This window comes from Sceloporus occidentalis, unplaced genomic scaffold, assembly GCF_023333645.1.
Source record: "Sceloporus occidentalis isolate IW3139 unplaced genomic scaffold, rSceOcc1.0.p SCAF_269, whole genome shotgun sequence".
Taxonomy (NCBI): domain Eukaryota; kingdom Metazoa; phylum Chordata; class Lepidosauria; order Squamata; family Phrynosomatidae; genus Sceloporus; species Sceloporus occidentalis.
The window spans coordinates 473,335-617,513 of record NW_028317249.1 but is presented as its reverse complement, the minus strand read 5'-3'; the positions used below and the strand labels follow the sequence as shown (position 1 = coordinate 617,513).

Below are 144,179 nucleotides of genomic sequence, written 5' to 3'. Positions count from 1 at the left end.
ACATCATCAGGTCATCCTGGATGAGGATCATGAGAGTTGCTGGAGATCACACTGCTGGATACCCATGAAATAATTTTCCACAAGGCACATAAATAGTTAAAACATTATTCAAGATTGTAATGTGTGTTTGCGTGTAATAAATAGTTTTATTAATTCCCGGCCGTTGTGTGTTTATTATCGGGTCTGTGTTACAACGTATTAGCGGAGAGAGGACGATGCTCACCGTGCGGCCTTGTAGTACACCGAGGTGGGCGAGTGCTGTCTAACCAGCCTTAGATATAGCAATATAGTATGAGGAAATACCCAATATTTATTTCTTACCAGGAAGATACAGCATTAAAAATGGACATAGCATTACACATAGAGGTAGCATTAAAAATGGACATAACATTTCACATGGATATAGGATTCCTGTCACGTTACCATAACATCATATGGCATTTCCATGTTTTTAATATAATACATGTATTCTATATATTTAGGAGACCTCACTTTGTTTGTCGAAAGATATCCGTATAAGTTTTTTTTTTTACATTTTCATTATTATCCTCATACCATCAGTCCATCTACCCTTCCAAATTCTGCTCACACTGACTCAAGTAACTTTCAACCGCCTTAAACTGCTGTGACCTGTACCTTATCAGTCTCCATCGCTGTCCTTAACCCCTGTCATGGAGTATAATGTTAAGCAGTGTTTGTATGTTTTGGGCGGTGTGTAAGATGAATTCTAAAATGTGTTCTAATGTGTTTTGCCCGAAAGATCAGTAATACATGTGATAGAGAGAGCTACATGTATGTTGGATTCCCTGCACATACATGTGTGGAAGATTAAAGCTGAGACTGTTACAGAGAGTCAGCACTCTGTGATAGCATTACACATTGAGATAGCATTAAACACGGACATAGCATTAAACATGGATATAGCGTTACACATGGATATAGCATTACACATGGACATAGCATTACACATAGAGATTACATTAAACATGAACATAACATTAATCATGGGCATAGCATTAAACATGGTCATAGCACCACTCATGGAGATGGCATTAAATATGGATATATCATTAAACATGGACATAGCATTACACGTGGATACAGCATTAAACATGGATATAGAATTACACATAGAGATAACATTAAAAATGGACATAGCATTACACATGAATATAGCATTAAACAAGGATATAACATTACACATGGATATAGCAGTAAATATGGACATAGCATTAAACATAGAGATAACATTAAACATGGACAAAGCACTACACATGGAGATACCATTATGCATGGACAGAGCATTAAACATGGACAAAGCATTACACATAGATATGGCATTAAACATGGACATAGCTTTAAACATGGAAATAGCATTAAACATGGTCATAGCACTACTCTTGGACATAACATTAAACACGGAGAGAGCATTAAACATGGAGATAGCATTACAAGTGGAAATAACATTAAACATAGATATTGCATTTAACATGGACATAGCACTACACATGTATATAGCATTAAATATGGACATAGCATTAAACATAGAGATAACATTAAACATGGATATAGCATTACACATAGATATGGCATTAAACATGGATATAGCATTAAACGTGGACATAGCATTACACATGGAGATAGCATTAAATATGGATATAGCACTACTCATGGTGATTGCATTAAACATGAAGATTGCATTAAACATGTGCATAGCATTAAACATAGACATAGCACTACTCATGGACATACTATTAAACATGGAGATAGCATTAAACACAGAGATAACATTGAACATGGAGATAGCATTAAACATGGAGATAGCATTAAACATGGAGATTGCATTAAACATGGAGATATCATTACACATGGATATGGCTTTAAACATGAAGATAGCATTAAACATGTGCATAGCATTAACCCCTTAAGGACAATGGGCGGTCCTTAAACCCATTGAAAACAATGCATTTTGAGCCCGTACATGTACGGGCTTTGTCATTAAGGGGTTAAACATGGACATACCATTATACATGGAGATAGCATTAAACTTGTGCATAGCATTAAACATGGACATAGCATTACACATGGATATAGGATTCCTGTCACGTTACCAAAACTTCATACGACATTTCCATGTTTTTATTCTAATACATGTATTCTATAAATTTAAGAGACCTCACTTTGTCTAAAGATATACGTATGAGGTTTTTTTTTAAAACATTTTAATTATTATCCTCACACCGTCACTCCATCTACCCCTGCAAATTCTGCTCACACTGGCTAAAGTAACTTTCAACCGCCTTAAACTGCTGCGACCTGTATCTTATCAGTCTCCATCGCTGTCCTTAACTGTCATGGAGTATAATGTTAAGCAGTGTTTGTATGTTTTAAGGGGTGTGTAAGATGAATGTTAAAATGTGTTCTAATGTGTTTTACCTGAAAATCAGTAACACATGTGTTAGACAGATCTACATATAGTTGGACTCCCTGCACATAAGGTGTAGATTGTAACTGAGACTGTTACAAAGAGTCAGCGCTCTGTGTTTTCTCTGGAAGGTGAATAGTATATGTATGTTACAGAGAGCTGTGTATATGTTGGGCTCCCGGCGTGTCTGTGTGCAGGAAATTATTACAGAGACACTCTAACAGAAAGTCAGTACTATGACATAATAAGACATTGCTGTTTCATCTCTCAAGTGCAGGGGGAAGATAATGCTGCTGCTGCTGCCGCTTATAACTGGTTTCTTTTTTTAACTTTACATTGTATTTGTGTTAAAGATACGAGTCAGAACCCAAATTTTAAGGACAATTTGGAGATGAGGAATAGTTAATACTATAGACTGCCAGCTATTCCTGTACATATACTGGCGAGCCAGTCCCTGTGTATAATACAAAGCTGCAGATGCTAGTTGTGAACTACAATTCCTATGATTCTCAGCCAGGCAGGTGTCTACCATAATGCTGACTGAGTATCATTGGAGGAGTAGTCAACAACAGCAGAGATGTTTTTTTAATAAAAAAAAGGCTAATGTTAGTCTCCCTCCCAGGACCCTTACACACAGCCTTTAGACACACCTGTCCATACACACGCCTCTCCATACACTTGGTAACGCCATATTGTTAGAGGCATTAGTTGGCAGTTTGAAATGCTCCTAGGAGCAATCTAACGGGGCCCCTGACTTTTTATAAAGGCACATTATTAACCGCCTCCTAAGTACTTTTGTTTCACCCGCCAGACACCGCCATAATTGAAAGGGATATAGCCTTTCATTATGGTGACTACAACCGCTCCTAGGAGCGATCGTACGGGCCCCTACATTTAAAAAAAAAATTTGGGTGTTGCTAGATGCCTCACTGTCGACATTGCAGCAACACCAGGGTGCGTTTTCGTTGTTCAGCCCGAATGCCAAACGTACGAACATGGCGGCAGCAATACAAAGACGAAGACACACAACACGAAGAATCTTCGTGTTCGTCTTCGTTTACTTATCTCCCTGGTCCCTTCCCCATCTAGCCTACCTTATCCACGCAGGATTGCAGGGGTTAACGGGAGCAGAAATCCGTAGATTCGCCGCCAGGAGTTAAATTGGTTGATGCCAGAGAAGGCCCCTGCAGGCGACCAATAGAGTCGCCCGCACGGCTCTTTAACTCCTGACAGCGAACCTATGGATTTCCGCTCCCATTAAACCCTGCGAAGCTGCGTAGATAATGGGAGCGGAAAGACCTTTAACTCTTGGAGTGGGGAGACAGGCCAAGTTTCCAGTCAGGAGTTAAAGGGCCGTGCAAGCGACTCTATTGGTCGCCTGCAGGGGCCTCCTCTGGCATCAACCAGTTCCTGGCGGCGAACCTTGGGATTTCTGCTCCCGTTAACTCCTGGCGGGGGATCTTGGCCTGAGTCTCCCCACTCCAAGAGTTAAAGGTCCTTATGAGCAGTGTTCCCTCTAAGCTTTTTTAGAGAGCGCACACGTCCAAAAATTGTGCGCACAACAGTTTTTCCCAATAAAAAAAAAAGGGAAAAAAAATTATTATTTTTTTTGATACTTTATGCTGCGCGGATATTGTGCGCACCAAATTTTGGCTCTGGGAAAATTTTTGCACAAGAGAAATTTTCTGCGCACGCCACCTAAGAAAAATTAAATGGAACATTGCTTATGAGTGACTCTGTTGGTCGGTCGTACGGACGTTTAACTCTAGGAGCGGGGAGACCAGTGAAGAGGCACTCTGCAGTCATGGTTTGTGAGAATGCAAAGGTAGGAAGACGAAGTTTCTAAAAGCAGAAACAAGGTGCTGAGCTTAATAGCTATATAGGCAGATAGAAGGAGGTGGTTCTGTCATTTCATTGATCTCTTATCGGTTCATTTTCGTGGGAAATATTTTCTTAGGATTCAAAGAAATTTGACCGTATTCAACAAAATTCGGCCGACATTTTCGTTTGTCTGCTTACCATGGAAACAAGAAGTTCAATAGGGAATTTGAGACCAATTGATAGAAGAAAGAGGGTCAGAATTAGCTTAGAGTTATAGGATTAAGACTCAGGATAATAGTTGACTGGTTCAATGATCTTAATTAATGATCTTAATTAAATCAAAACTCTAGAGTCTTCGACACTGTGAGAAATGACAGACTGAGGCTCACCAATTCTCACACAGAAGAATCTCACTCTAAAATTCTCAGATGCAGCACAGCAGTCACGTTAAAGCACTCCTGTCCACTCCTCACTTATTTCAAGTCTGTTAGGAACCAAAGTCTGTCTCTATGAAAGGACAGCCCAAAAGTAAGGATTACCTGAACATGGGGTGTAGGGGGGCTAAATGTATGAATAGATCTAATTGATATTTTGCATGTGCAAACACACTGCTCAAATTGTTAAACTTTAATCTCCTATATGGAAGCTTTATATAAATTTTGGTAAATTAAAAGAGCTCTTAGGTAACTAAAACTAGGCCATATAGATCTAGAGGGACTGATAGCCAGAAAAATCGCAAGGAATAAAATTTGCTACTTTTGTATCCTTAAGATCAAATAAGTTTCAAGAAGAACTGTGATAGTCTTTGAAATCCAGCACCTTTCCATAGAATTAACATTAAACTTCACAATGCTTCTGAAGGATCTTGAGTAAAGTAGCCCAGTAGAGTTGGTGTAGACTTCACTGAACAATATTAGAGTTTCGTTCAACTTGTATGATCTTGGGGAAACTCAATGGTTTATCCACTAAAGAGAGAGAGAGAGGCAGGTTTAATCCACAGATTTACTATGCACTTTAAAGGTTCAATCCAAGTAAACTACACTTGTAGAGCTTGGGTGGATAAATAAATCAGTTTTCTGGAAAAGAAAAGAAAAAAAGCTCTTTCAACATTTTGTGCAAGAAAAGCTTGTCAGGGCTGACCCATCATCATAGTCAGTGAAGTTGGGGAGTTCAAGCAGCAACATGCCTGCAGTCCATAAAATCCTCCAGCATTAGTGAAGTAACCCTGTAAAGTGCAGTGAATATAGCTGATTTATGTGGCATTCTAGTCCCACAAAAGTCTAATTAATCTGGATCAGAGATTCAATCACAATTTAGAGAATTTACATTCAAGGATACTTGATTTATCTGGTCCTCGGAAAAAAACATGGAAGAGTGGTGACCTTCCCAGAAGTGGCCATTCAGGAGGTCACAAAAGAAGCCAAACTAACATGTAAAGAACTGCAGGCTTCACTTGCCTCAGTAAAAGTCAGTGTTCACAATTCCACAAAAAGAAGGAGACTGCAAAAATGGCGTCTATCGGAGAATACCAAGGCAAAAACCACTGCTGACCAAAACGAACACAAAGGCTCGTCTTATGTTTGCCAAAGACATCTTGATGACCCTCAAGACTTTTGGAATACTATACTGTGGACTGATGCGTCAAAAGTGACAATTGTTGGGAAGACATGGGTCCTGTTACATCTGGCATAAAACTAACACATCATGCCGCAATAAGAACATCGTCCCAAGAGTAAAGCACTGTGGTGATAGTCTGATGGTCTGGGGGTGTTTCAGGATCTGGGTGATTTGTCATAGCTGATGGAACAATACATTTTGCTCACTAGCAGAAAATCCTGAAGAAGAATGTCTGGCCAACAGGTGAATGGTCTGATCATATTACTAAAGTGTTCCCTATTATACCTTGTTTTAGGAAGTCTACTGAGTACAGTGGGTTGAGATTTGGGGACATCCAGTGGTCACAGTGCAAAATGCAGGTCATTTTTTTTATTTTTTTTTAATTCATGTTAAATTGGTACATATTTTTGTCTAAACAAGGAAAAACAGAGTGTTATGTGTAAAAATGTGTAAAAACCAAAATATAATTATATTCCGTATATATGGTTGATTTATTTAGTAGAATATTCATATACATAAAAAATATAACAATACATATACTGTAACTTGTTAAAAATATTGTGGCAATATAAGTGCTCACTACATTGTGTAGAGCTCACTTTCAAGTGAGCATACCGTCTGTTCACCAACACGAATGCCGAGAGATACTGCAAGGTACCAGGATTGCAAGTGAAGTCTTGTAAGCTGGAAAAGGCAGTTATCATACGCAAGAAGGAAGGTCTTAGCCCACGGAAATAATTTGTCAGGGTTCCCCCCTGTCAGCCCGGACTCTGTATTTATTTAATAGATGTCTTGTCCGTTGTAGCCTCAAGAAGTCACCTGTAAGATCGCAGTACTGTGTTTGCTAACGGCCTTGACCAGCTGCATCTGCTCACCTGCAGCCCTCCCCTTAAATACCTGCTTATTCCTCCATTCTGGGCCTTTGCATTACAGTTTATCTGGCTCTGTTCTACTGCTAGCAGTATTCTGATTTGGATTAGCCCATTGTGACCTGGTTTCCTTCCAACTTTGTTCCGTGGTTCCTGATTTGACTCTTCCAGTGACCGTGTTGACCCAGCTTGCTCTGACTCTCCTCCTGGATTGCGATTTGGCATTCATACTGTCCTTCTGGTTCTGACCCGGTCTGCCTGACTACGTCTGCTCTGCCTGAGGGCTCCATGCCGTGTTTCCAGTACTCTGCCTGAGGACTTCCAGCCATGTTTCAGAGAGCGAGTCCCTCCAGTCCAGCTACAGCGTACTATCTTGTGCCCGACTAGGGACTATCACGCTGTACATCTGTCTTTGTGCCTGTGACTTGATTGGTCATGTCTGTGCTTACCTGTCTTGCCTGCTTCTTCAATACAGACCATCTCATATTAAGATTCAGCCTGCTTTGTGTTTCATTTTGCCTGTCTGTACCTTCCTTCTGTTAATGATGCATCGTGGGGTACAAACTGAGCCACTGGTATACCCCACAACTGGGCTTCTACCTGACCTTCTTACCTGAGCCCTTCCTGAATTGTGTTCTTACATGTCCTGATCGTAATGTGTTGTGGGAATGTTTGTGAATTGTGAGTATTGTAAGTTATATCTGTGGGTGTTATGAGTTGTGTTGTTGTGTGAGTTCTTGCCCATGTTGTCATTTGTGTGTGCTCTGTGAGTTGTCTATGAATATGAAAACATGTACTTATTGATACTGCAAAAGGATCATATAGACATGTAAGTTGTGTGAGTGCCTGTGTTGACAACACAAGTCTATAAACACTTGAGTTCTTGTGTGAGTGCATGTCAGTGAGTGCCTATCTCTGATCATTAAGCTTTGTAATTGTGGTGTAAATTTTGGTGAACCCTGTGAGTTGTGTGACTGAATGCATGTCCGTGAGTTGTATGAACACTATTATTTCCCACTGAAATCAATGGTAGTGCTTTCTGCACATGCGTGTGTGTGGGGGGGTCTTCTTAGACCACCTTGAGCTCTCACATGAGACTGTAAATGAGGCAGCCCTACCTAATAATCATATATTTGTCTCCAGTATCATTTTGCTTTACTACTGATGGCCTGTGTAAGTAGATTCATTACATTTGGGTATGCATTTTACCAGACGTTAGCAAGAAACATAGAGGCATCGAAAGGGTCGGCAGATAAGAAGCATTTGGCCCATCTAGTCTGCTCAACCTCTGAATAATTTCCTTAGTCCCTGGCCTTATCTTATATCCATACCTAGGAACTCTCCAACACCTGAATCCTCCGGGTAACGGGACCAGTGTTCTAGTACGCCCCACTTGGGAACGCCCAGTGACATCAGCAGGAATGCCCATTGCTAGTGGGCAGTCCTGACCGCATCCTGCAAGGGTAGGCTCTAGCTTATGTCTAGTCAAGACGTGTGAAGGAGACATGCTTGCTAGTTGATTACACCAGTGTAATTATCGTAACCACTGGCCGAGAATAACAGAAACAAAGGGTGTTTATTTAACATGTTTCCCTTTATGCTGCACCAAGTACAATTACAAAACTGCAGCACCACACCCTCTAGTGTCTCACTACTAGAAACACTGTAATGCAATTCACCAATAAAGCTCACACTGCAATGGAATTCATTTCACCAGTAAGGCTCACACTGCTCACAATTCATTTGGCCAATTGAGCTTGCACTCTAGTGTAATACAGATCATCAATAAAGCTTGCACTGTAATGCAACTTAGTTCAACAATAAAGCACACACACCCTAACATCCAAAATATTGCATGACTACCTGCTCTCTTGTATGAAAGACAGGTTTCTTTACTGTCACATGATTTTTTGTAGCCAGGAAATTGCTACATATTTTCATATACACAAATATGCATCAGAGCAAGTACATCAAACAGTAGATGACAGATCTACAGTATCCTCACCATAAAATACACACAAACTCTTTATTTTATTTATAAATAAATAAAAGTAAATAATGTTTCCTTTAATAATGTTTACTTTGAATTATAGTAAATTACGTTCTATGAGGGTATATCTTCAATTGATTTACTCTGCAGGACATTGAGGATCACATGGCAGGAAAGGTCTCACTAATGCAGAATTTAAACATCTTTTATTGAATCTACCTTTAAAATATAACTTGTATTGAATATATTTAACAGAGTAATCAAGCAAGCTCTGTGTGAAGTTTAATTAATACTTTCAATTTGTATTACCCAGGGCCGGCCCGACAATGGAGCCGAGTGGGGCAACTGCTCCAGGCGGCACTTTGCCGCCCCAAGCCCTTTTTTTTTTTTTTTTTTTTAACGCGAAAGAGAGAGAAAGAGGCGCCGAGTGGTTTTCGCTTACCAAGCTGTCAGTACCCGCTCGGCGCCCCTCTCTCTCTCTCCTCTGCGGCGAGTCTCCCTGTTTGGTCTTGGTACCGGCTTGTAATGCTGAGTGCCGGAAGATTACCTCATTTCCGGCGCTCAGCATTACAATCCGGGACCGAGATTGAACAGGGAGACTCGCCGCAGGACTCCTGAAAGGTAAGTACAGGGGGGGGGCAGGGACGGAGGTAGAGGAAGGTTAGATAAGGGGGGGCACGGCATTTTAAAATTCGCCCCAGGCAGCATTTTGCCTTGGGCCGGCCCTGGTATTACCCATTATGAATATATTCAATAAAAGTTTGTTTTTTGTATTTTACGATAGTGTGTTTTACTAAAGACATTTACAGGATCCTCAATGTCCTAATGCTCTGCAGGGTAAACAATGAATAGTCCTTATTGCTTTCTCCTTCAAAATTAGTTTGATAAAAGCTGTACTGGAAATTAGTCATCTCTTCTCATCAGTGGCACTAATACAAAGGAACCAGGCCATTGCCTCCTTGCTGGGAGAGTTGGGGGCTTTCTTATATTCTTTGGCATCAGCACAGGCATACAAACTCTTACACCACCAACCACTGACTTTATGTCCTCCTCCTTGGGTCCCAGGTTACTCTCCCAAGAGATGAAAATGGAATGATTTGAGGAATGTGAAGGGTATTTCTAATCCTGTAAGAACAACTAAAATTCTTCAACACTTAGGGTCATTTGGGGCCAATTTGGGGCTCCAAGAGATTTAGTCAGATTCAGGCAACATAGTAAACTTCAAAGGGTGTGGGTGCAGAAGGTAGTGGGAATATCGAGCCCAAATAGGGGTAGGGGGTGTTTATCCTGTTCCACTGTCATCTTGACCTTTCCCTATTTAAAGTACCGTATTTTTCGCTCCATAAGACGCAGTTTTTTTCCTCCCAAAGTAGGATGAAAAATCAGCCGCGTCTTATGGAGCGAAGATGCAGGCAGGGAGGGGGGGGGGGCAACGATATACCGTATTGGCTCGAATATAGGCCGCACTTTTTTCCCCCACTTTAAGACTTTAAAGTGGGGGTGCGGCCTATATTCGGGGTCTAGCGCCCGACGCCCGGGACATGCAGTCCCGGGCGCCGGGCAGGCAGCGGGGTTAGGATACAGATCCCCCGCAGCGGTGCAGGGGACCTGCATCCTACTCCCCGATACGCTCAGACAGCCTCCCCTGCCAGCACTTCCCACGGGGGGGGGTGCCGGCACGGGAGGTTGTCTAAGCGCATCGTGCGGATGCGTTTTACCTCTGCACCCCCCGCGGACTTACCGGAGCAGACTCCCGGGTGTCTTGCGGGGTCGGCGGGGGACGTCTACGCAATACAACTTCCGGTGCCGGATGTGCCGCACCGGAAGTTGTATTGCGTAGATGTCCCCCGCCGGCCCCGCAAGACACCCGGGAGTCTGCTCCGGTAAGTTGGGGAGGGGGGGGCAGAGGGGGACAGTGGCAGCGTATCTCGGGGAGGGAGGACAGTGGTAGCATATCTCGGGGAGGGAGGACAGTGGCAGCGTATCTCGGGGAGGGAGGACAGTGGCAGCGTATCTCGGGGAGGGAGGACAGTGGCAGCGTATCTCGGGGAGGGAGGACAGTGGTAGCATATCTCGGGGGGCGGGGGGGGCAGAGTGGCAGTATGTTTTTTGGTGCTTTTTTAAAGAAAAAAACTTTTTCTTTAAAAAAGCACCAAACTTTTAGGGTGCGGCCTATATACGGGGGCGGCCTATATCCGAGCCAATACGGTACTCACCAAAAGTGTCCCGGACAGTCTCTGTCTCGCTTCGCCGTCCAGGGGAGGTCTTCATCTGGAGACCGCCGCCTCTGTCGCCGCCTCTCCTCTTCTCTGGTCCGTTGCGACGGCTAAGGGCGGACTGGATGGAGAGGACGGGGGGATTTGACGCAAGCGCCGTGTCACGTATGGCGCCGGCGCATGCGCAGTACGGCGCTTGTAGTTCAACTACACTTCCCATCATGTCTGACCAGCTTTTTTCTGTGCAGGCATGACGGGAGGATGATGTCCTTTTTTTATAGCCCATTTTTTAGCTCAAAATATTTTTTCCTTTTTTTTCTCCTCTAAAATCTAGGTGCGTCTTATCAGCAGGTGCGTCTTATAGAGCGAAAAATACGGTAAATACAGACCTAGAGGGGCAATATATAATAGTTTTATGCAGCATTCAGACCTTCTGGATGACGTCAGCAGTGATGTGACCCAGAAGGGAATACCTGATCGGGTATTTAAAACTGTAACAGTTTTCCGGCATTCACGCCAGAAGCTGTTACAGGAGATCAGACAGCAGAAAGCCAGCGTTGCTGGCTTCTGCGGACAAGGGGGAGTTAAGGCTGTGTCCCTGCTGCTGCAAGAAGGTCAGAATGTACCAGTACGTCCATATGTGTTTCTTGGGATGCGGTTAATAGAAGTACCGGTACATCTATAGGGGACTGAAGGGGTTAAGGTCCCCCCTTAAATCATAGTGCACCTTACTTATAGATATGCCATTTGCCCCCCCTGATATGCCGCTCTGCCTCCTATACTTACCAATGCAGCGGCAGCAGGGGATTGGGTGCATTGCACAGACGTCTACTGGCTGCCAGAGAGGAGGATCCCGTTCCCTAGCAGCACTGGGGGACCTGGATCCTAACCCTGCTGCCCGGGCTTTGGGCGATAGGAATTGTGAATCCCTGTGCCAAACCCTGAGTATAGGGGGGGGGGGGGAGTGCAGCTTATAATCGGACCAATATGGTATATTAAATATTATAGTGATTTAACAAAACAAAAAAAAAAATATACACGGAGATTGAAGAACTTGCAAGCATCTTGGTTTGAAGACATCCCTCCCCCCGGTGAAAACAAGTGTTCAGATGCATTGAGAATCATGGGTAGGACTAGAAAAGCTAGTGCTGCTTAGTTACTTGAAAGTAAAGTCTCATACTTACATAATACATAAGTATTAATACATAATAATAACAAAGTACTAAAGAACTTAAAACTGCTCACGTCTCCTAAAAAAAATCATGGAAATGGTAGAGGCATAATTTTATTGGTGAAAAAAGAAATGCAAGTGTTAAAAGTTTTGATCTTTATTAAAACAACTTCTGTACAGAAAATATGTTCATTCTGGTTTCTATAGCCACTCACTGATGTACATTCTCTTCGCTGTTGAAAGAGGCACAGATTTCAGCTGGGGACAGAGAAAGCATTAGCATCTCAAATTATGTTCAGCATTTAAGTTATGCTACGAAGGATTTAAGTATGCAATATTAGCATACAGACACAGAAAAAAAGCCTATTCTCTCATGCAGAGTGGTCCTTGTGAGGTAAGCTATTTAGGGTCACCAAAATAAAATGAACCCCATAGGCAACAGTGTATGTTGTCTTCATACGGATTGTAATTTTTTGCATTCAGTTATTAACATTGAATCCTGTGTGCTACTATTTTTATAGTCTGCCTTGAATTTATATTACAGATGGCTTCCCACACAAACCCTTTGGAAAGCTTTTCTTTCATATGTACATTATGATTTCACCTAAAATAAAAAAAACACCTTGTACCAAGTGGCTATACTAAATGGAAAAGATGTTTACGACTTTTAGCAGATAGGTAACTGTTCACAAAAATATATCACAAAGGTATATCAGGACAGTACTACTCTGCACTGAGTAAAGTATTTTCATGCAGACCACAGGTTGTCCGGGTTAAAAAAAAAAAAAAAAAAAAAAAGCATATCTTTGTGTTTGAGAGTTTATAATGCTTACAGGATCAGTCAGAGCCTTCATCTTCATCACTGGCAACATGTGATACACTTTCAACCTGGAAGAAAACAACCAGTAAATAAAACAGAACAAAAAAACCAAACCAAAAACGCTGTCTTTTCTAATAAAGCGTGACCAATACCAATTATACTCGCAAATATAAACTAGCAGATGGCAGAAACATAGCAATTAAAGCGACAATACAGAATCAAGTAAACTAGACACTAACAATGTAAGAGGCTTAATGTATCTCCTGCTCCGCAGTGTGCATGCATACTCAACACCAGCCTGATCCAGCACTCGCACAAGAGCAGGAGGTCTAACAAGTTTACTTACAGAGAGGGTCGTACACAAACGCACCAGCTTCCCATCAGAAGTGAGATCATTTAAATATGCATGGGATAAAGCTATCCTGAATCAAAGACCACAAGGTCTGAGTCTCTACATCAGGAAAAATGGGCAGACTAGATGGGCTGCGGTCAAATTTTTTGTTTCTATGTTAAAAACGCCCCACAAGCCCACGTGCAGAAAGGACTCCCACTTATTTCAACGGGGCTGCTTTCTTGACAAGAATTGGCGTCTTACAAGAGCATTAGTTTGGGACATTAGACTGTCCCTTATCCAACATTTGTGTATGCCAGGAATAGGACTAGAACAATAATAAAAAAATATGTATTTTGATCCAGAGCAAAAGTAATGGTCGATTGCTACATTACAACTTTAATATTCCTGGCATGACACCTGAATTTGAATATTCTCACAAAAAAAGTTCCTGTACCGCCATGCTCTAGTAATGAGGACTAGGCAGCTGTCTAGAGTGTTAAGAACCAAAAGCTATTTTCTATATAGTGTACCCTGCTTTATTAAACCGTTCCATACAGGGCAATTTGGTGGCTTAAAAACAGCCCAGCATATGTGTGTACCACAAAATAGAAAAAATGGTGACAACTGACAAGGATTTATTCCAGTTTAGGAACCCAAATGGTCTATGCTCAACATTATTATTATTATTATCTTTTATTTATATAGCGCCAACAGTTTACGCAGCGCTTAATACAATACATAAATTCAAGGGATATGACAAGACAAGAATTGACAGACTAAGACAAACCGATACATTTGGTGGAGAGAGCCCTGCTCGCAAGCTTACAATCTAGAGGGAAAATGGGGTGATAAACATAAGGCATAGAGAAAGGGTGAGAGGTATTGTGGGGGTATCAATGACAAGGATGTTCTAGCAGCTAAGATGGTATGCTTCTCTGAAGAAGTGGGTTTTTAGATGTTTCTTGAATGTCGGGAGGGAGGGTGAATTCTGAAGGTTCCTTGGGAGCAGATTCCAGAGATATGGGGCAGCTCGAGTGAAATCTTGTAGACGGGAAAAGGAAGAGGTGATGAGTGAGGAGGAGAGCCTTAGCCCATGGGAGGAACGTAGGGATCGAGTAGGAGAGTATTTGCTAATGAGGTCAGAAATGTACGGAGGAGCGGTATTGTGGATGGCCTTATATGTCAGTACCAGGATCTTAAATTTAATTCTAAAGGTAATCGGAAGCCAGTGGAGGGTTTCACAGAGGGGGGAAGCAGAAGAGGAGCGACGTGCAAGGAAGATGAGCCTAGCAGCGGCATTAAGGATAGACTGTAGTGGAGAGAGTCGAGACAGTGGAATGCCAACCAGAAGAGTGTTGCAGTAGTCAAGACGGGAAATGATAAGTGAATGAACCAGAGTTTTTGTGGATTCTTGGGTGAGGAATGGGCGGATACGAGAGATGTTTTTTAGGTGCAGGCGGCAGGATCTGGCGAGGGACTGAATGTGAGGGATGAAGGAGAGGTTTGAGTCAAGGATGACCCCAAGGCATCGGGCCTGGTTAGTAGGAGAGATTGTTGTGTTGTTAATGGTGATAGAGAATTCAGGTAGTGGAGTGGAGATGGAGGGAGGGAAGATAATGAGTTCCGTTTTAGAAAGATTTTAGAAAGATTAAGTGCCTTCTACAACCGAACCAACCAGTGAATATAGTTTGAAAATCATAAGGGATCAATGTAAGGAATAAAATCCATATCTGAACAATTCTCTCTCTTTCATATTAAGAGATATTTTTCAGAAGACTAAGGCCCACAACACAAATGTCTGTCATTTAAGGTTACCTTGTGGTTGTCTGTGTTTTGTTGCGTGCAAGAGGCTTCATAGTCATGGATAGGAAGGGTAGCCATCCAAGTGGACATGGATTTTTCCTGTATTTCTGTCTGTATAATGGTGGGGTAAATGTGCTCTTTCTTAAACGACTCTATTTTATCTTCTTCTTCCACCCAGTCCAAAGATTCATGGAGTCCATCGTTGCCAAAACGCCGGTTGTACTTCTCAAAATGAACCTTCTCAAGTACCAGACCAAGACCAGGAGCTTTAGGGATATCCACTTTTTCTTCGCCCCAGCTTCTCTCAATGATGGACACTGGCGCATAGCCCTTTACCACTGCAATAACTAATCCAATCATCTTACGGATCTGGTGCATCATAAAGCTCTGCCCTTTTACTTTGATCACAGCTAGCTCCAAGCCTCCTTGTTGAAAAGGAGGTTCACAGTGCATTTCCATAATGTAACGTTTTGCACTAGGGTCACGTGGACCTTTTTGAGATGTAAAGTTGTGGAAGTTGTGGGTGCCCTTATAAAGAGCAAGGAGCTCATTCACCTTATCCAGAGTTTCCTGGCTCAGCCGAAAACTCTCATCTTGTGTCTCATGGTCCTTGTGTGAGAAAGCAAAGGTGGGCAGAGTATAGGAATATGTACGAGCATCACATGTGTTCTTGGAGTTAAATCGTCCTGTTACCCTTTTCAAGCCTTTAAAATAATAAATACAATGTATATATTAGGATGATACAGAAAGCACAGATTCTGAGCACAGCGCACAATTTCTACACCAATGGGGGTCTAAAATGATTAAAGCACACTTCTGAGTATCGCGTGAAAGCAATGTATTTGGGAAAATTAGCTGAATTCCGTTAAATAACCCATAGAATGGTAGCTATGCTCTGCAACTTAGTCTTGTTTTAATCGTAACGTATTGATCAACAAAAAATAAATCTCCTTTGCTTAACAAGTAATTAGAGAAATATGTTGAAAATAGAACTATATAAATTAGTGAGTTGTGATGTAGCGTATGGGTATGTTCCTTATTAAGGATTAATTAGGACACAATAAATGCCTACTACTGGCTTTCATATTACAGATGTTACAGTAACATTTCTTCTCCCTTTACATAGGTTATGTGTAAAGTGGCAGGTGAGTTTGCACACATTGACCAAATACAATAGCCTTCTAGTGCAAATGGCGGTGGTTAATACAGCGAGGGCACTCACAAGGCAGATAAAGCAAGCCGTACTAGGTTTAAATAATATAATTAGGTGCAATGCTATTAGATAAAGGTGTTCCACAAAACCTAAGTTTATGTATGTGTATGTATAGACTATCTCAGGCTGTACACATGTATACAAACAGTGCAATTCCCTATCGCACATTTATTGCACTATATAGTTTAACTTGTGTATTACATACATGTAAGAAGAGACACATATTACTATATAGGTTAACATCCTAAGAGATCTGCCAATGTTTTTCAGGTGATGGATCAGAGATTGGGAGACTTTATAGGCTGACTGCTTTTGACTTCTCTTCTGGAGAAGGCTGTATAAAATAAAAAATAAAATACATTCTTTATGTTCTTTTAGGTTGTTGGTGGCATCTAACGGGACATTTTATATAAAAATTAAAATTGGTTGCGCCTTTTCCATGGCTCTTATATTTAAGTCCTGTAATAATGCCAACATTATCATTATCCTCTCTTCAGAGCTCTGGGTTCTCATATTTTCCACCAGAGTATCAGATTGCATAGGACCACACAAATACATAAAGTGGGACTGTAAACAAACACAAATTAACTAGTATGAAAGGGACAAATTCCAGTGACATATCAGACGTATGATCTACTCACCCAGTATTCGAATGTGGGGGGGTAGATTTTGATTAATCATTTCTACTGTGTTGTCTATCAACCAGATCTTCAATGATACGACTTGTCCTGCAGCCGAAACACCCTGGCAGACAAACTAAAATAATTAAGCTGCACTTCCAGAACGGCTATTCTTTATCTCTACGCTGGAATCCTCGGCCATGCAATGGATGCCTCACGTTTTCAATGCCTGAGAACCAATCAGCAGCCACAGTAAACTTTAAAAAAAATGTATATATAGATATACATACACACACACACACACACATATTTATGTATATATAATGTACAAAAGAGCAACAGGTTGCAAGCTAATCTATAGTACGATCAACTGGCTAGCGCACTGACAAAACCCACACTGATCACTGCTGTCATGCAAGGGATGATTATTGCACAGCCAGCCACAAGCAAAAAAAAAAAAAAGAAAAAGAAATGGGCCGCTGCTCGTGTTTCTAGTGCACACATTTTGGGGGATTACAACTCTTATCAAACTCAGTCAAGCTGACAAGGTGATGGTAGTTGTGGCCCACATAAGTGGGTGCAGGAAAAAAGCAAAAGGAAGGCATATTTGTGGAAATTTAGAATTTAATCTAAGATGTGTTTGTATAGTAGTGTATTGTAGTGTGTAGTGTATTATTGTTTAACACTATTTTCTGCGTGCCTACCTTGGCCTGTTCTGTGTGTTATTGCATAGTGACATGAGAGTTTCATGTAGTGTGACCTGTAGATTTAAAATTGTGTGTGTGATTTTTTTTTATTTATATATATATATATATATATATATATATATATATATATATATATATATACACACACACACACACACACACACACACACCTATATATACACACACACACACCTATGTAATCTAGAGAGGAAACTGAATACATTTTGGTGAGTTTTTCTGCAGCTGCATGTAATCTTTGCAAAAAATAAAAATAAAAAAAAATTGAATGTGTGGCGAAAAAAAGCTACGAAAATTAACGTTATGGTTCTTTTTATCAGGAATTGGTCACCAACTGGTTGAACGATAAGTGTGCAAACATGCATAGTGAAATACCCTGGGTTGTTGCCTTTTCTGCCACATAACTTCCAAAAAACCTATGCATCTTGGGTTTTTTTCCCCCAAACGCAAGACACTTACATTAATATATTTTGTGGTTTCTTTTTTGTGAGTTTACATCAACAGATGCTTCTTGAGAATTAAAACGTTTGAGTGCTTGTTTATGTTAAAGAAGCTCTAAAAACACACCTCTAATGCGGTTTCATTGATTGGACTTCAGGTTTGCCAACTCCTGACTCCAATTAGTTTTTGTTGAAGTGATTAGCCTAGGGGTTCACATACTTTTTCCAAATGCACACTGTGGATGTTTGAATTATGTATTCAATATGGACAAGAACAATACAATAATGCGTGTGTTCATTTACCTTGTCTGTACGGGCACACCGCTGAAATGACATCTTTTTCATTTCTTCAGCATGGTTTTCAGGGATGCAGCCAGTCAAAACAAGCGCCTGGACAAGTTCGTCCTCAATCGTTTTGAATTGGGAAGATCCGACATTCCTCTGTGGGGCACAGTTTAAAAGTGAGTACAGAGCTGATCTGACTAGTCATGCTTCCCATCAATATTGGTAGGCACGCCAGTCTATATGCCACCTAGCACCTGGTAGGTTTTAGCTTGAAGTTACAAATGAAAACTTAAGTTCCAGTTGTAAAATTCTTAATTACCGGTAATTTTGTATCTTTGCGCGCACACACTCAGGTTGATTGTAATTAGCAAGGAACAGCAGTAATAAATTAAGCACAGGATTAAGGGGGTTTAGAACAAAATTGATGCCCAGATACAATTGCCATCTCTTGTAAGAATTTTTTTGGGCAATTTATGTGACACTATAGAACGCCTGTGAGCACATACTGATGCATGACATTCACAGACATGGAAACTAAATCTCAAGTAAAGTTTTCCAAGGCATTTTAAAAGGAGCTTCTCACTGTTAACAGACTGCTATAGTTACAGCCAACCTTTGAATCTATAAAAAAAAAACTATAAATGTGTAACTTCTACATTCCCAAAAAGCTCTTTATTTGGACTCAAACTCTGCCCTTCAATCTTTGCACAATACTGCCAACGCAACAATGGGCAAAAAGGCATTTTTGGCGACAACTAGGGGAATTATGTGCATGCCTTGGATATCCCTGGGCAGCTTCCTATGGAGAGCATTTTATAATGTACCTATGCAGGACTATGGACTTATTCCCATTTAATCATAAAAACTTCCCTGCAAAAGAAATAAAACTTCTGGGGATCTATTTTATTAATGATAATAATGTTCATGCACCGAATTTGAACAGGAGAACCAAGGTATGAGTTGGTGGAGGTATATATAGGTTTTGGAGTGTGGGTGTATCTCTGGAGAAAGGACCTGGACCCCAGTCATAGAACTGCTCTTCAGACAATGTTGCACCAGCTGCACAAATAAACTTTTTTTATTTATTTTTTTATGATGTAATACTTCTGGGACATTGGAGGTTGTCAAATTAGTTAGGTCACTCAACGGGAAGATATGCCACAGGCATTAGATGTGTCTCTGGATTTGGTGTATTGGAGTAGAAGAGTAGGGCATGGGAGTGTGAAGAGGAGTTTCTAGAGTGGTTTCATCTTTTTCTATATTCAGCCATCAAACAGCAAGAGCAATTTATCCAGTTCACCATAAAGGTTTTGCAAGGGAAGTCAGTGATAGAACCACATCACCGCAAAGAGGCTTACTTCGTATTCCTACCTGTTGCACTTGATTCCTTTATCAGGCTCAATGCATAGGGCAGATAACAGTAACAACATACACCCCAGGGTCATCTTATTATAGGAAAGGAGATTATTAAATGTTATCGGCTACCTCCCTCCCTGCATTGAAGCCCATCTGCTCTCGGCATCCAGAATCTTGGAGAACATCTTTATGTCCTTATTGATGAGGGAGACGGGTTGGTAGCTGAAGCTTCAGGGAAGGACAGGCGATACAGTTTTGATAAACTTAGTTACGCTACAACACTGTGAAGATGACATAAGTCATTATGTATGCATTTATCAGCAACGTTTATTAGCTACATGTGAACCAACGCATTTCTATTTGCAGAGTCTAACCACTTAAAAAGGGGCAATTCCTTACCTGCATTCCATAGTAACCTTTTCCTGAATAGGCCAAAAGCAGGACTACCTTCCTTTTAGGAGGTTTTTTACTCTGTTCTTCAGTATCAGGTTTAAATCTCTTGGCACTATGCCCATTTTCCTCCACAGCCTCAGGCTCCTCCTGAAGAGCACTTGCTTTCCTGGTTTCTCCAACACTAGGGGCTTGTATAAGTGGCTCCTCTTTCTGAGAAGAAGCCATGGAAGCAGAAAGGAGTATCTGCGACAGATTAGACAAGGCAGATCAGACAAGGCAGATCAGACACGAATCACGCTGGAGATCAATTGATAGATGCAAAGTCAACCTGATACAGCTTTCACGCATAGAAGCCCTCTTTATGGAACATACATGAAGGATGATAAATAAGATCTTTCGTCAAAGTAAAGCAACGTTACGTTTAAGGAAAGCCCCGCGATATGAATGTCCCATTACTAATCTGACCTGTGCAGGCGCTGAATTGTCAGCGTGAGAATCACCAGCTAATGCTCAGCATCCGGCTTCAACACGTGTGGAAGACAAGAGTCCTGCACTGAACTCTACGGGTCCTGAGCAGGGACAACAGACCTCGCTCAACTTGGGCGGAGCTTGCGTTGTATAGGCGGGTCGGTTTTCACACTGGTCGCTACTGTTTCATTTCAGCAGCTGTTGGAAAATCCACAATGCTGAAGTTGTCTTCTTATTCAACCAGCTTCCTATTCGCTGAAGGTAGATTGTTTGTCGAAGAGCTTCTTATTCTAGCGTCATAAATTTGATGTATATGTATATTTATATATATGTAATGATAACATAGTTCAGTCTCCATGCAGCGCCTCTAGTGGTGACTTGTTTAATTGTCTAACCAATATACCGCCTTTCCGGATTGGCCCTCGTCGGCCACTGTAAGTGGGGATCTCCTACGGAACAGCTCGCTGCCTTTTGTGAGTCCATAGGGTGGGGGGGGACTTTGTCGGTAAAGAAACAGGGGTAAGTAGAAGGGTATCCTCTTCGGCTGTCTATGGAAAAGGCGGGGGATTTGGGGAGAGGGATACTGGCCTAGTGCTAATGGACTCAAGAAGGAACTTCCTTGATAGAAAGTAGCAACGTGCCTGCAGCGCTTCCCTTGTGTGCTCGCATGAAGCAGGGGCTCGCAACTTTACAAGGAGCGAGCTGCCAGGTTCTGGGGTCTTGGGAGACGCGTAATCTCTTCCCGTTCCTATTGCGCACCGAATCTGACCATTTAACCCTTCGCCTCCGCAAAAGAAACAACCCCAAATTTATGATGGGGCCTGTGGGAACTTGCTTCCTTTAAAGAGCGGCCTACCTAAGCTCGCTGGCAACGAATGTGTTAAACTGCGTTGGCTTGCTTAAGGCACCAGGGTTAACCAGTGCGGCGCCGGCGGGCTAGAACTTACTTTTTCAGGAAGTTAGTTGTGCAGCGGTAAATATCTATGTCCCGTCCGCCTAATACTAAACATGGTGTAAAAACATGCAAGACGCCTAGGTTAATATGCAGTGATCAATGGCTAATAGATTGCTTTACGTGTTAGTTTTTAAGCATTCGCCTTTCGTTGCCCTTTATAATCATTAGGATAGAATACAGTTCTGTATTATTTTTCTATTTGCCAACGCGCAGTCTAATTTGATGCTGAGTATATAGGGGCCGATGCATCGATTGATTCTGGAATCTCTTCTAAACTATACTGTTCAATGTCTTCCAGTCTACTGAAAGATCATTCCCTATTGATCTGACTTCCCAGAGGGGAAAAACAAAGCATCTACGTCTAGTTTGCTATTGCTATTTGCTATTGTTTGTCTAGAATGTAATTCAGCAAATCCATGTATTTATTATAATGAATACAAACCATTATTTGATCCGTGATATAAATGTGGCTTAAGTATGACTGTATCCATGCAGACTTTTCTTGTCTCGTAAGACATCTAGTTGTGTGATTTATTATATATATATATATATATATATATATATATATATATATATATATAATAGTGTATTTACAATATGCTTGGAAGGTTGAAGATGATGTACATGTTATGATTTGTACTCTTCAAATGTCAAATATTGTACAATGTATTGCTTTCATTTGTCAACAAAATCAAGAAAAGAAGGAAATCCAAGATATTAACCTGCAATTGTTATAAATTACTTAATATTTAAACATTTTAAATAATTGTTACATTAACCATTAAGTTGGTCCGTGCATTTACTTTCCTCAAACCTAAAGTCAAATATATCCCATGTCATTTTCAGTCTGATATACCAGAGATCAGATCAGACATTCTGATGAGCTGAGGATATTTAGAGAGAAGTACCGCAGTAACTTGTGCATCTTCAGTAAGGTTAATGTAACAATTATTTAAAATGTTTAAATATTAAGTAATTTATAACAATTGCAGGTTAATATCTTGGATTTCCTTCTTTTCTCCCTACCAATTGAATTATGCATCACACAACTCGGCTGCTCTTGCTGGAAAATCCTGCTGATGTTGGCTCTTCATAATGTGTAAAAGTTTTATGTTGTTTAGCACAAGTTACTGCGGTACTTCTTTCTAAATATCCTCAGCTCATCAGAATGTCTGATCTGATCTCTGGTATATCAGACTGAAAATTACATGGGATATATTTGACTTTAGGTTTGAGGAAGGTAAATGCACGGACCAACTTAGTATACTTTTATTCTATGGTGCGTCATGGGATTCTTACTATACTAATGAATACATATATGATTGATTTTTGTTGACGTATTAAAGTCATTGTACAATATTTGGCAACTCAGATTTTCAAAACTTGACTGCCTATCGTGTATTCTTTAAAGTTTAAACGTTATGTTCCCATGACTTGGTACTTTCTCTTCCCGTTCCCTCTTGTTTTGGACTCGGCTGACAAACTGGTTGTTTTCCTTCCTTTTTTATACTACGTACATTTAAAAAAAAAAAATAAGGGGGAGTTCCCCAACTTTGTTAATATTCTGCCCGTACCACGCTTTAGCTGATGAAACTGTAAAAATATGCCATAATTTTATGGCATATTTTTGCTTACAATATTGAGACTGGTAAAGTAACTGCTTCGGTTCTCCTCAAGTATGGTTTATATGTAGAAAGAGATAAGCGATATCCCTGATCCGTCCTTTTTTGTTAACATTGGCATCACGGCATATCCCATATGCTTCCATTTCCATTATTATGTTTTACCAACCGTGTTCATATTGTGAACCTCACAAATAAATGTTCTACTATTTATACATTGGTACATATTGTGAACCTGTGATATTGCAAGGATGCTAGGAGGTGACAGTTAAAGAAGTGCTTCATAGAAATAAAATGTTTTCTCTGGTTCCTTCGGCTTGAAGAATGAGGGTCTGTTCTATAATGCTGTATACTTTCTTGGACCAATGCAACTCTTCGCGTTTTCCTTCTTACTCCATTAAAACCGATCAAGTGGGGAGTTTATTAATTATGTGTAAAAAATAAATAAATATTAAAAATAAAATATAATTTAAAAAAGGTATTTTGTCAAAACTGTGACTGAAAATGTATCCATTAGTTAAAAAAAGAGGACATCTAATTGATACCGCCATATGGTAAACTGCCACTACATCAAAAGTATTTTATTATTATTCTAGGTCTGGTCTTATACACAGTCTGTGGAATTGGAGCGTTCACACTCTTTGGGAGCAAAATCGGCACTTTCGATATGGGTGGCCTGTAATGGCCACTTACCACGTTGTGCCTACAGGAGGATTAGAGGTAAAAGAGGTCTTTGGCGTTATTATAATAGTCCTGTATTTTATGAGTTTAGCAAGAATAATAAATTCCTGTTAGAACAACTAAAGGAAGTTCTCGTTATTAATTATCAGTCAGAAATTTGACAATACGGGTTTACAAAAACATTATGGGGTTCGTAAAGCAATGACGTTTTTCTTTGCTCTGTGGGAAATGTTCAGCTCTCATGGTTGCTTTGTATTAGCATGGGCTCTGAAGAAACATTTTCAATGCATTTCAAACCCTTTGGCTCACATTGAGTTAGACTTTGTTTGGTGTAGCAAGCATAATGCTAAAGGGTACTACGGTATTTATGCTATGGAAAATGCTTACTATGCCCGAATTCCAGTTTAATATACAAATCATGTGCAAAACTTTTGGATCTGCCTACATATGACTGAGTAATTTAATTATACGGGACAAACATTTACATTATTTATAGAATAATTTGATAATGGTTCAATCTCGTATAAACATTACGGTGTGGAGTGTTAATTTGTATTTGGTTTTTTACTTATTACTGACTGGTCAATTTCCTCTTTTTTTTCTTTTCTCTTTTTTTTTTTTGGCTTTTTCTTAATTTCCTAAATTTTAGGATTGCGTATTGTGTTAACCGTGTTTTGGTGGGGTTATAATGCCCCATGGTAACAGTTCCCAAGATACACAACCCCAGCCCCCCAAGCCCACCTCAGGAAATGATGGGGATCAACAAAGAAGTCAAAAGGCTACTCCTCAATCGCCTGCTCCAACATTTGCACCAGCAGTCAGTTCACCCGGACCTCAGTCACCTGGTTACCAAATACAACAACTAATAATGAGCCGGAATCCAGTGCCTGGTCAGAATGTAAATATCACATTACAGAATGTGGGGCCGGTGGTAGCAGGAAATCAGCAGATAACTCTTACTCCACTGCCTCTCCCTAATCCTGCATCCCCAGGGTTCCAATTCAGCTCCCAAACAAGAAGGTTTGAACATGGCTCTCCGTCCTATATCCAGGTTACCTCCCCTATATCTCAACAGGTCCAGACCCAAAGCCCTACTCAACCCACCGCTGTGCCAATTCAAGCTTTACAAGGTGTTAGGGCAACAACTGCAGGAACCAGTTTGGGAATGTGCAGCCAAAGCCCTACACGTGGGTTTGTAGATGCTGGTTTGATTGTTAGGCAGCTCAGTCTTGGTCCTTCCGCTTCCGGACACTTTGTATTTCAGGAGGGAACCGGAATTACCCAGATCGCACAGGGGGCACAAGTACATCTTCCTTCTGGAACTTCCACGCCTATCCAAGCACGTACTCTGTTACACTCCAATTCACAGACTGTTGGCTCTGTACAGTTTGGATCACAGAGCCCCGTGACAACTGGAGCAAGCCACATAACAACTACCAATCTACCCCCACAGATAAGCAGTATTATCCAAGGTCAGTTAATCCAGCAGCAGCAGGTGCTTCATAGCCAACAGCTAGGCAGGACTATCAGCTTTGATAGGACTTCTGGAGGCATGATAGCCGGAGTGGCTGGGACCTCAACATTTGGCATAGCCTCACAACCTGCTCCAACAAGTCCATCGCGAGCAGCTGGACCAGCGCCCTCTAGTCTTCCTCTTGCCTCAATTGTAAAAAAGCAAAGTAAAAAACTTGAGGAGATTCCTCCAGCAACCCAGGAAGATGCTCGAATGAGGAAGCAATGTTTGGATCATCACCATAAAACATTAAAGGCCCTGAAGGAGAACTTCAAAGACTATATGATTGAACTATTCTTTCTACAATACTTTCAAGGGAACATGATGGATTTTTTGGCTTTCAAAAAGAAACCTAGTATACAGCTACAGAACTATCTCAGGCAAAATGACTTGGATGCAGAAGTAGAAGAGGAAGAAGGGGACAAGAGCTCTCTTCATCTTACTCAGGTAAGACTGATATTTCTTTGTACTGGAATACATTTCTGTGATGGGCTGGATTTGCACATTATTTGACTCCAGGCATTTGGGAAATATTTTACATCAACTTGAAAAATAATCACTCCATCCCCTTCCCTAAACATTTAAATTTCACTAAATTGTGGCTTCAAAAAAAAAAGAAGCCATAAGTCGGTTTAAGGAAACTTTCAATTATGTATACCGGTAGGTATATTTGCCTATTTTATAGGCAGTGCTGAACACTGGGCAAATGAGTTGTTGGGTCCAAAAAGTAAGATGTGACATTTGGGCATGCAATTGTTCTTCTGTATGAGTTCCACTAACTGACTGCAGTTTTTTTCCTTTAGCATAGCATATCAAATGTTTTCCAGCTGTCTAATGGCTGTGCCTTTATTTCTAGCCTCAAGATCCTCCTGCAAGTCCAGTGTCAGAGAATACTATTTCCATGGAAACCCAAGCCTCCAGTATGCAAAGGGAAACTCCTATTGGTATTGCTTATTTTTCTTACTTTGTTTATGATACAACATTGATTAGTGATCCTGAAGAAAAAATATGAACATACAATACCTAATTTGGTATTGGAGTATTATACGTTCACTTAAAATAATGTCACATTTCAACAGTGAGTATGCTGAATTAAAGCAACAAATACCCCAATTATCTAACATTAAGTATAGCTTTGCAGAGCTGCTGATGCTTAAAAGTAAAAACATCCCATGCCTGTGTGGGATCTAAGGATTTGGTTGATGGCGTAGACTTTGCCAGTGAATTTGACTACCTGGAACTCCTTAAAAATGCATATGATGGCTGGAGTGTCCCTTTAAATGTATGATGTTGGACCTTATATATCTGTAAGCAGGTACCATGGTTATCTTGCTTTACATTGTATCTGCATTGGAAAAGGTAGATATATCTTAAATTGAAATATGTATTTTCAGTCAGTCTTCATCATGTCATTTGTGTGCTTTTCAGAGTTTCCCGATATTCTGATATTTTTAGCAATTGGCAGGTATTATGATTGATTGATATATTGATTTCTGGGAAGCAACACAGAATTGTGCTTCAAATATATTGACGAGAGATCTTAGAATGCTAACATTTAAAAAGAAAATGGCGCGTTATATATAAATTACCATGAATTTATTGTGATGGGGCATTTAATTTCTAGTTTGTGTATGACTATTTGTCATTTTATTTCTCACTTTCTCAGATGCAGCTCTAAAGCCATTGCAGGATTCAAGCGAATCTACTTCCCATCATCTAAAAGTGACACTTGGAATTCCTCAGACCCCACCCACACAGAGTAAAAATGGTAAGGTTGCTGCAGTTACACTCTATTTTATAGTACACAATTTGTCAGACCACAGCAGTTGTATTATAAAGTGAGTGATTCTTACAGAAGTCCCTTGGCATGGTTACGTCTGAGGGCTTCACAAAAGTGCAGTAATATTTACATATGACAAAATGTTCCTTGCTGGAGTTTAGGAATGGTTATTAGCATGGTTTAGGTGTGTTTGTGCTGTCCTGGATTAACAATAACATCATTAACATTGATGAAAGGGACTGATGATGCACCCAAATAGCAGAACTGTGTCAGAAGAGTTATACATTTATATAGCTTTATTTACCATGAGGGGGGTGTGGGGGTTCTTCTGATATTCAGTAATGAAATCTTTACGTGTCACAGATGCCACAGTGCCTTCTGGTAGTGGCCTGTGTCACATCTCTTTCGTTGCATTTCTTACTTTGGGCTCCTTCTTTGTTGCAGTTGGCATGCCTTCCTCTGAGACAGTGGCTCCTCCAAATCACAGGCAAAGCGACCCCACCAAGGTTTCTACAATGCCTAATTCAACCAGCCTGCAGTCTCCGAGCAGAACGCAGCCCCAGAAAATGCCCATTACTTTTGTCCCCAACACTTTGCATCCTTCGCAGCAGCAGCCACCAGTCACGGACGCTCAAATCAAGGGAAAAACACAAACTTCCAGCATTCCTGTTGCACAATCTGCTCAAAATCAAATGTCTCAGCAGTCTCAGGTCATGATGCTCGACCAGCCTTTAAAACCCCAACAGGTATGTTTTAAATGGTGCAAGACCTTTGTTGTTATGACCCTGTTGACATTCCCATCAGTTCTTAAGGGGGCGACCGTATTTTACGGTCATCACATTATGGAAGGAGACTAAGACTTAACATAACAAGTATATACATCCACACAATTGTTGCATTAATCCCTTTTATCATAAGTGTCCTTTTTTTGTTTATATATATATGTGTGTGTGTGTATGTATATGTGTATATATATATATATATATATATATATACACACACCCTTTCTTGATTTTGTCCAGCAATGGTGAAGTTATTGAGACCCCTCAAGGTTGTCATTCCTTTACATCTTATTTTAATAATGGTTAAGTGAACCACTGTCCCCCTGCTAGAAACCATGCAGTGGGAAGGGGCTCTACTAGTTAGTATGCATCTGCAGTAGGTAGGTGGTGGCGTTTAGTTTCATTTACAGTAACAAACGGGAGGGTTGGGGCTGCATCACAGGGTTCTTTTGTTAAGCAGTACTAGTATCTCAATAACATCGTAGATACGGTTTAAGTGGTAGGAAAAATGGAGGAATAAAACATATCTGATGTCTGACTGTAAACCAAGTCCACGAGATGCATTTTCACATCATAATGCTTCTGGGAACTCCATCCTTAAATCAATACATGCTAATTGTTCTAAATATAGCAGGTGATGTCACCAGCTAAGTGGTATAAATGACCGAAGAAGCAACAAGCCAGTGATAGGACAAATCTTGTTAAGCAACTGGGGAAATTTACATTTATTTTTATTTCCGAACATTCCTAGTGGTTAAAAATAAGCAATCGCAATTAAGAACGCTGTCAACAATGCCTTTAACCTTGTACGTATTATAAAATAAAAGTAAATATACAATTTTATTTGATAAACTTTAAATTGATAAACTGTATTGGCACCAATAGTGATTACACAGTACAAGTACTCAAAATCATAAATAAACATCGCTGAATGGTTAATAATTTTGTATCTATGCTATATCCTCTATGGGATTAATATTCAGTGTACAGCAAGATAGCTGGTTATAGCAATGTTAAAGAATTACTTCTCTCTTTCTCCAGTAATGTAATACATAGTTTATTCTTTACGCGGATCAAATATTTTTCTGTTACAAATATGATAAAATATGTTAGATAGTATTTTTGATTCCATTTCCATTCATTGTATTGCTTAAAAGTTCAACAAGGTCACATTGTATTGGCCTAGTAGGAAATAGATTGTTACTGTGATTTTGCCACAGGGTTCGGATCCTGCGTCTTTGTATGCTGCTCCTTCGTCACCTGCTACGCCAGCCAGCGCTTCAGACTCTATACCCCCTGCTGTCTCTCCTAAAAGGATATTATCCCCTGGTGCCAGCAGGTCACCTCGCTCTACAGAATCTCAACCTCAGGACAATATGGCACTGATTTCAGAGGATGTCCAACAAGAAGTCCCTGTGCCTAAACCACTAGAGCAGGTAAAAAAAAAATGCAAGTTTTTTTTTTTTTTCTTCATGTACATCCATGTTTTTTTGTATACATTTGTTTAATACGTTGAGACTGGAATCAGCTGAAACCTTCCCTTGTTATTGGATCATATGTATGTTTACCACATGCATGGAGTTTCTCATAATACTCACCTCCTACTATCTGATGTACTAAAAAAGGCTTAATCACAGAACAGCAATCATACACTGTTATCAATTGAAAGGACAATAGAAAATGCTCCTGTGGTGTACACCTAAATGTATGTCTGTAACACATATACATTGTTTTAAATAAAAAATCATTTTATATAGGTGTATTTGACATGTAGAACAGGAATAAATAAACAATGACAAATCTAGTGACCAGTGGCAGGAATTAGAAGTACTTGTTTTATGGAGAAACATTACATATTTAATATTCTTGTAAAATTATTATTGTGACCTTTTAATTATTAAGTGCCACCAAATCGCAAAGAGCTGAAATCACAGTAACCCTTTAGTATTTAGCCTCGGGCATAGTTAGTAAGAACAATAAAGCATTAATTGGACTGGGGTTTTTCCAGCAACTGAATGATTTCTTTTCTATAATAAGCTTTTTCAAGGACACGATATACTCCTCTCTGTCCCGCAGGAGAGTCACATCCATCAACGCATTGCAGAATTAAGGAAGGAAGGTTTATGGTCCCTGAGGAGGCTGCCCAAACTACAGGAAGCCTCCAGACCAAAATCTCACTGGGATTACCTGCTGGAAGAGATGCAATGGATGGCTGCAGACTTTGCCCAGGAGAGGATGTGGAAAGTTGCCAGTGCTAAGAAGGTATTGTGAGTTAAAATTAGGAGTGCAATTTATATCGGTTTAACCTTCCTGTGCTTAATAAGTTGATGTGGGTGTGCATGTGCATTAGAGTAAGGAAAACAAAATGAACTATATGTTATCAGTACTGGTAACTTTGTTCTTTTGCAGGATGCTAAAGCATCAACTAAATAGTATGTATCACATTTTTACTACAGTTATGTAATGGCAAAGATGCACATAAAAGATTTTCACTGCAAGTCAGCCGTTGATATCGGGATTCATTGAGAGGGTGATCCAGAATTAAGCCACTGCATGTTGTGATCCACTAAAAGAAATCCATAACATCCGCAAAACACTGACCCACTTCATTCAATGTATCTCACAAGCCTTCTGGCAGCATCTTTGGGGCAGATTTTTTTTTTAACCCTTTTCAGGCCTATCGACAGCTGGCTTCCTGCCAACTGAATGAGTGTAACGGTGCTCACATTGGAAAATAGTTTCTCTTTCTTCCATGAAATGAAAAATAAATAAGGATAGATAATGAAATATAAATAAAATTGATTGGGAGCCCTGTGATGACACCATGACGTCACTGGTATAAGAATGTATGAGAGATCCCCAAAAGGATGTCGAGCCGTACTGCACTTGGAACCGTGCTAGAACATAAACAAAAAACATATTGAAAATTAGTAATAAAAATATTTTTTTTCTAAACCCCTGACCTGAAAGGGTTAAAGGACTACATCAAAACAGCTTATTTTTTGTATGATTGTACTACTTGTGCAGTAATATTTTCCTTTTATTATTCTTGGAGAATTAGTAAACTTGGTGTTTAGGAAAATTTGTTGCGGGTAATATGGAAGAATATATATATATTGGATTATGTATTAAAAGCAATTCTGATGCAAAGTGAAGCATTCTGCGGAAACATTCCTTTGGCTGCTAAAAAGATTGCATCAGTTGTGTTCTTTTTAATGTCAGAGGGACCTGCCTACCTGTCAGAGAAGGAGTTTAGTAGAGGAGAAACCTATTAATTATGTGTTCGCATGTAAATGTGTGTTACATATGTGTCTCCCGTTGTGAGGGATACCATGAGATTTATACCTCTCTAAGCTTTCATTTATTTATTAAAGCTGGTCAGGACCGCTGCACGATATTGGCAGGAGAAACAACAGAATGATGTTAGAGCCAAGAAGGAGAATGAAGAGCGACTGAGACGTATTGCATGGTTTGCAGCTCGAGAAATACAGCATTTTTGGTACAACATTGAACAAGTAAGAGCAACATATGCAGTGCAATCTCTTTTTTTTCAATAATCTGTCCATTGGTGCAAGAAATGGGAGAAAGTACTGAACGGTGTCCTGAACTGCTGGTTTAAACTGCTTGATTCTAGTAACATGTGCAAAGTTGCTTAGCTTGGATTTCAAGTATTCCCTATCTCAATTTTAGGTGGTGGAGATAAAGCTACAGGTGGACTTGCAGACAAAGAGGAAGAAAGTCTTCTGCACCCAGAAAGGAACACTGAAAGGTACCTCTATTTTTATATTTTTTTGTACTAAGCTTTGTGGCTGTCTGTGCCAGTGACCCTCTATCAGTTGTTGGACGTATAACCTGACATTACACAACAGGGGTTATGTGCAAAAGTGATTCTAATCCAGTGCCCTATTTTAATTGTGTTTTGAGTCAGCGCAGCACCACAGCTGGCATCTCCCTCCACACTTCTGTCTTTTGCTGAGTGCCAGGATACAATGTTTTATCCCAGCTCTCATCCTCCTCATGGTACTGATGCAGCCTTATGGAATGCTATGCCGGCTACAAGTGAGATCTCTGGTCTCCCGACTGGCATTTTGAATAAGTCTTGCAATAGGGCTATCTCACCCCGGAGCCTCTGACCTAGCACAATAAGAGCACTTTTCATGTATATACATTTTTAAATAACTGCCAACCATACCTGGAAACTGTCTGGGTTGAAGGACTCCTTGCCCACTTCCCTTCCAAAAATGACGCGTTCCACATCATCATCAGGACCTCCTACCCGGATCCTGTGTGTGTGTGTGTGGTGGGGGGTGTTGTGCTCAGGGTAGCCGGAGCCAGAGAGTTCCTAGGTATACCCCAACATATCAACCAAAATAAGTTATTGGATAAAACCTTGGCGTTAACTGACCTACATTCCTAATAGTATCTTTTTTCTATTTTAGGTGAAGACAAGGCAGAAATATTGGTTAAAGGTGATGAAACTTCGGTGAGTTGTAATATACTACTCAAGGATCCAGTAGCATGTATTAACTCCTAGTGTCTTCAATTCAAGCACACTTTTAATGCACAATATTCTTATTGGTATATTACACAGTAGAGTAGAATACGCAATATATAATAGAGAGTGAGAAGTTGTATTTTGCTTCTGACTCATATAAATCAACCTGTCAGACGAAAGCTGTTGATTAAGCTTTTAATACTGATTGCCTCCACCTTTTATAGCCACTGTATATTGCATAATTTGTAATAAAATCTGTATTTTTTTCCCATCATAGGGCCCTTCTAGTTCACAAACCAACAAAAAAGCAGACACACCTAAAGCCGAAAATGATGGTATGAAAATGTGATTTGTTTAGTTAGATTGAATCTTTTTTTTTTTTTTTTTTATACTGCAATACCTGAAATTAGACTCCACACACATGTAAATTAGTATTTGTTAGCCCTTTGATAAATTCTGTATTCCTGGGAGTAATACATAATGTATCAAAGATAAAAATGCTTAATATGTAAATTACACACTAATTAGAACAAAAATGCATTTTGCTGAAATGGCTCCATAGAAGAGGGTTTCAAGATGTTTGTGGTACCATTTTTTATAGTGAAGTTTGGTGAGCTATTAGATAACATTGCGTTTAAATCTGAATTTAAAAAGTGAAAAATATCAAAAAGAAATAATCCCAATATACGTGCATGGAGCAAAATATACGTGAAGGCCATACAAATGGAGACAGTCATTGTGGAACAATGTAGATGCGCGTAACCCCACAAAGTAAACCCAAAACCCCTGAAGTATGACTGCCCCGTGGCTTTGCCTCGAAGTTTAATGTTTGACAAAGGTGTTTGATTTAGAACTATGAATGTTTGTCTGTTTGTTTCCGGTACATTTTTGTGATCCTTATTTTTATATGTTAGATGGTGTACAGAAGCAACTGGTTTTGATTGATTCCCTACTCAACATCGAAGGTGGTGGTAATATGGAACAACGGAAGAACAGCCGAGACATTGCGGAGGTGGCAGCTGCTGCAGAACTCTTACTGCCCAGGGGCAGCTCGCGTATCACATGCACAGTAAGTCGGTCTCCACAGAGCTCAAACTATTAACTATTGATATTTCTTGTGTCCTGAAATAATATGGATTTTAAAGATGTTTTGTTGTAACGTTAATTAAAATTTGCTTATATTCTTTAAAATGTGTCTGTGCCAATTACAGGTTTCTAAGAAGTAATTGAAAGTTATAAGTTAATCCCTAGCTAAAGAAAATATAGGCTATTTACAAAAAAATTCTCCACAGGTGAAATCAAGCCCTCCACCCCTCCTTCATGGAAGCCTTCGAGAGTATCAGCAGATTGGGCTAGACTGGTTAGCAAAGCAATTCAAGAAGAACCTTAATGGGATTCTAGCTGATGAAACTGGGCTTGGGAAGAATGTACAGGTTATTGCTCTCATGGCTCATCTTGCCAGCAAAGAAGGTGAAGTATTTATGTGTGTGTGTGTATGTGTATATATATATATATATATATATATATATATATATATATATTTGCCAACATATTGAGTTGTTTCAAGAGTTAAGATTTCTCATGCTATTTTCCAGGAGTTTGGGGTCCACACTTGATTGTTGTGCGCAGCTGCAAGTTACTTAAGTGGGAACTGGAGTTCAAACGTTGGTGCCCAGCTCTGAAGCTTCTCCTGTATTTTGGAAGCCAAAGAGAACTCAGGCGAAAGCGACAGGTAGAACAATGTGAAAGAAATGGATTGAGGGTGTGTGTGTGGCATTGTAGAGTGGCTAGCCTGTCATCACTACTGACACAAATATAAATATATATTGGTTAAGACAACATGTCATCACAGGAGCTAATGTTGCTGATAAATTATCTGTTTCCACCTACAATAGCCATTTACAACATTAACAACGTCTACACTGTATTTCTGATCTTTTTCATGTTATTTGAATGGTCAAAATTTGCTTTTCTTTCAAAAACAAGAATATTTCTAAGTGACCCCAAACTTTTAAACAGTAATGTGTATATATAATTCTGTAGATTGGGTACAGTCTAAGATCTAAGCCTTTAAAATACAATCCTGAAGCCCCCTATGACATTTACATTTTGTACATTGTGGCAGGCTAAGGGAGATCGATTTTATTTTTTACATCTTGGAACAAAAAGCTGCATTTGGTGAATGGAAAAGCCAAACGTAATCTTGTGTTGCAACTAAATAGTATTGGGAAAATAATAGTTTTTTAACCTGAATTTCACGTGGTGTTTTTCCATATGGTCATTGCAATTACAGAAATGGGATGAGCCAAATTACTTCAATGTCTGCATCACCTCCTACAAGCAGCTGTTCAAAGGCCACAAAGCATTCATGAAGATGAGGTGGAAGTACTTAGTCATGGATGAAGTCCACCAGATCAAAAACATGACTGAGAAACATTGGGAAGCCATCTTTAAACTCCCAAGGTCTGAAATCAATTTCAGTTTTGAATTTCCACGTATGCGATGTAAAAAAATATATATTTTTTGTAGTCACAGTAATTTGTCAGTTACCTGCAACTTTTGTAGGTTTTGTTCCTGTTTTTTTTTCTCCTTTTTATTTAATTACTTAAACCACAACTGGATATAAATACTGCATATAATAGGCAATGATTACAACTCATTTTTGTGTGTGTACATACATTAGATTTCTGTAGCAGTATCTTATTGCATAAGGCAACTGTGCCAAAAGGTTAATTTTCGCTAAAGAAACATCATCCACACTAAACATAAATGCATAATTAAGTGCTTTATGGGTACTTTAATGTGCTTTGTTTGAAGAAAAAAAGTACTTACTTAGGCAAAAAAAAAACAATCCCATTGAAATAAACAGGAGTTCTTTCGGTGAATGCCCATGGGCGTTCGCAGAGTCAGTACTGGAGATGACTAGTGGTAAGCATATAGTATTTAAAGGGGCAAATGCATATGGGGGATGCTTGCATTTGCAAGGGAGACCCCACAAATCTATCTTACCACATTGTGCATGCGATGGCTGGAGGGCCCCTTTTCAGAGCATGCAATAGATTATGAGTAACTAGAAAATTCACATATTGTATCGCCACAATGTAAAATAGTAGAATTTACTGTACATTTTTTAGCAATGTGCACAGGTTTTGTTTACTTATAGAATTACTCATTTACTGTTCACAGCCAGCGGAGACTTCTTCTCAGGGACACCCCTTTGCCACACACATGGAAAGAGTTGTGGACCATGGTACACTTCCTTATTCCAGGCTTGTCCCGGCCATACCTGGATTTCCCCGTGAAAGAAAACCGCGACAAGGACCAAGAATACAAACATACTATTTCTATAAGACTACACAGGGTAAAAATGCAAACCCCACACCCCAGGGGATACCTTTTCCTCACCGTTTTCCACCAAATTATACTATACATGGTTATACTGTACATGGCTCTCCCATCAAAATCAGCTATAAATCAAATTAGAAAGTGTGAGGCTGAGGATAAATATGAGAAAATTGTATTTTACAGAAAGGGTAGTAGCTACCTGGAATATACTTCCAGTGGAAGTAGTACAGATAAAACTGTAAAGGAATTCAAGGATGGCTGATATGTATAAAGCTGGTCTAAATAACCAATAAGTAACATGCTGAGTAGTTACATTTTATTCTTTTCTACTGACGCTATGTAGCTGTTTATTATGCAGAGCCAGTTTAGCTCTTCTTGGCTTCAAGCGCACATGGGTTGACTCTAGCTCATCACATTGTGTTGTCTTCATTTGCATCACACCCCCTCCTTTTCACAGACAGCACAGCCGTTTATATTGCGGCGATCCAAGAGAGATGTAGAAAGACAGCTGACTAAGAAATCTGAACATGTGTTGAAGTGTCAGCTTTCAAACCGTCAGAGGACCTTGTATGAGGATGTTATGATGCAACCCGGGTAAGGAGTAATGCCGTTTGATTAGAGAGCGCACTTGAAGCGTCCTACGTAGACATACATAAAAAATAAGTTCACTGGAGTTGTATGAATCCAGATCATTTAATTGTGGGTTTGTTTGTTTCCACAGGACTCAGGATGCTCTGAAAGGAGGTCATTTTGTTAGTGTATTACATGTTTTGATGCAATTGCAGAAAATTTGCAACCATCCTGAATTAGTGGATCCACGTCCTGAGCGTTCCTCATATGTGTGCGAAGCTCTAAAGTATCAGACTGCGTCTCTTATACTAAGAGCACTGGAGTATGATCCCTGGAAGGTGAATGGAAAAAATTGCAACCACTTTCCATTGTTTGCGGTTTTCAGTGTAATTATCACAGCTGAAATTAGTTGAGGTTATTTGTGGCACAACTGCCTTCCGTAATAAGCCCAACAATGTATTTCGTATACTGCTTGTTTATATTCTGATTTTGTCTTTTTATTTGTATCCTAAATGTCTTTCACTTTTCAGATCGTCATGTTTTCCTTTGTTTTTTATTCAGAATGCTGACCTATCTATGTTTGATTTTCTTGGGATGGAAAATAAAATGACACGTTATGAAGCCCAAGTCCTCCCTAAACAAAAAGTGTCCAGGAAACTGATTCAGGAGATCTACAGCTCACCTGATCCTGCTCCTAGGCCCAGCAAGGTCCAGTTAAAACCCAGCAGGTAAAGGCTTTTTGGTATTCACAGGACTCTTCCAAAAAACAACACACCCATCAATTCCCATTCTAGCCTGTCCTGTTACTTATCAGTATTTCCCTTGTGGACTTAGGTTGTTTGAGCCTGTTTTATATGGCCAGAAACCAGAAGGGCGAATGGTCGCTTTCCCAAGTTCTCCAGCAACGCGCACCGTGACCACAACAACATCCACCGGAACACAGCAGGGACAAGTGAAGCGGTCACAAGCCACCACACCTGCTGCACCACAAGGGACCAAAGGTTTAATTTATTTCTGTACTGGATTTGCATGTAGGATAATATCTTTTCAAGGGGAGTTCACCAAAGTGAATATTTTAACTCTCCAACTTCACTTTACACTCTGAAGGGCAAACCCTAGAAATCTGCTGATTTTAGGAATAACGAGCGATCCTGTATAAAGTTGGTGAGGTGACTTAGGAAATCTCCTAATGTTAACTATGCTTTTTTAAATTTTTTTTTTTTTTTTTTATGTGTTTTTTGGTTTTTTTTGTACTTATCACTCTTTCAAACTCAGTTTCCAAAATGGGTGTTCTCACCAGTGCAGCCAATGATATTTACGTAATGATTGCACCGTTTCTATGACTTTGATTCGTCATTTTCTTTAGTTTGTTTTTACACTTAAATCCCATTGTGTGAAGTATTTTGCCTAATTAACATTGCCTTTCACAGTGCCTTCCACCACACAAGTCCAAATAGGAGGTAGCAGACCTCCAGCCACCTTCACCACAGCTGCTCCAGTGAGACAAATGAATCAGCCACATTCCCAGACTCCTCTACATGCGGTCCAGCCGAATGTTCCATCTCAAAGGCTGGTGCTCAGCTCACAGGCTCGGCTTCCAAGTAAGTGCTTTCCCTCATCATTCTCTCTAAGTTCATACCAATAAAAAAGAAAGTTAGCATACCCCCTTGTATAGCTTATGTCATACTCAAGTAAATTGATTTTTCCTCTTACAGGTGGTGAGGTGGTAAAAATAGCCCAGCTGGCAGCTGGTGGTGGAACCCAGGGGCGTATAGCCCAGCCTGAGACGCCGGTTACCCTGCAGTTCCAAGGGAACAAATTCACCTTGTCCCAGAGCCAGCTGCGTCAGCTCACGGCAGGACAGCCACTGCAGCTGCAAGGTAATCTCATGTAAAGTGCACCCTTCTGCAACAGCTGTATCTTTACATATATACATGCGCATGGCTTATTATAAATATTTGATAAAACTGAATTTGGAGTAAAAACCCACTATGAAAGATATAGATATATAGATGGATATATTGATTGATATATATTATACATACAATGTTAGGAAACCTATATGATTCCTCTTTTATTAGAGCATTGGTGGAGATGTGATTGCACCTTTTGTTATTCAAGTTTGTGTTTGGTTTCTGCCGCAGGTAACGTTTTGCAGATTGTTTCTGCTCCAGGACAGTACCTTCGCCCACAAGGCTCCATTGTTCTTCCGACCATGCCGCAGAGTACAGCTGCCAATGCAGTGAGAAGCCAACAAGTCGCAGCCCCTAACTCTAGTGCAGCTCCACCAGCAGGTTTGCAAGTTTGTTTGTTTTTTTTTACAGCACCTTGGGTTTTGGTGGAAATTACTAATGTTTGGTGGTATGATTTCTGTGTCACGAGGCCAAAATTAACCTTCGTGCATTAGGGTCATGTCATACTGTCTGTCCCAATACTGGAAAACAAAGGTCAAACAGAACAATTGCTTAAAAATGCATGTGAATTCAATGTGTTTCCTTTGACCCTGTGTAATTTCATAAAAAAAGCACAATTTGTTTTCCTATTATATTGCCTGCTTTGCTAATTTCGTGACATTGTTGCTATGGCGACATAGCTCTTTAACTAGCAATATGTTTTATTTACACAGCTGCTATGGCAGGGAAGAACACGCAAACTCCCACTGCAGCAGCAGATCAAGGGACAAAACCTGCTTCCAATATGACTGGCACTGCTCAGGTATGACTAAAATACATGAGCTCTAAAGATATTATTTATTTTCAGGAAACAAATGAGGCAACTTATTTTTGGAGAGAACAATCAGGGAAATTGATGCTGTGAAGTCCTAATCAAGAAAGCATAATTATTGCAGAACATGAGTAGACACCATGGATAGAGATTCTAAATGTACTATAAAGACAGTACATTATTCACATGTGACTGATGTGTATGAGCTAGGCAAATAACTTTTTTTTTAAGCTTTCTTTTTGTGGCATTCCACATTCATAAAACTATCCTAAAATGTTTCTGATTATTAATCATGGATTTTTTGTAGCACACTGCTGCAGATGATCCTTATTATTAGCATAATGCAGCAGATGGTCCTTATCTTTCAGACAGGCTGTAGGTTTACAATTTTTATATCGTGCAGTCATATTCTGCAGAGCTGTACAATGGATAAACCGTACATAACAAGTAGTGCATAAATAAACAATTTGCCTTTCAGAGACAAGAGGTAAGGAGGGCCCTGCTCAAACAAGCTTACAATCTAGCACAGTTGTTCAAATCATAGGCCAAGTACCTTGCAGTTTAACTGCCTGTAAAATCTTATTTATTAGGTTCTCTTAAAACAAATATGATTTTTCTTACAGCATTATATTATTATTATTAGTAGTAGTAGTAGTATCTTTCATGTGATGTCATTGACCTTTCTTTGCATTTAAATCTTACTGTACTACTACTTTTTAATATGAAGGAGTCAACAGAATATAAGCTGCGAATTGTGAAGGAACGCCTGGACAGTATTTTTGCCTATAATGAACTGCGCTGTGCAAGGGCTCCGTTGTATGGAGCCGATTTGCTATCATTATGCACCCTGAATGCTACTGCCCCTCGAGTTCCAAATGGAAAGAGACATTGGAGCTGGTCTGGTTCCATGAACTGCCGAGCGTCGTCCTGCTCTCCAGAGGGCTCCAGTGATCCACTGAGACACCTCATCTTATCTCCCAGCCAGCAGAAAGCTGCCTTGGAGTCTCTCGCTAAGAGGTAATTTCATGGGGAATTAATTCTCTATGCAATATTCAGATGAATTATAAACATTGATTCTTGGGTTGGAATCGTTATTTGCCACAAGACACATTGTAAAAAATAAATAAATAAATAAATTAAAGTGCAAACTATCATAAAGGATTTATCACACTATATTCTCTTTGATGTGTAATTTTAATTGCATTTTTTCCAGGTCACTGTGTGTGGTTCCAGCTGCAGTCTCTGCTCCCCCAGCTATGATAGTCCCACATCCTCCTCCTTCCTACACCCACAATATCAAGCTTTTGAGTCAGAGTCTGAAGGAGCAGGTGGCCCCATATATCCGGGACCTGCGGGAGAGAACATCCCCTTACTGCGTGCAATTCCCTGATGTACGACTAGTGCAGCTAGATTCGGGTAGGTTCGAAATGGTTATACAGTTTATATGTAGATGATTACCAGAGATAATCCACTGTTTGTAGAAGCAAATAAGGATTCATAAAGGTATACTTAACTCCAGCATCAGAAGTGATTCAAGCTTTTTGAGGGCCCATCTGGAATTCAGATTCATATATACACTATATGAACAAAAGTATTGGGACACCTGACCATTACATTAGCAGACCTTTATGAAATAGCATTCTAAATACATAGACATTAATATGTAGTTGGTCCTCCCTTTGCAGCTATAACAGCTTTCACTCTTCTGGGAAGGCTTTCCACAAGATTTTCAAGTGTTTTTGTGGGAAATTTTGCCAATTCATCCAGTAGAGCATTTGTGAGGTCAGGTACTCATGTTGGAAGAGAAGGCCTGGCTCTCCATCTCCGTCCCAGTTCATCCCAAAAGGAAATACAGTTTTATGAGGATTCTGTGTTTTATGCTTCATATATCATGTGGAAGGGCCAGTGGGGTCCCAGAGCAGCATTTATCTTAGAATCACATCTGTCCAGCACTAAAGTAATTTATACTAAATGTCCAAAGGTTCATTTAACAATATACCTTATGTTGGTATGTGTATAAGACATCACATACTTCTAACTCATCTATATTAATGCTGTCCCTTTTTATGACACACAGGGAAGCTTGAACCTTTGGTAATCCTCCTCAAGAAACTGAAGTCCGAGGGCCGACGCATTCTCCTTTTCTCCCAGATGCTGAACATGCTGGATATATTGGAGGTCTTCCTTGACTTTCATTCCATTACTTTCCTTCGAATGGATGAGAATGCTAACTCTGACCAATGCCAGGTGTGTACCAGTTTTCTCCCTACTCTAGTATAACTCATTTGGTGATAAGTATACACCCTGATAGGCTTATATTGAGAGTGCTGCATTATTTAGGATTGTGTGCTTGCCTGTAGAAATTGGCACTTAAATATAATATTTATATTTCTGGACTGACTAATAGCAGCTAGCTGGATAAGTTAGAGTTGTAATTCAAAAATAACTAATGTACTGATCTTGCCATGTTAAATAAACCCAAGGTATAAAAATGCTTTTTACTCTCCAGCCGTTTCTGGTGAGCGATTCCTCACGCCTTACTCCAGGGTATTGTTTCTTGTACATTCCCTGGCATTACCTGAGGATAAAACAATTGCTCTTATTCTAACCTTGGGAAGCATGTTTTCCCATCAACAGTAATACAGAGCAGACATTTCACTTCTCTATTCACTAACAACATTTCATCACCTGTACTGACAAGGTTCATTAATAAGTTTCTTCCTGGTCTCTGTTGTTTCAGGACCTGATAAAGAGTTATAACAGAGACCCACGAATCTTCTGCATGGTACTCTCCACTCATGTCTATGCTATGTCTGTACCTCACATAGAAGCAGATACAGTGATTTTCTATGACAGTGATTTAAACCCTGTGGTGGATGGAAAAACACAATCTTGGTGTGACCTCATAGGAAGGTCAAAAGATATTCATGTATACAGGTGAGTGTTTTCCCTGTAGCATAAATTTCAAAAAAAATATGTATTGTCTAATAAGCACATCTAAAGTGTTCATTAATATAGATGTCTCACCCATACATCAAGGTCTGCTGCTGGTGTGGAATAAATTTAAATCATTTTTTCTAGCTAGCCAGAATGCTAGCCAATGTATAGTACGGTTTTGTCGTCTCAACCTGTTAATTACCTTGTTCATTTAATATGAAAAGTGCTAGATGAATAACGGCCAAGATATAGAAATGGCCTCCTAGTATTTAGTGATTATAGTTTGTAGCATAAATTTGTTGGCAGTACTTTTTCTGGATTGTACTTTTTTTTTTCTTTTCTTTTCTATGCAGACTGGTGACTGCAAACTCAGTAGAAGAGAAACTTTTAAGGAACGGCACTAAGGACCTTATCAGAGAAGTAGCCGCTCAGGGTAGTGACTATACCTTGGCTTTCTTAACACAGGTATGTCTCTGCTTGTTCTAGCTGGACATCCTATAATGTTTACTATGTCATTGTATTGTGTGTTCAATTTCCTTTCTTAATGCCATGGGAAATTGCCAAATTAAGATTAACTGTGAAAATAATTTAATTTGTAGTAACCGTGCCTGAGATACTGCAGGTACAGGGTAACATCATTTTAATTAATAAAACAATGCTTTACTTTCTTCCATCTTTGTAGCAAACTATCCAGGAATTATTTGAAGTATGTTCTCCTTTGGAAGATTCTGGGTTCCGAGTTAAAGCTGAAGAGTTTGTGCTGCTCTCCCAAGAACCATCCCCTTCTGATACAATAACGGCCAAGACTGCAAAACCATTTGTGGAAGTAAGAAAACAAAATATTTGTCTTTAAATGACCAGTAATTTGAGATTCATATCTCCCTCACACCAACCACCACTATGTGATTTAATGGTGATTATTAAGCATGTGCTGCTTTTATTTTCTACTCATGTACTGTATACATAAATGTTTATTCTGTTCACAGGCCTTAGGTAGAATAGAGCGTGGGACAGAGGAAGCTGCAGAACATATCCAGGAAGATGGTCCCCCACCTAATGCTGGTATCTGCCCAGCAGATGACTGTGAGCTGAATGATAACCTTGAGCCTTCCCATTTACAAGAGCTGGCTGACCTTATGAAGCAGGTAGGAAACATTCTGCTATGTAGCTAATTAAAGATGGTGACAATAATTAAAAAATACACTGAAATAGTTGCTGAATACTTTATATTCCCATCCAGAACATTTCCAAGATCTCTATTTCAGAGTTCTTGCAAAATTTTAGCTTTAAAATTGCACCACCCTAAGAAAATAAAGGGAAGTCTGCATACTAATGCGGTGCGTTGGTTATCTGTTGCTTTTGGGCTGTAGATACTTCTGTATGTATCATATCTCAGATAACATTGTCTTTGTCTCTACCCAGCTAACTCCAATAGAGAAGTATGCTCTGCGTTATCTGGAACTGTCCCATATCAGAAACAGTGATGTCCACCTGGGGTATATTGAGGTATTTATGACTCTGGATGTAAAATATTGGTGACAATATGTGTGTGTGTGTGTGTGTATATATATATATATAAAATATTGAGGGATTGTGTTTGTAGCCCTTATAATAGTATTTTATTCATTATCATGATACTTTCTATTGGAGGAATTTGTGTAGCGTCTTCTGAAATCCCTAACTGGAAAGTTAAAATTATGCAATTTAATTATGTCACACCAAACATGTTTCCTATGTATTGTGTTAGCAGAGTAAACAAATAGTGCCCAGTAAGATCAAATTGGTAAATTAGCTGAAATGAGAAGGTTGCACCCACATGCAACAATAGGAAAGCTGATGGGAAATACATTATATTTTTCATTTAATTTGGTCTTTATTTGTTTTAAACATTCAATTCCCTGTACTTTCAGATTGTGGAGACGGTTATACAGTGTATAGTTGCATTGGTGTGAATAACGTTGTGTCTTTTCCTTTTGAAGGAGCAACTGAAAGCAGCTACACAGCAATGGGACTCACAGCACCTTCGAGGACTTAAAGAACAAGAAAAAAAGATGGAATATGAGACAGAGGAAAATGAAGAGTTACTGACCTATACACGCGAGGATGCATACAACATGGTAATAGGACTTTAATGATATGTGACTGTGCTGATCAGGAAGCTATCCATTTGTCTTTCATGGCCATCATTCTACAAGCGGAGTTTTCTGCACATTATGAGCTGTAGTGTCAATATGTAGTTGGAATATGTCAACTATATGTATGGCAGAGCTGCTTGAGGACAGACCTTGGCAAAGTGTGAATAGCGTGAACCATACTCTGTTCTTGGCTGCGATTTGATAGAAAAATGAATAGTTTGTGCAAGAAGGTGTGAATGTGTAAGCACCTGAGCAAATATGTAGAGCTAAATCTGTATTAAGAAGTTGTAATAATGAGGTTATGTCTGTCCAACCAAAAAGCCTGGGATAGCCCTATATAGTGTTAAGTGATTCACAAAATCCCATAACACTTTGTATTGTACGGTGCTGGTGCAGGATTGTATAATCACATATTGTTTATTTCCTGAAAGCAACATGAGTTTCACATTGTCTCATTTACATTTTAGGACTTTATTTATGATGGGCCGGATGGGCAGACGGAAATAATGCCGGTGAGACCCATTAGCCTTTAAACATTTTTAAACCTGAATGTTTCACAGGTGATGAGTTGATTTGAGGGATTTTCTCTGTTCCTTTTCCCAGGTCTGGACGCCGCCAACCCCACCACAAGATGAAAATGACATTTACATTGATTCTGTTATGTGTTTGATGTATGATACTAGCCCCATACCCGAGTCCAAACTTCCCCCAGTGTATGTCAGAAAGGAGCGAAAACGACACAGGACAGATCCGACGGGTGAGTTTCGGTGGATTTAGATCATGAATTTGATGTCCGATAAGGATTGTTCAGACCATTATAAATTCATTGACTGTATTGCAACACACGCTGTTTTTTTTTTGTTGTTGTTGATCTTATTGTAGTACTAATTGTGCATTGCTGTTTATATTTTAGCTGCAGGACGGAAAAAGAAACTACGCCATGGAGAATCTGTGGCACCTCCCCGCTCCCTCTTTGACAGAGCTGCACCTAACCCACTTAAAGTGCGCAAAGAAGGCAAGGAGCAGAAAAAGAACATCCTTCTGAAGCAGCAAACTCAGTTTGCCAAACCTTTACCAACACTGATTAAGCCTGTTATGGAAACTGGTCCTGATAACCCGGAATGGCTGATAAGTGAGGACTGGGCTCTGTTGCAGGTAAACCTCTTTACCCACACAGTATGGCAGGTTAAGCATCTTTGAATAGCTGTAATTTTATGGTTCCCTACATAGCTTTGAGTTACTGGTCATCATTCTTGCCATCAGAATTTGCATAGTGGATGCCATATATTTTTAACAGGCTGTGAAGCAACTCCTGGAGCTACCGCTGAACCTTGCAGTCGTATCGCCGGCTCATACGCCTAACTGGGATCTGGTGAGCGACGTGGTGAACTCTTGTAGCCGGATCTACCGATCGTCCAAGCAGTGTAAAAGCCGTTATGAAAATGTCATTATTCCAAGAGAGGAAGGAAAGGTAAGGCTACCTTGAACATTGACAACCCATCGTACCAGTATCGGAAATGTCCAACAACACACCTCTCAGCTGTGGTGCTACCATCTCGTATCAAACTGTTCTATCTTATCTGAAGATACTTGGATTTAGACAGTAGATCAATGATTTCAGGTTGCTCTTAGAATGTGATTAGGGGCTACATCTATAAGCGCTTATGTGGCGGCAGAAGTAGACTGAATGTTTAAATCCAAATTATTTTTGATCAATGTGTTGCCGTCAGGGTGACCAGAAGCGCTTCAGTTGTGCATAGCTGTTTTGCTTCTATTAAAGTTAGAAATTAATGCAGGTTACCTATGTAAGCTATTGTTTTTTGTATCACTTTGCACCCGTTAGTCACAAACAAGCAGCAGAGTTCCTAAATGAGGCAAGTTAAGCCTTTAGGCAGTTGGGACGTACACAATCAGTCTTTTTAAGTGAAGTGCTGATTGTTTTTGCTGAAATAAAGGACACTGGATCAAGGGGGCAATCACAGAAATAGCTAAATCTATTTTTTTTATTTTTTTTTATTTTAAAAAGGCCATATCGCCTCAGCGGCGTAGCAGCTTTACTGGTTGTGAATGGCTTATTAAATATACAGGGCAGTGTATGACACGGTTATTGTTCTCATTTAGTTTGGCCTCATATCGCTGCTTTTTATGTAGTTCACTGTGACATAGAAACCACAAAATATTAAACATCTTCTTTCTGTTACAGTTGCTGTATGACGCCAGCCCAAAGAAGAAATCTGAAAACCCTTTTAAGGTATGTGAAACATATGGCCGTTAAAATGAATGCAGATCATGTTTTCGTATAAATAAAGCCAACGTGTAGTATTTACTGTAGCATATGCCTGTTAATTAAAGCTTTACCTATGTGTATTTGACGGAGACACCAATCAATCATAACGTACCAGAGACACTTTATTCCATAGTGTGCCGCTGACTTTTATTCCCCTTACAGAATAAGCCTCTCCGGACTAGTCAGATTTATGCACAAGATGAAGGAATGTCCCATAGCCAGTTATTCACCACCCGCTTCGAACTGATGAAAATGACGGCTGGAAAGCGAAGTCCACCCATCAAACCACTGTAAGTGTAGCTTCAGATCATGACACTCGTATACCAATGTTAACTGTATCCTTTTATCATAACTTAAACTTCTCTGCTTGGTTGTAATTACTCTTCTAGTTTTATTGTGTTCTTTATCCGTCCATATGCTGTAAATTTTAGCAGCAAATAATCCATTTTTCGTGACTGTCTGTTACAGTCTTGGCATGAATCCATTCCAGAAGAACCCCAAGCATGCATCGGTTCTAGCTGAAAGGTAAGGAGTGCCAGCAAATGCGCAGATTGGGTAATATGGGTTTTAAATGTTGTGGCTTAAAAACCACAGGTAAATTATATTACTGCACAATCAGTATGGATGTGAAAGCCTAATATTAAAATTGTTAATGTTCTGTATATATGATATGCTTTTCAGTGTGGACTACTATTAGTCATTGAACATTTTTGCATGGTTTTTTTTTTATTTTGTTTTTTTAATTACATAGTATTTGGGGTATTTTCAAATTCAATGTTTTGAATTATGATTCCTTTGAAGAAGAATTGTCTTTCAGAACCACTTTTTTTTTTTTTTAACATCCTAACACATTTTCTTAAATTGTAGTGGCATCAACTATGACAAACCCCTGCCCCCTATCCAGGTGGCTTCCCTTCGCGCAGACCGAATCGCCAAGGAAAAGAAGGTGAGCGTAAGGTCCCTGTCTGAGAAACAAAATATGCAAATTCAGTATGACTTTGTTTACTCATTACTAGAATTAGGGAAGAGAGATCGATTGAAGGGGTTTTGTTGGTCTGTTATTCCCAAAGGCTTTGGTTGACCAGGTTCGTGCCCAGCAGCAATCTGGCCCAGTAACCCAGCAACCCCAGCAAAACGGACAACAACCAGTGCAATCAACATCTGTGCAGCCCGCACAAGTTCAGGCCCAGGCCACAGCGGGAACGCAGCAGCAGCAGGTGGTGGTACAGCAGCAACCAGCCACCAAGGGGCCCAACATAGTCACAACCACCATGCCCAACCCACCACTCCTGGTAAGACCTTGTAACTTTGAGGGTGTCAAGGTGATCACAATCTTGTTATTTACAAATATCTGCGCGGGGCCATCTTTCTCTTCAATCTGCTACTTATTTTATATTTCAGGATGAGCCATTTACTTGTAGGCGTGGCAAATTATTATATTTAAATATTGGCATTTGCAATACATTTTGAACACAAGGGTTACATATAAAGTATTGATAGAGATTGGTGCAGCTATTGGAATGTTCATATATACGTTTGGGGAATCCACTGTCATCAGATATCTACTTTGGTGTCATAAATGTTGCAGTCTAGTAAGAACCGATAAAGGTGCAGCAGACTGAAAACGATTGCAAACATATCCATGGAACTAATAGGAATACCTGTTTTAGCAGACTAACGCTATCAAGACTGCAGTGCCTGGGACCAGCATATCTACAGGTAAGTCCATGCAAAAATGCACAGTTCATTACAAAGAAAGGCATTGACCTTTTAAATATTTTAAGGGCTTTTTTTGTGTAAACACTTCCACTGTGATTATGTTTGATATAACATTTATTTGCTACCTGTTACTCCCCCCAGCCCCCCCCCCATCTTTGGGTCAGTAAATTAATTGGCATGGTCAGGCAAGCAGACTGTTGCATGTGTGCATTGGAAGGCCCTCAATATTAGGACCAGGAACTGAAATGAGCTTACAATCTAGAAGATGATACTTCCATTCATTGTAATATTTATCTGTCACATGTAACAGATATGGCATCAAATATTTCAGTGACTGGATTTGTTTAATTAAAGGTACACTCCAGCCATGATATGCACTTTAATTCACATCATAGCTGCATGGTCCTTTTTAATATCTGTAGTGTCCCCCTTGGAAATGCATGTTCCTGTAACACCTGCTTGTTTGTCATATAAGCATTTCTTTTTTCTTATTAGGGAGTGTCAGCGGGAATATGATTGTAAACACGGTGTCCGGGGTGACTCCCGCAACCTTTCAGCCAATTAACAAGCGCCTGGTGTCTCCAGTTGTAACCGGTACAGTTTCAGTAAGTACAATTTAGTTCATCTGTATGGCACGTGGTCCTCTCACACCATGGAGAGGACACATCAAAGAAGGCCTAATTATTTTCAGACTAGCATTTCTTGTATAACTTAGATGATGTGCTTTTGAGAGCGAGTCAGCAATATAATTTTATGGCATATAGTTAAATAGTGACAATGGCTTGTGAGCCAGTGATAAAGAACATAAACTTTCCTTGTAATGCTTTTCTGCATGTTCATTTTAACCAAATTATTGCAATTGGCTTGTAAATGAAATCAATAGAATATCATCTTTAATATTAGTCTTTGCTTTAAAACTCCAGACCGCTGGAACAGCTACTACACAAATTGTGCAGCAGAGGACAGTGGGGCCACCAAGTGCGCCCACTGAGATCGTCACCGTAGCAACCAGTCAAGGGGTCCGTGCGGTTACACCGGTAACTGGAGGGACAGTCGTCTCAACCAATCTTGCTTCTGTCCCAAGCCAGGCCCGAGCAATAGTGACACAGGTGACGACAGGTAAGCTCACGTGTACTGGGAGGGTTGCATTCTGTATGTTGTATGTGATAAAACAAATTATTGCAAAGGAAGTATTTGTATGATAACGAAACCAATTGTTAAAGGACACGTAACGTGTTTATTTTAATTTGATTTATTTATACTGTCTTACACGCTTCAATTTTCTCCTTCTCTTCTAGCATCCACTGGTGGGGTTCAGCTGGCTGGTAAAACCATAACCCCAGCCCAGTTCCAGCTGCTCAGGCAACAGACAGCCCAAGTACAGGTTCCTCAGATCCAGGCACAAACACAGTCTCCAGGGCAGATAAAGGCCGTGACTAAGATCTCATCAGTAAGTGGGCAAGCAACAAATAGTTAAGCTCATTATTCTTGATCAAGGGTGCATTAAATATAATGCTTTAATCCATACTGTAGTAATAATTGTCAATAGACCTTTCTGTAAATTGTAATGCTTGTGTAGACAGCAATTCATATATTGTGTTCTAATTATATATACATGTATCCTTATGTGAGCACGTGATGGCATTAAGTTGATCTTCTCTCACAATGTCATTTACTCTGCAGGAGCACTTACTGAAGTTACAGAAATCAAAGGTTCAAACAGGAGCTCTGACGGGCACCACAGCACAAGTACAGGTCCAGCCACAGCAAGCTCAGCAACTTGCGACTGTTACAGCATCCCGCGCAGGAGCTGTCCTTGCTGGCACAACAATGACAAATCTTCAAGTGGCTCGGCTGGTAAGCACTTGGCAGAGGCATATGCTGGAGTGTATCCATGTGACACTGTACATATGGCATAAAAAAACGTATTGATATTGATATTTCTCTACAGCTGCAAGCTCAAGGACAGATCCAAGCTCAGCCAGGGCAAACTGCACAAGTAGCCCTGGCAAAGCCGCCGGTGGTGTCAGCTGTGGTCTCTTCTGGAGGAGTTACCACTCTGCCAGTTACTGTAGCTGGGATCAGTGTTTCTATCAACCAGCCACAGAAAGTAGCAGGTATAATCTGCAATAATATATATAAACCCTTCCACAAAAATGGAAGAGTTTGCATCCATGCATTACAGGCTGAAAGTGAATGCTCTTTATCGTTTCCTTGATGTTAAAGACTTTTGTCTTAAGCAGCCCTAAAAAACCTAAATATAAACTGCATTTGTTTTCTGCAAACTAATAGCTAATGTAATCATGCTTAGATTTAAGAGTTACTATGTGACATTTCAGGTGGACAGACAGTTATGGCACAGCCATTGCATGTACAGCCGCTGCTTAAACTGAAACAACATCATACTACCCAGTCTCAACAGCAGCAGAAAACTCTCCAAACCCAGGCTACTCTGGGGCAACAAAAGGTACGCAGCCTCTGACCCATGGCAATGCCTACTCAAATCTGGAGGTATAATTTACTACTTGCCAACAAAACAGTTTAATTACTACAACATTTTTATAAAAAAAAAAATCTGTAATGTAGATAAGGCTACTTACCACTTTACCTTCAGTAATAATGTGTAGCCTTGTTATTTAGTTTATTTGCTTGTTTATTTAGGTGTTGTGAGTTGCTTAAATGAAAATATATGTAATGTTAAACATGTCCCTTGTTTGACTTGCGGCTAAGTTGATCTCTTCCTGCTTTTTCTTCCCTGGGCTTTTAATGCTCAGCCTTACCTTTCCCTTCAGATAACCACACCGCAGGTTTCCTCTGCATCTCAGCAGCAAAAGGTCACCTATACCAACCAGCCAGCTATTAAAACACAGTTCTTAACAACATCCTTAAGCCAGGCACAGAAGGCAGCTGCGACTCAGCAAGTGCAAGCTCAGATACAGGTGGGTGTTTTGGAAATGAAGTCCGTAATGTCCTGTAGATTTGGCATCCCTGCCAAAATTATATTCTGAATAATTCTACACCTGGGAGAGAGTCGATGTTCTTAATTTCTCACCTTCAGCATTTGCGCCTTGTTATGCTGCAAACAGCAATAAATGGCAGATGTTTAAAAAAGTTTAGATTTCGGATGTATTGGCCATGTGAGAACACTGGGTGACTAGGCCACACAAGGTGTGAAGAAGCTTGGTGGACGCTGCAAATGCTAGTTTAGCCAGTCCTTGGGTGACGTCTGGGTCTGAAGCACAGGCTAACGTTGGCATAAGGTGGAAATCCTGTGTATAGTTTGTACAGAGCATCAAACCTTGTATCTGTAGGATAGGGAAGAGTGAAGGAGAAAAGGTAGCGTGAGGAATAACCCGTGTAAAGACACAATAGGACAGTTGGGAGTAAAAATACAAGGGAGTTATGTAGATTTTCCTCCAAAGCATGAAGGAACAAATTTTTTAATAAAAAAAAAAACAACAAAAAAAACCACAAAAATACAGTTAAAAGTAAATAAATATTCCAATGGCCCTGCTGATGTCATCAAGACACAATTATGGTTACCCACTAGTTACAAGAATGATCCTGTGGGTTTGTAGTTTTGGATGTGTGATTGCACTTTTTGGGGCGTTGGTTTTGGAATCTATTGGCACAATTAAAGGGAAATGCTAATGCCTCTGACACCCCTATTATAGAAGAATGCATATTAGAGTACTGGGTACTACCATTGAAATCAATTCGAAGAACACATGCGGACTGGGGTCTAAACAGACCTTTGCACACACCGTTTACCAGAGCCAGCGCTGGAGGTGAGTACATCACGTGCCAGGAGATATATTCATCTGAAAATTTTAAGAGACCACGCAGCTATCGTATGCATTAACGTGCAAATGATGGCTGGACTGTTCCTTTAACGATAGTACTGACACATGAAATTTTGAAAAAATCTAGTTAGCAAACAGTAGTGGGAACTCCTTAAAAATATGTAATGTAAAGATTCTTAAAGGGACACTCCAGTCACCTTATGCACTCAAATGCATGTTAGCCTCGTGGTCCCTTTACATTTTCATGTGGTACCTTTTGCAAATGCATAGGAGAATTCTGCGGAATCCCCCATATGTATTTCCCCCCTTCCACACACATCCAGGAGATGTATTCAGACCCCGGTGTGCACGTGTAAGGCGCTGTCATTGATTTAATGGGAGCACTACCCTGCCACATATGGACTGCTTTAAGCAGCTAATCAGTGGCAAGAACCGTCGGATCATGGAGGAGTATGGCTGCTGCTGCTGGTGCTGTAGGGCAGCATTTTCTGTTTCAGGTAAGAGCTTTAATTGAATTAAATGTTTGTTTTGAAAGAGTACTTTAATATATATTCATAAGAGAGGGTGCAGTTTATTTATGTAATTGTTAATGAAAATGTGATGTCTGTACTTGCAGTTGTCTGTATATACAATATAATATCTCTATAATAAGGCAGACTTGGGTAACTCAGCAATATGAGGGGGAGCCAACAAAGGGGCGGAGACAGTGTGGTCACAGTTCTCAAATGGAAGAGCTCAGTAACGTATTTTTAAAGCAAAATTAACGGCAAAACGCTTACTTACCTTTAAAGTGAAATACCCTGTTGAATATAGACTGCTCAAAATAATAAAGGGAACACTTAAACAACACACTGTAACTCGAAGTCAATCACACTTCTGTGAAATCACACTGTCCACTCAGGAAGCAACACTGATGGACAATCAATTTCACATGCTGTTGTGCAAATGGAACAGACAACAGGTGGAAATTATAGGCAATTAGCAAGACACCCCCAATAAAGGAGTGGTTCTGCAGGTGGTGACCACAGACCACTTCTCAGTTCCTATGCTTCCTGGCTGATGTTTTGGTCACTTTTGAATGCTGGCGGTGCTTTCACTTTAGTGGTAGCATGAGACGGAGTCTAGGATGGTAGGATGGCACATCAATGCGAGCTGTGGCAAGAAGGTTTACTGTGTCTGTCAGTGTAGTGTCCAGAGCATGGAGGCGCTACCAGGAGACAGGCCAGTACATCAGGAGATGTGGAGGAGGCCGTAGATGGGCAACAACCCAGCAGCAGGACCGCTACCTCCGCCTTTGTGCAAGGAGGAGCACTGCCAGAGCCCTGCAAAATGACCTCCAGTAGGCCACAAATGTGCATGTGTCCACTCAAACAGTCAGAAACAGACTCCATGAGGGTGGTATGAGGGCCTGACGTTCACAGGTGGGGGTTGTGCTTACAGCCCAACACCGTGCTGGACGTTTGGCATTTGCCAGAGAACACCAGGATTGGCATATTCGCCACTGGCGCCCTGTGCTCTTCACAGATGAAAGCAGGTTCACCATGAGCACATGTGACAGACTGGAGACGCCGTGGAGAACGTTCTGCTGCCTGCAACATCCTCCAGCATGACCGGTTTGGCGGTGGGTCAGTAATGGTATGGGGTGGCATTTCTTGGGGGGGCCGCACAGCCCTCCATGTGCTTGCCAGAGGTAGCCTGACTGCGATTAGGTACCGAGATGAGATCCTCAGACCCCTTGTGAGATGATATGCTGGTGCGGTTGGCCCTGGGTTCCTCCTAATGCAAGACAATGCTAGACCTCATGTGGCTGGAGTGTGTCAGCAGTTCCTGCAAGAGGAAGGCATTGATCCTATGGACTGGCCCGCCCGTTCTCCATCCACCAACGCCACGTTGCACCACAGACTGTCCAGGAGTTGGCGGATGCTCTAGTCCAGGTCTGGGAGGACATCCCTCAGGAGACCATCCGCAACCTCATTAGGAGCATGCCCAGGCGTTGTAGGGAGGTCATACGGGCACGTGGAGGCCACACACACTACTGAGCCTCATTGTGACTTGTTTTAAGGACGTTACATCAAAGTTGGATCAGCCTGTAGTGTGGTTTTCCATTTTGATTTTGAGTGTAACTCCATATCCAGACCTCCATGGGTTGATAAATTTGATTTCCATTAAGAATTTTTGTGTGAATTTGTTGTCGGCGCATTCAACTATGTAAAGACGAAAGTATGTCATACGATTAGTTAGTTCATTCAGATCTAGGATGTGTAATCTTAGTGTTCCCTTTAATTTGTGGAGCAGTGTAATTTCTAGCCATGTCACCCCCTGCAGGTGATTTTACTGGCATTTTGCCCTTATGTCCTGAAGACAATTTTTGTTATACCACGATCAGCCCCTTGGGCTAAATAAAAACCCTGTATGTTAAGTAGATAATATATATATCAATATCATAAAAGTGCACAACAATGCGCAGTGAAAACGATCCTGATGCTCATGAAGAAGCTGTTACAAAAACGAACGGAACCCTTTTATTAGAGGTTGTGGATACCGCAAGCAGCGGAGATCAAATCGAGCTTTCTGTTACTTTAACCTTCGTTTTTCAGTTTGCACAAACTGGGTTGTTCAATTCATTTGCCTCACAGAAGACATCATCCACAATTTGAATTTAAGTATATGTTTTTTTATTTTTATATTATACTTTATTCACATTAGTGTTACATTGAAACGAGATATATTAATTTTATTGAAGACTGCACAGCACTTCATTTATGCACTTTTTATGATATATTTGTTATAAATTATTGAGCGCTGCACTTTATCTCCTTCATGTCTATCGTCGCATAGGGGTTATGTGGTTAGTGCTGGCAGCTTTTTCTATTTTTTGCACAAAGCACTAGATATAATTACTTGTTTGCAGGGTGTTTTTGTTTTGTACAAAACAAAATTTATAGGTTTGTAATACGGAAACTGTGGCCAGCAACACTTTTGTTTACAGTAGCATGGATACGTTGTTGATTTGGCACTCTTAGATTGTAATTTCCCTTTTATTTTGAAACAAAGGCAATTTCCAGCATGTTTAAATTTTGCAATGAGCATTAAAAAAAGACAGGTTCAGAGTTTAAGTAAGGATGGAACATATTTGTCCAACCTGTATTTAGTATGTCGGTTTTTTTCTAGAGCTACAGCTGAAAAGGCAGTCAGGATGAAAATTCTGTATACTCTCACTCAGCATTGCTTGGTACCCTCAAGTAATACATTTATACCCCAAATGTTGTTTACAAAGAGATTTTTTATATGTAAGAATTATCATCCTGTCCAATGTGTCTACTGTACTGCTGGCTTTATTATCTAGTTATGTGTATTTTTAATTTTTATTTTTTGAAGGTTGCAAAACTCCCTCAGGTGGTCCAGCAGCAAGCAACAATAGCAACACTCCAGCAAGTGGTGTCTGCCTCTCAGCAGGTAATAGAAAATATTTGTAAACAGTAATTTCCCCACCCAGTAGTGCTAGGAGTTTCATATATGCTATTTCAACATACTTATTAAGCCTACTCCATGATATCTATGTGATGTTTCAGTATTCCTTCAAGTTTTACTCGGATTTAATGTCTTCTGACAACCTGGGGTTTTTCTCATTGTTTTATGTGTTTTTAAATCATTGCTTTAATCCAAGATACTTTCTTCACTGGGAAGTTATGCGTTTTTTTAAGGATTATTATTAGAAACATTTGGTTGTCATTGCCACATACTATTTCCAAGTGATTACAAATGTTAGAACAGAAGATATTCATTATAGGCAAACCCCAGGGAGCTTCTGCTGCATAGAAATTGGCCAGCCCTGTATAATGTATAGTAAATTAATGAGATTTCTTTAGATTCTTCTGACCCTTTGAATTATACATTATGCAGCGCCAGCTCAGCTTCTCTTGCTTGAAGAACCTGCCCATGTTGGTCCTTCATAGTAAATAGTGAGGTAAGAGAGCTAAAACCATAACTCAACTGCAGACTCATCTAGTGGCTCTTCCTTTAATGAATAAACCCCTTTGTCATGTGTTTAACAAACAATAAAAGCCCTTCATCTCCCACACTAATCTTTCTGTGACTTAGGTTCAGCCACAGACTGTCACCTTGACTCAAGCAACGGCTGCAGGACAACAGCAGGTTCAGGTGATACCGGCCGGTTCAGCAGCAGCCCAAGTTGTCCATCAGAAGCTGCTCCAGCAGCAAGTGTTGGCGGCGGCAGCAGCAGCTTCTCCACAGATCCAGGCCCCTGTCGGCCACAGTCCAGCCCAAGCATCAGGCACCCCAGATGCACAAAGTCAGCAGGCGAAGCTGCAAATCCGACCTCCAACTGTCAGGATCAAAGCTCCCACTAAACCCAGCTGAGACATATGGATTAAGTTTATAACTGAGACCAAATGATAGTAGTTACATATGTAATGTCTAGTTCTGTTTCACGTAACTCATTCTGTACTAGAGGGAACTTTCCACTCTTACATTACCATATTTCAATGATGCTATTACAGACAGTTTACTTCAGGGAATACTGGTTTTATCACCGGTTAGTAAAATATGGGCCCATGATTATCAGACCAGTAAGAAACCGCTTTCAGTAGTTCATGTGATCATGTTCCAGTCCTGTGAAAGTCTTCAAATTCTGACCATACACCATTATTCCCATACTTAACGGAATTGCATTGAATTTCTACAATCTTAAGATTCTTGGTTATAAGGATCATATTTTCCTTGTCTTCTGTCTCTAGAAGCTGAAAGTTTAGTTAGTAATGGCAAAATATACCTTACAAATATACTCTATATATATATATATATATATATATATATATATATATATATATATATATATATATATATATATATATATATGGACAAAGATTCACTGTAATTACAGTAGCACAAATCAACATTGTATGCAAGAGGACCCTGTGATCATTTTTTTTTCTACATTAAATATATTGGGATTAAGTGTATGCTCATGTACACATAGAATTCACAAATGCAATGATAGAGTTCCATCCGTGGTGATCACAGAGAGGAAAAAGCCATAGTTGGAAAATCAAGTTTCACATCCGTGGCCTTTCTTGGGTGCAGATACTAATGTCAAAGGAACTGCTAGGCACCACCAATGAGGCGGAATTGCTTCAGAATCAGGTTGAAAAGGACAATACAGTGTATACATTGGACATGTTGACTATTTTTATACAGATATGGACATTTCTGCAATTAAACATCTTTTTTTTTTTATTAAGAGAAAGACGTAAGTCATTATTAAATATTTTATTGCTGGCATGGGGAAGTAACTCATTGCTCCTGGGAGGTGAAATTTGTGATATTTTCTTTATTTGGTTACCTTTTGCTGTTTTTATGTTTATTGCACAGTTTATTGGATAGTTAATTTTTTACTAAATGTAAATTATGATGTTTTTTATTATTACCAGTAGCAAATGTCACCCTTCTTTGTATTTTTCTTTTGTACAGATCAAATTCCAGTGTGACAATAACCTCTTTTTGACTTATACCTCTGCAGCAGGATTTTTTTTCCCCCTTGTTGGACATGTGCATTTTTATCTTCAACCCCAATTGTCCACAGCAAGCTAAAGATAATTAAATGAAATCATAATTGTAGTCAAGTAACAGATGGAGGGTTGCCCAACCTTAATTTGAAAGAAGGCCGGGCAGTATCATTCAATGCAGGTGCTCAGTTTTATTTTAGGGCTTACTGCTTGCACAGTTGCTTCTTTTTGAAGTCACAATCAGGGTTACACAGGACTAATTACAGGGGTATAAGGCTTGACGTCCGATCCAGCTTGCACCCTTCCAAAGATGAGAGATGCAAAACTATAATGTGAACATCACTGTTTTGAAATTACTACTTCATTCTCCTGTTGTAGCTTTTACTTTCTAAGAACAACTTTTTTTTCCTAAAAATATTGTATGTGTTCATGTGAATTATTTTTGCAATAATGTATGCACATGTAGACTGAACTTTGATGTACACAGAAATACAGTGAATATAGTGCTTTCGTTCTGTTCCATTTGAATTCAGATCAGGTGTCTTTGATCTGTTAATATAGCACATCTGTCTCAACTAGAATTCTCAAAATGTTGCTAAAGATGTGCATGCTTACCTACATTAATAGTGTCTTTATATTACTGTAAAATACCTTGAGAAGAAGGAGCAGGTAATTGTTGGGATGATGTCTTTGTCAGAGTATTGCTCAGAATCATCAGTTAAAAAAAAAACCCACATAGTTTAATATTATTAACGTCCTATAGGATGCGATACCAAGAAGAGGAATTCTGAAAAGGGAGCTTGTCGGTCAGGACTACTTGCCAAGCCGTGACAGTGTGGAGGGCGTGGGCATAAAGGGGTTAATAGCACCAGGCCTCTGGATTTACTAACCTCACCTTCTTAACACAGGCATAGGTTACACCAAGTTAACCCCCCAAATCTTGCCTGTATCCCCCCAGGTAGTCTGCCACCCTCACGATTTTGATAATGAATACTGAGATATCCAAATAAAATATCTACATCGACCCACTCTATATCTATATATCCTCTAGAAATTGGGAAATGGCAATTTTGTACCGTGTTATCCTCTTCTAGGTTTGTGGATACCAATACTAGAGCCCAGACAGATTTGGATTAATATTTTATTAAAAAAGACAACGTTTACGCAGTGCCACAATTACAAAAAACTAAACGGGCAAACAGTTATTAAAAACAATTGGTCTTCAACACAGGACCCTCACTCACAAGTTTCATTAATAAGCAGGCCTGTGGAAACTCCTTAAGTCTAGATGGTTCCTTTCAATGTTGTTCAAATGAGAGCAAATCTTGGCGTTCTCTTTTGAGGTGGCTGCAATGCCACTAAATCTGAGTCTTTTCCAAAGAAAATATCCCCCTGGCTATATGACCAGTTTTATGACACCACCTTTTTTTAAAAAAAATTCACTGAGCTTGATTCCCGTCTTTGATCTAGGAATGGAATTCCTTTAGCTAAGAATCCTTTTCAGCTAGGGCATGAATCACCAGAGGAGTCCTCTGGGAAGATGACACTTCCTGCCAGAGCTGATACAGAGGGCATACAAAAAGAAACTGATTTAAATCAACATCAGATTAACCCATTGAATGCTAACACAAACTAACCACCTGTGCTTGATTATCCTTCCATTCATCCACTATATCCCACGAGCACGGCAGAGCTGTCACCTACACTACTTTAACCCCTTAAAGACAATAACATACCAAGCACGTCACAAAAAAGCAGTTAAAGTACAACGATTTGAAATAGGCATGGGATGTCTAGTTTTCAAAAATATATGGTTTGATGGGGGAAATTGAATTGGCCAGCTTCAAAGATGTCCCAACTAGGACATGTGGGCAGAATGACCAGGTGTTAAAATACGGAATTGTGCATTACCCAAATGTGGCCTTTTAACCTCCAAATAACTTGACAAATACATGCATGGGTGGTATCACTGTACCCAGGAGATGAGGTGTTGTTTTGAAGTGATATATACCATATGTCCGAAGTGCAATTAGTGTGAATAAAAAAATAAATTACTACCACACGGGCTGGAAGAAGAATTAGTGCATGGAAAGTGTTAAAATACTCTTTAAATACTCTGGGGTGTCTAGTATTGAAAAATATATGGTTTAATGAGGGTTTAAAGATGTCCCAAATAGGACATGGAGACAGGATTCACAGATTTTGTTTTGAAATAGTGTAATTGTACAATTGTTTTTGTAAACTTATGACAAATATTAGAAACTATTTAGCATGTTTTTTTCATTAGCTTTTGTAGATGAGTAAAAGATTTTTCAAATATAAGTGAGTAACTTTTAGTATTTGTTTTTTTTATAGCAAATTAAATAGTATGATCAAAGAAATGGTGTCTAAAGAAAGCCCTTCTTGTTCTGAACCACTAAAAAAGAGAGAACCACGAGCAGCTCAAAAATGTTAAAATGTCCTCGGTCACAAAGAGTACAAAAAGGAAAAAAAAAAGCTTGTCATTAATTGGTTAAGTATTGTTAACCTTTTTTTATTGAACAGTGGTGTATTTTTGATTTCCTGTTCATCTGTGGCAGCACACAATGGGTTAACATTTCCTTGTTCCCTTGGAATAGAAGATACACTCAAGCAATAGCACAGAGACAAGTAATAATTGATTAATTAATTGGTGGTCCCTCCCACACATACCCTATAAAACCCGTTACCCAACAACAGACACCTGTATTTTTTCTCTTCTAGGAACAGAAGAAGAGCAGAGACAGGTAGCCTCTATACTGGGCGTTCGCTTAGTCCCTGGGGCAGGAGAGTGTTTATGCGGCCGTAAACCGGGAGTTTTCCTGGTCCCTCAGCCAGCTCACCACCCGGTTACCTATAATAGAGTGATTGACATCGGGTGTGCCAAGGATCCCTTCTCCTGTTCAGGAGGTAGGATGTCCCTGGGGGAAAAAGGAAGTCCAGGCATACTGCCTGTTTGAATTGCTCCCAGCCCTTGCCTGAATCCTGGGCTCAGGATAAATGTGCAGGATGCATGTCTACAGAACAACCAGCCCAGATGGAGCCTGGGATATTCTTAGACTGGTTTAAAGAGCAACTGACTAGCACTTTCCAAGAAGTGGTGTCCTCCATTACAGGAAAGAAGAAAAACAGGCCTTCCGTTAGTAACAGATCTATGGAATCTAGTGCCTCTGTGCGATCAGACTCTGAGGATTCAGATGACGAAGCCCCGGATGACCTTTACCTACTGCATAAGGACAAAGTGCCTAAGCTTATCTCGGCTATTAAGGGTGTACTGGAGTCGGATAGAGACGTGTCTAACAAGCCTGTTAGAGAACAGCTATTTTATTTTCCCTGTAACAAAGGTAAAGAGTTTCCTGCGCACCACTTAATCTCTGGTTGGCGTGAAAAGGATTGGGAGAAACCCAAGAAAAGAACAGATCCGGGGGCGAAGTTCAAGTTAATCTATAAATTGAATCCAGAGGCATGTTCGCACTGGGAGAACCCACCGAAAGTGGATATTGCAGCAGCGAAACTGGCTAAAAAGTCTTTCTTTCCCTCTGACGAGTCATGCATGCTTCCAGACCCAACGGAGAGGAAGGCAGACTCGCTATGCAAGAATGTGGCAGCAGCATCCTCTGCCAAGGTGGCTGAAGCCTCTATACCAGTGGCCAGGGCACTCCGTATGTGGCTAACCCATCTTGCCCAGGATGTGGAAGAGGGGGTGCCAAGGCAAGAAATCATGAGTAATATCTCTATCACGAAGACCGCTGCTGATTTTCTTTGTGATGCCCCCTTGGATGTTCTTAAATTTTCATCTAGGTCCATGGCCCTGGCCAACGCGACCAGGAGATCCCTTTGGATCAAACAGTGGGAAGGAGACATTCCATCAAAGAACAACTTTGTGTCTCTTCCTTTTCATCCCTCATCTTTATTTGGGCCACAGCTCAAAGACACATTAAAGTCTCTAAGTGAAGAGAAGGGTACATCTTTCCCGCAATCACGAAAGAAACCCACTTTCAAGCCTTTTAGGGGAAGATTTCGGAGATCACCCAGAAGGCAGTATCCCTTTCGTCAGTCAGACAGGAAAAGGCAGACCAAGGGAAGACGAGATCAAGGGGGTGCTTCCAGAAAGAAACAGTATACCCCTAAAACCTCGGATCAATGATGCCAAGCCACCGGTGGGTGCCAGACTGCAGAGTTTTATTGCCATTTGGTCTCAAATATCCTCAGATGCCTGGGTCACGACCACGATAAGAAGAGGATATTCTCTGGAATTAAGAGAAAAACCTCCAGACAGGTTTCTAATCAGCCGGACCGCCAATCCTGTTATTCCGCATCTCATCAATCAGTTTGTGCTGAGAAACGGATTTCTAATAAATTACAAGAAATCACAACTTCTTCCCACAACAAAGATAACTTACTTAGGCTTTGTCATAAATTCTCAGTCTATGAGACTTCTTCTCTCCAGCGAAAGAAGCACGAATATCAGGCTGTCTGTGAACCACCTTATATTCCTCAACGAATGTACTATCAGAGAGGCGATGAGAGTCCTCGGCCTGCTCACATCAGCACTGGAAGCAGTACCGTGGGGAAGAGCGCGCATCAGGTCGCTACAAGATCATATCCTGAGATCATGGAACGGAGCAGGACGCCCTGGATGGCATGATGGTAATCCCTGTCCATCTGAAGAAGGATCTCGGATGGTGGTTGACACCAGAAAGATTTCTAAACGGCAGGTCTCTCGCTTACTCCCAACCCATAGTCCTGACTACCGATGCCTCGGCGAAAGGCTGGGGAGCCCACACTATGGAAGCCTGGGTCCAACAGAAATGGAAACCGGCGGAAGCAAGACTCTCATCCAACTTGAGAGAGTTGAAATCTATCAAGCTAGCACTGTTTCATTTCAAAGACCTTCTCTTTCACAGGGCAGTCCAAGTCCAGACGGACAATTTACCGGCAGCATACTACATAAACAAACAAGGCGGAACAAGGAGCAGGTTGCTGCAGAAAGAGTGTGCCCAGATCATGGAATGGGCGGAAATCAATCTTCTCTCCCTCTCAGCTGTCCACATCAAGGGGTCGTTGAATGTGGCAGCAGACTGGTTAAGCAGAAATACCATGCTCCCAGGCGAGTGGGAACTGAATTCCAGAGTTTTCTCCCTTATAACATCCAGATGGGGCACGCCAGAGCTAGACGCGATGGCCACTCGCCAGAACTCGAAGCTGTCCTGCTTCTGCTCACTATCGAGGAAAGACAGTCCAACCTTCATAGACGGTCTATCAATCAACTGGAAACTAATCTTCATTTATGTATTCCCTCCTATCCCTCTCATTCCAAATGTACTGAAGAAGATTCAGACCGAGAACGCCAGAGCAATCGCTCTTCTCCCATACTGGCCTCGTCGGGCATGGTTTCAGCTCGCATTGACGCTTTCGAGTAGGGTGTTGTGGAAGCTGCCGATCTCCAAGGATCTGCTTCTTCAATCAGGGATGTTCCACCAAGACCTGAACAGACTGCAATTGACGGCATGGTACATGAGAGGTCAGCATTAATTGATCAAGGGCTTTCTAATGAAGTCATTAACACTCTGCTAGAGTCCAGGAAACCAGCCACAAGGAGAGTGTATTCTAGAGTTTGGAAGCTATACTCAGATTGGTGTACGAGAAAAGAAACGTCTCCTACAGATATACCTACTCTGCTGCAGTTTCTTCAAGAGGGCTTTGACAAAGGGTTAAAGCCGAACACATTCAAGGTCCAGGTGACGGCAATTAATGCGCAACTGAATGGAGCATTTATTGGCTCCCCCCTGGTTTCTAGGTTTTTTTAAGGCGGTTAACAAGTTGAGGCCATGATATCATGACCCCATCCCTACCTGGGATCTTCCTCTAGTGCTTAAAAAGCTCTGCGATCAACCTTTTGAACCGAAGGACTCGGCCTCTCTAAAGTTAAAACCATTTTCTTAGTTGCCATCACATCAGCTAGACGAGTCAGTGAACGCCATTGTCTGCATTTTGGGCCAATTGTTAGCTGTTTTTGAAGCAGCCAGTCATTAGCAAGAAAGCAATCACAAGCATTGTTTTCTATGTATGGGTTCAGGGATTTCTCATTAGACCGCTTTAACTCTCACAGAGTCAGCAGTGGGTATGATTTGTTTTGACGAACATGCACACTGCTGTGATTGATGGGTCCAACAACCTGTGGGTGTTTTCCTTCCTTTTTTCACTCTGGCCAAACATGATTTACAAGGGGAAGGTTGAAACTGACAGCATTTTAACTTGTCAGTAGCAGCAGTCAGCCACTGATGAGAGTTGGAGTGTGAGACAGTAACAGCTTAACAGAGGCTGAGAATAATGCTCATTAATTACCTACCATACGGCAAGTTAATCACTAAATTAATATTTTTATTTTATTTTTCTATAATAAATTATCATATATTTGATAAATAAATACTGGTGCCAAAACCAGACATAATATATAATATTGAGAAATTCATTCATGCTCCTAGGGACCGCATGAGCCTGGCTTCCCAGACCCAGTGCTCAACTACTACTGTTAGGCTAGGTTTCCACTTGGTTTTTTTATGCTAAAAACGCCCATAAAAACGCCAATAGCGCCACCTGGCGTTTTTTTAGTGGAAAAACGCAGCAGCCAGATGTTAGCTGTTTTTCAATAGGAAATCGCAAAATGTCATTTCCACTTGGCGTTTTTTTTTTTTGAGTTTTTTCAGTCCTCTTTGGCGTTTTTCTGCTTTTTTGGGCTCTGTGGCAGTTTTTCAAAATCGCAGCATGTTGATTCTTGGCGTTTTTCTCCAATAGAAGTCTATGGGAGAGAAAAAACGCCATGAAAAAGCCATGTGGGTTTATTGCCTTGGCGTTTTTTATGGCGTTTTTTCCACAGTTACAATGCAGAGGATGGACCCAGTATCTGTGTGTCCTACGAGAAATAGGCTGAAAACAAACAGTTTCACACAAAACAAAGTCCTGGACTGGTTCATATTGAATTTTACACCATTTGGAACAAACATGCCATTACAAACAAACATACCCGACGCATCAACTGGATCCTGCGTGCCAAAAGCAACAGCAAACAATTTGCACCATCATTTGGGGCCAATCTTCCTAGAGGAGCAGACATTCGGAATAAAGCATGCCTTACAAACCACAGAAAAGAGACAAAGGGGTCTACCAAGTAAATGACATCGGGGGGCAGATACTTGCCATTTATCCTAATCCCTTTTAGCTGGGTGAAACTGCTAACTTGTAAAGGATGGAAAAACTGCCTAAGGTCAAAAAAAGCAATTTCCACAGAAAGGCTAAAACGCCAGAAAAAAACTCCAGAAAAAAACGCCAAAACGCAGGAAAATGCAGTGGCAGTTTTCTTGGCGTTTTTCATCAAGAAAAAAAACGCAGGACAAAAACCCAAGTGGAAACCTAGCCTTACTGCTGCATCTCCATGACCGTCCTTACTCTGGGGCAACCTTTTATTAAATTTCTATAATATTGTGAAAATTCAGTCCTGCTCCTAGGGGCTGCATGTGTCTATTATCTGCCCATGACCTACTCCGGGTTGGTACAAGGATTTATGTCACCCTAGGTAAAATCTTATTTGCCACCTGTTTGGCTCTGCTCCTTGTATACCGCCCATCAAACACATGGCCCATCCCCTGTGTTGATGGGGCCTACATTTTAAGTATAAATCACGGGTCACGCACCCCAAAGGCCAGCCCTGACACTCACAGTGCAGCACCCAGATTGCACACTCTCGCTACCCTTATTTCTTACTATCGCTACCCTTTCTCACCATCACTTACCTTGCTGAGGTCCTGAGGTAGGAGTGCGAGGGCTCAGTCTCTCTGCTCTGGGGTGGTGCGCCAGGGGTGGATACAGAGCCTGACTTTGGGACGGGCACTCGCACTAACACAGGCACAAAGACAATCGCACCAGCATAACTAGACACTCCCCACAAATCCATACACCCACAGAAACATACCCAGATATTCAAATGAGCACAACCAGACACACATACATACAAACATACCCAAAGACACATGTTCGCACACTAACATACACAGACACATGCAAACTAAGATAGCCAAAGACACATGTTCACATACTAAAATACCCAGACACACACTAACATACTTAGAGATACACATGAACATACATAGAGAAAAAACACAAGTTCTCACACTAAAATACTCACATACACTAACATACCCACACACACACATATCTACACAAACATACCAGACAAAGACACATGTTCATACACTAACATGCCCTGTTTAGGAGTGAGTTTTCTGAATTAAAGTGTATGGTTGGGTTTTGTTATGCATGATCTACTTTTACATATACCTGATACAGATACAAAATAATATAGATATGAAATACAGACATATACAAATGCATTTGTTTCCTCCAGGCATTTGGGTCTCTTTCTCCCTTTGTCTGAGACTGAGGGCCATTCAGAGCCATCACTTTCAAAAGTTTTTACAGTTTAAATTTATATTTAAGTCCTCCAGTAGAATATTTAAGGTGACATCTTCCTTTGTAATAATTTAAAAGAATAACTCACAGACAAAAAGAAGACTAATAAAAGTTTATTAGTACACATTTACCACAAAGGAGGTAAAACATGAAGAGTAATTCTTCAACACTCAGGAGAGAAAAAAAACTCATAATTGGTGGAAATTGCTGGGGGACCATAGCTGAACCGCCTTCCCTCTGGGCACCGAGAGGATTATATATAATAATTTGTTTGACTGTGCTACGCTACACTGCACTTTTTACTGTAGACTATGCACTATTTCTACATTTACCTTCCGCCTTGTTCTAAAAACATATAAGCTGATGCAGTCTGCACACAATTAAATGTTTCTTTGAACAATCCTGCAGAACTAGAAAAAATTATCCCCAAGGAAAAGATTATTGCATCCATTATGTAAAAAAACATATAATACACTCAAATTGCTATTCCTTTTCACTTGTCTCCTGTTTCAATTACCGGTAATCATATGTATTTTCACTCTTGTGGTTCTGTCCTCCGAATGGGAAAGGAGCGTTGGTGACCCACAGGCAATATGGATATCAAGAATTTTGTCGCAGGAGGTTTGTTCCAGGAACAAAAACCCCTAGAACTAAACATCAGGTATTGCTGTGTCGCTTACCTATGGCTCAAAGCCAATGGATCAGCATATCAATGTTAACTTACCTACCTCTCAAGGAAAGTCTGTAATTTTGGCTGATTTTCTAAACAAGCACACTAAACTGCCATTTTTCATTACAAGAATTTTCCCATATTTTCTTTGATATTATGTTTGACATAAGTTCTCATTTTTGGAAACCCTTATAAAGTTTTTGATATAAAGCTACATATTTTTTGATCATATCTCAACAAACTCAAAGAACAAATCAATATTTAGGGCAAGATTATTTGTCACATTTTAATGTTTCAGACCATTCAACTCATTTTAATATAAGACAAAGACAATGTGAGTACATATAAAATGCAGCTTTTAAATGATAATTTCTATCGTTCTAGGTAAAAAGTTAATCAAAACCTGTATCACCCATGTGAAAAAGTAATTGCCCCCCTAAATGTAATAACCGGTTGTGGCACCCTTTGGCTTCATCAACTGCAATCAAATGTTTGGGATAACTGGCAATGAGTCCTTTACATCACTGTGGAGGAATTTTTTCCAACTCCTCTTGGCAGAATTTTTTTAATTGGAGGGTTTTTGAGCATGAACTACCTTTTAAGGTCATGCCACAAAATCTCAATCAGATCCAAGTCAGGACTTTGGCTAGGTCACTCCAAAACCCTTATTGTGTTTCTTTTGAACCATTCAGAAGTGGACTTGGTTATTTACTTTGGATCATTGCCCTGCTGTATAACCCAACTGCTTGAGGTTTAAGTCACAAACTAATGGCTGGACATTCTTCTTCAGGATTTTCTGGTAGTGATCTAAATTCATGGTTACATCAATTATGGCAATTCACACAAGCGGGGCAACCGCTTCAGGCGGCACTTTTGAAGGGGCGGCCCCAAGCCCTTTTTTTTTTAAAGCGAAAGAGAGAGAAAGGGGCGCCGAGTGGTTTTCGCTTACCAAGCTGTCAGTACCCGCTCGGCGCCCCTCTCTCTCTCTCCTCTGCGGCGAGTCTCCCTGTTCGGTCTCGGTGCCGGCTTGTAATGCTGAGTGCCGGAAGATTACCTCATTTCCGGCGCTCAGCATTACAAGCCGGCACCGAGACCGAACAGGGAGACTCGTCGCAGGACTGCTGAAAGGTAAGTACAAGGGGGGGTGGGGTAAGGGTAGATAATAGGGAGGGAGAGGAAGGGTAGATAATGGGGGGGGAAAGGGTAGATAAGGAGGGGGGCCGCATTTTAAAATTTGCCCCAGGCGGCATTTTGCCTTGGGCCGGCCCTGATCACACTAGCACTATTCTCCAATGGATTTCTCTTTCTTATGGTGGAATAGTGAACAGTGACCTTAAGCAAGGTCTGCATTATATGCTAGATTGGGTTCTTTTGTGACCTCCAGGATGAGTCGTCAATGTGCTCTTGGAGGAATTTAGATGGGTCAACCACTCCTGCAAAGGCTCACCACTGTTCCAAGTTTTCAACATTAAGATTATGCCTCTCACCATGGTTCGCTGGAGTCCCAGAGCATTAGATATGGCTCTCTAACCCTTTCTAGACTGATAGATGTCAATGACTTTGTTTCTCATCTGTGCTTGAGTTTCTTTAGATCGTGGCACATTGTGCTAATTTTTTTAGACTTTTTAACCTACTTCACTTAGCAAGACAGGTTATATTTAATTGAAGTTTAAATTTAACAGGGCTGGCAGTAATCATGCCCGAATGCATCTAGTGAAATTGAACCCAAGTTTCAATTAAATTTGATAAATTGGTTCATTCAGAAACTAAGGGTGGGATTACTTTTTCACATAGGGCGAGGTAGGGTTGAATAGTTTTTTTTTTCCTTCTTTACATGAAATCATAATTTAAAAACTGCAGGTGGTTATCTTTGTCTAATATTAAAATTAGCAAGATAAATATATCAGGAATAGATGATGGAAAAATACTGTCATTGAGCGAAGAAGGAAAAAAAAAAACTCTGCAAGGCTACCTCGTGTCCCAGTAAATATCACAGAAAAACGAGAGAAATTCCACTTTAAACAAATAGAGGAAACGGACTCAATCTTCGCACAGATGTTTCGATAACTGCTTGTGTCACCAGATGGCGGTTTGGGTGAGGTGGGCAGATGACCTTGCCTCTCCTTCTGCCCATGTCATGGTTGGCCATGGGGGTACAACAACTTCCTACAAATCATCTGAAGAAGAGGCCTCAAAGGTACAAAAGCATATTTAACATATTCTACTATGTTGCCCCAAAAATCAACTTCAAGTAGAGTCAATGACCTCTTTTGCTGATACAGCTGTATCCAATGCTATGATTGAAGTGCAATTAAAGAGAAGTGGATAACAAACATCTTGGGGGTTAAGGCCTGTTCTAATTTTAAGATTTTGGGCTGCTGCCACAAGTTTATTTTTTTTTATTTCTTCATGTTCTACATCAGGGTTTCCAGAACTTAAAGGACTGGGTCCTTCATGTGCCGCTGCAGTCTATTTTGGTGAATGTGCTGCTATACTGGGCCATTTACTTGGAGATGCTCCTTGTGCCGAAGCTAACACTCTGCCGGGTACCGGTGCTAACATTGGTGATTATGTAGAACAGGTTTTAAAAATGTTATTTCTGACCCTATAACACGGATCATACAGCTAACATACATAAACCGGCGGCATATACATATAGGTATATTTTCATTCAATTTGCTCGTCATTAATCGCCGTCATCGCTGCAGAATGACCGGCCTCTTTGACAGTTCCGTCTAGCAGACCTGCGTAGGCTCAGCTGATGCCTTTGTCTAGCTTAGCTTGTTCCACGCATGCGTATACGCTCCTACTGTATTGTCCTATGCAAGCCTCCGTACAGCGCTCTGTTGTCAGTGGAGAGTGGCGGACGGGATCCTGATGGGGTTGACAGGTGAGCTGTTACGGAGGAAACGGAGGCCAGTACAGTGGAGTGACATGTTCCGGTTCCGACTCCACTGGTCTAGTCCGCTGTCGCTGGTCCTGGCCTTTCCACTGACAATCGGCCTGTCTTTCTTACGTAGCCCGGGGCCTGCACGCCCCCTCCCGGCCTGACATCCTTGGTGTCAACCCAAGAGCCTGACTGTCACCTGTCAGATGATGCTCCGCTGCGCCTTTTCTCAGTCCTACCTGTCAGTTTTTCCCCGCATTGTCATTAAGGCCTACAATGCATCCCCTTCGGTGCGGGTGTAATGTTTATAGACCTCGCGGGCTCGCTCCTCTAGCTTGTCAGCCACCGATCGGTTCTCTGTAGGATGCTCCCATTGTTGTTATTACCGTTGTCGATATTGGGATTCTTTGTGCAGCTGCTTTATATCCTGTCTCATAGCATTTACTCTACTCTCGCCACCCCTGCCCAGATGTCAACACTTGGTAGCCTCTAGGTGTTTGGGGGCCCTAAGCAAACGCATTTAGATGCACCCCTTATATATAAAACTAAAATAAGGAATGTATCATTGCTTCTCTTTTCCTAACTCCACTTTATAGGAACATTTTACGTATCGAAACTGATGTTAACATACCAATCCAGTATTAGCAAAAGTATATATATATATATATATATATATATATATATATATATATATTTCTAGTAGGTAAGCCCATTGAAGTGTTTATTATTCAGAGATGCACAGCATTCTATAAAACATGGCTTGTACACAGATCTGTCTAGTGTTTATTCTTGAAATATATAAACAACAGACAAAAAGTTACTTTACCTGTCAGACTCCACTTTCTCTTATAAGATGCTGCCTTTTTTCCCCAATTAAAAATGTATTATAATGAAGAAATTGTACGTACATCGGTGTTACAGCACAAAGAAGCAATTAAGTGACTGAAACTGAATCTAATCAATAGCAGTGATAAATAAAAGGGAATTTGTATTGAGAATGTAGCCCAGTGTTGTCCTGTGGCCAATAAAGTAATAATAAATATCTATTCATTCTCTGATGTTTCTCTTACGTAGAGATACAATTTGGATAATTAATCAAGTCTATAGGCTTTAGTAGTACCTGCTGCTTAGTGGTGTCAATGTATATGTGCCCTGTTTGTAGGTAAGACTTTCAGCCATTTCTACGTCTGCCGCGTGTCTGTATGTAGAACTATCAAGCTTTTCATTATGATTCCCCTTGTTGATATGTGATATGTCAGGCTTTCCTCTGTATCTGTACGCAAGTCTCTCAGTCTTTTATCTGTAGAGGCTTTAGCTATCTGTCATTTTTTGACTCCCATTGTCACCTCTCAGCTGTTACTGTCCCTGAGGTCTCATCCCTTCCTTCTTAGCTCATCATGTCAGCCTCCTTGCTTCTCGGTGAACATGTGTGGTACCTTTTTGTCAGTACCGTCTGTGTAACCGTACCAATTGTCCTCACGCAATCTTCTGAATCTGAAGTAGATGTTCCCTACTTCGTATGTTAATTATCGGGGGTTTTAAAGCTGCTTTTCTTAGTGTGTATTCTCTGTTACCTCCTCTGCCATCTCCTTACTTGGCATAAGAATCGGGATAGACTGTCTCCATCTGCTTTGCTTTTCTATTGTGTTCTAAATTAGTATAAGGAAACAAATGTTTATATTGATCCTTGGTAAAAGAAAAATACATTGAAAATGCACTGGTATCAATTTAATTGATATAAATCATAAACCATGCCTGTGAGTTACAGATAGTTTTAGATTCTACTGAATGGGTGCTGTCCGTAGCCTAATCTATTTTTGCGAGTCTTCGTTCAAGCATCCCTTTTCTCTTTCAGTTTATTTTCATGGCTCTGGGCCATTGGTTATCCTAAATCATCTCATTCTGTAGCAAAACTCAAAAACTATGCTAAACATTTTTAGATGAACAACCTTTAACACATAACTCATTTTATATTAAGGGAAATTATTACTTTCTTTTTTCTGTTAAGATGATGTAGTTGTGTGTCGTATGTTTGAGCCACATTTGTCTTTGCTTATAGGTGAATGATACTCTCTTAACGAGTCGTGTAAATCTTTGTACTCTTTGTGCAATAAAATTGAATTGCTTGGTTTTAACATTGTGTTGGCAGAAACGTGTGTAGCTGCTGAAGATTAACACTAGCACTGAACCCAGAAATAGTTTCCAGGAGCAATCTTCTGATCTTCTGTATTGTAAATATATACTTGTTACTTAGTTTTTTAAATGGACGACCGTGTCACTTTAACTGAAATAAAATACGTAGACTACCTTAGGTGCTAAACCTTTACTTGTCCAGCAGGCTAGCATCCTGTGGCACAACATAGCTTTGAACCATAGGCTCCTTGTGTGGCATTTTCGGCTAAAACATAATGTCATTGGAACCAGCCCTTTAAGGCTTTATTTTTTCCATTTTAGAAAACATTTTCTGTTTTTGGACAACATTTATTTACATAATTTTTGATGAGCTATACTTTGTTCTGGCTTGTTGACTGGGCTTGTTTCAAATAAAATGGTGCAACATGATTGTTATAAATACAGCTCTACAATTAGTGATTAGTGTATAATTAAATACAGTACTCTTCAAATATATCTCCTCGGGGGCTTTCATGTATTTCAGACAGGTTACAAGTTTGTAAATGCGATACTTTATTTGTGTTATTGTTTTAGTGTCATAAATAGTTTTTTCTCTCACACAGATTGAAAAACAACAAAAATGCATCATGGAAATGGACCCCCAAACACGCCACGTCAACTCCAGAGGTCCAGGTCTTTTACAGGAAATGAAGGAGAAGAAACACCAATGCAGACAAGTTTATCACAATCGCCTGCTCCCACCTTTGCACCTGCTGTCAGTTCCCCCGGACCTCAGTCACCCGGTTACCAAATACAACAACTCATAATGAGCCGGAATCCAGTGCCTGGTCAGAATGTAAATATCACATTACAGAATGTGGGGCCGGTGGTGGCAGGAAATCAGCAGATAACTCTTACTCCACTGCCTCTCCCTAATCCTGCATCCCCAGGGTTCCAATTCAGCTCCCAAACAAGAAGGTTTGAGCATGGCTCTCCGTCCTATATCCAGGTTACCTCCCCTATATCTCAACAGGTCCAGACCCAAAGCCCTACTCAACCCACCGCTGTGCCAATTCAAGCTTTACAAGGTGTTAGGGCAACAACTGCAGGAACCAGTTTAGGTATGTGCAGCCAAAGCCCCACGCGCGGATTTGTTGATGCCAGTGTACTTGTGAGACAGATCAGTTTGAGTCCATCAAATGGCGGACATTTTGTTTTCCAAGAGGGCTCTGGTATTGCACAAATTACACAGGGAACCACAGCACAGGTTCAGATTCCATCAGGGGCGGCCCAAGTAAGCATGAGGGAACGCAGGCTTTCACAGCCTCATTCCCAAACTGGTGGCACTATTCATCATCTGGGACCTCAAAGCCCAGTGGCAAGTGGAGCAAACATGCAGACTCTTACCACTCCCAGTCACATAACAACCACCAATCTACCACCCCAGATAAGCAGTATTATACAAGGTCAACTTATTCAGCAACAACAGGTGCTTCATGGCCAGCAACTTGGAAGAACAATCAGCTTTGATAGGACTTCTGGTGGAATGATAGCAGGGGTGGCTGGAGCTTCAGCTTTTGGGATTACATCACCACCCACTCCAACAAGCCCCTCTCGAGCAACTGGTCATCAAGGACTCTCTAGTCTTCCCCTTGCTCCAACTGTGAGCACAACTGTGAAAAAGCAAAGTAAAAAACTTGAGGAAATTCCACCTGCAAACCCAGAAGATGGTCGAATGAGGAAGCAATGCTTGGAGTATCATCATAAAAACATGAAGGTTCTGAAAGAACACTTCAAAGAATATTTGACTGAGCTGTTCTTTCTACAACATTTTCAAGGAAATATGATGGACTTTCTTGCCTTCAAGAAAAAACCAACCCTGGGACTCCAAGGCTACTTACGGCAGAATGACTTGGACCTAGAGGATGAAGAGGAGGAAGAACAATCTGAGGTCATCAATGATGAGGTATGATAACTATTCTCTTTCTTTACACAGTTGTGAGTTGTGTTTTAGATGCTACTTATAAATAATAGTGAACAATACCTTGGCAATGGTGATTAATTCAACAGATTGTATTACTTACTGATTTACAGTGTTAAGTGTTTTGCTTATATTCCACTAAGCAATGAATATTTGATCAGATGCTTTCTTTGTTAAAGGGGACATTAGAAAAGTACTCAGGATTTGAAAACAAACCATTAGCGCCCAACTAAATAAAATGATCCTTGAAATGTGAATGCTGGCAATTGTTGCCATCTTTGTTTATAAGCATTGCTTAGCTGAGCAGCATTATCCTGACAAAGATGTTAGTATATTCTGCAGGCCATTCTGCAGAATACAATACAGATTGACAAATTGTATGTTGGCCATATAGAACCATATATTTCTTCTTCAGGCTACCAGTACTCACTGCTTATAACAATGCCCTGTCTGCTTCTTGAGTTTTGTGTTTCTGCTAACAAACATCTGTTTCCTTTTGTGATATAAAACGATGAACAGAATTATACTATAAAGCATGGTTTCCCTTTGAGGGTATATCCTATGTTTGTGAATACAGTAATCAGCTTTTTTATTTTAACAGTTTTAATAAATGTATCATGTTTTCTACATTGGTAGCCAGTTCTGTATTATGATTTTTTTATGTACGCATGCATATTACACATTTGGTAAATGCTTCCTGTGAAATGGTTCAAAGACTCGAAACATTTTCCCCAGAATCTATACCGTGTATTAATATTATTTGGAGCCCATTGTTACATTTACAGAGATACCTTTCAGAGGGTAACCAATGTATCTGTAATATTGGGAATAGCCATCTAGGCTAGGACATGAAATTGAGTTTAAGAAGGCCTTTCAAAGTTTCTTCTGCTTTACTTGTATTTCCCTTTCTTGTTGTTCTTTCTTTTTCTTTCTTCACTTCTCTCTTTTTATTCCCTTTCCTCTTCCTGCTAATGCGGTGCTCCTCAGACCTTTCCCTTTTTCCTAGGGTTGTATGGTGAAAAATTGCTCCCGCATCCATTGCTTACTAAGTGTTGGGGCTCCTTTGAAACCTGTCTGTCATGCCAATTTGCCTTCCTTTATAGGTGGAGCAAGGACTGGCCCATTAACAGCCATTGATTCCAGTCTGGATGGCAAAAAAACCCAAAACCCAGCTGGCATCAAATGTTCTTTCCATGTCCTGGATGAGCTAGGGCATGGTGCTTTACACTCAAAATTATTCTCAAATTACTCAAGCCTCGTACTTGGTCACAATAAATATGCTTAAATAATATTTGAGGCAAAAGACAATTTTGAATGCTAAATTTGAACACGGAATACAATAAAAAAAAAAAACAACATACTAAAAGACAAAACAAAAATGATTTTCCCTCTTCTTGAAATCTTTCCTCTCAGGTAAAGATTGTGACAGGAAAAGATGGGCAGACTGGTACTCCTGTTGCTATAGCAACCCAGCTTCCTCCCAATGTTTCTGCTGCTTTTTCATCTCAGCAGCAGCCATTCCAGGTACCTTTTTTGATGGTTCTACAGTGTGGCCCTCATCTCAGATTTACTTTTTTTCTCATCCATTCCAGTTTTAATTTTTTACAAACAGATGTTTTATCTGTATTTTCACATTTTAAAGGCCATCATTTTGTCATGCATCTCCTTCACCCCAAGAGATTCCTTAGTGTGGGATGCACATAAAAAAAAAAAACATTGTTGAAAGCATCAGCAGGCATTTAATGATCACTTCGTACCTTGATTGTAAGGGGCGATGAAAGGGCGTCCGGATTCTTTAAAGCCTTTGGCATCCGAAACTAGAATCTTGCAGCTGATGTGCCACTAAACTCAGGGGTGAAAGGGCGCAAGTGAAACTTCTCAAACCATTGAAACGCATGAGCAAATTTTGTGAAATATTCACACCAAGCAGCTTTTGTGATACCTGCATCAGTTTTGTTTTTGTTTTTATTTCCCTATAACTCCTATCCAGCATTACCTTTATGATGAAGAAGAGTATATTGAGGATGTGGTCTACTTACCTACTTTGAGATCGTAGTTAAAACCAGTGCCCTGAAGTAAAGGTTTAGTGAGATGTGCATTTTCTTACAACACTCCAAACATGTTTATTCATTTTTAAATGCATAAAGCGTTGATTTATGAAGAAAGATATGGATACAAAATACATAATAGGGAGAGGTTCACTCATTGCTAGTGTAATCTATTGACCCCTATATAACAGAATACCTTCTAAAGAAAGTAGTTTGTATTTTTTATCAATAACAATGGTTTTGAATAAGTACTTATTTTGTAAAAACTTTTGTTTCTATTGTAGCTTTTCTACCTGCATCAGTGAAATTCTTGCTGTCCCGGGCACAGACCTTTTTTTTTTTTTTTTTTTTTTTTTTTTTTTAGCAGGAACCAGTATAAAGAATCCCTATGGTTTCTTTGTGTTTTTTATCTTTTTAGAATAAGCTCCCCTACTCTCCTGACCAGGGTCGCATTTTTCCAGCTCTTTATATATTATTCTTTTTTTAGTATTTTTTTTTTTTAAAAGTGGTTATGTGAGGGAAAATCCGTGGGAATATGACTGAGCGCTTCTTAGATATGTGTGCTTCTGTTTGACAAAAACATGTAAGGTATTTTTTGGGAGATTTGAGTTTGTAAGTGGAAGTGTCCCCAGTGAAAACTAGCCCTATTTCTATTCCTTTGCTCCCAGTGGTACCATGGCTTGTGTTATGCTTTGGCTTTGTCACATCTGTCTTTGTTGGCTTTCTGTCCTGCCCCGCACCCTCTCTTTTTACCCAACAATTACCTTCTCTGAGTCTTCTATAAGCTACTCTGTGCTTCCTCTACCTTTAACATGTTTATAATGTTCTATCTTAAAGAAAAGTTTTCTATCAATCTAGCAAGTAATTTGGAATTTGCAGCACTATGTTTGCAGAGAAGATCAAGAGGTTGAAAAAAAATGTTAGGTTATACGAAGTGCTATTCAGTGCAGATATTCAGCTGGGTCACACCAAGATGATAACCTGGTTCCATAGGGCAGTCCAGGCGTTGCATTGCAGCCTTGCTTGATTCGCATATGTGCATCAAACATGCAATGATGTACATAGGACATCATCCAAATTTTATTTAAAAATAAAATTATGCACTGAAGTAAACGTCATCATATACTAAATATTATATTACTTTATAGGTAAGATGCCCAGTGCTGGCCCACAGGGAACTTAGCTTTATTCACAACCTTGTTTTCCTTAGCTGATGGGGAAGAAATAAAAGTGAATACATACTGTAGATACCAACAGTGCTGTAATATTTTTTAAATGATGATGTTTGTAGTACTTTAGCAATGAAGCTCTTTTTTCTGTGTCACATTTATTCCTCTTTTAAAGAAACTCAATTTCACGTTATGTAAAAAGGTCACTGTTGATTTGTTTAGAAATGTAGTAGGATTAACTATAATTCAGGCATAGGGCAAAATGTTGTGCTTTCATTACTGCCTTGTGTCAGGTAGAAGCACACAACATGGAGATATACTATATGGATAAAAGTATTGGGACAGCTGACCATTCCACCAAAAGAGACTTTTATGACATTGCATTCTAGACACATAGACATTAATATGAAGTGGTCCCCCCTTTGCAGCTATAACAACTTCTACTCTTCTGGGAAGGCTTTCCACAAGATTTGGAAGTGTTTCTGTGGGAATGTTTGCCCATTCATTCCGTAGAGCATTTGTGAGGTCAGGCGTTGATGGTGGACGAGAAGGCCTGGCTCGCAATCTCCATTCCAGTTCATCCCAGAGGTGTTTGATGAGGTTGAAGCATATCATTGTCCAAAATGTCTTGGTATGCCGAAGCATTATGATTTCCCTTCACTGGAAGTAAGGGGCAAAGCCCCTAAGAAAACAGCCCCATAACATTATCCCTCCTCCACCAAACTTTACAGTTGGCACAATGCAGGCAGGCAGGTGCCGTTCTCTTGTCATCTGCCAAACCCACACTCGCCCAGCAGACTGCCAATCAGAGAAACACGATTTGTCACTCCACAGAACATGTTTTCACCGCTCCATGTGGCCTCATGCTTTACACCACCCGATCCGCTTGACATTGTTCTTGGTGATGTGAGGATTGCATGCAGCCGCTTGGCGATGGAAAACCATTCCATGAAGCTCATGCCACACATCTGAATAAAGATGTAAGAGGGGATTCATTAATATTTCTGGTATCTCTGGTGCCTCCGGGATGAAATTTGCTATGACTAAATCATGTCTAAGCTTCTCTAAGTTGTGTCACCGTTGCATTCAATGGGCCAGAATCAGATGGCCAGTGTCAATTCAACTTTTTGGCCAGAATCAAATGGCCAGTGTCAAATTAACATCAAACTTACTAAATATCAAAATGCATGTTTAGAGAACTTGTAAGTGTCTCCTTATGTCTACTCTGCAGAGTGCTTCATTGGTTTTGCCAGTTCTGGCATGAGGGTACGTTGGCCTGCTTGGCATACCGTAAACTTTTTATAATGTATGATGCAGGGATATGACTCCCTCTCTAAATTTTGCCTGTGTAGCAAACAGATTTTGAGAATGTGATGGTAATTACTACCATGAATCTGATACTTGGCATAACAAGGGACATCACATCAGTTGTCAAGCATCAAGTTACAATGTTCCTATTTATAGGTCTAGCGTAGGCATGTGACCCTCATTGTACTTCCTTGTTATTTGGTGGTTATTTTTTTTTATTAGGGGTTATCCACACATTTAGCACTTTATTCGGACACTTTTCATGGTACAGGTGATCTTAGTATGTATATAACTTGAAAGTTAATGTTAACGGTATCTCATGGTATGGGCTTATCACCTAATGCTTCAAAGAACACGTAACAGGAAACCTCTTGTGCTGATGAGCCCTAGACACCTACATTTCATGCGGAGGTCCAGCAGACTCTGCAGCGCTATTACTACAGAGGGACAGTGCAATTAACAATAACGTTTGTCAAAATACAGTTTAACGATAAGACATTATAATATAGAGCTTATGTTCTAAGTGTGTGTTATTCTGATCCATTCTGAGCAAGAAGTTTGCTGACAAATACCACCCACAAATACACACACAGCTTGATATTATAAATACTTCTTTAAGATCTGTTCCGTAAAAATTGTATTTAGTAAGCTTGCCCCTAAGGTGCTCACTGCTTAGTAGAACCCTCTGTTATTTTGTGCATTAGGGAACAAATTAGCTCATTTTTTACTTCGGGGGGAATTAAATGAATAACTTTTTAAGAATTTAGTACGTTTCCACATCTCTTCCTTGTCATTTGAGAACAAAACACTGATGTCAATCAGTAAAGGTAAGAAGCGAAGGTGTATTTTTTTGTTTACATCTTTGATAGTACAAGGTATTTAGGTAGTGAGAGTGGTATAATTTACTTTTTGTAAACATCTCATAGGGCATTTACAAGGAACTGTTCTAATTGGAATATAATACATTATTTATGACACTTAGGGCCATAAACTCTCTAAGGTCGTTTGTCTCTTCGATTTTTTGGAGGTGCATAAAGAAAAGTTGCCTGAGCTTTGATTGGACTGAACCATGTAACTTTTATAATTTAATGAGAAATGTCTGAATTTATAACAGTTAAAGTGCAGTTACAAGAGTCACTGTTCCATCCCTCAAGGATTAGCAATGTCAGGGCAGGATTAAGTATAATGCAACCTTTCCATGAAATCACATTTCATTGCCATAAATCTCCCTTATCCCATGGATGCATGTTTCACTTTTTTAACCATTTTGTTTTGTTAAACTGGATATTGTCTACTAATTGCTAATGGATGTGTCAGAGGTTCACAAGGATGTAATCCTATTTCCTATTTATGTTTTAGAATCATGTTCTCTTTGATATAGATAAGGCCATTGTAAACTACTGAAACTTTCAGTGTCTGTCATTTTGAAGCTATGCTATTAGAATAATATAAGTAGTATATAAGTAATGCAACATATACATTTAAATGCCTTCTGTTAGACTTCTGTTATGCCTTAATGTCTACCTATCTACCTGGTATATTCATGTGCCCAACTATATATTTATTTAAAAGTATGGTTCAACATCAGGATTGTATTCAGTTTTTAATTGCAATGTGTCTAGGAATGATTCCACTTACACAAAGAAAAACGAATAAAATACTACTAGCAATCCCCTTTTTAACGTGTACACATTATGTGTATGCTGACATATGTCACTTTTACAAGATATTGTTCTTCTATGACAGGATCAAATTAAATTAAAATGAATGCTAGATAATATTTTTTTTTTTTTACATGGTTCCTATTTTTTTCAGAAAGAAATGCTTACCTAGCCACTTAGTTAACAGCTCTCTGTATTCACTATGTACAATGATTTTGAAATATCCGATCAATCATTATGTTAGGTTCCATCTAGAATGCACCATGTTAACAACTGCTCTGTGTTTTTCTTTTCACAATTAGCAAACTCTGACAGGGAGCGGAGTGGTTGCCGCAAACACAATAGACATCGAAGCCTTTAAGAGACAGCAAGCTCTGGCGCAATCAGGTATGTTCCTGGCTCATTTTACACCTACAGTGTATTTTCAAAGCAAAAGAACATAAAGGTCAACCTTGACGAGTTGTGCCAAACTGTGGTAATCTTGTCATTGTTCTTAGACTAGAACTCTGGAGCTACCAATGCTACCACACTGTTGTCCGTAAACTTTTTACATGTTGCTTCCCTGGATGTGTATAAGAGAAGCAGAGCTTCTGTCCAATACTTAGGGTAACATTTTAGATATGATTAAATATTTGTAGGGGCATTTTCCGTTACTTGTGCATCAAGCTTTACTTTGTGGTTTACTAAAAGGAAATAAGGTACTATAAGGACCACATGTTGTTGTTATACAGTATTTATCATATTTGCTCCATTATAAGACAACCCTCCAACATTAATATTAGGGAAAAAAAGAAAAAGCCTGAATATAAGACTACCCTATAGGATAAAACATTTTACTAGTAAATATTCACATTTAAACAATTTTTTCATATTTAATAAAAACTATGATTGAGAAAAATGCATTTCTTGTTTTTATTTCCTTCTATTTGCCTGTCTATGGACATCTGCCCCCAGGCTTGCAACTCTGCACCCCAGATATGCCTTATACCGCCCCATTTATGGCACTCTGCCACCCCAGACATCCCCAGACTTGTCCCCCCCCCGTGCTCCAGACTCCCTGGTGTCTAATGGGGGCAGCCAATGGACATCTATGCGTTGCACCTAGACAACCGCTGCTGCTGTCCGTCACTTCCGCCGGGGCTTCTATGATGGAGCACCGGAAGGTCATGTCACGCCCAGCGCTCTATCCACCCGCTCCCCGAGAGGGGGATCCAGTGCTGCGGGTGATCCGGATCTTAGTCGTATAGTCATACCTCTATTTGAGGCTGATTATAAGACGTCCTTGAATATAAGACGAGGAGTATTTTTCAGAGCATATTCGAACAAATACGGTACTAATTACTGCTGTATTGTGATTGGTCTGAGACATCTTGGTGAGTCAGGTATTAGTGCTTGGTCAAGTACTTCCTGTTTATACGAGAAGTATTTCTAATCACCACAGATCCCAGTAAGAGGCCACGTCTTGATGTGACTCGCCATGGTATGGTCTTCCAACACCCGGGAGTGGCATCCGGTGTACCTCTTCAGCAGCTAATGCCCACTGCCCAAGGTAATGTTTGGAAGCCATATATTTTGCGCATCTTCTATAATAAAATAGTAGACCAAAAGAGAGTATTTTATTAAATGAGTGTTAGCTAAATAACACAATGTTTAAATTGTGCTTAATGTACTCAAAATATGAACATTCCTTCATAACCTGTACAAATTATGGAGTTGTACAATTGTTGTCTGCATAACTATGTGCTTTTCCATATGAAATATTACAATAATTTAGCTTTGTTGATATAGATGTATGGTAGTACCTATTTTTAGAGTACTTAAAAATGTACATTAGAGAAGTATCCTGTGCAAGGACTAAGGTAGTACGCAAATAGTATATTCATACAGTCGTGTGAAAAATAAAGTACACCCTCTTTGAATTCTATGGTTTTACATATCAGGACATTATAACAATCATCTGTTCCTTAGCAGGTTTAAAAATTAGACAAAAACTATGACGTATTACACGTGTCATGATTTATTTCAACAAAAATAAAGCCAAGATGGAGAAGCCATGTGTCAGGAACTGGGTCCATACAGACTACTGTAATGACCCAGGGCGCCCAAAGATCGAGTTCGGTGTGCAGTAGCGGAGTCACAGGACAGGGCCTGGTGCAGGGCGACTGCACTCACCCGGGTGGTGAGCATCGAGCATCTAGGGTTGTGCAGCCACATACCAGCGCCCTGATATAGCAGCGGATGTAGTCCAGAACTAAGCAAAGTTAAATCCTGCAGGCACCCTGGTACAGGCATGAGACATAGCACAAGACGGGATGCTGCAGGCTGGGAGTGTGGAAGCTAAGCAGAGTAATAGCTGAAACATAGTGAGCAAGGGATAGGGAGACCAGGCAAGAAACATAACAGACAAGATATACATGATACCGGGCACTACATGGAACAAGACAAGGAATACTCAAGATCAGACATGAACAAGACAGGACACCCCTCTACCGGGGATACAGGACAGGTCAGGACACCCCACAGGTTACATCACAGACTGACACACATAAATACAGGAACTAGCCTAGGACCATATGATAACTATTGGAGATTCAGTCACATCTTATGGGCATAGTATGCTTAGCCCACCACTACGCCAAAGTACGCCAATGACGGTGGGTCCTAACGCTAAACCCTGCTTACAGAGGTACAAAACAAACCAAACATGAAATCATAGCAATGAGACATACCTTTAGACTGCAGACAGACAAACAATCAGCAATGACCTTAGAGAAGCAATTGTTGCTGCCCATCAATCTGTGAAGGGTTATAAGGTGTATTATTAATTTCACATGTCTGTGTGATCATATTTTATAAGTAAACTCTATTGTGTTTTTCATGATACACAGTAATCACGTGTATACATGAGATTTCACAAGACTAGGACATGCAAAAGGGTTTCGTCGTGGCAAAATTATTATTTTCCTTTTGACATAGTAAACCTCACTCCTTGTATCCAAAATAATAGGGAAGAAAAATTATGTAATAAAATATGACTCTTTGTACCGTTTTCTGTCTTTCTACTACTCCCTCTCTTTGTTTTGTTTACTAGGAGGGATGCCTCCGACCCCTCAAACTGTGCAGCTGACTGGCCAGAAGCAAAATCAACAACAGTATGACCCATCCAAAGGACCTCCTGTGCAGAATGCTGCCAGCCTCCATACACCGCCTCCTCAACTACCGGGTAGAGTGCCGGCCACTAACATCCCCATCTCTTCGCTGCCGACTGCACTACATCTTGCACAGCAACAGCAGCAGATGACGGAAATTCAAATCCAACCTCAGATTCAAAATCAAGTCAAAACACAGCCTCCTGGAGTGGTTATCCCAGCATCTCCACACAATCAGCTTCCCCCTCAGGTCTCGCAGTCTCAGCCGTCAGCTTTCCACGCGCAGTTGCCCATTGCTGTATCGCAACCACAAGCAGCACTACAGCAACAGGTAGCTAGAATGGTAATGCATTGCCCTACAGCTTACACCATTTACATTTTTATTAAAAAATGACCAACCCTGTTCTAAAAATTCTTTAGAACAATCAGCCTCGAAATTTTATGTTTGCATCACTTCATTCATGGCTATCCTTTTGATGCACACAAATGAAATATACTGAAATTAACGAGTACCTATAGTACCCCTTAGCAAAAAATGCCCATTAACTTAGTTATTCCTGATATAACTAATTGAATACTTGACCCATGAAAAAACATTGAGAAAGTCTATAGTCATTAAATATGCTGGGATCTTTAATTGTGTTAGTACGTTCCACATGTCATTTATTATAATTGTAAGTCACAGGAGATAGTGGTTGCGCATACTGGAGAAGAAAGTCACAGCAATATAATATGTGGCTGGCACCGTGTGGCAAAGAGTCAAGGAATGGGTACTCACATTTTTCGGGGACTTAAGCAATTAGTCCCACAAAACTTGCATGGGCGATACAATCCTCGCCTGAGGATATCTTTGGCAGCAGTCCTGTGTAGTTCTTTTGTTTGGTTCTCAGGATAAGGTGCACATAAAAAGTTAAACAGAAATAAGCATAGTGCTTTCTGTATATATAAAATGAATAAAACAAATTCATAGATATTATAATTGTGTTTATGTGGGCAGCATATAATTTCAGGTATCTTTACCTGGCTGTGTGAGGTTAATTCATATTTTTGTTTCCATTATTAGACTGTAGCCCTTGTGAGACCGGCTGCGGAGTGTTCACAGCACCGCCTTGCAAGCAGTTCATACACTAACTCTTTTGTGGCGCCAGCAGCCATTTCTACAACCACACCACTTGCATCGTTTTCCCTACCATCCAACCGTGCTAGCCCTGCCACTAACAAAGCATCATCGTCGGTGGTCTCCAAAGCTGCAGGAACAGGGGGCACTAAAACACAAACTGCAGTACAAAGTGGGTCTGGATCAGAGAACTTGCAGGACAAGGTGGCTGAACAGGTAAAACTGGTAAGAATAGGGATACATATATAATTAAAAGACCAAAAACAATTCGGACTCCCAGAATACTTTGGAAAATCTGAATAAAATGTGGACAACTTGGAATTATCTTACAGTAAATAAATACAATTAACTGAATCGAGTATACCAGACAAATAAATTGTGCCGCACTGTGAGAAGAAGTGAATTTGCATTTTCCTTCCATAAACTTACTGCATTTCAAATTAGCCAAACACAGATAAAGCATAAGGTGGTATTCCCACCTACTGTACTGGGCGGAATGTATGCCTATGTGTTTGTATATGTGTAATTGTATGTGTGTCAGCATGGATGTGTAATTGTATGTGTGTCAGCGTGGATGTGTAATTGTGTGTGCGTCAGCGTGGATGTGTAATTGTATGTGTGTGAGCATCTGTGTGTAAGCGGGTGAGATGGAGTGTGTGTTGAATTAATGTTTACCTGTGTGTTATGCAGTAAGTGTGTGTAATTTGTGTAAATGTTTTTACATAATAATGTGCCACAGTGTGTGTTAGAAGGGGAGGCAAGAGGCAAAGACCAATTGGGGGCATCTGTGAAGTCTGGGTACCCCGGGACAATTTTCGCACCAGTGCCCAGTGATTTCTAGTTACCCCTCTTATTATTATTATTAATTATTATAACTAAGTAAAATGTGTTATTTCCTTGAGTAATGTATTCTTGGTTCCTCAGGATTCGCCAGATGATAAACAGATGATGATGATCTCTTTGAATGTTTATATATATATTATAAATCTATATATCTTTTATTTTTTACTTTTCAGCATTTAATATTAATATTTAACAAAGTAAAACTGCAATAGGCCCAAAGTTCTAATTTTAGTATTGAAAATGTTGTAGATTTTGCAGCCCTACTGGTGCAGTTTGTATGATAAGGTACAAGTAACTTTAACTAAGGCTAAGCTTTTAATCTTTACAGGAAAACCATGTACATCAACGCATTGCAGAGTTAAGGAAGGAAGGTTTATGGTCCCTGAGGAGGCTGCCCAAACTACAGGAAGCCTCCAGACCAAAATCTCACTGGGATTACCTGCTGGAAGAGATGCAATGGATGGCTGCAGACTTTGCCCAGGAGAGGATGTGGAAAGTTGCCAGTGCCAAAAAGGTAAAATTGTAATTGGATAATATACTGTAGTGTTTTTAGTGTTCTATCTCAATTGAATGCATTGGGCATATTCTACTAGTCTGCTAATTTCTGCTATTGTGCTACTTTTTGTTTCATTGTGCATCTTTGGGATTTTCCTCATAGCTGGTTAGAACAGCTGCCCGTCATATTGAAGATAAGAGACTGAATAATGAGCGATCTAAGATAGAAGAGGAGAACAAACTCAAGCGCATTGCTGCATCTGTTGCTAGAGAAATTGAGTACTTCTGGTCCAATATTGAACAGGTAAGACTTTTTTAATGCTAAAGTGCAGTTCTTTGTCATTTATCTTGAACTATAACAAACTCGAGGTCAGCGGATGGACCCTTGGTCTGAGACAACCCTGGGAGGGCAGATCTTCAGCCTCCGGTTGAGCCTCCATATACTGTGACCACAGGACTTGGGGGCTACACTATAAAATCCAAAGTTAAGGATGAAGGGTCAGGGCAGGCTAAGTTTAGTCGAAGTTCAAATATGAAGCCACAAGCTCTTGACATGTGGAGTTCTAGCAAACCAACAAGACAAGCTGATCACCAGATGATATCACGCATCTGATGTCTGGTGCAAAACAACACGGGAGCTCACATAGAATAATGCACCAAGGCACTGAAAAGACATCTCGTGCATAAGTCCCCACACGAGGATTAGACACTGTGTTTTAGTAGCCTTGCATTAGTAGAACGTCACCTTGTACTTACCCACGCTCTCTCAAGAAAAGAATCCTCATCACATATTCTTTATTACAGGTTGTGGAAATTAAATTACAAATGGAGTTTCAAGAAAAAAGGAGAAAAGCTCTCAATTTAAATGTGGATTTAATCAGAGGTATGATGCTTATCTAAACATTTAAGACACTTTTGTCTTTCCATGGTGACAACCATTTTACATTTTACATGATTAAAGAATTATTTCTGGGAAGAGTTTGGTAAATTGACAGTGATAGTAATGATGTTTCTTATGCGGCCTTTAGCTTTTCACTTAGTACCATACCACGTCTAACATGTATGTGTGTACAAACCAATACAAGTCCAGGAATAATTGAAACAATGTTTTTTGATACCCTACCCGATATAAGACACAGTTGTACATTTTTCTCTTCGTACCCATTCTTAATGTATACATTTCATTTGAAGTAATTAACAGTAAAGTTGTTCTCTGCAGGTCCACTTAAGGCAATAGAGGAAGCATGTGTGAAGCATGAACAGGAGACCATTAAGGTAAGATAATCAGTTCCAGTAGTTATTGAGATTAAATTAATATGAAATATATTATGGACAGGCGTAAGGACACAAAGTCAAGAAAACAAAGTTAGTAAGGAAACATATGAGTCTATGCAACCTTTCAGACTTTCACAATGTAACGTTTATTACGTGTCCCAACAGCTTTCACCATCTTGGAGAAAGAGAAAGGCAAGTTCATCCTGGACGGATGGTGAAGGTTAGTTATCATATTAGGCTTAATATTTCCCTTGGAATTCCTCTGTAACACGAAAAAGAAGAAAGTAGTACAAAAACATTTGTTCTAGCCACTGTAATCCTAATTGACAAAACCAGAGCAAATGCTCTTCCTGCTTCCAGAAACATAGCATTTGACGGCAGATAAGAAGCATTTGGCCTATCTGGTCTGCCAATTTCTCTTGATGTAAAGACTCCTGAATGTATAAGCCTCTATCACTTCTGCTCAGTAAAGTATAATTTCCTTATATTACGTCGAAGCCTCTGACCTTCTAGTTCTAACATTTCTAGTCCCACTTGGCCCATTTTATTCTGTTTTTGTGTTGCTGACATCAAGGAAACAACAGTAAATTCATAAATAATAATACATATAAAATATTAAAGTTCAAAGGTAGTACAGCTTTGTATTTAAAGAATGTATATAATCATATATTGTGTCCTATTCACTCACACAACCCTTTGTTGCTCATTGTGTTCTCGGTTTCAAGGAAATCTCACCAGCGGCAAAATAACCCTTGAATATATAAACAACAGCAAAGCTCCATTTCATTTTTGTGAACAGATCTCTCGCATATTTGCAATTTTAATAAATACACTATTGTGTTCCCAAACGCTACAAAACAAATAGTCCTAATAAAAAAATAAATTACCATTTTCAGGTGTATGTAACATTTTTTCTTTTTCATTTGAAGATGAAGAGGATACCATAGCAGAGCAGGAAAGTAAAGAAGGGAATGTTGACCATCAAGCTGAACTGTGCGAATTAGTACGAGAAGGTAATTATTTTTTTTGCTTAACACCCTTTTGATAGGGAGTTTGGTTACATTTACTTTACAGCTCTTTGAAATGTTACATATAGGAAGGCATTTCTGGTGTATGCATTTGCTTCTTTAGAACCTTTGCAGTTTAGTTATTTTCATGTTAATGATTACATAGAGCATATGTGTACCTGTAATTTTATTGATGAAATGGTGTATTTATTTATTCAAGAACAATGCAGGTGAGTTGAGAATTTCATATTTGTTGGATGTACCTCTTATCCGTATCATAGCTTAAAGTCTCAATTTATAACTGCAATAACTAAATAATGCATGCTCAGATTTTCATACAGTAAAATTCTTTATCATCCATAAAATTGACTCAAGCATGCATTAAAAATAAAAATACAATATTCAAGGTCAGACTTGTCTTCTTATTGTCTAAATTGATAACACTTTTTGCTATAATTACAGCGGACCTGCCTCTTGATGATTTGGTAAAGAAGTATGAAGGGGCTTATGATGAGAACTTTAACTGGCCACGCACTTTCTCCAATAACGAAGAAGGGAAGCCCACCAGCCAAGGTATGTAAAACAGTTTGAGCGGCCTTAAAACTGTATTTTTTGTCAAGAATCAGAGCATTATTTTAGTATATGTAACTTCACATTGCCTTGTCTACTGTAGAGCTGAAAGAGCTAACAGCAGAGCTGGATGCCTCACAGAAGCCTGTAGTGCTCATTGACTCACTGCTTGTTCCTGACCAGTATAGAATGTCTGATAGACCATTATCTGGTCACATGACCTCCAGGAAACACACCAGGGACATTGGAGATGTGGCAAGAGCTGCTGAACTGATCCTCCCAAGTGGCAGTTCTCGTATAACCCCTACAGTAAGGATGCTAAGCATACATTGTCTCCCATTTTAAGGACACGTGGATCTTTGTTCAAGAAACATACATTGTTTATCTCAAGTTAAATATTCACAGAGAAACCAAGCAAAGGAATAAGAAAACTCTTAAGAAAACTGAAAAAATAAATCCACTAAAATTGCTAATATGTGTTATTGCATCAGTGAATTGTACAGGACACATACTGTATCTGACCTATGTATCAGCACAATGATAGCTCAACACAAATGAATACATGTGTAGTATGGTGATATTCCACATCAATACATGTCCTAGTTTTGTTAATCTTTTGGGTGCCAGAGAACAGTAAACAGCGAATATCACTGTACACACTTGGCACTCAAAGAGAACTTGAGAAATTGAAGGAATCCTACGATTATTGGTCATTCTAGTTGTTAACTAAGCATACATTATAGCAGCTCAACACTAACCTTTTTTTTTTATATAGGTAAAAAGTAGCCCCTCGTCTTTGCTGCGTGGCAGTCTCAGGGATTACCAGCTTGTAGGCCTGGACTGGCTGGAGAAACAGTACATGAAGAACCTTAATGGGATTCTGGCTGATGAGTCTGGACTGGGGAAGAATGTCCAGCTTATTGCTTTCATGGCGCATCTGGCCAGCAATGAAGGTAGGAAAATCGAACTATTCATTTATATATTTTTTTTAATCTGCATGACTGAATAAACTGTTGATTTTCTGTTTCTAAAAGAGTGTGAGGAATTTGCTAGCACACATGTGTCAAAGTATTTGTAACTATTATGGGGATTCATTATATCATTAATTCATTATTACCATATTCTGTAGTTTCCAAAGTCTAATGATCAAAATATCCCTTATCCTCAGTAGGAAGAGATACTTATTAAACAAAAAAGGCACATACAAACTGAAGCTAGATAATCATTGTTTTTCATCTTTGTTGAAAAAATTGAGATGTTTAAATCTATGAAGGCATGGGAACAATGACACACTCTTATCTGGTCTATGGGTGTACTGATTTGTTTATTGTTTTGCAATTACTGTTGTGTATTTTAAACAAAATACCTTACTATTTTGTTTAACATGCCGTCTCTGACATGTTAACTTAATGTGGCATTAGAGGCTGCCAGTAACTTGTATATATCAGATGGTCCATAGCCCTCAGGTTGTGGTGTCATTATAATTCTTATTGCGATTGGTGTCCCTTTAATGTCCATATCTGATCATCAGTTTTTTTTATATGAAGTGGGAACTAATGTGTCACTAATATATTTTCTTATGATTCTAGTAGCACTACTAATACACATAAATGTTTCCTTTTTAGGGAACTGGGGTCCACACCTCATCATAGTTCGCAGCTGTAAGATTCTGAAATGGGAGCTAGAATTTAAACGTTGGTGTCCAGGTTTAAAGCTCCTCTTGTATTTTGGAAAGCAAAGAGAACTCAGGAAAAAGAGACAGGTAGGTTTACGGATATATCCTTTGGATCTGTCAGGTCATTTATTTTTCCGTTCCGCGCATAGCAGGTGAATCAGGATTGATAAGGTGGTGATTGACTTTAAGCAGTGAGTGTTAGGGAGTGTTTGATATTTTTTCAAAGCGCTTTTATAATGCATTTCCTTTACTGCTGTGTGTGTTGTAGAAATGGCAGGAGCCCAACTGCTTTAATGTCTGCATCACCTCCTACAAACAACTGTTTAAGGGCCACCAGGCTTTCATGAAGATGAGGTGGAAGTGTCTTGTTATGGATGAAGTTCACCAGATCAAAAACATGACAGAGAAGCACTGGGAAGCCATCTTTAGCCTTCAAAGGTATTCTTTAATCATAATATTCACACTATGCTATTGCATTTTAGCACATATTGTGTTTATATGAAAATAGCTGAACATACAGTTTGGTTTTGGAGTTAGTATACATATAGATATCTGGTGATGTGAGAAATTTCTGCTTTGAGGACTTCTTGATAACTGCCTGCTTTATTTTCAGTCAGAATCGGCTGCTCCTCAGAGATAGTCCCCTACAGAACACTTGGAGAGATCACTGGACCATGCTGCATTTCCTAGTCCCAGGTCTATCCAGAGACTATATGGATTTCCCAATCAAAGGTAATGGAGAAGAAAGCCAAGAGAACTGCCACAAGATGTTCATAATGTTGCACCGGGTAAGTCCATTTCTTATAATATCCAACAAAGTGGGTGACCAGTGAAGTGGATGCGCTGGGTTAATTTTTCAACCAACAGCAACTATGGGAAAGAGGGATTTAACACTGGAAAAAATTGCATCATGTCTCTCCAGTTACTAGACCGGTTGTCGGAAAGGTTACAGTTATTAAACATCGTATGGAGTGGGGATGCTGACCTAGTGGTTAGTTTACATAAAATGGAATTCCAGTTTCGTTGCTGCAGTAGGCAACCAAAATGCTAAAAATATAAAAGCAGGGGAATAACAGTACTACACATTTATGGCTGGGCAAAATGATCAGATAATATCAACAGATCATAAGAATTCATTGGTGAAAATGATACTTGCATACAATTTTTTATTTTGTCACTTGTCTTGTTTTCTGTAACGCATACTGATGGCAACTAAAAAATACAAAGGGGACAATAATTTTCTAGCTCCAAGACATATCATTACTTCTTCGTCCTCATGGTGCCTTATTTTTTACCTTTTAGACTGTCCGTCCATTCATCTTAAGGAGATCAAAAAGAGAAGTAGGGAAACAGTTGACCAACAAATATGAGCATGTTTTGAAGTGTCGCCTTTCCAATCGTCAGAAGGCTCTATATGAGGATGTCATTCTACAACCTGGGTAGGTTATTAAAACTTTGCCATCTGTTGTAAACACCGAAGATTCCAATCCACTTGATGTGTGAAATAGATGCTGCAATGTGGAAACATGAAATGATATTAGTTTGTGATTGCTCATTAACATAAATCCTTATTTTGTTCTATCAGAGAAACAACAAGAGAATTGCAGTTTGTATGAGGGTTGCACTGATAAATCAATTTGAGAAAATATACATTGTCTTTTACTATTTCAAATAATACTGCTCTTGTGTACACCTTTAGAAAAATGGCCAAACATATGGTCATAAAAATATTTACTGCCTCTTAAACATTCTATAATCTCTTGGAATATTGTATACCTGACATAAAAAAGTGAGCCAAACCAGTCGTTAATCATTACAGTGTAGGATATGGCTCTATTAAATAATAGAAACTTAAAAAAGTTAAAAATGTAAACTGCTTATCAATAAAATCCATAGTAAGTTAACCAAGTTTGTGCAATTGAGAGCTATTTGAAAGAAAGAAAGAAAGAAAGAAAGATAAAAATTTTCCTTGATTGAAAAAATTGGGGTCTTAGTAGTCTCCCTTTTTTTAAGATCTGGCAAAGTAGCTTGTTTGGTAAGCTGGTGGCACACACAAATTTGATTTGCTGGTGGCTCAAGAGAAAACAAATCTGGCCCTTTACCATGTTTTCTTTAATCAGCTGTTATAGTACTATGAAAATTTAGATGTCATTAAATATTCGGATTGCATTTTGCTTTTCCTTCTTTAGTCTGAAGTCCCATTCTTCTCAACCGATTAGTAATACCTTTTACTGAAAGGTGCAATATTTTGTGTTTTGTAGGGCCCAAGATGCTCTGAAAGGAGGGCATTTTGTTAGTGTTCTCCATGTTCTGGTACAGTTACAGAGAATTTGCAACCATCCAGAACTGGTGGATCCACGCACTGAACATTCCTCCTATGTGTGTCAAGCTCTGCAGTATAAAACTGCTTCACTCATACTGAAAGCGCTGGAGTATGATCCCTGGAAGGTAACGCTAATGCAAACATTTCAATAAAACTTTAAACCAACATAGAGTTTTATCTTTTGACTCAATTTTAGTTATATTCTGCTTTTAAGATAAAGTTGTTTCTTGAACCCATGTTGTAGGGATAATTATGATCAAAATATGCAGATCCGATATTTTATCAAAATATGAAAAATGACGGCGCTATAATCGTAGGACCACACCAACAATATAAATATAAAGGGATACCTTATATCAGGGCTTGACAAATTTGTTGTGAATCTAGGCGCCAGCTAAAAAAGTTAGGAGCCAGGATTTTTTTTTAAACTAACAGTTGGTTAGGAGTGATCTGATCATCATCAGCCCACTTACTAAACTCACAGCATTTGACCTGGAAGCACCCTGGACTTTCAGGTCAGTGCTGGTTTTTTTTTTGGTTTTTTTTTTTATTATTTTTTTTGAGATATATATATATATATATATATATTATTTTTTTATTTTTTTTTTAACGCTTTCAATGCTGATGTTCCATTGGAGCACAGCATTGACTGATATTTAGTCCCCACAAGCTTGTGGGGACAAATGTTAACCCCTGCAATGCCACAAATGTGTTATACACAATTGCGGAATTGAAGGGGTTAATGCTGCACTGTCGCTCTCATGAAGCGATCAGGCAGCAGGGGGGTGTTGTGTCAGGTTCCCACACATGTGGAGACTGAAGAACCCTCTCCCCCTGTCCCTGAAGCTGCCTCTGGCAGCTGGGACGCAATTGCTGGTCTATAGACCAGCCATTGCAGGGGGAGTCTCTTTGATGACTGCTGTAGGCTTCCATGCCTACAGGAGTCATCAAAGGGCTTGTGTGTGGGGGGGTGGTTTCGTTTTTGCTGTTGCTGGCCTGCCTTGTGTGGGGACCCAATCAACACTGAACCCCCTTTCCTGAAGCTGCCTGTGGCAGCTGAAAACGCTATTGCAGGTTTTCCTGCAATCGCGGTTTCAGCCTACAGGATCACTTTGTGGATGTAAGAGGCTGGCATTTTTTTGTGGATGTAAGAGGCGCCAGGACAAAATTCTGAGTTGCCATGGCGACCTGGCGCCTGGGATTTGTCGAGCCCTGCCTTATATTTTCTCTCTGATCCAAAGTTCTTGCAGATCACACTAAACTGTGTAAGTCAAGCTAGAGAAACAAAACAAACAAAAAACAAATTTTATAATGTATCTATATGATGCGTATGCAATACAAAATATAAAACAGAAAACATTTCAAAACATGTCAGAATACAGGATGACATAGAATACTGTATATCAGTGATCGGTTAGCAAATATTGGTAATAAATATTGGTAATAATTTTAACTGCTTAAGGACCAGGTTGTTTTTTTTTTTTTTTTTTTGTACCCTGTATGACCAATGCTGTTTTAACACTTTTGCGGTGCTCGTGTAGTGGCAATTTTCTCCTCTCCCATTTACTGTACAAGTTATATATTAGTTTTGACCATTAAAATAAACTGATTCAACTTAAAAGTAACTAGTGTTATCTTAAGATACAAGATACACCCAACAAAATATATGTAAGATAAAAGAAAATATAATAGGAAAAGATTGTAACTTATCTTAAAATACCGTATTTACTCAATTATAAGATGACCCCCCCCCACAATTTGAATATCCTTATAACCCTGATATGCCTTATAACTCCCCTATTTACCACTGTGCCCCCAGATATGCCTTATTCCCCCCTTATATGCCCCCGACTTAAGGTCTAATTATAAGAGGAGCTTGGATATAAGACGAGGGGTAATTTTCAGAACATTTGCTCTGAAAAAAACTTGTCTTATAATGGAGCAAATACGGTATAATACCTATTTGAGTATCTAGTTTGTAAGCTTGTTTGAGCAGAGCCCTCCTCACCTGTTGTCTCTGAAAGTCAATTTGTTAAAAAATTTGTACTCTTTAAATTCATCCGGTCTGGCGTAGCTGAGCCATAGTTTTAATTAGTACATACCTCATATCGGTTTACCAAATTTAAAAATATATATATATATTAGAGAAAACAAGAGTTCTCAGACTAACAAAGTGATTTTTCTGATTCATACTCTGACTAAAACATAAAAACAGCAACATTGTGTGTATTTGAGTATTCTCTGCCATGCTATAAAAACTGACCATTCTATTCCATTCAATACTAGAATGCAGATCTGTCACGGTTTGACCTGCTAGGGTTGGAAAATAAAATGACAAGTTATGAGGCCCATGTATTGTCTGGACAAAAAGTGACTAGGAAGCTGATTGAAGAGATTTATAGTTCTCCAGATCCGTCTCCCCGCCCCACTCCAGTCAAAATCAAACCCAACAGGTATGTTCTTCGAGTTGTCAATTAGACAGTGGCCCATAGATTTAATGACTCTCTATTTTCATTTTGGACATCTGTTATAATTACCTTCCTTGATATATGTACCTTGAAAACTACACTTTTAATTCACACATCTGAAGTTTGGACAATATGAAAGTAAACTACAGAGCAGCTCCTTTCTTCCTTTCTCCATGATTATCAATGCTTAGTGTTTATTCTGCACATACACTTACTGGATGGTGTAATTTGCAACTTTTGTAGGTTGTTCCAGCCAGTTCCATATGGACAGAAACCAGAAGGACGAACTGTAACCTTTCCAAGTACTCCCACATCACGTCTGATGACTACAACAACAGGCACAGTCAACCAGCAAGGGCAAGCCCGAGGGCGGTCCCCAGTATCTACAACATCTACTCCTCAGGGTAAGGCAGTATTATTGTGTGGGTTGTGTTCTTTTACGAATTCCACCCTATTTATTACATGCTTCACACAAAGAGGGTACAGATGAGAGGTTCAGTCTTGCAGACATCTACAAAGGTTGAGGTAAGTTTGCCAAGTGAGACAGTGTAAAGTCAGAACAGAAGGGGTCCTACAGCTACAGACTTATAAGACAGGGAAAAGATGAGGGAGGTGAAGCAGGTCTTAAGCAGGTGTTCAGTGGCTTAGGCACGCCACAAGTTAGCGGCAACTTGGTCACTAGCTTTAATCTTGAATATGTAAACCTGTTTTACCTGATAACCTTTTAAGACCATAGATTTTTGTTCTGTATGCTGTCTTTCTACTACCGCTAGTCTTCCCACTGTCTCTGCATGTTTTCATTCACCTTGCAATCTAGTAGAAACATCTGGCCATAATAACATTTCTGCACCATGGTATCTATAATAAATGTTCTTATTTATCTCACAAGGAAGAAGTGAGATGTGTTCCTGTATTTTTCAAGAATCAGGCTCATTAGCATGTCTGATTTGTCTCATTTTGATGACTATTCTTGAGAATATGTAGGAATAAAGGTTATCTTACTTTAGAAAAAGATGCTGAGATTTTTTACATGGCAGTATAAATGTTCCCATGTTGGAACTGGATAGAGGTAAGTACCTTATGCTTCCTCTTAGCTGAGCAAATCATTGTAGGGAACGGAGCTGGGTGACGTATCCCAGCCTAGGCTGATTAGATGCAGGCCTAGGGCGGCAATCCCCCTGGTACAAAACTAGAGGGCAGAGCGTCCTCTCGGGCGATGAAGCCCCCTAGTGTCCTGCCGAACAATGGATCTTTGATCTGCCCAACTGACCTTTTTATGCTAAGGGGGGTGCTGATTTTGCACCCAAAAGCATTGAAGGATTCATTTGGTGTCTGCAGTGGTACATTTACCTTTGGGGCCCCCTATACCTGACCAAGGGCAGCAAGTCCAGGAGCCTCCACCTCTGTGGTCAGATCTTATTTCTTAAGGAACAGAGCAACAGGATATGATGTCAACACCCTATTGACCCAGCACGGGATCCTTTGTTTAATCCTTTGCATCTGTGCTGGTTTTTTTTTGTAATATATGGATATACATTTACACACAATCCTAAACAAATAGGATTTACACACAATGACAATATATAAGATGTTTTAAATTTTACTCTTTTTTTTTTTAGAGTATTGGCTAAAAAGTGGTTTTAGCGCCATACAACCCAATGGGATGTTTTGTGGGTTGCTATGGTGACAAGACCACATTTTCAAACTTTGTCTCAGAATAGCTTTTTGTTTGTATATTTATTTGATTTTCTACATGTTGTTGCAGGTTAATAGTGATATTTTTTAGTTTTCTAGTCATTGTTTTTGTTTTGGTGGTAACCTTGCTCTTTCTATGTATGTCCAGGCAGGCATGTAAAAAAAACATCACAGAACGTTAAGAAGCGATTACAAATTAATAACATTCACTGCTATCAATGTGTAATAAATAATGTGTGTGTGTGCATGTGCGTGCAGCATCTAAAATGCCTTACGGACAGCATTAGCTTTCCTATGTTAGAGACCCAGGAGTAGCAGGGGAATGTGGAGCCTCAACTAACACAAGGGATCCCCAATGAGCATTTCCATACCATCATCAATAACCCAAAGAAATAGCATAAAATCAGGGTTTAGTAGGGTAACACAACTGTTATTTCCTCCTGTATACTCCTATCTCTGAATACAAGCTAAATAGTCAATTCATTATGTAGTATAAGCAACCACCTGCTTACACGTACATGGAAAGAGCAAATCATAAGTGCGGATTATGTATCTCTTTTCACAGACTGTGGCTGAATGTACTACTTATTTTAATGTAAGTTATTTCTTTACTTTTTGGTGTCGGTTTTGCTAGACTTATACATATTTCTTGAAGACCCTTTTTCACGTTTCTTGAAACAATTCATTAAACTGAGCACAGTTTGACCCAATTATGCACTCCTGTGTTTTGTTTTTTTTAAAATTACTCTTGATGGGGAATATTAATTGTGGAGAACCAAAATCTTCAAACCACTCATTTTGTTTGTTTCTTTGATTGCCAACGTCTTCATGCTATTTTTAAGTTACTGAGAAAAGTCCCTGTTATTTCTATATTTGTGATTTTATCATTGCTTACACCCTGCAGGCGCAGATGTGGCTAAAGCTGGTCAGCTGGCTACTTCTGGGGGAGGCCAAGGGAGGACAGCACAGCCCAAAACACCGGTTACCCTGCAGTTCCAAGGGAATACCTTCACCTTGTCCCAGAGCCAGCTCCGTCAGCTCACGGCAGGACAGCCACTGCAGCTGCAAGGTAATCTCATGCAGGAAAACAATAGGGTTATATGGAGCTGGAAGCTGATCTGTCGCTTTCCCCATATAGCTGCGCATACTAAATAATTCGATCAAATATATTTTTACAGGTTAAAATAAGCTATAGAAATATGTGTATAACAGGGGAATAGTATCTTATGTTCCATTTCTCGGGATCTGTGTTATTATTTCTCTCGATTGAGTTATTTCTGCCCTATTGTTAAGTTCATTTTATTACTTTTTTATATAGCAACAGCAATTCCTCTGTATGTATGTCTTCATTAAAATAAACCATTTCCATGCAAAATGCAGGGAGTGTCCTGCAAATCGTGTCAGCTCCCGGGCAGCAGTATCTGCGGACTCCTGGACCAGTTGTAATGCAAACCGTTACCCAAGGAGGGCCCATCCAAAATGTAATAAATGCAATAGGAAACCAGCATCCTACGAACCTTTCTAACGTTCCTGTGGCACCCCATGCAGGTAGGAAGCAGTGAATTCTAGATCAGAATGTGATCATTAAAATGTGTTTATGTAGCGTTTAGTGTTCATATACATCATGTATTATTTCTTAGTAACATTTGATGTAGGCCTCTTCACATGCACTTTTGTAATTGTGTTCTGTGTATAAATTGTTTTGCATACTGATCAGTTCTTGGACCTCAGTCCCAAGAATAGTTTGTATGGAAATATATATTCATATTACCTGAACGTTATAGTTATGCATAGTGATAACTTGTATATGATTTGTATGACAACTGGAGCTGTAGCTGTATGAATGTAAGTGAAGAGTAAGTGAAGAGTTTTAAAACAATAACCTGAATTGCAACTGATTCATACTTGTCTCGTACTAGAAATAGATTGGAAATATATCCAGTATGAATGGTATCAGGGGAGGGCTGGCAGCCTAAGGCCTGGGGGGCAAGTCAAGTGAAGTGGCTCCGCCCCCTCACACTCACCTTTCACCCCTCACGCTGCTCCCATCACTATGCGGCCATCAGACTGCCGGAAAAATCTAAACGGCCACTGGGTGCTGATGCCACCTGCCGGAGCTACTTTAATCCTTTTTTTTAATTTATTTAATATGCCGGATCGGCTTGCCATATTAAAAATAAATAAAAAAAGTATTAAAGTCGCGCCGGCCGGCAGCATCAGCACCCATCGGCCGTTTAGATTCGATTTCCAACAATCTGATGGCCGCATAGTGATGGGAGCAGCGTGAGGGGTGAAAGGTGAGTGCGAGGGGGCGGAGCTTTCACCCCTCACGCTGCTCCCATCACTCGGCCGCTGGGTGCTGATGCCGCCGGCCGGCGCTGCTTTAATACTATTTTTTTTTTCATTTAATAGCCGATCCGGCTTGCCATATTACATTTTTAAAAAAAGTATTAAAGTAGCAACGGCCGGCGGCATCAGCACCCAGCGGCCGTTTAGATTAGATTTCGGGCGGCCTGGGGGGCAATTGCCCCCCTGCCCCCCGGCCCAGCCCGCCCCTGGATGGTATCCCGATAGTTTTTAAGTATCTGTAGTATTTTTGTGCAGGAGTACAAGGAAGGAGCATGATGTCCAATTCTGGGAGTGTGGATTGTGCAGCTGCTGCAAAGTCTTCATCAGGCTCAGTAACACCGGCTCAGGTACTTACCGTCAGTGATTAATTCATACAATTCATACACACACACACCGCCACCACACACACACTCCATAAAGCACATTGGAAAACTTGGGATTTATTTTACTTTCATTTTTTTCTGTTCATACATACTAATAATAATGCATTTTTTTATAGGAAATAGAAGATAAGCAACGTTTGGTGACAGAGCGTCTTAACCGTCTATTTGCTTATAATGAACGGCGCTGTGCACAGGCCCCCATGTATGGAGCTGACTTGCTATCACTTTGCACCTTGAACACAGAAGCCCCTCAAGCTCTGAGTGGAAAGAGACATTGGAGCTGGTCTGGTTCTGTGAACTGCCGAGCGTCGTCCTGCTCTCCAGAGGGCTCCAGTGATCCACTGAGACACCTCATCTTATCTCCCAGCCAGCAGAAAGCTGCCTTGGAGTCTCTCGCTAAAAGGTGTTTATCTCTGTCATGGGTTTAAATTAAACATTATTTTAATGTAAAGATTATTAGATTGTGCTAGAATTTCTGAATAAGCAAAGTAGGGCTGCAACAACTAATCGATAAAATCGATAATAATCGATAATGAAAATCGTTGCCAACGAATTTCATTATCGATTAGTTGAATCGATTTTTATCGATTATAAAATGAGGGTTTTTTCCGAGCAAACGCTCTGAAAAATACCCCTCATTATATAATCCGTTTAGTCTGACTCACAGCAGCAGCTCCTACTTACCAGTCCCTCCCTGTAATCACTGTGACAACTGGCCCCGCCCCCTTCCTTCTCCCAGAAGGCCAGAACCACATGGCTGTGACACTCATCTAACTGTAAGTATAAAATTAATATTTGGGCTTCTGAAAGTTAGGGGAGGTGGGGGTTAATTTAGGGGCAGTTATGGTTAATGGGGTGTTTAGGGTTAATTTAGGGGAAGTTATGGTTAATGGGGTGTTTAGGGGCAGCTATGGTTAATAGAGTGTTTAGGGTTAATATAGGAGCAGCTGTGGTTAATGGGGTGTTTGGGGTTAATTTGAGGCAGTTGTGGTTAATAGGGTGTTTAGGGTTCATTTAGGGGCTGTTGTGGTTGATGGGGGTCTTTAGGGTTAATTTAGGGGATGCTGTGGTTAATGGGGTGTTTAGGGTTAATTTAGGGTAGTTGTGTTTGATGGGGTATTTAGAGTTAATTTAGGGGTAGTTATGGTTAATGGGGTGTTTAGTGTTAATTTAATGATGAGGACTGAGGGTTAATTTAATAAAGTTAACTTAAGGCGCAGTTAGAGGTAAAGGGGGGGGGCAGACTAAGGGGAATCTAAATCCTGGGGGCAGTGAAGATTAACCCAGTACTTATTTATAAAAGTATGGTGTCAGTGTGCTGTGAACAGGTCTGTGACTCTGAGGGGACTATGAGATATCTGGGGGTATAAGGCATATCTGGGGAGGATGGAGAGACATATCTGGGGGTATAAGGCATATACGGTATATAAGGCATATGTGGGGAGGGCAGTGTGGCATGTCTGGGAGGCAGTGTGGCATGTCTGGGGAGGATGGAGTGGTGTATCAGGGGGTATAAGGCGTATCAGGCACAGTGGCATATGTGGGGGTGGAATATGTGAGAGGCAGCGAGGCATATGTGGGAGGCAGCGTGGAGTGGCACATGTGGGAGGCAGCGTGGCATATGTGGGAGGCAGAGTGGAGTGGCATATGTGGGAGGTGGCGTGGCATGTCTGGGAGGCAGCGTGGCATATGTGGGAGGCAGCGTGGAGTGGAATATGTGGGAGGCAGCGTGGCATATGTGGGAGGCAGCGTGGAGTGGCAAATGTGGGAGGCAGCGTGGCATATGTGGGAGGCAGCGTGGAGTGGTATATGTGGGAGGCAGCGTGGAGTGGCATATGTGGGAGGCAGCGTGGAGTGGCATGTCTGGGAGGCAGCGTGGCATGTCTGGGAGGCAGCGTGGCATGTCTGGGAGGCAGCGTGGCATGTCTGGGAGGCAGCGTGGCATGTCTGGGAGGCAGCGTGGCATGTTTGGGAGGCAGCGTGGCATGTCTGGGAGGCAGCGTGGCAAGCCTGTGCTCAAATGTGCATAAATTGGGGGGGCTGGTTGGGAAATAAAGACAAGAAATGCATTTTATCAGTTTTTTTATTTATTCTGCGTTTGTATTTAACATCATTTGTTTATTAAATTATTTTACATAAATGAAAAATGTACATTCATTTTTTTATCCGATTAATCGATTAATCGAAAAAATAATCGGCCAACTAATCGATTATGAAAATAATCGTTAGTTGCAGCCCTAAAGCAAAGCCATTTCAATTATTCGTATACGGTACATTTTTTTATTTACATTATACAATGCTTACATTTATATATAGGCTACAATACTTACTATAGGTTAGTACAAGTGGAGGTTATAACAGTTGTAAGTAATCAGTGGAAAACGTTTCATATATTTGTGGCTATACATCTGTCTCCATTGTGGCAGGTCACTGTGTGTGGTTCCAGCTGCAGTCTCTGCTCCCCCAGCTATGATAGTCCCACATCCTCCTCCTTCCTACACCCACAATATCAAGCTTTTGAGTCAGAGTCTGAAGGAGCAGGTGGCCCCATATATCCGGGACCTGCGGGAGAGAACATCCCCTTACTGCGTGCAATTCCCTGATGTACGACTAGTGCAGCTTGACTCGGGTAAGTTGTATATCTGTTGTGTGTGAATAAAATATGTGATTTGTATTTTAGACCTGTACTGACTGGGGATATTACAGGCAAATTTAGAGTACATGGAAGTGTTATTTTATATTACACTGCTTCTTTAATATAGAATTATCGTATAGAAGGTATTAATTCTCATCATGTTGTGTGTTAGATGAGTGTGAAGTGCATTACAGTCTTTGGTTCATACCTTTTACTGGGGCAACATATAAAAGAATATAGAGTGGACCTCAGCTATCTCTCCATCACATGGAACGTATTGCACTAATCACATATCTTCCAATAAAAGGCAGTGTGAGCCAAATTCAGTGAGTCAGTGAGCTTGTAAGTATTTACAGTACACACTGCATGTTCATTATTGCACACACACACACACACACACTCGCCAGTACTCCATAAGAGTATATTGGAAGGCAGGGCCGGCCCTAGGCAAAATGCCGCCTGGGGTGAATTTTAAAATGCCGCCCCCCCCCCCTTATCTACCCTTCCTCTCCCTCCGTCCCTGCCGCCCCCCCCCCCATTATCTACCCTTCCCCCCCCTTGTACTTACCTTTCAGCAGTCCTGCGGCGAGTCTCCCTGTTCGGTCTCGGTGCCGGCTTGTAATGCTGAGCGCCGGAACTCAGCATTACAAGCCGGCACCGAGACCGAACAGGAAGACTCGCCGCAGAGGAGGGAGAGAGAGAGGGGCGCCGAGAGGGGCCCCTTTCTCTCTCTTTCGCTTTTTAAAAAAAAAAAGCGGTTGCCCCACTCGGCTCCATTGTTGGGCCGGTCCTGTTGGAAGGGAATGTGTACATAGGAATGAGACAACTTCTTAAGAGCCTGCCCTATGGTGTATCCCCACTTGAAGAAACACACATTTTAGCTCACATGCCATTTCAGAGGAAAAATTTCCATCAGCATATCAGTTTAACTTTCCCCCATGGGCCGCCTCAGTGGCGTTCAGTATGTACCCCTCCAGGTACAAGTGAACAAGTAGGTAACTATGAGTATTAATATCTTTTTGTCAGCTTAATCAGTTATGTGACACTTTGGACTAACACTGCCTCTTGTCTGACATTCAGGGAAGCTGGAAGCCCTCGTTACCCTACTGAAGAAACTCAGGTCCGAGGGCCGACGTGTTCTACTTTTCTCTCAGATGCTGCAAATGCTGGACATACTGGAGATCTTTTTGGACTTGCACTCCCTTACCTTCCTGAGGATCGATGAGAATGCCAGTTATGAGCAATGCCATGTATGCACTGTCTTTTACTTCCAACTTATAGGTACAGAGTAGATAAGGACATGATAATGTCCATTGAGCATTAAGAACTTGGTTGGCTTATACAAACTAATTCTTAAACAATACAACCTCCTATGTGCCATTTCCTTGATGGGGATAACCCAAATAAACTTAGGTATTCAATAGATTGGAGGAGGAACACACCGAGTCCATAAAACCTAACTTCTATTCTGACCTCTTTAGCTTTTGTTTGATCCTACAGATATAAAAGTTTTGTTAAATGGACTTGGCCTCTTCCAGTCCATTACATTTATAAGAAAATGAGCATGGTAGCATTTAGGAATACAATTCCTTCACTGTTCTATGTGAGTTTCCAGCTTGTATATTAGATTTGTTAGTAAGGGATACACCTTATTTAGAGTTGTTCAGAGAATATTGTGTATTTTACATGCTTTTTATTTTAGAACAAGGTAAAATCAACTGATAATTTAGTTCAAAAAGTTCATAAATAATACCTTTCATAACCTTTTCTAACACTTTCACAGAATATGTTTGAATGGAAACATATTTACAAGGCAGATAAAACTTTATTCTTTACAGACTTTATTATTTTTATTATTATAGACACAGAATCGGACCGCAGATAAAAAAAACATTTTGACCTTTTTTGTTGTGCTGTACAACCTTATTCAGGCCTTGTCTTGGTCTTATGGCCTGGATATATGTCATGCATGTTTAAATTCTATCGGTATTACAATTTGACTAACATTTAATGTAATTACTCACATTAATTGATTTAACACCTCAGAGTCCTAGTTCTAATACTTTCCGAGAGTAATTTTTTGAGCTCTTTGTAATGTTTTTCATGGTCACCATGTTTCAATGTAACTATTATTTCTACTGTTAATGTTTTTTATTTTATGTAAGGGCTGGTTATGTTAACACTCCAGTGTACTGACAGTTTTAAGATGCCTGTTTATTTATGTTTGTTCTGGTATCTCCTAGGATCTCATGAAGAGCTTTAACCAAGACTCTCGGATTCTCTGTGCGCTTGTATCTACTCACAGCTGCTCTTTGGGAGTTCCATATGTGGAAGCCGACGCGGTTATTTTCTATGACAGTGATTTAAATCCTGTGATGGATTCCCGAGCCCAGGCATGGTGTGATCGCATTAGTAAAAGTAAAGATATCCACATATATAGGTAACTTTGATTATACACATACAGTGTTTGTGTCAAGGTAGGCTTATAGCATGTACTATTTCATCAAGTGATATTGGCCTTACTACTTTTAGACTGGTAAGTGGAAACTCCATTGAAGAGAAGCTGTTGAAGAATGGTACAAAGGATTTGATCCGAGAAGTTGCTGCTCAGGGCAATGACTTTTCTATGGCTTTCCTAACACAGGTAAGCTTTTTAATGATATATATGCTCATCTGGCTTTGGTATCTTAGTATTTGAGGGTCCATATCTAGACAAGCAAACATATCGACATCATTATACCATGTTGATGATGTAGCTGCAAATTGTTACTAATGAATAGCTTTAGAATGACACGTGGAAGTATATTCTTTGTATATGTAAGACTGAAATTAGATCTCACTTTAAAGCTGTGTTATTTAACTCTGCCCCAGCATCATAGCATCCATTAGTGGGTAATTCCTGGCTTAACCCCTTCAATCCCAGGGGTTTTTGGTACCTCAAAGCCCGGAGCAATTTTGCCATTTTTTGGAGTATGTCGGTTTAGCGATTATTCTCCTTTCCTGTGAACAGTGTACCCATGTAAACTATATATTGTTTTTTCAAGGAGAGATACAGCTTTCGTTTGATACCATAGTTGGATGATTAGCTGAAAATTTAGAATGAGAAATTTTGTAAAAACTAGCGAAGATTAGAAAAATAAAATTTTTACATTTTCCCTCTGAATCCTCACAAAATTAGGTAAAGTGATAGAAAATCCCCTCCAAGTTTATTAATTCAGGTGTCCTGATTTCAGAAATACCAAATTTATATAGATTTTCAGACTTTCCAAGCACCAGGGAGCATACTATAAGGTGTACAATTTTGTATAATTTTTATGCCTATGGCTTAACGGGTTTGGGGGTTGTGAACGGGGGCAGGAGGGTTATACTGGCTAGATGTTATGCTAGGACAATGGGAAGTAAGGTTTTTTAATAATTTATTATCTTTTTTTATATGTTTTTTTTTAAAAAAATTTTATTTTAATTTTTTTTACATTTTATTTGTATTTTTTATATATTTTTTTTTAAACAGAAATGGTTAGAGGTCCTCCTGAACATGCCAGTGATGTCACAATGACATCACAGCTTACATTATAATTTTTTTTTTTTTTTTTTATATTATTATTTTAATGATTTATTTAATATAATTTTTTTTAATGAATTCACTTTTTTTTTCAGCTTTTCTCTTTCAGGACGGGAGGGGGAGTGAGAGACATGGTTTCTCACTCCCCGCGATCCCCCTGCGATCCGACCTGCATAGAGATCGCAGCGTCTCTGTGCCTCATCGGAGGACAGGATATCCCCCGCAGGGGATATCCTGTCCTCCGATGACCTTCCGATTAACCTTCCTGGTTAACAACTGATAATGTTAAGCTGAGTATGCCTGTTACAATGTAAACAAGTTCAGCCCAGTACAGGTTGGCAACAAAGATAACGTAAGATTAAAGGCAGTATTAAAAAAAACAGTAATGTGGGACCCTTCCAGAGCTCTCCTCCCTATAGCCTCACTCAAAGGTAACTGGTTTTATTATGAAGCATTGTAATGTGATGTAACAGGACAGGAATGTTGTTCTTTTCCCCCCGCAGCAAACAATACATGAATTGTTTGAGCTTTATTCACCCTTGGAAGACTCTGGATTTGGCGCAAAAGCTGAAGAATTTGTAATGCTTTCTCAAGAACCATCCCCAGCAGAGACAATAGCTACCAAGTTTGCCAAGCCCTTCATAGAGGTGAGCAGCTGAAAGATGCATTAGTGACCTTTTTTGTCAGTGATAATTTCTTTTTTTTTTTTTTTTTGTGCATTTAATAGAAATAAGAAATTGCTGTAGATTTTAGTTATGCAGCAAGAAAGCAATGAGGCAGAGAAAATGTTATTATGTTATAGCCAATAATAAAATCTAAAACAAGGTTGTCAAACTTTTGGGGGGCTGCATACTGCTGAAAAATGCATGGGACTCAAAGCATATGGACTGGGGACCAGAAAGCAGGAAGGGTCACCAATTTGATAAATGTTCTCAATCGGTATTTTAGTAGCTTGTGATTTCTTTTCAATGTTAAAGGCTTTAAAGAGCATTGAGCAGGTGGGAGTTGTGGATCCAGAATCAGTGGCACAAGATATTAAGAGAGAACAAGACAAACAGATGGACATACCAGGCAGCACTCAATATGAGGAGGAAACGTCGGACCTGCAAGAGCTGGCTGCGGTGGTGAAGCAGGTAAGCCATTCATAAAATACTGAGTAAAACATAGCTCTGTGTGCTTCATAAATATAATATAGTTTATGTGACCATCATTTGAAGTAACACAAAATAACAAAATACATTGACAGATTGGTGCTGCAAGTTAATCTCCATTAGTATTTATGCAATGACCATACTTTTTACCTTTTCTGTTTAGCTTACACCCATTGAGAAGTATGCTTTGAATTACTTAGAAGAGTTCTACACATCAGGCACTGGAGGAACTGAGGAGACTTTAGAGGTTAGAAATGATTGTTAATAGTAAATCTGATCAGTGATATGTTTACTTCAATACTAGAATTTCCAGGAAACATTGACCCTGGCCAACATCAGTGCACTGCATGTAAGATCTGACAACCAAGTGTAGAAAAACACTCCTTTCATGTAACCCATTTCTTTTTCATCTCTGGCAGACAAAAATGACAAAGAGGAACTGGGAGATTCAACAGCTAAAGGAAAAAAAGGAGTGGGAGGAGAAAATGGTATGGGAAGAAACCGAGGAAGAGCTTCTGACCTACATGAGAGAAGATGCTTATAACAAGGTGGCTGATTTAATGGTGTAAAATATTTTTTTTTATTGTAGAAAATGTTAGATCTTCTAGAACCTTTATTATAGGTGTGTGTATACATATGTATGATCCCATGCTGCACTGGTCCAGGAGCACATTAAAATACTGTAATACTGTATATTTTTATGTTCTTTTCCCACTTTCTTCTTCATTCTCCTTCCCTTGGAGGTTCCAACTCCCTTTCTTTTGTTGGTGACTACTGGATTTTTTGTCTTGTAACCAATTCTTCAACTTCTCGGGTGAATCAAACGACCATGTTTTGTACTCGTACGTTAGAATGATTTTTAGAAGGGTTAATCTTATCAAGTATGTTCATGTGTTTGCTTTGCCTTACATTGTGACATCGGAAGGATTTATGTTATGGCTCAGCGTTGCAGATGCACATAGGGTTAATTTGATTAATAAATTAATAAAATATAAGTTTTCCTGAAATGTGAAATATACATGTTTTGTCAGTCATTCAACTCATTATGCATAGTTTTTGTTAGAAGGATAAGCCTTTTGTCATAAAAACCAAAATCTGTATTTTGATTATTATATATGTATTCTCAAACAAATACATTATTTCCCTTTTCTCTAGGATTTTGTATATGAAGGTCCAGATGGGCAGACAGAAATTATGCCTGTAAGTAACAGTACTTGCATAGATAAGTATGTGTGAGGTCAAACAGATTTTTTAAGTTCAACCCTGAGATGTGTAGATGATAAGGAACTGGAATTACACCAAATTGCACATAAATTGTAACACAAAATTTTACGTGGCACAGATATGGACCCCTCCTACTCCACCACAAGATGAGAATGATATCTACATTGATTCAGTAATGTGCCTGATGTATGACACCAATCTCATTCCGGAATCTAAGCTGCCTCCTGTCTATGTGAGAAAAGAACGCAAGAGACACAAAACAGACCCAGTTGGTGAGTAACTCAGGACTCTACAGCACATTGGTATCTTTTGCCTCTCGACATTTCTGCTAAACCATGAGTTTGCAGGTGAATTGTGGGGAGGTCAAAGATTGCATTAGGAAGGGCTAACCCTAGTGAGTTTCTAATGCAGGAATGGCTGATTGAATTGGGCTAGTTCTGCCAGTGAAACCTCATATGGATTGGCCCTTTTCAATGCATAGTGAAGTTGGTGAGAACAATTATTTAAAGTTTTCAGTAACTGTGTGTTTTAGCTGCAGGTAGAAAGAAGAAGCAGAGACACGGGGAGTCTGTGGTTCCTCCCCGTTCACTCTTTGACAGAGCCACACCTGCCATGCTGAAAGTGAAAAGAGAAGGCAAAGAGCAGAAGAAAAACCTTCTCTTGAAACAACAAACACAGTTTGCAAAACCACTTCCAACCTTGGTCAAACCAGCAGCCGAATCAGGACCGGACAACCCAGAGTGGCTCATCAGTGAGGACTGGGCTCTCCTGCAGGTTAGGAAGCCGTAGATATCCAGCGCTGTTCAAACTTGTGAGCTGTGATTATTTGGGACAGTTATGTGCTGGAATGTGGAGACAAAAGCAAATGCAGTACGTGACAGCAAAAGCCCATGTGGTTTGTTATAAAATGAAAAGACTCTTTTAAGGTAAATCTGAATAAGATGTCTTTTGAGGGAGGAACATCAGGAAGTCTCAAATTATGAGTAAAGGAAGTACGTGCCATAATTTCAATCAGTAAAATCCTACCTTCGATACTATTATACATCAGAGAGTTTAAGAAATGGCAGTTAGAAAACATATTTCTTAGGTAAGACCTAATGATCCTTAATTGCAGGGATCATTTACTAATGCACAGGTAACTTTTTTGGCTCTTAAGAGTGTGTTGTAGCACCAAGGGAAGACATACATTCCACCTGCAAAGGCTTAGTGCCCAATATCCTAAGAATTAACAAAATATACATAGTACCAGTATTTTCCCATAGTACCATAAGTTCTCCCTGTATAATACATTTCATTATTGAATACTTCCTCTTATAAGTATTTCCTATGAAACCCAATATGTATGAGAATTAAGCTTTGAAGTACCTATGACTGACCATAGTTTGAGAAACACTGCATCATAGGACATATGACCCTTTCTAGCACAAGTCCCTTTGCCTATAAAGATAAGATGATGTTGACTGTTGTGATTTAAAACATCTACATCATATATACTTGAAATAAAAAATATTTCAGTGGTGTGTTTTTTTTTTAGCTAGTGCTGCTGCCATTTGTGTGATCAGATAGTAGCAGTCATTCCAGTAAGTATTGGGACAAGTCAACAATTAGCGAATGGTTTTCTTACTCTTCTTTGTATTCTTTACCCTAGGCAGTAAAACATCTCCTGGAGCTCCCTCTGAACCTCACAGTCGTTTCCCCAGCTCACACTGCCAATTGGGATCTGGTGAGCGACGTGGTAAACTCGTGCAGCCGGATCTACCGATCATCAAAGCAGTGTCGCAGTCGATATGAGAGTGTCATCATTCCGAGGGAGGAAGGGAAGGTCAGAAGATCATCCAACATTTATATGCTTTACAAGCACATTCACTTTTTTTTATATATATATATGTAAAAAATTGTGCCAATCCTTGTTAATGTTTGATATTTTTGTATTATTTTTATAGCTAATGTTTGAAGCTAACCCTAAGAAGAAGACTAAGAGTATTTATAAGGTTTGTTCTCATTTTTTCTAACTTATTCATTTATAATGTTTATGTTGTAATCATTCCTGTCAACGTGTCCTTCTGCTACACTAAGATTGATGATTTGTGGTTTTTGTATACACAGGTGTTTTTGTATACACTCAACCTTATTTCATGTTTTCATGCAGGAAAGGTTGCACACAGAAAGTCTCTGGTTTTCCAGTAAATCCAAAAAAATAAAAGGTTCACCCCATTGAGCTTCTTCTGAAAAGAAATTATTGATTGGCTCTGTGTAATGCATCATGTCATTAGTGATATTTCTCAATGAATTTTATGCCATCTCAACCCTTTCTGGTTAAACTTGCTAGATTTTGGTTATTCACAATGCATAAAGAAGTCAGTGAATTGAAAGTAAACAAATGATTACACTTTATTTTTGTATTGCACCAAAATAATATACTCCCATTTATCAAAATAACACAAGTAATGTTTCACCACAAATACATTTTGGAGGAATATCTCCTTTAGGATAGCTCTTAAAACTACTCTCTCGAACACTTTGATGGATTGGCAGCAAATCTCTTAAATTTGTATGCGTGTGGGTTGGATACAGTTGAAAGAATAATGTTATATAATGAAGACTATTGAGCTGTCAGGCAGGCTGGGCACTTTAATATGTGTTTTGGGACACATACATCTCATGTGCTCTAGTTGCTGCATTGAAAGGCATCACAGACAATTGGGACTCGTACATTTCAAAATGTTTTACTCTGTTGAGCTTTAAACAGAGGCAAGCACAAGTGAAAGTTATTTTATGATTGATGAAGATGATTGCCGTGTGCCGCTTCAGGCTGAAGAAAAATATTATTTCGTATGCCATCATATAAAATTTTAAATTAATGGTAGGATAGAGATAAATGACTAGTGCAATATTTAATAATAACAAACTACCAGCGCTCAAATCCAAATCTTCATACATATATATATACAGTAAATAACAATGAGGCAATAGCACTGTAGTTTGGCCAGGGCTCTCCATTAACATGAGGTGGCTGGGCTTCCAGACAAAGTGAATATCCGTGATAACAAAGATGATAGGTTTTATATGCCTTACTCAATTACCCTTAATTGGGAATGGAGAATGCTTTCCTGAATTTTTGCATTCTGAATGTCTTGACTGATGATGTTACGAGAGCAGTATTTAGTATGGTGGATATGTGTATAAGAATGATATATAGTTGTTATTAACAAATCCATTTTTGCTGTGCCCACATCCTGGTCATTGTGCATCATTTTGTGTATCTTGACATGGCAAGGCATGAGGTTGGCAAAAGAGGATTCCCACCTGTGCAGTTACTGTTGGCGTATATTTGCATTATATATATATATATATATATATATATAATGTTTTGCATAACACACCTGTTTTGCAGACAACATGACACCATAGGGGGGTCTGTGAGAACAGATTTTTTTCCTCTTGTTTTCTTGTTGTTGCATAACGTAACCTGTCATTTTCAGACTAAAAACAGCCGTCCTCTGCGAACCAGTCAGATCTATGCCCAGGACGAGGGTGCGACCCACACTCAACTGTACACCAATCACTTTGAGCTGATGAAAATGACGGCAGGAAAGAGGAGCCCACCCATTAAACCACTGTAAGCATACAAGTACATTGCACAATGAGCTAACCTTTAGCTTGTAAGAAGGGGTAGTAAAATAATTTCACAGTATTTCCTCATGACCACAAAGAACGTGTTGAAATTGTTTTGTGTATCTGTTCCTCAAACGCATCTATATACCAAATAAAACTGTGGGCTTCCACGCTAACAGCTCTTTGAAGATTTTTTCCTGGAAAGTAACTCTTGAGGTACAGAATAATCCACCTCCTCTTTCATACATTCATGCACATAAACATCTAATTTGTTTACACCTTTCAGCTCATGAATTCACAAAATCTAGATCCTTTGCCTAAAATATTTAATAAATAATGATTTGTACAAATGTAACACAGTTTTCCAGGAAAGCTAAAAAGGAATTAATCCAGTGTTGGATTTTTATTAAAGAAACGGCCATGAAGTCAATTTTATAGACAAGACTGCTTCTTTCAGTTGCCCCCTCCACCCAAGCATTCCCTTTATTCTGGAGTGTTTTTTGGGGTGCATGGTTCAGCTTCTTGAGGGCTTCTTATCGTATGTTGCTGGCTAGTGGGCCATTTTTGGGATGGGAATTGATCTTGTTCATTTCTGGAAAAAAATGCCTTGTTTTCATCAACTTCCCGAATGAGAACATGAGTAGCTCATAAGTAATGAACTGATGCTCACAGCAAAAGCCAACATAACAAAGAACAGTCGCCAGCTCTACCATTAGCAGTTAGCACTACTAACCCTACTTGGGTCTATTCTACATTAACCAGCAACATACTGCCATTGGGATATATCAGAACTAAAGACTTTCATTTTGATCTTTGAACACACATTTATATTAAAAGCTAATAAACCGGTGGTACAGGACTCCAGTGGCGGTTAGTCGGGTTGTGCCGGGGAGCGACCCCGCTTGTTGGAGATGCGGGGAGGACAGCGGCACTTACCTGCATATGTGGTGGAGTTGCAGTAAACTTCAGCCCTACTGGACTTGGGTTTTCCGGTGTTTGGAGGAGATCACAGTGGCCTTCCCCAGGCTTTGGGCTCCTCCTCCACTCTGAGAAGTCGTTGGGTAGTATGAAACGCTCCATCCTCCGTCATCTTCTTAACGCGGCACGTAGCCTTATACCGCTGTATTGGAAGCGCCCTATGGCTCCCCCCCTGCGCCTGTGGGTTTCGCGGGTGGAGGAGATCCGGACCTTGGAGGAGTTGATCCACCTGGCTTCTGACAGGATGGAGGCATACACGAAGACGTGGGCGTGCTGGCTCTCTTTTCTCACCTCTCCTGTGCTTGTGACGTTGCTTCAGTGATTAACCTAGAGCTTCCTGTTATCAGACTTCCCTTACTAGCCCTTTGCTTTTTCTTCTCTTTCTGCTCCCCTCCCGCCGACTCCCCTCCTCCGTTTCCCTCTTCCCCCTCCCCCCCCTCTCTTCTTCCCTCTCCCCCCCCTCTCTTCTTCCCTCCACCTCCTTCCTTTTTGTGCGTGTCTATATGTTTACCTCTACACCACACGGTCTCGTGGCAATTTGAATACTGGGTTTTGATTTTTGAGGCTTCCATTGCCTCACACTCCACATTGCTTCTCGCCGTATGTCATATTTTGTAAACCTACCGGAGGGGGATGTATTTGGAATGTATCTATTACTGCCGTTTGAGCCTTATTATGTATATGGATCTTGACCATGTCATTGTCGTTGCATCTTTATTGTGACGTTTCCCTATGTTTCTGTATTGTCTGTGTCCTTAAACCAATAAAATATCATTTACCTAAAAGCTAATAAACCTTGTGGTGCTCCTGCTGAAGTCATGGTCAGTTTATTAGAACACAATGTGTAACAAAGTGTAACTGGCCATGTTTTTCTTTATTTTAGGTTGGGAATGAACCCCTTTCAGAAGAATCCAAAACATGCTGCTGTGCTTGCAGAAAGGTAACAACCACAAATAATCAAACTTCTCATCTTGGATATTTGCACATTACAATGATTGCTCCAACTGCACTGTTATTGCTTGGCAAATTGTGCATTAGTTCTGCCGTATTCCACACGCAGTACATTGAACAGAATTAATTACCTGTTTAGTCTCGTCATTCCATCATGCTTATCAAAGAGAGCTAAAGATCCACGAGATAGGTTTAAAAGGCATCCATATGTCACCTGATTTATGCTACATCCTTCACACTAATACATCTGAGTCACAGTGAAATTAAATAGAATCATTATTCTGTTGAAAGTGTTTGAAATGCATTACTATGCAGAATATATGAGAATGGATAAAGTGCCTTGTCTTTTCACAGTGGCATTAACTACGATAAGCCTCTGCCTCCGATCCAGGTGGCTTCTCTCCGTGCTGAGCGCATTGCCAAAGAAAAAAAGGTATTTTGCTACCTATGACGGATCATTTGTCTTAACCGTCTGGTGTCGTAACATTGACATATAATAATATATATATTCTGAGAGCCAGCCAGAAATGTTTTCTAGACAGTATGATTTTTTTTTTTTTTTAAGAGCCAACAATCTCCTGTAAATATTAATATAAGATAGCTAAAAAGTAAGTAATGCCAGTTGCCTGTGATTTGTCCATTGCTGGTTGTATATATATTTTGCATACCTTTTCTCTGGTTAAAAATGATACTATATATCTTTCTGATATATCATCAGATATTTTTACACTTTGTGTTTCAGATGTGTATCATTGGGTTATAAGACACAGATCCAGCATACATACTAATATTTCCCTTTCTCTGGACACTTTATATTTGCAACAAAACATTGATGATAACAGCCTTAATACCACAGTCACCAATTTTTCTATTTTATTATTATATATCAATTGAAATGGTAAACTAAGAGTCAACATTTGTAGGGTCAACATTTGCATTGTGTTTTGTTTAGTGTATTTTTAGGTACTGGCTCTCCATCATTATACTACCCAAATATATTGATGTTTTATCAATGTCTCGCAGGCTTTAGTAGAGCAGCACCATCGAGCGCAACAGCAAGCTGGCCCTACAGCTGCTCAACAGCCGCAGCCAAACGGGCAGCAGGCACCATCTCCAGCCGTGCAGCCGGGACAGACACAACCTCAACAACAAGTGGTCCAGCAACAGGTTGTTCAGCAGCCACAGGCAGTGGTTCAGACTGCGGCCACCACTGTGCCAACCACTGCCGTTCTGGTAGGTCATGAGCATCAGATCGTGAGGTCTCAGATCTGAATATGCATATCCAGATTATTTAATATCACTTGAGTCACACTGTGAATTCTGTAACCACAAAGAGAAGTGGCGGTATTCAGTGTTTGTTGCATGTTAAGGGAAAGTCAATTTTTTTATTACATTTTTCATATTTAAAAAATCTAATGAGTCTGTGTTTAAAATCATAACTGTAAAGTAAAGTTGATTTAGATTTAAAAAAAAAATTACAAATACTTTCATAAACTGCTAATATTAAGCCTCTTTTATTGAGTGCATGTTGACAGCTAGTTCATGACAATATATTCACGTCCCATCTATAATAACAAAATTTTGTTTTTTTACTGAAAAAAGATGTACGTTTAAGTATTCAGCTGTTGATGTAAAGCGTAACATAGCTGAAAGGATTAAAGGTGTTTGATAAGTTAGGAAAGGTTGGAAAATACTCAAGGAATCACATATTTTATTGTTAAGGGTACATAGGAAGGTATTCTTAAGAGATATACAGTCCACATACATACATATGTGTTGGTGTGAAGGCATGTATTGATCTAGCAGGCTAAATTGTCCTATTTTTTAAATAGGCTGGAACCATCAAACCTACGGTTACGGGCGCAAGTATCCAAGCTGGTAAGGGACTGTTTCTAAAATAATCATAGTAGAAAAATGTTCTTTACAAAGACACATGCAGTTTTCATTTTATTCATAGTTGTGTCTAAGAATCACGATGATTTTCAATGAATGAAGGCATTTGATCATGTTTTTGCAAGAGGAAAATATTTTTCTGAAAAATGAAGGCGATACTCAGCTGTTATATGTATTAAAGTGCATATGATGGCTGAAGAGTCCCTTTAGTTGCCCTCTGTAGCATGGTATTCATATGGACATTTGCAGATCTGGAAATGTATTCTTGAGATTTAATCGCATAGAGATAAGGCATATACTTTGTCAGAAGCTTTTTTCAGTTTCTGTGGGAATAATCAGCACCGACTTTATTTGTCACGAGACAAGCATTCTCTAGAAAAATGGCAGATGTGGCAATATTTGCCATGTTTAAAAGAATTATTTCTGAGAAGGGTCTGGGTGATCAACAGTACCAGAAATGGTGTTTCCTATGCTGCATTTAGTTACAAAGATGATAAATATTAGTTCAGCATTGTAGTTGGAATGGCAGCCTGGACGGTAATGTTTTCAGAAAAGGATGATTGCAACTTCCCACAGAGGCAGGGACCAGAAATGTGATTTTCACCATAATTCCATGTTTTAACCTATAATAGCATTTGCAGTGAGTGACCATAGATTGTGAAACTGTTAACCAACATGTTTTATATTTAAAGCCACTGTCAGTGGAAATGTAATTGTAAACACTGTGGCAGGCGTTCCATCGGCCACGTTCCAACCCATTAACAAGAGGCTTGCTTCTCCTGTCGTACCTGGGACACTGGCTGTAAGTAAATAATACAGTAAATAATATATTCAGATGTTCTCTATTGGATGCGGTAGATAGAGACGCAACATTTTTGCGTTGGAAGTCAATATGGCAATATTGCTGTACTACATATACTATAAAGCAGAAAGGAGCTCTGATTGTTTTCTGCTCCCAATCAGGCTTCTGCTGGAACCCCACAGGTTGTTCACGCACAGCAGAGGGCAGTGACAGCCTCCGCTACTACAGCAGAAATGGTCACCATTGCAACAAGCCAGGGGGTGCGTGCAGTGACTCCAGTGACTGGAGGGACTGTGGTCTGCAGCAGCATTTCACCTGTCCAGACACAGAGCAGGTCTATAGTCACCCAGGTGACGACAGGTAATCACATTGAAACAGCTGATTATCATACAATACTGTTTCCGCTTTATATGATAACCTTTATTCCAACTTATAAATGTTATTAACTGAATGGTTTCTGAGATATATAAAGATATTGCTAACAGTAACAATAATACAGCATGATTAAAGATACCTAGGCAAAACAAGTGGTCTTGCAACCATTGCCCCCAAAAGGATGTTGAATCAGCAGGAACATTCTATGGGTTGCTTCAGTACCATGCAGCAGATTTAATTTTTTTATATAAGGAAAGATTTAAGAGTGATTTATTTTTATTTTGCCTTTAGTTGAATGGCTAATCATGTGTTCCTTTTCTATTCTAGCCACCACTGCTGGAGTTCAGCTGGCTGGTAAAACCATAACTCCAGCACAGTTCCAGTTGCTCAGACAGCAGCAGGCTGCGCAGGTTCCTCAGATCCAGGCACAAGCGCAGTCCCCGGGACAGATAAAACCCGTTGGGAAGATATCCCCAGTGAGTAATAGGGACTTGACCTCAACATTGTGAGAAGGGATAGTCTGCTTTTCATATATACATATGTGACTGTGTGTCACTTGTAGGAGCAGCTGCTCAAGTTGCAGAAGCAGAAGATGCAGTTGCCACAACAGACAGCTCAGACAGTGGCCCAGCAGCAGCAACCTCAGCAACCATGTCCACAGGCAGCACCTGCCCAGAGTCAGCAGCAGCCGCAACAAGCACAGCAGCTAACAGCAGTCACTGCACCAAGAGCAGGGGCTGTGTTGGCAGGTGCCACTGTTGCCAATCTGCAGGTAGCCCGTCTAGTAAGTCATTATAATTTTATTTTATAACTGTTTTGATCATGAAAATAATATAAGTATATTGGAACAATAGTAACGAACAGGTAGCTGTAGAACTTCAACTCCTGCGATGCTTAGTCATAAGGATGCCTTTTCCTCTTTGCCTGCTTCTTATGCTGGATAGTCACATGATAGTTGTTTCTGTTATGTTGCGTGTAGTTGCAGAAGCAACTTATTTTTACTTACGCTTTTTTGTTTTGGTTCACTTCTTCAGCTACAGGCCCAAGGGCAAATCCAAGCCCAATCAGGGCAAGCAACACAAGTGGCACTGGCAAAACCTCCTGTGGTTTCTGCCGTAGTATCATCAACAGGAGTCACCACCCTCCCTGTAACAGTAGCAGGAATCAGCGTCGCTATTGGCCAACCACAGAAGGCTGCAGGTATGCTGTTAGTCTTATATATGAGAATTAAAATATCATCAGTATACAAACAGTCCGGTTCATAATAGTGTGTTAACACAACTTACCTAACTAGTTTGATAGGATAGGCACATTTGTTATTATTAAGCATTATTCCTGAAACATTGGTTATCTTGGTTATGGTTATCGAAGCTGTGTTGGGCTTAATATACTGTTTTAATCAAGTGCCAGAACGGACACGGATTGTTAATATACAAATGATAACAGTTTCCCCTACTTATGTGTGTTTGTTTGCTAATAGCATCGTAAAGGCTGCAGCATCAGCATGCGCATTATTGAATTACAGAGAGGGTAATTGATATGGAATAATATGTCTAGTAGGTGGTCCATGCTAAACAAGTAGGGGAATGTAAACTTGATTGCCAAGGAGTGGGGTTATTGTTGGAACTTTTTCTTTGGTGGTGAGATGTGTCATGTTGTTGTCCAGCAGGTGGGCAAACTGTGGTTGCTCAGCCCTTGAATGTACAGCAGCTTTTGAAGATAAAGCAGCAACAGCAGAAAGCTCTGCAGTCCCAGGGAGCTCCAGGACAGGCCACAGTGCAGCAGCAACAAAAGGTATTTAGCACAGATATCTTAGCCTAACACCTATCTGACAATGGCGTCTCCAGCATATTTAGTGGGGCGGCACAGGGACAAAGGGAGCAGGGCATCCAGGTTATATCCAGGGCATCCCTTAGGTTTTCAGATGCCTTGTGCTGGCCACCCCATGGGGTGTATGCAGCCTTTTGGACACACAAAATCACAAAATTGCTGCTTTCCATCAAATACCAATCAATTTAGTTTGACTGCTATTATGGCATGCTATTATGGTTTGACTGCTATTATTATTAGAAATAAACCATGTCTTCATTTTGAGACAACATTGCTTGTACAATTTGCTGTGTTTGAGGTTTAAAAACCATTTACAAGCGGGTACTTAGAGAATCCATGTTTTTACCAAGCGTTTCTGGACTTCAGCAACTTGTCTTGAGTTTACTGCTTCCTCTCAAGGAGGGAATCAAAACAGGAGAAACTTGCAGTATAAGAGGTCCTAGTGAGTCTCACTAAAGCATCTTCAAGTCTAGAAAGAGCTGCATTGACTGTTTTAAGCAGAAATTGTTATATTAAAATTAGATATCTTCACGTCTGCTTTGTCCACAGATAGCAGGCCAGCAAGTGACTGTTCAGTCCCAGCAACAGCAGAGCCAACAGCAGAAGGTGACATACACCACCCAGCCAGCCATTAAAACCCAGTTCCTAACCACTCCTATAACCCAGGCCCAGAAGTCCCCTGGAGCCCAACAGATGCAGGCCCAGATTCAGGTAACTGCCATCCTTCTGAGTGTAATATAATGGATGGTTAGTTCATATGGGGTTGTAGTGTTCTCTTAGGAGATTAGCCCTGTAAATTATAAGGCCGCTGGCAACAGTATACTTGGTTATTATTATTTGGTTATTATTTTGCACGTGTCAAGACCTATTATATCCTAATGAGAGACTCCTGGTATAGCACCATGACAAAAGCTGTGAAAACCGTAATTAAGATGCTTGTCTCTTATCCTCAAATGTACCAACTCTTTATTATATGAATAGTAGATGTATATGTGATTTCTTTCTATTTTTTTTTTTTTTAACACTTTACAAGTGTAAAAGTTCACCACCTTCTGTTGGCGAAGCCACCTGCTTTGGTCAAATAACATATTCTAATCAAAAGAAGAGGCACATAGAAGACCTAACGCATCAGGCTCTCATTCATGCCCACATGATCACACACACTGCATAAGTGGCTGCACACAAAATCCTGAACTGTGGATGGCTCCCTTCTAATCTTTTGAATGTCTACAACATATGGGATAAGCAGTTGGCCAAGTGGATCCTGTAGACCAACCGTTTATCTCATAAATCAGCATGCAGCCGCAACAGTCTGATCCCTGCTTACATGCTTGGATCGGACATTGTGGTGCGACAGGTGGCCCCTCCACAGACCTGTCAAAGCAGTGTTCCAATAAACGTTTAACCCCCGCCAGGGCCTGGGCCAATTTTCTGAGTTTTGCTTTAGTTACGATTAGGTGACAAGATAAGATACTTCGTTTTCAATAAAGTGTTGTATCACATCATATATATTGGTAAAAATATTTTAAAAATGCAATTTCTTGTTATTTACCCAAAAATTCCAAACCAGGTAGTAAAATTAACTTAAACTGAATACGTTTCTTAAAAGACCAATGCCCCCTTCGTAAGTTTACCTAATACATGTGGTTGTATATACAGGTAGATTGCACACGCAGCCCATAAAGTACACAATATTGCTCAGGATAAGCACATATAGCATGGGGTAATGATGCTAAAGACACAAAATGTAGGTAGACAATACATAGGCCTGCAAGTATGCCAACCCTTTTCCACATCTGGCGCACACCACATTGAGGAGTACAACTCCCGTCATATTCATCTGCATTCTTAGTGGCATACAACCTTACTGGTTCAGCTGGGCTTGAATTATGGATGCTGCTGTTCTATTCTGTAATGATGTTAGCGTGATTTACTGGTCCTCTAAATGTGTGGTCACTTCAGGTCTGCCTGGTCTTGCTTTGGATTACAATTATTTTGGCGTCAGAAAATCTCTTTTGTCTGCATTGTACTGCTCTTTTAGAAATATTCAGCTATGATTTTACCTTTTGAATGAAGTACGGTATATATTGTCACAAAAGTGTTAGAAAATCCTAAGCAAATGGTGTCAGTTTTGCATAAAGATATAACAATGAGATAAAAATTGTTCAACAAATGTCTCGGTGTTAAATAATGGAGTCCTGAATAACAGGTATCAACTGATTACAATATACTGCACAACTTGTAATATATATGCCCCCATTTCACTCAAAGGGTAAGGACACTTGGATAGTTAGACAGTTGAGCTTCATTAGCTTGTTTTTTTTCCCCCTCTTGCTTTTCTTGTTCATGTAAAGGTGGCAAAGCTCCCCCAGGTGGTCCAACAGCAGGCAGCAGTGGCCAACATTCAGCAGATGGTACCAGCCTCCCAGCAGGTCAGTTTGTTATTATGTAGGGTGCTGTGCATTTTGCATATAAAATAATAATCCGTATGGAGCGATATTCTTTTTAATCTGTCTTGTTAGTTATTATTATTATCTTTTATTCATATAGTGCCAACAATTTACTCTGTTTCATAGCCAATGTTGCTTTATATTGATTGAATTACATTTTCCAGGTTCAGCCTCAAACTGTGACCCTAACTCAGGCAACAACTGCAGGGCAACAGCAGCAGGTTCAGGTGATACCGGCCGGTTCAGCAGCAGCCCAGGTCGTCCAGCAGAAGCTGCTCCAGCAGCAGGTGGCGGGGGCAGCAGCGGCTTCCCCACAGATCCAGGCCCCTGTCGGCCAGAGTCCAGCCCAAGCTTCGGGCACCCCAGAGGCACAAAGTCAGCAGGCGAAGCTGCAAGTCCGACCTCCAACTGTCAGGATCAAAGCTCCCACTAAACCCAGCTAAAATGGCCATGGGGAAATGTGGGAGTAAAGAAACTTGCATCAGGGCATCCTATACACACTCCTAAAAACTCCTGTTTAACTCATTTTTTGTCGTTTAGGTCATCAAAAATAATTAAATGTACATGCAGATTTATGAATGTAAAGCAAAAAGAAAGCATGAGAGATGTTTGAAGGTACAGTTTCTCTGCACAAGGTCTGTTGCTATATGTAAAAGAACATAAACAGTTAAGTTACAGTTAGTGCCATTTTATATCGTACATCCCTTCACTCCACCTTACTGCTTGTTCCTACCAAACGTATATGAAGAAGATAGGCTCGCAGTTTGGGATGGTACTAGAATGTATTTGAATAACAAGATGAATCAAACATTATTTTACTTTTTTAAATATTAGATATTTTCTTTGTCTTAATGCTTTAAGAAAGCATTGACATCAAACGCTTGTGCACTAATTCACACCCTTCTGTGTTTCCGGTAATATGTTTTTTTTTACAATTTTAAATGTGTTTCTGTTTAGTGCAAATGAGCTTTCTTACGATTTTGACTGACTGCTCATTGTGGTCTGTTGAAGGATATTTTATTTTATTTATATGTAGGTTTCCTCGTTTTCCCAATGCCCTCTCTTGTTGGTACGATAATAAGTAATAATATGTAAAAAAAAAATCTATATCGATCTTAGGTTCTACAGCTAAACATCAGCGTAGCGATATATGAATTAAGATCGACACCTGAAGAGCTGCAGGACAGGATGGCTGTCCCGATGTGATGGGGAAACCGTTTGGACTGTATATTTGTATATTTCAAGTTGATGTTCAGTGTATTGACTTATTTTGCACTTTTTATTTTGCTCCCCAAACTGCATTCACGAAACTGGTGAACCTTTTGGAAGCATATTTACAATGCAATGGTTTAAAAAAACCTATGCGTTAGGGTGGGCATTTAGCATCACCACACATCCTAAATTATAAGTCCCACCATCCTCAGCTCACCAACAGCTGGCTTGGGTGATGGGACCTGGAGTGCTATGAGATACCCAACTTTTTTTTTAGATAGATCAAAATTTATATGAAAATGCTTCCTTGTGCCTGAAAATGCACTTCAGACAGAAAGGAGGAATCATTTATAGATAAGCAAATGTCTAAGAACCTTTTTTCGTTTGATTGCTCATGGTTGGGTTCATCCTTGTCTCTTGTGTTTAGTTCAGAAAGGTGGTGGTGTAACCTTTTGTGTTTTCCATCGCTGTGTAGAACGTCTGTTGTGAATGTGTTAGATGCAACACAAAAACGAACCTTATAGTGCAATCTACCAGTGCCATGAAATTCCCCTGGTCAATTTTTACCGTTCAAACCAGAACCTTGCACAAATGTACCGTCTCGTGTAGAAGGAAGTAGGTATCTGTGTTAGTTACGTTAGATTATTTAAGTATTGCACATTCAGTTTTAATGGACTTGCAGTTAAACTAACTGCAAAGTTAACAACCTATTTAATTAATAGGAAGGGTCATTATTGTTATGGAAGTGTCTTTAATTCCCATGTATACAATGATATGTTTAATAAAGGGATCTTTTTACTGCATTGAGGAAATTAACACAAGAGAGGTTGTTAAAATATGACTGCTAAAGAACTGCAGTTACAGATAAATCCATCCAAGTAATACTTTTTTTATTTTGTATGTGTGCATGAATGTCAGCTGTGGTTGACCCGTTTCATTTTTTGTGTGTTTGTATTTTTTTGCCAAGATGAAGGATCTTTGTTATATATATATATATATATATATATATATATCTATATATATATATATCAATAAATATATGTGTATAATTTAAAATGACCCCTCTTGTTTCACTGCAGGTGGGCATGGTTGAGTGGAAGTCCCCTTTGGCAGTGAAAGGGTCAAAGGTCGGCTCCCTTGAACCATACTGTGTACATAGGCTGCAAAAAACTCATTTGTATGTGCTGTAGAACCATAGTGAGTGATGCATGGCACATTGCCAGCGTAATAAAATGTACATTTTTTTTTAAACAAATATTTATTGTTGTGAGTCTTTTTTGTGCTGTAGCAAAACATGCAATTTAAAAACAAAACATCATAACGCGAAGACAGAACGGCAGTTTTGATGCCAGATTTAAACGCTGTAACGTGTTGCAGGCATCGTTGGGAGCGAATTGCGGAATATGTCCCTCAGGGCTACAGATTCAAAATATAACAAAATTCAGGTAACGTTGTGCCCATGTCATCATTCAAAACAAATGCCACCATGAGAAGAGGATCCAAGCTAGATCTGGGAGAGGTTCAGGAAACCTCCATTATTATTATTATTTCTTCATTTATTTGGTAGGCATGTAAAGAACCGCAGTTGACTCTGTTAAGGCATTTATTCAGAATGTTTAAACCTGTTAATAAAATCTGCTTTGAAATGACCTGACAGTTTTCCATAGAGCTGCTGGACACATTCCCCATTGCAACTTACAACCATTCCAACGATACAGACAGGACCCTGCTGGGCTCACTATGAATGATGGCATCTGGTGGGTATTGACCAGGAGAACTGGAAAGCGAACTGCCAGTACTTTTGCGTGCACAACTGGCACATGTTTGTTTATGCTGGTTGACTCCTTTAGTTTACTTTATTGTGATGAATCTGATTCGAATATTTCAGTCTTAGGAGGAGCGAAGTAAACCTGAGATTTTTTTGCCATTTTGTAGCATATCTTTGTTCAACCATGATTCCCCATTTCCATGTTTAGTGCACCCACACAAATTATATATTGGGGTTTTCTCTTAATACCACTCATTAGAGGTCTCAGGAGGGTCTGGGCTTTAAATTATTTTTCTGGTCGGACTTTTAGCATTCTCCTCTATTCTGAAGTAACCTGCGCTCGCAGTTACATGAGATCAGGAAGGTAGCAAAGCTCGTTCCTGCTGACAGTGGAGACCCCAGGTTGTCTACCATAGGTTGTACCCCAGGTTGTCTACCATTCTGCCACCTAGTGCTTGTTTCCGAGTATGTAATAGTACGTCCTATGTCACGAAAGGTTTAATTATTTAGATAAGGTTTGTCACCAACTTCTGTTCAATTTGTAAAATTACTTTTCTGTAATCAGCAGCACTGTTGCTCACTTTCTGAAGGAAACTTAAATTGGTCCAGTGTACACTATATAGTGTGCATTATACACGGAAACGTTACGTATACATACTATGCAAGGCAACTTCCTATTAATGCACCTGGTTTTGGAGTGGGACATCCAACAAACTCATATAGGTGTTATGGTCAGACGTCCACATACTTTTGGTCATAACATGTATGAGAATTGGGATCCCTGGGATGGAGCTTGGGAGGTAATGCTACTGCACATGAGCACAATTGTGAGCATGCGCAGTATGCATTCTCCAGTGTCCCAGACACTGCAGATTTAAATCCGCACTGCAGGATTGTGGTCCCAAACCTTGCTGTCCAGCTGAGCTCTATCCCTGTCCCAAACAATCGGGACGGTCCTGCACAAAGCAGGACAGTTGGGAGGCATGTAATGTGTTAGCGCAGTTGTTCTCAACCTTCCTAATACAGTTCCTCATGTTGTGCTGACCCCCAACCATAAAATTATGTAATTATATATTGTGAGATATGTGTTTTCCCATGGTCGAACCCTGTGAAATGGTCGTTGCGACCCACAGGTTGAAAACCACTGTGTTAGCGGATGGTGTTAGAGTGGATGTTAGACTGAATCCAACTATATGATAAGGGAACTAAGGACAACAATCTGTATTTAACCGCTTCCCTTCCAGCTGCACAGGACACCGCAGGGACACCTGGGGAATCCTGCAGGCTGCCCAATACACCTGTTTGCTATCATACAAGGAAGGAAGCGGCAACCGTGGGTAAAGGCATACAGGAACAGGCTTTAGGGAATATTTATTCTTTTTTATTAGCCGGCTACAGGTTAGGTGAGAAATATTATATTAACAAACTATTTATTAAAAACAGGAGTCACACAAAAGGTAGCTAAAGATGCTGGCTTGTCTTGGATCTGATTGGGCTATAACCCCAGATCTTTCTTGGAACCTAACAATGCCTCTGCTTTTAATATTTAGTACAAAAGCTCCCCCTCAATACCCTTTTCTATCACGTGATGCCTATACAACTGCAAGCAGCACGTGTATAATCACACGTGTACTTCTGTATTCAGAATAATATCGAAAGCGATTCAACGTGCTTCCGCTCTAAACATTCTGGATGCCTAATTACTCTTCCAAAAGTACTGATTTATACGGATTATATTGCCCAGGCGCGTCTAGTATGAACTTCTACAACAACAGCCTTACTTCCCAGCAACCCCGCCTCACAACAAACCGCAGATCACCAATTGCGCGCATGCGCGTTACGAAGCGGAGGGTCAGTGCTGTCCACGTGACTACGTTAGCAAGATGGCTGCGCACAAGGGAAAGCATGGTGTTAAGCGACGGGATACCCCATTGGGGTCAGCACGGCAGGATTTGGACAACAAGCTTAAATCTGTGCTAGAGAGCCGCGGCAATGCTAACAATGTCTTCGATATCTTGGAGTATCTGGAGGTGAGGTCTGCCAGGCGGTTATCATTTGTTTCTAGCTTTAACTTGTTTTATCCTCTCGTAAATCCCCAAATTTACTAGATTTAGCTGTTCCTCCTCTAATGCTGTGGATTGCTAACGCACAGGGCTGTGTGGAGAGTGGAGAATAATGTAAACTGAGGATATAGTTTTGTTACATTAGCATTACGTTATTGCAAGAGTTTTGGCTACTCTGCATAAACCAGCTAAGGATTTCTCATTGCGGGTAAATTCTGTCATTCTGATTTTACTCGGTTTGCTAATATTTAGATAATTGTGATCATTTGCACTTATAACCCTTAAAATGAATAACTCTAATACCTGCAGTTGCAGCTTTTTGCCAGCTGATTGCACTACTTTTAACATTTTGCACCATGAATGCTCTTTATAGCCTAGGATTTTCAATAAGATTGGGCATGTTTATGCAGTAACATCTCGCGTTGATGCTTGTTAACATATAGACTCCCTTTGTTTTCGTTAGTCCAACAAGGAAGAAGAAGTACAAGCTGCAATCCGTACCTGCTCTAAACTCTTTGGTGCTTTGCTGGAAAAGAGGGATCTTCATGTTGGGACCCTTCCCGCAGAAGACGAAAGCCTGCCTGGTAACTGTCGGCTTCCAAATGTTGATTTGGGATGTTCACATATGATATCAGAGCCATTGTGTGTGTCACTGTACATCTTAGAAGACGTTCGTAATGAAAACGGGGTTTTACTCCATATTATTCACAAATCGGTTAACTGGCATGGGCTGTTTTGTTGCCAAGCTGTTCAAATGCCCCCATCTGATGTCTATATCCTATGTGTCACCAGAATCAGGAATCTGCACACACCACAGGAACTCAGGTGCTTAGCTGTGCCAGGAAGGGCCAGCTCCCCAGTAAATCAAAATAGAAAAAGGCTCCAGGCACTCAAGGGTTCCACTCAGGCAGGTTTATTTGAAGGAGATTAAGTTGATAAAGACCTCATCGTGAGGTCGAAACTTTGTTGTCCTTCTCCTTCAAATAAACCTGCCTGAGTGGAACCCTTGAGTGCCTGGAGCCTTTTTCTATTTTTATATCCTATGTGTGTCACCTGTCTCCTGTTCAGCTAGATGGTGAGCTTGCCAGCAGTGCCCTCAAACCTTATATTGGAGCTTGCCATGATCCATCTGGTTTGGTTTTTGGCACTACTATAAATAAAGTGTAAATAAAAGATCTGGTGTGATTTGATTCTAGCCAATACCACTTTTCTGATTTGGTACCGCAGGTCTTTTAAATGCTTTCACTGCTAAGGTTTCAATATCACATTCAGAGAAATGATGTCCATGTCTACATCGCTTTGATAGCCCTCCTTTTTTGTGTACTGTGCAGACACCTTCAGTGCAGAAGACAAGTACAAGATATGGATGAGGCACCGTTACAGAAGCTGTGTGAACTGTCTCGTGGGGCTCATGCACCAATTTTCTTTTCAAGTGCAGGTTAGTTCAGAAAGCAAGAGTGATTGTACTTTTACCACCATGTGTGTTTGGAATAAATTTATGATATTATAATAGAAATAAAAAAATAACCTATTTAGTCAGTTAATGATCAAGTAAATCCTTTGTAAAGTCCTTTGTACTAGGGATGACTAGGAAATGGACCTGTCCCAATAGAAAGTCCCTTGGGTTCTCTAGGTTTAGATTATCTAGATGCTGCTTATCAGAATATTCAGTTATCCATCTTCAAAGCACAGTGTGTTTTCCTCATTTTCTAACTTTTATTTTTGTAAATATATAATTCTGTTATCGCTGCCCTTCCTAACAAGTGGTCTGTTTCCTTACCGAAGGAGCTGGCACTTTGCACACTGATGAAGTTTGTTCAGCTGGAAGGAAAGTTCCCTCTGGAAGATGCCAAATGGAAAGAGGCGTCCATCTTTCCCAGAGACCTCTTAAGAGTAAGCAGGAATAAAAGTGGGTGAATACGTGCTAATCCCTTCCATGCTTTGGAGTTTAATATTATTTATTTTGCTAGTATGTGGTAAACGGTCTGCTGCACGAGGAGGCTGATGCCACCAAACTGATCTCCAGATTTCAAGAGTACCTGGAATATGACGACATCCGTTATCACACCATGACTCTGATCAACGACAGCATTGCACGGGTGCACACAAAATCCAAAGAGGTATTTTAATGAGTTGGGTTTTTTTTCTGCTGCAACTCCCAAGCTGTCTTTAGCAGGACATGTACAATGGTTTGCATTGTCTACTACAATTTTACTGCATAGGAGTCTATTCACTAAACGGTGAATTTGCTAGAGAATTGTGTTTTTACCCCATTGAGTTCACTGCTACTGCAACATTATGAACCCCAGTGAGTTTTTGCAACAGGGAGAGATTGTCTGTTCCTGTAAAATGTATAGTCAAGTCAATAAGATTTCCTCACTTATTGAACTATACATTTATATAGGACCAGCTCAGCCCATCTTGCTACAGAAACCTGATAGCATTCTCCCCTCCTAATGAATAGTGAAATTAGGAAATTAAAGCACATCTCTCCCTCTAGTGAATAAGCCATCCTAAGGTTAAGGTGACTCCAGATAATTAGAGGTTAAGTGGTAGTTGTGACAAGAAATGCACATTTTATGCAAAAATCATTGAAAATATTTATATAAATATGCATTAGAAAAAAATCTGCCCTGTTATGTATAGCCCTTTTATATTCTGTTGAGTATCCAGTAATTATTTTTTCCTCTCTCCTTAGTCTGTGCTCCCAGTTTTCCAAAACAATTTATTTTGCCTGATCTCATCCATTAATATGCCGATGGAGGAGAGCGCATTGTCCAATTTCCTAGTAGCAGAGAAAGGTAAGGGAACAGCAGACATCGCCAATATCCGTAGATTAATTCAGATAAGATTTCAAAAGAAAAGTCCAGACTAAAAATTTAGTGAGTAAAGATTGTGATTATTCATTTTTTGTGTGTTTATAAGAAATGCTATGTAGATTTTATTTCTGCCCGTTCTATGATAGCATAATCAGGCTGTGGCGTGAGTGATGATAGCTGGGCTCAGCTATTGAACTCCGCTGCCAGGGAAACACACAAGGATTTGTGCTTAAGATCCACTTCCTGACTGCTTAGAATCATTTACTTAATCCATAAACCAAGCGGAGGCTAAGAGGTGAGTTTTCACAATAAGGTTTTACTTGAAACTTGCAAATAAACTATAGTTTAGCAAAGGTTATTTAAAATAAGGCATAGTACACCGGGCATATGCTTGGTGAGCTCCCCCTTCCCAAGGTGTGTATGTATATCTGTGTGTGTGATTGATAGATATATATATATATATATATATATATCTCTCTCTCTCTCTCTCTCTCTCTCTCTCTCTCTCTCTCTCTCTCTCTCTCTCTCTCTCTCTCTCTCCTCTCTCTCTCTCTCTCTCTCTCTCTCTCTCTCTCTCTCTCTCTCTCTCTCTCTCTCTCTCTCTCTCTCTCTCTCTCTCATCTGTACATGCCATGTGGCTGCTGGAAAACAAGTAATGCAGAACTTGGTGAATAGAAAGTGACCCACTTCAGGTGCAGTCTACAATACCACACATATCAGTCTGAGTCTGGTCACAAGGAGAATCTATTATGCTTTTGTCTGTCTAAATTCTGCTCAGGGTGGTGTCCTAATCTGTTGGTTGTAGTTATATATTCAGGGCATTGAAATGTAACCCTGGAATCTTGGCTGATGCCCCTGTTGGCTGTTTATAGCAAGGGAACCTAAAATGCAAGTTGAAAAGATTTGCTCACATTTGAGTTTGACTGCGGAGCCAGCATCAGGACAAAAAGTCCTGCTCTGATTTGTATCAAAACAAGCAATCCATTCTTCTTGTTTATAGAATAATAGATCAGATGTTCTGTATGATGCTAGAAGGCAGCTTGATGTATGATGCTAATAACATTGAAGCCTGTGGCTTCCCTTTTAAAATTGTGGAATAGGCAAGAAATTGTGCTAAAAATAGGAGCTGAATTGAGGATCCATCAAAATGCTAAGTAAATGTCATCTCTTTCAATGTCATTGTTTATCATCTTTCCAATGCAGAAAAGCAGGATGACTGGAAGCCAGCTAAACTAAAGGTAATTCTCCACTTTTTTTTTTTTTTTTTTTTTTTTTTTTTTTGTGGATAACAACGTTGGTTCAGGTGACGGGCATTGGAAACATATATTTATTTTTATTTTTTTTAGGAACATAAAAAGGTTTTTGAGAAAGTGTGGATGCACTTCTTGAAGTACAGAGTAAGTGTGCAGACCTCAACCTTGTGATTTTTGTAATATTTTTTTCGAACCAAAATAGCAGCTATTTATACACTGCGACTGTAAAGAAAATGCGGGCATGGGCAGAGTAAAGATTTCTGAAAAACCCTTGTTTTTTTAGCTTCCAGTTGGTCTTTATAAGAAGGTTCTTATGATCTTGCATGAGTCCCATTTTGCCTCACATGACCAACCCACCCTGATGATAGACTTTCTGACAGCTGCGTATGATGTTGGTAAGGAGTGTTTTGGGCTTCTTATGGGTTGTGCAATTCCTGGCTAATCTGTAACTTACCCCACTGTCATTTTCTAACTAGGTGGAGCCATTAGTCTTCTTGCTTTAAATGGACTGTTTGTTCTGATACATCAGCATAATCTGTAAGTATTCAGATTGATAATAGTACCTCTGCTACTTTTATCCATACGCTATATTCTCCTAAAATAATTTTCTCATCTGTATTAGAACCATAGGGTTTATTTACTAAAGCTGTAGCTCACAAGTATGTTTTTCAGGAGACTTGCAGTTTTACCCTCCCTGACTTCACTACACATTATCAAGGGACAACACTAGTGAGATTCTTCTGCAAGCTGGCCTTTGAAAAATTTGAGATTTATTGAACTATGCATCATGAAGGGTCTCAACAGCACTTCTTTCAAGAGAGGCTCACTAGTGTTGACGAGTTGAAACCACAGCCTACGTAAATAAACACAGCTTAATCTGCATGGCTGGTTAATCAGTAGCCTATACATTTTACTAATTGTACTAGAATTTGATTCTTAGATATTTTGAACACATGCACTGAGAGAACTGTGATATGCTGTCTTGTTCCTAAAAGGTATTTTATTCTTTTAGAGAATACCCAGATTTTTACAAAAAGCTTTTACTCTCTCGTGGACCCCTCTGTGTTTCATGTGAAATATCGAGCACGTTTCTTCCATTTGGCTGACTTGTTCTTGTCATCCACGTAAGTCAACCGTTTTAATAAGCGCAGAAGTCCAGCATAAGAGATCTTCAAGCTGCACTCCACCAAACTATCCTGCTCTCTTGTGTGATATCTTGTGTTCTTATTGCCCCCCTAGGCATTTACCTGTGTACCTAGTTGCTGCTTTTGCAAAACGCCTGGCTCGTCTCTCACTCACAGCTCCCCCCCAAGTGCTTCTAATGATCATTCCATTCATCTGTAACTTAATAAGAAGGCATCCAGCTTGCCGGCCTCTTCTCCACCGTCCGTCCTTTGAGGGAGGTTAGTGACCAGTGCTTGTCTGGTATTTTGTGTATTTATTCTGTAAGAACAGTGCCATTACCATTATTATATTATACTACCATTATTTTCATGTTTTGTACATTTCACATTTGCAAGCATGGTGCAACAGTAGGGTTCACATTCATCATACCTGGTTACTGGTTGAATAATGAGTGGAGTTTCCAAACTTAAAAATAATAAACATAGAATTGGTACAAAATGTATCAGTTTATAGTGTTCGCCACTGTTACAATTTTCGACAATGCTTTATTTCCTTGTGTGTTTTTAGAGCTGACATCTGATCCATATATCATGGAGGAGCAAGATCCAGCAAAAAGTCATGCCTTGGAAAGCTCTCTGTGGGAGCTGGAGGTGAGTTCAGAATAGGATTAGTTCACAGCTTGCAACACACAATGAGATCTACTAAGGGTTAGCAGCACCAGAAGCTTTCTCCAGCTAGAATGATCCAGTACTGGTCCAGTATAATACATGGATGAAGAGACTTTGGCGAAATCTCTCTGGCCCAACAAGACTCTTTCTGCAGCAGATGTTCACTCGGCTTTACTAAATAAAAAACAATGTAATGAAGAAACTTTACTGTAGTAGTACATCGTAGTATACATTAAGTAGTTCGTATATCAGTGTTTGTACCAGAACATCCCATATTATATATAGTATTTCATAAATATTTTATATTTTTATATATCTCTAATGCTGCTTTCTTGAAGTTTGAACCTAAATGGAAGTGACACTAGTGATCCTGATGTACAATATAAATAGCTATAAAGGTATTGGGACACCTGACCATTACACCAAAAGGGAATTGTACATTCTAAATACATAGACATTAGTATGTAGTTGGTCCCCACTCACCCACCCCCATTTGCAGCTAAAACAGCTTCTAGTCTTTGGGGAAGGCTTTCTGCAAGAGTTTGGAGTTTTTGTGGCTGTTTTTTGATGGTTTTGTCCCCTTCAGCATACAATAACGTTTTGGACAATGTTTGCAAATTTGTGGTAACAGTTTGTGGAAGGCCCTTTTCTATATCAACATAACTGTGCCCCAGTGCACAAAACAAAGTCTGTAAAGACATGGTTGGGTGAGTTTGGTGTGGAAGAACTTGACTGCCCCGCACAGATCTCTGACCTCAACCCCATTCAACACCTTTGGGATGAGCTGGATTGGAGATTGAGAGCCAGGCCTTCTAATCCAACATCAGTGCCTGACCTCACAAATGCTCTTGGATGCCCTATTCAGAAGAGTGGAAGCTGTTTATAGCTGCAATAGGGGGACCAATACCATTTTAATGTCTATGTATTTAGAATGTGATGTCATCAAAGTCCCTGTTGGTGTAATGGTCAGATGACCCAATACATAGTGTACTTCCCTTTTAATATTTAAATAAATAACTGAACACATTAAATACCTATATATACTTGTGTTGAATCCTTAGACGCTTCAGAAACACTACCATCCAGATGTTGTGAGGGCAGCTAATGTGATCTTCCGTGCCCTCTCTACACAAGAAGCGGATATCTCTGATCTGTTAGAGCTGTCTTCGTACGAGGTAGGATGGGCTGTCATTCATGTATGTTATTAGGTGACTGGCCCTTTTGGTTTGATTTTTGAGTTCCTTATGATATTCTGCTGCAATATTTACAAAGCAAATCTGTAGATTACAGCATGAGTGTGCAACACAAGTCTTAGGGCTGCAAACAGCCCACAATTTTTGGAGATTCCTTGTTTGAGCACAAGCATCTCAATAAGTCATCAAACTACTTGTTTTCAGGCAGTTGTCTACTTTCAGCCTGAAGGTTGCACACCCTTGGTCTACACCAACATCAACTTAATGATACATTTTTATATTTGGATGTGCTTAAAGATGATGGTCCACTTACTCAACTGAACTTAATACTATAATCAAATGTCAACCCTTCCCAGAAATAATTAATCATGTTAAATTTTGCTGAAACAAAAACTGTGGCTGATTGTCATAGAAACTGAAAAATCTGATTGAAAGGGGTTTTTTTTATCCTTCAGAAAAAATAAAATCACCTATCTGCTAAGGTTAACTTGCTTAAGGAACTAAAGCGATTGATGCTTTGTCTCCATAAAAAGCACATTTACAGGAAAGAAACCGAAGCGCTAATTTAAGTGTAGCAAATGTTGTTTTTTCTGTGTATTTGGAGAAAGCAGTGCTCTTTGCCTATTCAAACTTTAATAAATTAATAAAACCTTTTTATTTTTTTAAGCTATTTCAGAAAGAAGTAAAGAAGAAATTTAAGGCTGTGCCTCTGGAATTTGAACCTGTTCGAGGAATTCTTGGCAAGAAACGCGACATTACCACTGAACATTTTGCATTTTAAGTTTTTTCGAGCAAAAAAAATTATTCAAGAATTTATGGAATTTTCATATATACAGCAGCTGTCTGATCTGAATAAATTATAGATTCATGACTCGTGTAAGGTTCATTTTATGAAAAGTTCTTATTTTGTGTTTTTACATTGAGAGCAGCCGTTTAACGTACTCTTCACGGGTTTGCATGCTTATTTCCTCCGGTTATTAATCAGTTTATTTTTCTACCAAGGGCCATTTGGATAGTTATAACATAATTCGCGGGCCATACAAAATTATCAACCTTTAGCCCCACATTACTTATCTCACCAGACAGCCCTCCTTGTAGTACTGATTTATGTGATGCCTCCAGCCAGCACCCCTTGTGAATTAATGTCCAATTGCCCCCTACACCCTTGCTAATTGCCCCCAGCCAGCCCTCCCTTTAGTATCATGTCCGCTCTGGCACCCAGACTGCATCCAAAGGACCTGCCTAGCACCCAGACTGGAAGCATAGGACTTGACATCTTTCCCTGTGGGAAGTGATTGTGCGGGCCCAGTCACGGTTGCAGCCCCTTTGCCCCCGCGGGCCAGACCAAATGATTTTGGATGTTCCCAACACTGCTTTATTTGATGGAATCTAATTCTGGTTTGAGAATAGTCACTGAGGAGTAAGTGATTCACATCAAGATTAAGGGACTTTGCCTCACCATACCATGAATGAATATTAACCCCTTGATGACAATTGCCGGTCCGGGCACGTCACGGAAAAACATGTTGTTAACGACAAATGACGTGCCAGGACCGTCATTTGTTAAAACGGGTAAAAAAAATCGATCCGTGTCGTCCAGCGACACCAAACACTTACCTCTTGATGGACTGTGATGGACCACAGCTGCCGGTGATCTTCGCCATCAGCAAGATGGCAGCGGCCCGGGAAAAAAAAATAATAAAGACGAAAAAGTTCGCTAGACGGTCTCCTGACCCTCTAGAGAACTCTGGCTCCACTTGCAGGTTGAATACAGGTACTGCATTCAACCATGCAAGTCAATGGAGCCCAGCTTTCTAATCACAGTGTAATTAGAAAAAAATAAATATAAAATAAAATTAATAATCATTAGAAAAAAAATAGTAAAAAACCAGTAAAATGTAAAAATAATTTCCCTCTGATGTCACTATCAGGGGAACCTTCAAGTTGAAAAAAAATGATAAAAATGTTTTAAAAAAGGCAAAAAAAAATTAAAATATATATATAAAAAATATATTTTTGTGAGCAAGTCCTAAAATTAGCACATTAGCTTAAAACAATTCTCGCATGGAAAGAGTTAAAATACTGGCATATTAAATGCCCATGGGGTGTCTACTTTTAAAAAATGTATGATTTGATGGGGTAAATTGAATTGGCCGGATTCAACAATGTCCCAATTAACACGGGGGGAAGGATGGCCACACATCTAGTTTCCAATTAGAAAAATGCACACGTACCAAATGTGGCCTTTTAGTTCCCCCCAAAAATGACAAACCCATGCATGTGGGGTATCACTGTACTCAGGAGATGTTGCTGAACACATATTGGGGTGTCGTGTGACAGCGGCATATACCAGGAGCTGTAAATTCATACATAAAGTAGGTGTGTGTGGGAAAAATACACACACAAAAATACTGCTGCAAACTTTGAAAAAAATGCTGGTGGTAAAATGTGTGCATGCAAAGAGTTAAAATACCAGCATTTAAAATACCCTGGGGTGTCTAGTTTTCAAAAATATATATATGTACCAAATAGGGCATGGGCAGTGGATCCCCAAATGCCAAAGTTCAACATTGAAAATGCGCATGCCCCAAATGTGGCCCTTTTGCCCCCAAACAGCCAGGCAATATCGTTCAAGTGGGGTATCACCGCGCTCAGGAGATGTTGCTGAACACATATTGGGGTGTTTTGTGATAGTGACATATACGAGAACTTTTTAATTCATACCTGAAGTAAAATGTGTGTGACAAAACAAATGCAAAAAAATGACTACCACAAAGTTTGACAAAGACTGGTGGTAGATATGGTGCATGGAAAGAGTTAAAATACTAGCATTTGAAATACCCTGGAGTGTCTAGTTTTCAAAAATATATGGCTTTATTGGGCATACTGAAATGGCCCGGCTCAAAGATGTACCAAATAGGGCATGGGCAGTGGCTCCCCAAATGCCAAAGTTCAACATTGAAAATGCGCATGCCCCAAATGTGGCCCTTTTGCCCCCAAACAGCCAGGCAAAATCATTCATGTGAGGTATCGCTGTACTCAGGAGATGTTGCTAAACACATATTGGTGTGTTTTATGATAGTGACATATACCAGACCCTGTTTATTCATACCTAAAGTAAAATGTGTGTGAAAAAACAAATGCAAAAAAAATGACTACCATAAAGTTTGACAAAGGCTGATGGTAGAATTAGTGCTTGGAAAGGGTTAAAATACTAGCACTTGGAATACCCTGGGCTGTCTAGTTTTCAAAAATATATGACTTGATGGGGTAAATTGCATTGGCCGGCTTCAAAGATACCCGAAATGGCACATGGGGGGAAGAATTACCAGATTTGGAAAAAAAGGCTTTGAAATAGCAAAACGCTACCTGTACTTTTTGCCCCATAATGTGTAGAAAAAAGCAAAAAAACATAAAAACATTGGGTATTTCTAAACTCAGGACAAATAGTAGAATCTATTTAGCAGGTTTTTTCATTACCTTTTATAGATGAGTAAAAGATTTTTCAACTAAAAGTTAGAAACAGTCATTTTTTTTCTAAATTTTTCACCATATTTTATACTTTTTTTAATAGTAAATAATATGATACAATCAAAACAATGTCATCTAAAGAAAGCCCTTCTTGTCCTGAAAAAAACAATATCTAATTTGTGTAGGTTCAGTAAACGGGAAAGAAGAAAATTACAACTAAACACGAGCAGCGCAGAAATGTTAAAACGGCCATTGTCACGAAGGGTACAAAAAGTAAAATCAGCCTTTGTCACGAAGGGGTTAAAGTACTCTAATATGCATTTATTTACTTGTAAAACTGCTTGCATGTGTGGCTGCTGAGGAGATGTGTTTGACCAGATGCATCGTCTGCAAGGCAGCAAAGCTTTTGGGGTGGAAAGAATAATCAACGTTTTATAGAGGGTTCTGATGCATCCCTCTATGAATTTTGGATTGGGCAAAATTTTTAGGTAATTCTCAGCCATCATATGTAGTGTAATTTTTAAAATGCTACTTTTGACCCAGATCTTGCCAGATGAAGACTGGATTGCTCCCAATTGAACATTCTGGGCCACTGGCAAGACTTGTGTGTATTTTAACTGTAATCCAACACAAGTGTCTGTTAGCAAGGATTTTTTGTAATGTTTTTTTTATTATAGTAGACAGTGACAAATACATATACAACATTTCATTCATTATAGAATATTCTTCAGAATACTTAATGCGTAAGACAATCCTATACATATTTATTTTTTTATTTTTTTTTTAAATCCCCTTTTCTAGGTACCCCTGTTTGGATGGCTTAGTTATATCCCAAATTTATTGCTCTATGCTGTGTGAAAGGGCCGCCTGGCTGGCTTTCCTCTCAGGCCAGAAGATGCCATGCCCCTGGATCTTGCCATCCTAATATAAAATTGTGCACTTTAAACCAAATCAAGTGCACAGGTTAACAAAAAAAGCACACATTTTAGTGCAAACAATGAGCTAGTCTACACTTCAGTACGATGTCCAATCGATCCCTGGCATTGCATTATTGGACACATTTGGCAGCCCGCCGTTAACACACTCAAGCCAGCCTTCCAGCCACGTTTGCAATCTGTTTTGTAGATGGCATAGTGGTAATTGGTAAAGTTCTTTAAAAACATTTAACATATGCACAGGATTGCTTAATCTAGGGTAAGGATAATGGTCCTCATGTCATAGTAAACTATATATATGACCAAACATATGTGAACTCCCCTCCTGATTACTGAGTTTAGGTGGTTCAGTCACCCCCATTTCTAACAGGTGTATAAAATCAAGCATATACGAAGCCATCTCCATAGACAAACGTTAGCAGTAGAATGTATTATACCGAAGAGCTCTCTGACGATGTGTGGACTGTCACCTTTGCTCGTGAGTGCTATTATTGTAACCTACTGTTTAAGTAGGCATTTTATATAAAACATATCACCGTTTTAAATATTGAATATTACAGCTAGGTAGCTACTGCAATGTAGCTATAAGAATTTAAGTATTACCTGTTAATACCTGTTAATAGTGGGCCAGTATGCATGTACGGTATTTAATGGTCTGTCATTTGTGAGAGAAGACTAGAAGAACATTTTATGTGTGCAGTAGTTTTGTTTATTATCAATGAAATGTTAAGTTTTGTTAATTATTGCACAAAAAATCATGTAGCCTGAATGAAAATGTTTCTTCACAAGATGTTTTACCTTCATAAACAGATTTTAACAGTAATGCACTGCTTTGTGTTTCAAAACAGTAGTGGCTTTCATTAAATGTTTTGTTACATTCTTGTTGTATTTGTTTGCTGCTACTACCTAACTAAAGGCAGATTTTATGTTTACCATCTTATTGGGTACAGTTATTAATAATCTGACGTATTGATAAATGCAAAAGAGGACAATGGTTTTTTGGGAAAGGGCATCCTTTGTGCCAAAAATACCGTATTTGCTCGATTATAAGACGACCCTGATTATAAGACGACCCCCCAAAATCTGAATATTAACTTAGGAAAAAAGAAAAAGCCTGAATATAAGACGACCCTAAAGGAAAAAAGTTTTACCAGTAAATGTTAATTCATGTAAACTATTTTTTTTAATAAAAGCTATGATTGAGAAAAATATTTTTTTTGTTTTTATTTCTTGTATTTTCCAGCCTGTCCCCCAGTTACGCACATCTGCCCCCAGGCTTGCCACACCAATATGGCACTGTGGCCCATGATATGCCTTTTAACCCTCTATATGCCACTGTGCCCCATGGTATGCCTTTTGACCCCCTATATGCCACTCTGCCTCCAGAAATGCCTTATACCCCTATATCCCATTCTGGCATTTAGGGGGTTAAAATGCATATTATGGGGCAGAGTGGCATATAGGGAGGTATAAGGCATTTCAGGAGGCAGAGTGGCATTAAGGGAGTTAAAAGGCATTGTATAGAGCACTCTGCCTCCAGAAATGCCTTATACCCCTATATGCCACTCTGGCATTTAGGGGGTTAAAAGGCATATTATGGGGCAGAGTGGCATATAGGGAGGTATAAGGCATTTCAGGAGGCAGAGTGCTCTATTAAATGCCCCCTTAACGCCACTCCAGAAATGCCCTATGCCCCCATTTAACTAACACACACACACACACTCTCTCCCCCCCCCTCCCCTCTCCTCCCCTCTCCTCTCCTCTCTCCTCTCTCCCCTCTCAGCCCTCTCTTACCGGTGCTTCCAGCCGGGGCAGCGGGTTGACGTCGCCTTCTGCTGCAGCCGGAAGGAGGTGGAGTTGGCAGCGGGGGTTTGTATGCGTCCGTCGCATATACTTTCCCCGGCTGTCAGAGATCAGAGATCGGGGAAGGTCTACGCGACGGACGCAGACAACCCCCGCTGCTAGCCACACCTCCTTCCGGCTGCAGCGGACGTTGTCTACGCGGATCGCGTAGACGTCAACCCGCTGCCCCGGCAATACAGCAGGAAGCACCGGTAAGTGTGTATGATGGGGGGGGGGGGTGAGACAGGAGGATCCAGGTCCCCTGCAGCGGTGCGGGGGATCTGGATCTTAGTCTCCTAATCAGACTCTATTTGAGGTCTGATTAGAAGACGACCCCGATTAGAAGACGAGGGGTATTTTTCAGAGCATTTGCTCTGAAAAAAACCTCGTCTTATAATCGAGCAAATACGGTAATAACAAAGTATCCAAGACTGCTAATGGGTTGGAAAAAAATGACTAGTTATGCAAGGAACAGCCACTAGTGATTGGATATCCACTGTAAGTCAGAAACTTTAAGGAATGTTGCAGAATTACAATAGATGTATATAAGAGAATGTCGAAATGGTCTTTGCGATAGAGCAGGAGTGCAAAATACCTATGAGATGAAATAATGGACTTGAAACCTCTGCAATAGAGACACAATTGCTTAGCCTAAGTGACAATAATAGATTACTAAATTTAATTAAAAAATGAGACTACCAACTAATATGGACAATGGTAACATGACCGTCTATGCAAGACAAGATCGTACCATGTACCTGTAACGGTTACTGTAATCACTCTGAGAGAGATTGAGCTTAAACATAACACCACATAGCGTAACACATATCACTATGCTTTGAATAAAGGAAAAATATAATGATCAGTTAAGACCTGTCCAACCCAATTCATAACCGATGAATAAGTAAACCATCTACCAATAATATGAAACCTACCCTAAATAGGTAGAAACTAATATACAAATAATTACACATAGGAGAATGTAAAATCCTCAATTTACACTAAAACTGTAATCTAGATATTAACTGTCATAAGGCCTATATACAATGCAAAAGTGTAGGCAAGTGGGGGGGCATAAGAGGATCCAGGTCCCCTGCAGCGCTGCGTTTGAGGTCTGATTATAAGACGACCCCGATTATAAGACGAGGGGTATTTTTCAGAGCATTTGCTCTGGAAAAAACCTTGTCTTATAAATCAAGCAAATACCTTTTATGATTGCTAACAGCAATTACACTTCTATCATGCCCAGGCAACAAGGACCATGCTAGACCCTGGGCATGATAGGAGTGTGATTGCTGTTAAGTCAGCCAGTACATGCTGGAATCTGGGAATGCTTGGGCATGACAGGATTATGATTGCTGTTAACAATCATATATATATATATATATATATTTATTACCGTATTTGCTCGATTATAAGACGACCCCCCAAATCTGAATATTAATTTAGGAAAAAAGAAAAAGCCTAAGTATAAGACGACCCTATAGGATAAAAGTTTTACCAGTAAATGTTAATTCATATAAACTATTTTTTTAATAAAAGCTATGATTGAGAAAAATATTTTGGTTTTATTTGGTTTCCTTCTATTTTCCAACCTGCCCCCCCCAGTTATGCACATCTGCCCCAGAAATGCCTTATACCCCCTATATGCCACTGTGCCCCATGATATGCCTTTTAACCCTCTAAATGCCACTGTGCCCCATGATATGCCTTTTAACCCTATATGCCACTGTGCCCCATGATATGCTTTTTGACCCCCTATGTGCCACTCTGCCTCCAGAAATGCCTTATACCCCTATATGCCACTCTGGCATTTAGAGGGTTAAAAGGCATATTATGGGGTAGAGTGGCATATAGGGAGGTTTAAGGCATTTCAGGAGGCAGAGTGGAATTAAGGGGGTTAAAAGGCATTTCACAGAGCACTCTGTCTCCAGAAATGCCTTATGCCCCCCATTTAACACTCCCTTCCTCTGCCCCCCCCCCAACCCTACCAGAGCTTCTGAGTCCCCTGTCATGTAGCCGGGGCAGCATGTAGAGCTCTACGCGATTCGCGTAGACAACTTCCGCTGCAGCCGGGAGGAGGTGCGGCTAGCAGCGGGGGTTGTCTTTGTCCATCGCGAATTCCCCGCACCGGTGCCGGGAACTCTGATCTCTGACAGCCGGGGAAGGTCTGCGCGATGGACGCAGACAACCCCCGCTGCTAGCCGCACCTCCTCCCGGCTGCAGCGTAAGTTGTGTACGCGAATCGCGTAAACATCTACACGCTACCCCAGCTACACACCGGGGACTCGGAAGCACCGGTGGGTGGGTGGGGGAGACAGGAGGATCCAGGTCCCCTGTAGCTCTGCGGGGGGATCTGGATCTTAGTCGTCTCATAGTCAGACCTATTTGAGGTCTGATTAAAAGACGACGCCGATTATAAGACGGGTATTTTTCAGAGCATTTGCTCTGAAAAAACCTTGTCTTATAATCGAGCAAATACGGTAATATTGTTATTGATTTTTTTTGTCCAATTTCGGTTTTGGCCAAGTGAATGCTGAATTTTCGGTTTCGGTCCAGAATTTTCATTTTGGTGCACCCCTGCTATATACTAAAACAGACACTGAAGTGGTAGGCCTACACCACATTAATATTTGGCTTAGTATATAGTGATAGGGGTTATGCTGCATTATTGTCAATGTTTGCCTCAGTATATAGTGATAACAGTTATGCTGTACCACCGTCAATGTCTGCGCCAGTATATAACAATAGAAGCTATACAGTTTTAAAGTGTGTGTGGGGGGGGGCATAGGATCCGCCCCAGGTGCCAAATACTCTAGGTACACCCCTGCAGCGCTCAACATCAATTGCTGGCACACCGTGACAGAGAACATAGAAGCCGAGGTCTGATGTAGCCGTTCTCACACTCTCTTAATGTTTGGCAGGTTAGAGGGAGATCCGTGATGTCCTCAACCCATGCCTCCTAACTGTCACGCTCTGCATTGGAGAGCCCCAATGTTTCCCTTCTATCCAGCTGCCCCCCTGAGTTCTACCTCTGTTTCTTCTGCCACAGTGTTAGCCATAAATAAGCTTTTTTTTACACATGAATAAAGTTTTACCATATTGTTGTTTCATAATTTACCTTTACACACACTTCATTTGTTCAATCATCAACCTACCTGTAGATACGGTACTATTTGTTGCACTTTTTAAATATTTAAATATGTTGCCTTCAAAGGGCATGTGCCAGAAAAGGCAATCTTTTTTTTTTTTTAAAGGCAGCAGTCTGATGCTCTTATCCACCTGAGAAATTTCTGATCATACTCAGAACTAAGGGGTTAATAGAATATTCTGTAGTGCATTGATTTTAAAGACTCTTTAATTAACCCCTCGCTGCATCAGTGAATACTTTGAGGAGCTAACAGCCTTTACCTTATCAAAGCTAGCAGCCTGTTTCTCAGTGTCTGCCACCTCCGCAGATAATTGATGCTTTAATAACACTGAATATTAAAGAGGAGGTTGTGATGGAAATGCTAGTTGTAACAGCAGCATAAATCACACTCCATTTTATCTGATTTTACCACACTGAACATAAGGAGAGAGGAGGTGCTGGTGGACTGTTAAGCAAAATAATTAGGTAGAAGGAAACATTGTTCATCAATGTCTAATACTGGAAATGTTAGCTTATAAAATGGCTCAAGCAGTGGGCTTCAAATGGTTAACAGTACCACCCACACTGCTTTATGCAAAATAAGAAATTCTGATTTGTCTCTGTTTCACTGGAATACTGAGCCAGTTTGAACTGATTTATTTTAAATCGGGATCCTTTATTAATATTTGGATCAAGCCATTATAATTTCATTTATCACTGGGGGAACTTGTTCATCACATTTGTCCATTCAGAAGATACGCTAGGATAGAACACATCTCGGCAATCTATCTTTTAGACAGCTTAGTATCCAAAAACAAATGGATTTCCTTAAACTTAGGCCAGGCAGTATGCAGCCCTCCAGCTGTTGTTTAACCATATCATCTAAATGGACATTGCATCATCTAGTTTATCATCAGCCTGATAACAAAAAAAAACAACTCGCAGGTCAATAATTTCCTGGAATAAAACACAAGGAAGCAGGTTGATTTAAGTTTATTGACATAAAAGTTCATGTGCGTGTGCTGGTAATTTTTATGAAAAAACTTCATTGAGACCTTAGGTCAAAAGTTAATTCCAAAAGCCATCAATCAAAGTGGCTTTTTCTGACAGATCTTAATTTAAGGTTGTTGTTACATATAAATTAAAAGAGGATATAATATGTGAAAACATGACCCCCTCCCATCCCACATCCTTAGACATCTACCTCCAAGTTCATCTGTAAAGAAAAGAGTTGAAATTGTGGATTGTGCAATCTACACACAATTTGTTGTGTTTTCTTTTGTATTTATTAAAATGTAATCGACATACACATACAAATCACAAATATGGCAAATTGTTTGTGTGCTCTTGCAATGTCAGTAGAATATATTGATAAACATGTATTTTAACCAGTACAATGTGAACACAAATTTTACATACCTTTGAATGTACCTTGGGCAAACAAAATCATTCACCTATTTGGAAGTAATGGGTCAATTCTAAGTAAGTGACATTTAGAATCGGATTGGAGTTTGAATACTAGCACATATAATCTTGTCTTTCATAATTGTACATAGTAAATGTCTGATATGCTGCAGGGTTGTATTTTAATATAGACCTCTGCAGAGCAGCTCACACCTTGATCTTGGGGTCCCGGTCCCCACATGAGGGTCTTGTAAAGATAGCACTAATGACATCTGATAAAGAGTAGTATGTTGGTAAGTCATGAAATAGTTAAAGAAGGCATTATCACATTGAGCAGTAATTGTAGACTATTACCGGAACTCTGAGCCTCTTGTTTGGCTAGACCACTATACTTGTGCCTTGGGGCATGCAGAGGATATAGTGTTTCCAGAATTAAATCTGCATAAATCCAATCTACTCAGATCAGCTGTATCCTGCAGGTTTCATTGACATCCTGGAGTGTTATTAATAATTCAGGAATCCTACTGCGCAACTGAAGGGGCATGTGGTGTGAACCCCTGTTTGTGTTATTTCTCTCTCAGATTAGAACGTAAACAAGATGGTATTTAAAGCCATCCTAACCCGCTGGGCAGAACCTTTAACTGTTATCAGGAGCCTAATAAGCAAGTTTTATGTTTGAAGCACAGTGTACTTTCTCAACATCCAAGTAGGTTCTTACG

At 39.9% G+C, this 144,179-nt stretch overlaps 4 protein-coding genes and 1 non-coding gene across 5 annotated transcripts; 4 read left to right on the top strand and 1 right to left on the bottom strand.

Moving 5' to 3' along the window:
- Positions 1-12,946: 12,946 nt before the first annotated feature.
- LOC149275734 (pseudouridylate synthase 1 homolog) lies at positions 12,947-20,323 on the bottom strand. Its single transcript, XM_089504383.1, has 5 exons — positions 20,105-20,323; positions 18,368-18,505; positions 16,921-17,023; positions 15,079-15,770; positions 12,947-12,997 (listed from the first exon to the last, which is right to left on the bottom strand). The coding sequence occupies exons 1-5, from the start codon at positions 20,321-20,323 to the stop codon at positions 12,947-12,949; spliced, it is 1,203 nt and encodes a 400-aa protein (XP_089360509.1).
- Positions 20,324-24,512: 4,189 nt separating this feature from the next.
- Positions 24,513-56,294, top strand: LOC149275732 (E1A-binding protein p400-like). The gene is given in 50 exon segments (XM_089504381.1): positions 24,513-25,803; positions 27,004-27,105; positions 27,562-27,863; positions 29,120-29,335; positions 29,976-30,161; positions 31,274-31,414; positions 31,590-31,668; positions 32,339-32,382; positions 32,672-32,729; positions 33,309-33,463; positions 33,687-33,864; positions 33,990-34,126; positions 34,688-34,857; positions 35,581-35,755; positions 36,197-36,333; positions 36,461-36,647; positions 36,871-37,037; positions 37,144-37,340; positions 37,740-37,910; positions 38,025-38,189; positions 38,454-38,603; positions 38,936-39,024; positions 39,761-40,050; positions 40,247-40,449; positions 41,111-41,280; positions 41,774-41,970; positions 42,324-42,435; positions 42,653-42,796; positions 42,957-43,115; positions 43,393-43,476; positions 43,950-44,087; positions 44,573-44,617; positions 44,709-44,862; positions 45,019-45,260; positions 45,403-45,576; positions 46,309-46,356; positions 46,483-46,682; positions 46,861-46,917; positions 47,260-47,338; positions 47,463-47,684; positions 48,066-48,111; positions 48,607-48,716; positions 49,035-49,230; positions 49,410-49,561; positions 49,795-49,987; positions 50,061-50,228; positions 50,451-50,578; positions 50,904-51,050; positions 55,293-55,370; positions 56,016-56,294. Coding segments are annotated over 50 exon segments (8,712 nt in total).
- LOC149275733 (small nucleolar RNA SNORA49) lies at positions 41,559-41,688 on the top strand. Its single transcript, XR_016279384.1, has one exon. It is a non-coding gene; the product is annotated as a small nucleolar RNA SNORA49 (small nucleolar RNA).
- Positions 56,295-72,235: 15,941 nt separating the features above from the next.
- LOC149275731 (E1A-binding protein p400-like) lies at positions 72,236-121,020 on the top strand. Its single transcript, XM_089504380.1, has 54 exons — positions 72,236-73,561; positions 74,990-75,100; positions 80,065-80,149; positions 81,204-81,311; positions 82,854-83,242; positions 83,975-84,253; positions 85,200-85,385; positions 85,530-85,670; positions 86,171-86,249; positions 86,586-86,641; positions 86,807-86,861; positions 87,571-87,654; positions 88,111-88,221; positions 88,322-88,527; positions 88,994-89,171; positions 89,844-89,980; positions 90,162-90,331; positions 90,507-90,681; positions 91,196-91,332; positions 92,155-92,341; positions 94,503-94,669; positions 94,928-95,088; positions 97,284-97,448; positions 97,760-97,927; positions 98,984-99,075; positions 99,228-99,514; positions 101,538-101,740; positions 102,827-102,996; positions 103,990-104,186; positions 104,279-104,390; positions 105,812-105,955; positions 106,286-106,441; positions 106,623-106,706; positions 106,879-107,007; positions 107,615-107,659; positions 107,802-107,955; positions 108,216-108,457; positions 109,332-109,505; positions 109,627-109,678; positions 109,853-109,858; positions 111,113-111,302; positions 113,160-113,216; positions 113,582-113,660; positions 114,251-114,460; positions 115,060-115,105; positions 115,813-115,922; positions 116,084-116,282; positions 116,625-116,773; positions 116,860-117,094; positions 117,324-117,554; positions 117,967-118,091; positions 118,677-118,838; positions 120,482-120,559; positions 120,742-121,020. Exons 1-54 carry the CDS (start codon positions 72,236-72,238, stop codon positions 121,018-121,020), a joined length of 9,258 nt encoding a protein of 3,085 aa, XP_089360506.1.
- Positions 121,021-125,524: 4,504 nt separating this feature from the next.
- LOC149275730 (nucleolar complex protein 4 homolog B-like) lies at positions 125,525-133,459 on the top strand. The gene is given in 16 exon segments (XM_089504379.1): positions 125,525-125,587; positions 126,084-126,204; positions 126,952-127,058; positions 127,406-127,513; positions 127,591-127,740; positions 128,319-128,421; positions 129,643-129,677; positions 129,786-129,836; positions 129,976-130,087; positions 130,169-130,229; positions 130,705-130,732; positions 130,734-130,816; positions 130,932-131,095; positions 131,385-131,467; positions 132,547-132,660; positions 133,346-133,459. Coding segments are annotated over 14 exon segments (1,278 nt in total). The 5' UTR covers positions 125,525-125,587; positions 126,084-126,204; positions 126,952-126,986.
- The last annotated feature ends 10,720 nt before the right edge of the window (positions 133,460-144,179 follow it).

Coding starts and splice junctions, on each gene's coding strand:
- LOC149275734 (XM_089504383.1), bottom strand. CDS start 20,323: ATGGCTTCTTCTCAGAAAGAGGAGCCACTTATACAAGCCCCTAGTGTT. Junction 17,024..18,367: donor GGTGTGCCCGTACAGACAAG/GTAAATGAACAC, acceptor TTTGTCTGCCAG/GGTGTTTCGGCTGCAGGACA. Junction 15,771..16,920: donor CCCCCACATTCGAATACTGG/GTGAGTAGATCA, acceptor ATTATTTTAAAG/GCTTGAAAAGGGTAACAGGA.
- LOC149275731 (XM_089504380.1), top strand. CDS start 72,236: ATGCATCATGGAAATGGACCCCCAAACACGCCACGTCAACTCCAGAGG. Junction 89,981..90,161: donor AACTCAGGAAAAAGAGACAG/GTAGGTTTACGG, acceptor TGTGTGTTGTAG/AAATGGCAGGAGCCCAACTG. Junction 97,449..97,759: donor ACAGCCACTGCAGCTGCAAG/GTAATCTCATGC, acceptor TGCAAAATGCAG/GGAGTGTCCTGCAAATCGTG.